The following is a 144,179-nucleotide window of genomic DNA, read 5'->3' as shown; positions in this document are numbered from 1 at the left end:
ATGTTGTGAATTTAACATAAAATTCTGGATTAAGTAAATTCTGAAATTGTCATCAGTTGTCCAAAGAAAATTGTGATATTTGAGCAAAATATAAATGAAAAGAATACTATCTAAAAAACTAATTGTTAAACAATTTATTTTATCTTTCATATGTTCAGTTATGTCTATTTATTTTGGAAATATCTTTCCTCCAAACTTTTACTTAGGGTATGTGTCTGAGTGTGTGTGTGTGTGACAAATCACACACACACACACACGCGCGCACACACACACATATTCTTACCTCTTCAAAACAGAAATTACTAGAGTTCCTCTTGATAAATTAAAACTCTTTGTTGCCCTCCATAATTTCAAACATCTGGTTTCCACAGATACGGTAGATGGACGATTCAGGCTAAATATAGAGAAGATGCTTCCACCAACGGAACGACACACTTTGACGTCAAAGAACACGGTAATCTTCAATCTAAGACTCATTTATAGAACGTTAGTTTTGTCCCAGTAATTCTTTTCAGTAATGTAACTGATGAAAACTGCTCCCAAGTGGGGATGAGGCCCCTGAGCCAGGATTGTGGGAAGTCCTGGTTGGGTATGCCGCTAGGGAGTCAGTGCTTGTTAGAGATTGTTAGAGGTTGTTAGAGGGACACGATGATGTGGAAGAGAATACCGTCATGGGGTTGTTTTAGAAGGATTTTATGCCTTCCACACCTCCTTCTCTCTCACATAAAAAGCTTACAATTTAAGTCTTATGCCAATAAATGATCTACAGCATGAACTGAAAATTCAAGGTACTCTAATGTTTTGGTGGTTGTTCAGGAGTCTGAGGTCAGCTTGCCTGTTATACCCGAGGAAGCCAACCGGTCCTTGTGGATTCGTGTTCTTCATAATACAAGTGGTACGGTCCCCAGAGGAGCCTGGCTTATGGAGGATCTTTCTAGGCTTATGATTTTAAGAAAAATAAACAATTAGCAACGAGTCAAATAGTTAAGTCAACCAATGATTAAGTTGATGAGAGTATTATGGGTGATATTGTAGGGACAAGACCTATTTTTAAATAATATAACAACAGTATGACACTGACCACTCTTCCCTCACTCCATTCTCCCGCTCATAGATGAAGCCCAAGCCGTGAGTCTCCAGCCAACAGATTACCTGGAATGGAAAATAAGAGAACAAGGTAGTCCACAAGTTGTATAGCACTGCAGTTACTGCATTCAAGACCAGAGCAGAAGACACGGGGTTTCCCTAATTGCAATGCAGTGGGCAGGGAAAAGATGCTTGTGGAGGTTCAGTTCACCCCTCTAATGATCCTTCATGCAATCTCAGGATTTCATTGGCCAGATCCTTACCACGAACAAAGCAGTTCTTTATTATTTCCTCCCCTAAAACTATCTAAAATGTTTATTTCCCCGAGCATCTGGTGAAGGAGTCCTTTGATGGTAGAGAAAATAACGCTTGAGATCCCTACGACTGTTGGTGGTAAGGACACGCGTATTGACATCGTTTCAGCTGCTACATACAAACATCCGGTGGTAAAGAAGTGTTGTTATGATGGAGCCAGACGTAGTGAGCATGAAACCTGTGAGCAGAGAGCAGACCGTGTGAAAATAGGCCCAAACTGTGTCCAAGCCTTCACTCAATGCTGCACCATGGCAACCCAGATCAGAGCTAATGACACCTTTAAAGAATTCATCCTTGGTCATGATGGTAGGTATTGTATTTTCTATGAGAACCTTCCGAAGTCTGGGTAACTGTGTAAATGATCTTCTCCAAGAAAAGCAGTTTTCATGTCCTACTTACGATTAGAGGTGAAAGGCAGATAACTTGCAATGCCCAGAAGGAAGCCCTGTCGTGTATTTGGGGAACTGGAAACAGGATAACACACTCATAGAACACTAGTCCAGAGCGCCAAGACTCAGTGGCACCGAAGGCCAGCTCACTATGCAGACTCGAAGGAGATTGAGAATCTCCAGTTGATAAAATGCAATGATTCAGGAACATTAGAGTCACCAAAAGTTGAAATCTTATTTCAGTCTTAGCATTAGTAAATTTGTCAGGATTAAAGCACATTTTGATGTTTCCAAAATTTTAAAGACTCCCATTCATTTATTTTCTTTAAGGAATCCAGTGGAGTCCAAAGGTGCAGTCCTTTAATCACAGCACTGAGGAGGTGGAGACAAGTGGATCTCCATGAGTTCCAGGCCAGCCTGGTCTACAGAGTCAACTTGAGGACAATCTCCAAATCAACAGAGAAATCCTGTCTTAAAAAAACAAAAATAAATAAATTAAATAAAGATAAAAGAAAAGAAAACAACCAGAAAGAAACCTTCTTATTTTACTTTTAGTATTTTTCTTTTTCAATTATTTCTTTATTTGGGAGATTATGATATGATCATATTTTCTGCTTTTCCTTTGCTTTCTCCAAACAGTTCATAAATTCCTCCTTTCTCTCTTTCAAATATATACCCCTTTCTTATTAATTTTATTATATTCACACGTGTATTTATGCATATATATGTATATACATATATTACTAAATATACCCTTCTCAGTCTATATATTTACATATAACTTTTAAGAATGACCAATTGTCATTGGGTGACCAGTGCTCTTCCCTGGGGAAGACTCTCCTGAGGCCAGCATTCCTTAGTTACCCATATTTCCTTCAGTAGGATGGAGGCCTCATGGTCTTTACCTCTCACTCTGGCATGTCTATTGTTGTTGTCCTTGTTCAGCTCACATTCAGGGGGACATGTCGGTGAGACTATGTAGGGATGTGGGATTCCCCTTTGTATGCTATAAATATGTTTTATTGCTATTGGTTAATAAAGAAGCTACTTTCGGTCAATGGCTAAATAGAATATAGAAAGGCTACAAAAGATAAATGGAGACAGTAGGAGGAGTTAAAGAGATACCATGTACCTGCCACAGGAGACAGATGCACTGGAACTTTGCCAGTAAACCACGAGCCTCATGGTAAAATACAAAATAATAGAAATGTGTTAATTTAAGATGAAAGAGCTAGCTAGAAATATACTTAAGCTATGGGCCAAACAACATTGTAATTAATACAGATTTTATGTGATTATTTTAGGTTTGGGCAGCCCAGAAACAAACACTCAGCCTCTGCCTACATTGTGGTACAGGATCTGGTGTTACTAGGAGTCAAAGTCTCACACAAAAACCTGATCCTCTGGCACACAACTGCCTATGACCAGACTGAGCCCTCTTCTAGCAGCTGAGAGCACCTACATTTGTAGGCACATAACCACACACTGACATATAACATACACATGATTAAAATATATTAAATATTTAAAGCAATAGAAAAGTGTCCACATAAGTATTTAGAATATGGAGAACATTACATATTTCCCATATAGCATTTTATTATTGACTTTTCAATAACTGATCACATAAAGTATGATCTCAGTGACATAGGTGAGGAAACTGAGAATTGAACCTAAAGAAGTCGCAGTATATCTAACTTATACCATTATGAATACAATGGTGTATCTAACTCCTACCATAGTGAACACAATGGTGTATCTACCCTATATCATTGTGAACACAATGGTGTATCTAACCTATGCCATTGTGAACACAATGGTGTATCCAATCTTTGCCATTATGAACACAATGGTGTATCTACCCTATATCATTGTGAACTCAATGGTGTCTCTAACATATACCATTATGAACACAATGGTATCTAACATTACCATTATGAAAACAATGGTGTTTCTAACCTATGCCATTGTGAACAAAATGGTGTATCTACCATATATCATTGTGAACACAATGGTGTATCCAATCTATACCATTATGAACACAATGGTGTATCTAACCTATACCATTATGAACGCAATGGAATATCTAAACTATACCGTTATGAACACAATGGTGTATCAAATCTCTACCATTATGAACACAATGGTGTATCTAACCTTACCATAATGAACACAATGGTGTATCTAACTTATATCACTCTGAACACAATGGTTTCTCTAACCTATACCACTGTGAACACGGTGGTGTATCTAACCTATACTACTCTGAACACAGAGGTGTATCTTACCATCTGACAGTGAATAACACCTAAGGATCAATCATTTCCTCAAAATATTTGAGACAAGCTTCAGATTCACAGTAACCACTTCCTATCACCCACTAGGCTTCAAGAGCTCTGAGGTGGTTCTGGGAAACCAGGCAATGGTCCAGGTTTCAGATGCTATAAGAATTTAGCATTAAATGAATATTATTATTACTGGCTTCTGTAGGTGAGGCTTGTGTTTATTTGGTGTTTCAATTTCTTTTTTATTTTTTTAAATTTTACTGAGCTCTACATTTTTCTGCTCCCCTCCCTGCCTCTCCCATCCCCTTTTCAGCCCTCCCCATAGATCCCCATGCTCTTAATTTACTCATTGGAGACAATGAAATCCAGAAGGTCATGGTCAAGTATCATGCAGACATTAAGAGACCAAGGATGCCAGCCCAGACTACTATACTTAGCAAAACTGTCAATCACCATCAAAGGGCAAAACAAGATATTCCATCACAAAACTAGACTTCACCAATACCTAGCCACAGAATACTAGAAGGAAAACTCCAACCCAAGGAAGGAAAACTAGAAGGAAAACTCCAACACCAACAAAAACACAGAAAACTGATGATCTCATAACAGCAAATCCCAAAGGAAAAAAATGTAGAAATTAACATCATCAACAAAGAAAACTAAATTAACAGGAGATATCAGTCTCTGGCCATTAATATCCCTTAATGTAAATGGACTCAACTCACCTATAAAAAGGCAAAGGCTAACAGATTGGATATGAAAACAGAATCCATCGTAAACAGAATCCATCCTTCTTCTGCCTACAAAAAACACATCTCAACCTCAAAGACAGATATTGTCTCAGAGTAAAGGGTTGGGGAAAAAATATATCAATCAAAGAAACAAGCGGATGTAGCTATCCTAATACCCGATAAAATAGACTTCAAGCTAAAATCAGCCAAAAGAGACAAAGAAGGTCATTTCATATTAGTCACAGGAAAAATCCATCAAGAGGAAATCTCAATACTGAACATCTATGTCCCGAATACAAGGGCACCTTCATATGTGAAAGAAACACTTCTAAAGCTTAAATCATACATTAAACCACACACTAATAGTGGAATGTTGCGGGAGTTCCTTCCGCTCCTTCAGCCAATAGCCACTAAGATACCAGCCCATTGGGGCATGGTGTCTCTCTGTTTAAAAAAGCAGCAACTACCCTCTGCTCGCTTCCTTGCTTCTGGCTCTGCTTCCGGTGACTAGGCTCCTTTCCTGATTGCGCAGAGGGCTGTTGTCTGGGATGGTAATCTGTAAGTTTTCCCCTTTAAATAAATAACTATTCTATTAATCATAATTCCGAACCAGTGTGGGATTGTTTATGACTTATGCCTTTATCTGGTGCCCAAACATTTCGTTTTGAACCCCCCCCTTCCTGCTGCCACTAGCTCGGCTTGGCACTAGCCCTTCCTCAGCCGTGGCCTGTGCCCTGTGTGTGGAGCCAGCAGTTCAATATAAATTATCACTCAGTGGCTTTTCTTGTTGCAATTCTTTATATTTTCTGACTACATGCCTCAGATTGGCTTCAAGCCCCCATGCACCCAATCATTTGCCTCCCCACATGGATTTAAACTCCATGCCTTCTGGGCTTTACAGGCCCAAACAGTCTCTGCCCACCTGGTTTGCTCTTTTCTGAGTCGTTTTTAAATCTTCCTTGCAAGTGCAGCCCTTAAGTGGCACAAATCAGAACACAAGCATTTGTCAAAAGCTGCAACCCCTTGGGGCAAGTCTGGCACATGGAGGCATATGCGGCTTCTGGGTTGCTCTTCTCTACCCCTGGATTCTGGGTTTCTGGTTCCATGTATGGAATTTATTTAATTACATTTAATTTGTTGAGCAACTCATATTTCCCAGTTTTTAACAAATACTAAGGTGGACACTGAAACAGGACCCCATTTCCATCAACTTTACAGTGGTTCTAGTCATGACTCATCAACAGCACCAATTACTGGATCATAGGTAATCTGGCAGTTTTCATTTCCAATGCAACTTTTACTGCTTTCTTTACTAATACAATGGATTATATCATGCGGGGTTTATATGACTATGGGGATACCTTAATTTACTGGTGACTAGGTTTCAGTTTTCTTTTCCATTCTTATCATTAAGGAAGAATATGGCACTGCTAAGAATAATACAGTCTTTACAAACTAATAATTAATGGCTAGATGAAAGGATTAAAATTATTGAAAATCAGAGGTTATCTGAACAAGTGGATACTACGATAGACAAAATTGACTCCACATCCAAGGGTACTAAGAAGTTACCTGAAAGGGTTCAGGCTGTTGAATCTGATGTTCAGACATTATCACAAAGTTCTGATAAGGGACAGACAGAATATACCTCCAAGATGGGAATCTACATGATATACAAGAAAAGTTTAAGGAGGACATGTCATCTTTGAAGGCAAAAATTAAAGCTTTGGACTCACAGGTGCAGAATGGGGACCAAAAAATTGATACCTTAGTGAAATCACTAGAAACACATGCAGATCAGGAGATTTGGGATTTAAGAGAGACAATGATAAAAAGATTTGAAATGATTGAAGAAATTATTGGAGCTGGTGAACAGAGTAATAAGGTACAAGGACAGGATACAATGCCACCACCAGCTATTAGAACTGGCTTACCCAGGGTTTTAACGACATACCCTGTAATTTTTTCTGACAAAGTGTCAACTTCTAAAGGCTCAAAGGGAGTCAAAGAAACTGCAGGGATGCCAATAGGAATGAATGATCTAAAAGAAATTAAGCAAGCTGTAGTTAATTATAGCTTGCACTCTTCATTTGTTAAGGAAATGATAAGGACTTGGGCTTCTAATGTCAGAGCTACCCCCCTCCATGATTTTTCTCAGGTAATGTCTGCAGTTTTAGATGATGGACCTTCCTTGATGCTTGGAACTTATTTCAGAGAGGAATCCAAACATATGGAACAGCAAGGAAGAGCAAAAGGTGTGGATGTTTCTCAAGATCAAATTCTTGGTGTAGGACTATATGCCAATCCACAGGTCCAAGCTCTTTATGACGAAGAAGTATTGTCCCTATGTCACAAAGCAGCCTTGAATGCTTGGAATAGAATACAAGATCCAAAAAGAAGGGTCGAATATACAATGGTTAGGCAGGGACAGAGAGCACCCTTTACTGACTTTTTGCAATGATTAATTAAGGCTCTAGATATAGGGGTGACAGACCGAGCTAGAAGAATACCTCTTTAATCTCTAGCTTTTGAAAATGCAAACATAGAATGCGAAAAGGTAATTGGGCCTTTAAGGTCTAGATTAGCACCTATGGATGAATGGATTCAGTATATGATGAATGTTAAGACATTTAGCTATAATGATGAATCTTCGGTAGGAGAAGTGATTTTCAAAGCAATGAGGGGACATCAAAATGACAGGTGTTTTAATTGTGGTAAATAAGGACATCTGAAAAGGGACTGCAGGCAAAGAATTTCTAGGAATAATATCTCCTCTGGGAATGACAAAAATAAGAGACCTCAGCCTTCAGGTATATGTAGGAGGTGCAGTAAAGGCAAAAATTGGTCCAACAAATGCAGGTCAACAACAAAAACAGACAAGGTAACCCGATACCATCAGGAAACCCCTTGAGGGGCCCTCGCAGGCCCCCAAGCCAAAAGTGGCCCAGTCATTCCCAGTAACAGTGGAGAACGTGTCTCACCAAGAAAATTAAAAACTCCAATATCTTCTGTAAAATGTAATACTGGTCTAAATGATTAATTACAAGTGGAGGATGAGTCAAAAAATCAAGTAGGACAGAGTAAATGTATATTTTGGCAGACTTCTACTAATAATCAAAGACCAAAGTTAAGAGTCTGTATAAATGGCACTTTTATTGAAGGCTTATTAAAAACAGGTGTGGATGTAAGTATCATTATTCCAGAATATTGGCATCCGAATTGGCCTCTTCAAGAGGTAAATGTTCAGTTCCTGGGAATTAGAACTCTATCGCGTGTAAAACAAAGCACAAGATGGGTTGAATGCATAGGGACTGAAGGGCAAATAGGAAGACTAAGTCCATATATAGTCAATATTATAATAAATTTATGGGGCTGTGACCTGCTACAGCAATGGAATACCCAGATTAACATTCCTGTAGTTCCAGGAACTCATAATTCTGGGAAGGATATGATGAAGTATTAGGGGAAAAGGTCACCAGCCATTCAGGCTGAACAAGAACATACAGCAAATAGCAAACCTTTAGAGGGATCGGCAGCCCTACCTTTAAAATCATAACTGAGAAGCCAATATGGATCAAACAGTGGCCTCTAGCTGAAGATAAGTCACAGGCATTGGAGCAGCTGGTACAAGAGCAACTAGATGCTCACCATATTGAAGAATCAACCAGCCCTTGGATTTCTCCTCTGTTTGTTGTAAAAATGAAATCTGTAAAAGGAGACTGGCAACAAATCTAAGAGCTGTCAACAAGGTAATTCAACCTATGGACCCACTACAATCTGGAATTCCTCTGCCTTCTCTATTACCAAAAGGATGGCCTCTTATACTTATTGATTTGAAAGATTGTTTTTTCACCATACCGTTACAAGAAAAGGATAGAGAAAAATTTGCCTTCACAGTGCCTACTTATAATAATTCTCAGCCTAATAGGAGATATCAATGGACTATCCTCCCACAGGGTATGCTCAATAGTCCTACATTGTGCCAATATTTTGTAAGTAAGCCATTGGAAATAATTCGTAAACAATTCCCCAAGTCCATAATTTACCATTACATGGATGACATCTTGTTATCTGATTCAAATAAAGATACTTTAGAAAGGATGTTTGAAGAAGTAAAGAAAGTCTTGCCTAGGTGGGGATTACAAATTGCCCCTGAAAAGATTCAAAGAGGAAATTCTATTAATTACCTAGGTTACAGAATAGGGTTAGAGAAAATTAAAACGCAAAAGGCACAAATTAGGCGAGACCGGTTAAAGACTCTTAATGATTTCCAAAGATTGTTAGGAGACATTTCCAGGCTACGACCAGCTGTTGGGATAACACCTGATCTAATAGTTCATTTAAACAAAACCTTAGATGGTGATAAAGATTTGAATAGTCCAAGAAAACTGACTCCTGAAGCAGAAAAGGAACTGACAATGATTGCGGAAAAATTACAGGAGGCACATGTGGATAGGGTGAACCCAAATCTTCGCTGCATCCTAGTCATATTGCCTTCCAGAATTTCTCCTACAGGGATTCTAATGCAGAGGGAAGATATTATTTTAGAGTGGATATTTATACCTAATAAACCAAGTAAAAAATTAAAAACTTATGTGGAAAAAGTCTCTGAATTAATTATAAAGGGTAAACTGAGACTTCGTCAACTAGCAGGTATAGACCCAGCAGAAATTATAGTGCCTTTTACTACTGAAGAAATAAAAAAGTTATGGGAAGACAATGAACCATGGCAAAGAGCTTGTGGTAATTTTTGGGGAGAAATTAATAGCAACTATCCTAAAAGTGGTAGACTTAACCTCATAAAGAGAACTTCTTGGATTCTTCCTAGAATTGTACGTGATGCTCCAATAACTGGAGCCCGTACATTCTATACTGATGCAAATAAATCAGGGAAAGCAGGTTATAAGTCAGATGAATTGAGTAAGGTGGAACAAAGCCCTTATAATTCTGTCCAGAAGGCAGAATTATATGCCATTCTTATGGTGCTAAGGGATTTTAAAGAACCTCTTAATATAGTTACAGATTCACAATATGCAGAAAGAGTTATCTTGCATATTGAAACTGCTGAATTTATAACAGATGACACAGAGTTGACTTCATTGTTTATCCAGGTACAAGACATAATCAGGAAAAGGCTTTGTCCGATGTACATAACACACATCCGGTCCCATACAGGTCTGCCTGGTCCTCTAGCACAAGGCAACGCTGAGATTGATCAATTATTGATTGGAAGCATGTTGCAGGCCTCAGAATTTCATAAGAAGCATCATGTCAATAGTAAAGGCCTAAAGAAAGAATTTTCCATTACATGGCAACAAGCTAAGGACATTATAAAGAGATGTCCTCCTTGTTCTTTCTATAATCAAACACCATTGCCTGCAGGGAGTAACCCAAGGGGTACTAAGAGAAATGAAATCTGGCAGATGGATGTGTTCCACTTTATGGAATTTGGTAAATTAAAATATGTACACCACACCATAGACACGTATTCAGGTTTTCAATGGGCTACTGCCCTGAGCTCAGAAAAGGCTGATTCAGTAATCACACATCTATTGGAAGTTATGGCCATCATGGGAATACCTGCACAAATAAAGACAGACAATGGTCCAGCATATGTATCTAAGAAAATGAAACGCTTTTTTGCTTATTATAATATAAAACACATTACAGGTATACCACATAATCCCACGGGTCAGGCAGTTATAGAAAGATCAAATCGTACTATAAAGGATATGCTGAACAAACAGAAAGGGACCGAAAATACCCCCAGAAATAGATTACATAATGCTTTATTGACCTTGAATTTTCTTAACGCTAATGAGAAAGGAACGACAGCAGCAGAAAGACATTGGATAATGGAAAAGTCTACTGAACTAAATCAACCAATTTATTTCAAAGATGTGCTGACCTCTCAATGGAAGCCAGGAGATGTGCTACGTTGGGGAAGGGGTTTTGCTCTTGTTTCCACAGGAGAAGAAAAATTGTGGATACCATCAAAATTAATAAAGGTTCGATTTGAAGAGGAGAAACCTCTTGGAAAGGAGAAATGACAACTCATCTACAATGATGATATTCCTACAGGTGGTAAGAAAAACATATAGAATGGGGGCAGGGTTCTGTTCTTATCTCCACAGGAAAACACTCATCTTTGAAAAATTCAAGGGATCCTGGATGTTTGGATACTGACAGATGGAAAAATACCTGCCCAATAGGAACTATCAAGAAAACTGAATAAGTTGTGTAAGTAAAATATACTAAACCATATTTCTAAATTTATAGAGCTGGTTTTGAAGTTGGACTCTGGCTCAGTCCCTCTCCAATTCCAAGCCTGTTGGTAAGAGAAAAACCCAGAGTTTCTGGAGTTTCTGTCTCATGTCAAGAGCCATGATAGGGGACAGAAAGAAATATGAGTTTAGAAAACATCTTTGCTTTTCTTCATATCTATCATACTTTTCATTGAATATATCTATCATTCCTTTCATTGAATATATGTGTGTGTGTGTGTGTGTGTATGTCTATATGATTAATGTTTAAGTTTTTCACAATGAACAATGAGTTTTTCCTGAAGTGACATTTAAAGTTTCCAGGAAGAAGATGGGGCCCCATAAAAACTCCACCTGGTTGATATGACGTCATGATACTGATAGCGCTACTACAAGACCTGTTTTGGGTACCAGCTGCACAAGACTATCCCAACTTGGTTAGCTGAAATGGTGCACATCTTATACAACATTCTGGCCAGACCTGCACAAAATACTCAGAGACTACTTGCAATTTTAAAAGACATTGATCTTGAAATTTAACCATCATTTTACTTTCACAGGATCCCCCAGAAAGAACGTCGCTCCTATGGCAGCTGGAAGTAACTCTATAGGACGACGTCCCCTCTGCCAGTAAAGTTTGCCCTTGGGTTTAGGGACATCATTTAGGGGTTGATTATAAATTGGTATATGATTGAGGGTTGGGGAAGGAATTTTATAAGCTCAGAGATCATTTGGAAAAAAAAAAGAGGGATAATAGATTGGTACTTGTTGGTACTTGTGAGTTATTGTTTTGAGACAAATGTATTGGTATCGATTCTTATATATTGATACAAAGTGAACTTATATTGACTATTGTATGCATGCATGTTTCTACCTCTGTTTAAAAACATTTTTTAAGTATTGACATATATTGTATTGATATATATTGTATATATTTACCATATTGCAGTGTACATTTCTACCTCTGATTAAGATATTTACATATTGCTTGTGTATTGATATATATTTACCATACTGCAATGTATATTTGTACATTGCTTATATTTGGAGGTCATTGTCCTCATTTGTTTCACAGTCGTTTATTGTCTTAGTCTTTAAGTTAGATAGGTATTAAGAATTATATAGATCAATAGTATTCTAAGTTTGTCATTTATAATTAGACTAATCAGGTTCTTTAGATACATAGAGATTATATTCAGTATAGATAGATAATCTTCAACCTCTTCAAAGAGCTGTAGAAAATGGCCTTTAATCTAACTCAGAGTTTTGTGGTAGTGAGACACAATTGCTCCTGGCAACACCGCTCTATTCCCGAGAGAATGTTGAGCACCAAAGACACTCCACCTGGAGCCTTTCTTCTTGGCTGAACTGGCCTTTGGGTAAAGAAATGCCCATACCTCAACCACTGACAGAAATACAGAGTATCTGTGAATGGAAAAAACAGGACTGTCATATCCTGCCAAGACAGGGTAAGATAGTTTTGACAAGTTTCTTGCCTTTGAAAATGGTGTGTCAGTTATGTTAGGCCTTAGCCAAAGTTGGTTGCTTCAATGCTGCAAACGTGACCTTGGGTGATTGCCCAGGTAGCTAGTTGTCTCTGTGATTTGTTGCATGTTTTAGAAGTTGTTTGATTGCACTTCCTAATTACTCAGGTAACATTATTTCCCTTCTCACATCTTCGATGGGGTTGAAGACTATATAACTGTAGTTACTTTCGACTCATGACTTAGCCAAGCTATTTATTATATAAGACCTAAGCTAGTTAGAATAGGATATTTGTACTTATTGTATATAATTTCATAGTAGATTTAGAACTCTCTTACTTAAATAAAAGGGGGAGGTGTTGCGGGAGGTCCTTCCGCTCCTCCAGCCAATAGCCGCCAAGATACCAGCCCATTGGGGCATGGTATCTTTCCCTTTAAAAAAGCGGCCACTTTCCTCCTCTCTCTCTTTACTTCCTGCTCCGGTTCCGGCGACTAGACTTCTTCCTAATTGCGTGCGCAGAGGGCTGTTGTCTGGGACGGTGATCTGTAAGTTTATTCCCTTTTAAATAAATACCACCCTATTAATCACAATTCCAAACTGGTGTGGGATTGTTTATGACTTACGCCTTCATCACCCAGCATAGGATGTAGGATAAAGAGAATTGACAGAGACATCTCTCTGGCTGGACAGTCATCCAAAGTTCTTCTGTAATGTTGGGGCATCCATCTTTAGCCTACAGGCCCATAGTATCGGATTGACTTTTCTATGAAGCAGGAAATTTGAAAGACTGTTCTGCTTACATTGACTGTTTGTCAGTCAAGTTCTCCTGAGCCCTCCTGAATGCATGGCAAACTCAATCATGAAGCAGAAACCCTGAAGAATTCCCTCACCTCCTTTAGACAAGTTCAGCAGTCATTTTTCTGTGGGTTCTGCATATCCAGTTTATATAATATACTGTCAAGCAATCTAGACAAGAACAGTTTCTTGTCCAAATTACTAGCCTTGTCTCATTGAAGGTGAATTCCATAATGAATTTCTTCAACGCGCATCAACCTCCCTGAAACAAATTATGTTTCATTGTTGAGAAAAGTCTAAGTGCTTAAAACATTTTAAATGCCATACTCTGTAGCTCTTTAAAGTGTTGAAGATTATCTAACTGAAATATATGTCTGTATATCTAGAAAGCCTAACTAATATGACAAGTTTGATTATTAAAAATGACTATTAATCTATATTTCTTAACTATACATTACATTTTTAAATGAGCTGCATAAACACAATACTTAAACAATAGAATAAATATAACATAACAAAATTGAACTTAAATTTTTATTAATAAACCAAAGTACATACCAATGTAAAGTATTTATTTCTATATCATATTCCCGTTTAAGTAAAAACAAGCTTTTGTAAACAATCATTTTGAGAATTATGGCATAGTTTTCTCCAAACTGCTTCCTGCTGTTTGTTTGGTAGTGTATTTATAGGGTTCATGCAGACCTTTCCAGGGGTATTTTTTCATCAAATCACATTAACCTAGAAGGAATCTACAGGTTCTCATCATCTATGTAAACAAAAGCAAACCACCTTTCCAAAAGTAATATATGTTTAGATTTACATTTTGAAGTCAAGATACCTTTACATTATATTAGTGGGTTTAATTTAGCAGCCCCCCGAATCAATTATCTCCCCTCTGTAGTCAGAAAGCTCAATAATATACATAATCCAGACTCTCTGTGTATTTCTCATTTTTAAGTGGTTTTTTATTGCTGTTACTTTTTAATATTTATTTTATTATCTTTACTCCTTTAATCTAGGCCTGTACTCTTTCTTCTCTCTCTTAAGCCCATGTATATATATATCCATCACTGTGACCCATTCAGAGATCATTTTCATATCTTATTGTGTATCTGTAATTATTTTCTCACCTAGAGTTTATTTTGTCTTGTTTTGTTTTGTTTTGAAACGCTAAGCAGGTGAGACTAAGATTAAGGCTGCAGCTTTGCCTGTTGACTCTGCCAGTCCAATGTGTTGGAGGTATTCACTGTCACTGTGAACCATGCTCAGCTCCCAAACTCCAGGGATACAGCAGGTCTATGTCATCATTAAGCAATCTGTAAAACGCTGCTCACAAACCCAGTTTAAGTGCTCTGTAGCAATACCTCCCAACAGAACCAGAGCCTCAAAATGTAAACAATCTAAAAGTATCTTATAGTAGCTATATCAGCATCATGACATCATATCAACCAGGTGGAGTCTTTGTTGTGGGGCCCCATCTTATTCCTGGAAGCTTCAAAGATTACTGCAGGAAAATCTATTGTTCATTATTGAAAAATTAAATATTATTCATATAGACATATATTCAATGATAGATACAAGATATATATAATATGCATGGAAAAAGTAAAATATATTCTTAAAATCTGTCTTCTTTCTGTCCCATACCACATGGCTCCTGACAAGAGATAGAAATTCTGAATTTTTCTTTTAACAACATTCTTGGATTTAGAGAAGGATAGCCATTGTCTGAAGGCGAAGGCGTAAGTCACAAACAAATTCCACACCAGTTTGGAATTATGATTAATAGAATGGTTATTTATTTAAAGGGGGAAAAAACTTACAGATCACCATCCCAGACAACAGCCCTCTGCGCATTCAGGAAGGGAATCTAGTCACTGAAAGTGGAGCAGGAAGTAAGAGAGAGCGAGGAGGGAAGTGGCTGCTTTTTTAAAGGGAGAGAGACCATGCCCCAATGGGCTGGTATCTCAGCGACTATTGGCTGGAGGAGCAGAAGGACCTCCTGCAACAATTGTCCAACTCCAAAGCCAGTTAGTATCTTTAAGTAGAAATATATACACGTCCAGACAATCAATTTTTACCATGTAGATTATACAGAATCAACAGTCTTATTTCTCTTTGCTTAGTATTCTTTCTGAATAGCTATCTTTTCATCTTTTGGCATCTAGATTACAAGGTCTCTCAACTCTTTGAAGATGAGTGTTTTTCTGCAAAGACAAAAGCAGAACCATGCCCCAACCCTTATTGGGTTTTCTTACCATCTGTATGATTGTCTCCTCTGTGGATGAGCTGTCATTTCTTTTTCTCAAGAAGATTCTCTTTTTTTAAACCAAATCTTTATTAATTTTGATGGTATCCATAGCTTTCCTTCTCCTGTGGAAACAAGAGTGAAATTCCTTCTCCAACGTAGCACATCTACTGGTTTCCATTGTGAGGTCAACACATCCTTGAAATACACCAGCTGATTTAATTCTGAAGTTTTTTCTACTGTCCAGTGTCTCTCTGCTGATGTTGCTCCTTTCTCATTAGCGTTAAGAAAATTCAAGGTTAATAAAGCATTATGTAATCTATTTCTGGGGGTATTTTCCATCCTGTTATGTTTGTTTAGCATAACCTTTATAGTTCTATTTGGTTTTTCTATAACTGCCTGACCTGTAGAAGTGTTTGGTATACCTGTAATATGCTTTATATTACAATACACAAAGGACTGTTTCATTTTCATAGAAACATAAGCTGGACCATTGTCTCTCTTTATTTGTGCAGGTATGACCATCATGGCCATAACATCTAATAAATGCATGTTTATTGAATCAGCCTTTTCTGAGCTCAAGGCAGTTGCCCATTGAAAACCTCAGTAAGTGTAAATGGTATGGTATACATGTTTTAATTTTCCAAATTCTGTAAAATGGAATACATCCATCGGCCAGATCTCATTCCTTTGAGTACCCTTTGAATTAGTCTCTGCAGGTAATGGTGTTTGGTTATAGAAAGAGCAAGTAGTACTTCTCTTTATAATTTCCTTAGCTTGTTGCCATGTAATAGAAAATTCTTTCTTTAAACCTTTGCAGTTGACATGATGTTTCTTATAAAATTCTGAGGCCTTCAGCACACTTCCAATAAATCAGTCAATTTTTGCATTATCTTGAGCTATAGGACCTGGCAGGCCTGAATGGTGATGAGATTTTTGTTATATATATGGACAAAGCCTATTCCTGATTATGTCTTACACCTGAATTAATAAAGACAATTCTGTATTGTCTGGTACAAATTTAGAAGTTTCAACATGCAGGACAACTCTTTCTGCATATTATGAATCAGTAACTCTATTGAGAAGTTCTTTAAAACCCCTTAGTACCACGATATAACATATAATTATACCTTTTGGACAGAATTATAAGGGATTTGTTCTACTGTCTTAATTCTTCTGATTTGTAACCTGACTTTCCTGATTATTTGCACCAGTATAAAATGTACAGGCTCCAGCTATAGGTGCATCATGTACAGTTCAGGAAAGAATCCAAGTTGTTCTCTTTATAATGTTAAATCTATTGCTTTTGGGATAATTGCTATTAATTCTCCAAAAAAAATAGCACAAGCTCATTGCCATGGTTCATTGTCTTCCCATAACTTTTGAATTTCATCAGTAGAAAAAAGCACTATAATCTCTGCTGGGAATATTTCTGCTAGTTAACAAAGTCTCAATTTTTCTTTTATAATTAATTCAGGGACTTTTTCCATATAAGTTTTTAATTTTTTACTTGGTTTATGTGGTAAAATGATCCATTTTAACATAATATCTTCTCTCTGCATTAAAATTTCTGTAGGGAAAATTTTAGAAAGTAATATGACTAGAATACAATTAAGATTTGGATTCACTATATCTACATGTGCTTCTTGTAAATTCTCTTCAACAACTGTCATTTTTTTCCACTTCACTTGTTAATTCCCTGGGAATATTTAAGTCTTTGTCACTATCTAGGGTTTTGTTTAAGTGAACTGTTAGATAAGGTTTTATCCCAACAGACAGTCGTAGACTGGAAATGTCTCCTAACAATCCTTGAAAGTCATTAGGTGTCCACATCGGTCTCTCCTAATTTGTGCCTTTTGTGTTCTAATTTTCTATAAACCTATTTTGCAACCTAGGTAATTGACAGAGTTTCCTCTTTGTATTTTTTTTTTCAGGAGAAATTTGTAATCCCCATTTAGGCAAAACTTTCTTTACTTCTTCTAACATTCTTCCTAAAGTATCTGCATTTGAGTCTGATAACAAAACGTCATCCATGTAATGATAAATTATACAATTAGGAAATTGCTTGCATATTATTTCCTAATTGTATGCTGTGATTACCATTAATGAAAATGAAACTGCTTTGGACCTATAGCACGGCAGAACTTAGACAGGTGGGTAAAACTAAACTAAATGCTGGGAAAAAAGAAGGGAAGAGCAGAGAGAAGCCATGTAGCCCACAGGGGATGGACACTGGGAACTTTACCCTGTAAGCCACATGGCGATACACAGATTTATGAAGATAGGTTAAATTATTATGTAAGAATTAGATAATAAGAAGCTAGAGCTAATGGTCCAAGCAGTATTTTCATTAATATAGTTTCTATGTGATTATTTCAGTTCTAGGCATCCAAGATGAAGAAGCAGCATGCTACTACATAAATAGGCACTGTAAAACCAAATATTTCTCTGTCATTTTCTTGTACAGGAATAGTGAAGAAACAATCTTTTAAATCAATAATTATAAGAGGCCATCATTATCTTAATAGAGAAGGCAGAGGAATTCCAGATTGTAGAGGGCCTATAGGCTGAATAACCTTACTAGCAGCTCTTAGATCTGTCACCATTCTCCATATTCCAGATTTCTTTTTAACAACAAATATAGGAGAATTCCAGGGCATTTAAAGGAAGAGAGAAAAAGAAAGAAAATGGAGAATTAAAGTCGCAAATTGTTAACAGTAGGAAGAGAACTGAAGATTTGCAGGTCATGCAGGTAGCTGCTCTGGCTGTGGGCTTGCTGCCCATGCCATTTGGCTCAACACAGACCCTCACAAGTCTGTGGCTCCTCCCTGTCTTAACCTCAGACAAAATGGCAGCAATCATGCAGTTGCCCTTAGCAAATATGGTGGCTGCCTACGTGCTGTAACTCTTTCTGTTTTTGTCCACCAGCTGAAGTTAGAAATGTCTATGGTTTTGCCAGCCTGTTTCCCACTGGGGAGGCAGAAGGATCAAGGACTGCTCAGAACATTATCCATTCATCCACGAGATAACAGGGACCAAAGGCATGAAACACAAAGAACACAAAGTCCAAAGGCACAAGGTAGAGAAAGGGAGTCACCTGAGAGGCTCTAGGCCTTGAGGTGAATGGTATCCCGGAAAGGATCCACAGGTCTGAGAAGCGTGCTAGGGCCCTAGGTCTGAATAACGACGGCACCGCTCAGTGTGTGCAGTGCTAGGCAAAGCCCAAAGGCCTTGATCATGAGGAGTGGCAGAGGTGATTGTCAGCAATAGCTGACTGGGAGGGGGGGATCTTACCATCGTAGCAGGGGTTGCGTGGAGAATGGCAGCAGACAGGAGGATGGAAAGTGGGTGGTTGTTAGGTTTCCATCACCCAGAGCTTTGGCAAAATGTCCAGCTACCCCAAACGCTGGCACTTCCGGGTTCGGGACCACATGTGTGCCATTAATCAGTCAGGCAATTTACATAGCCACCCGGGGCCCTCGAGTCCTACATGACATCCGTGCAGCATGGTCACATTATCTATGCAGGCCTTAGCTACCGCTACATAAACCCGTGTGCGCATGCGCTAAGCAGTCTTTAAAAGCTGAACACGTATGCTCCATGCTCTTTTCGCCCTTCTTCTGAAGAGGTAACTACTGCCTCCCTCTCTCCACCTATCTCTATCCCCGTGGGCAGGAAGGAACACGGAGAGAGCCTGGTGGCTCAATGAATGGGGTGATAAGACATTTAGAAGAGAGACAGATCCCACCCCAGACAGTCACAGCCTGGTCAGGCAGAGGTCAACATGGCCAGATTACACACTAGGAATGAACGGCAGACAGACAAACAGTGAAGGGACAAAGAGTAGAGACTGCACTTCCAACTACTGATCACTGGTAAGATGTAGGCTGACAATAGTCATCTATGTAACTTGATATCTGAGCGGGGAGGCACAGTTTCCATGAGGGAGGAAAGAAAGTCAAAGTCTGAGCTTCAGTGCCCTAGAGGTTCAGTGTGGACCACGGGTCAGGTTGGCCATGGGTCGTCACTTACATGGTCCAGTGGCCATGAGAAAGGGTGAGCACAAACCAAATCCCTATGTTATCACTTGGGATCGGTGACCCAGGGAGCAAAGGGCTTTAAGCACTATAGGCTGGTGTTGGACCAGTCCTGGGTCTTTTCACATGGGGAACCACTGTTGAGAAGAATCCACGCTCATGGGTGCATGGCCAGAGGTGGGAGGAGGGACCTACCGTTGGTGTCGGGGTGTAGAATTTCAGCAAATATTGAGATGGAAACGTGACCGTATAGAAGGGTTACAGGTTACAGGAACCCCAGAATTCCTCAGCTACAAGGGAGAGCCTGCCAAGTTCACACCAATGAAAGATTTATAATGAGAGTGACCCTAGCAGTTCCCACTGCAGGTAGGGGACCAAGCAGGCAGGAAAGAGAATACACCATGCAGACAGAGAGTGAAATGTTATTAAAAGAGAGTATAGAAGGAAGAAGGGAGGAGAGGAAGAGAGAGAGAAGAGGAGACAAAGGAGGGGAAGGGAGACAGAGAACTGCCTCTTCAGAAGAACAGTGGCCAGCCAGAGAGAAAAGTAAGAGAACAGACCAGCTTGCCTCAGTGGGAAGGGGGGTTGGCCTTGGATGGAGGTTGTCTCTTAAAGGGACAGCATACTGGCAGGGAAGGTCAGCATAATCATAACAGAGACCCTTATCCAAACACCTTTTCTTGGAAAATTCCTTCTGAGAAGCAGACATCATACTACAATTTCCTACTCTTACTATATGGGCCTGTTCCCCTCGTAATGTTCCCACAGGGAAGATCCTGATGTCTGATTTCTCTACACTTATTAATGAACTCTTGCCTTACATGGCCTTCAGGATCTAGATACAAATTGTAGGCATTTCATCCTTGGGATCAGGTGTGTCAGTAATTCTCTAACATCCCTGTTCTTGATGTAATTAGGAGAGCACAATGAAATCCCTGGTTCCATGATAATGGGCATGTTTTCCCCAGAGAATTATTTTCTTTAAAGAGGCCAACATTGCACACATTTTTATCCTTTTATCAAAGCCCACACAGAATATCCCCAAGGGAAAGGCATTTAACAGGACCTGACAGCATCATTAAAAACGAAAGGAACAAGGTGCTGGAGGCGTGCGGTCTGCAGTGTGGAAACACTGGGACTTGGTCAAACCGCGGTGGTCACCATGCAGTCCACGCCAGTTGCTAATGTGTTTCTGTGCATTTGGTTTTTCCCTAATGAAAACGGAAGAACAGTGGAGGTCAGAGTTCAACGTGGGTGATTTATAGGATGCATGATACAGCTCTTACAAAGAAACTGACTGCATCTATGCTGAGTAGGTATGATGCCCAGTTTTCCAGGAATGGGTGTTTGTTTTAAAAGTTAGCAATGTTCTAGAAGACATTCTTGAAAAGAAAACCCACATAATGCAAAAAAAAAAAAAATGTCTCCTCATGTTTTTGGTGAAATAAATCAATTCTTATTGTATTAAAAGAGACCATCATTGTTTTAATTTAAAAGCACCACAAAGAGAAATACGGCACTGCAATGAGGCTGACTTAGGAGGTTTACTGGAAGAGGAGAGGGAAGGGGCAGTGTGATGGTTCTGTGAACAAGAGACCTTGGCAGGTGAGAGACAGACACAGCATGCAGACAGAGTTTACATGGGGAGTTTTATTGGAGGAAGGTAAGGGATTGAGGGAGGACAGGAAGAAAAGGGAGAGAGAAAGGGAGTGCAGACTGACTTCATGGGAAGAGAGAAAAAGAAAGAAAGGCAAGGCAGAAAGATATATACAGAGAAACAAGAAGAGGAAGAAGAGAGAGAAGTAAGCCAAGTTTCACCTTTAAGGGCTAGGGTACTGCCTGTCCTGAACTCAGATTGCAACAGGGGGGACAGACTCACAGGTGACACATCTGTCAGGTCGGTAAGGGTTTCATAACAGTCAGAGAAGGACTCATTTTCCTGCAGTTCCAGCCCTGTGGAAACTGAGCAAGAGAATAAAAAATTCCAGAATGTCCCAGAACATAACACGATTCTCTAGTCTCTAAAATAACTCAGTTCTGAGGAGCCGCTTCTGCTGCTGTGGAGGACACCCTTGTCTCACCAAACAACAGACAAATAAAACAGTTCCCCAACTCCCAGAAAGACCACTCTGAGGAAAAGATGTTTTATTTTTCTTAGTCTTATGAAATATTACTATTTAATCTATTTTAATTTTGTTATTTGAGATTATCATACAATTACATGCTGTATTCTGTTACTCCAAGTTCAGTATTGCCCCCTAGACATTACCAGTTCCTCCCCAAATTCACAACTTTTGGTTTTGCTTTGTGACACATTGACTTTCACCAGGACCACTTGGAACATGGTTTTGGCAATAGCCGTTTGGGGGACACTTTCGATCAAAAGTATAGCAGATAAGTTTGTCTAAGTCTGAGCAATGAAAAGCTGACTTCATCTGGTATTTGCTCAAGTTGGTGAAGGGAAGAAACAAGAATAGAATGAACGGGAACACTTGAAAGAAATTGTTTGTGGCTTACATCAAAGGCTAATAAACCCCAGGGCTTCCACACAGCTTTGTCTATGGGATTTGGAAGTGCATATGGGGTAGTTAGCCGGACTGCCCGACTCTTGCTCAACTGGAGTGACTCTGCTCTGGGTACCCTGTGAACGTTTCTATCAAACTTGTTTTTGGGGAACATACTTTAAAATAAATGTATTTTAGTACAGTTCAAACATACATATGCAGGACACCAAGGCAACCGGATAATAAGAGGTAATTTGCTTTAAGGTCCCCAACTGGAAATAGCTTGAATTCCCAGGTCCCCTTGCACACAGTTGCTGGAGGAGGCACTTAGGTAACTGTGCCTGTGCCGGGGTTGTAGGCACAGATAGTGGGAATGCACACATTCCTTCTATTTCTGAAGACATGTCTTTGTGGGTATATGCTATAAATAAGTTAATACTAACACTATTGATCATAGGACTGGATTTGAAACCAAAATCATCTTGCAGGACAAACCCCTGTGGCAGCCCGCCACTGTTAAATAAAACTAGCATCTTTGTCACATCTCCATTTAGAAAGATTCTGCTTCAGGGGAGACAGCCCTGTGTCTCTGGTTGTCCTCAGACTGCATGGACTCCAGGGGGCAGGAACGGATCACTCCAGCTCTCCTGTGCTAACCAGGCAGCAGGCACTGGAGGCCAACAGTGTGGTGAGCTGAACTTCTAACAGCAACACACAGAATACTGGGACACTGCTCATTTAGAGCCCACTGATAGTTCCTCCCTACAAGTTATTTCACCTTGAAAATCATACATTAAGACCCGTTGTTTGCTCATAAAAGGAAGTCTGTGCTTCGTGTTAACAGCTGATTTATAAACTGTTTCTCTTTAGTAAATAAGTATGAAATAACAGAGTAAAGAGTGTTCACTTGAAAGACACACCCTCCAGGAGCCCCTTCACATAACAGCCACTTAATAACAAGAAAGAAAGTGAACACAGGGAGCCGAGCAAGACGCAGAACCTGAAAGACTTGAGGACCAGGATGTCATGCAGGTTTCTGGCTGCTATGACAACACCATGGCAAAGGCAACATGGCTGGGTGGAGGGTGGGTCAGATTACAGTCCCACGTCACTGTCCATCACTGTGGGAAGTCAGGGCAGGAGCCCCAGCAGGGCAGCAACCTGCAGGAAGGCGCTGAGGCAGAGGCCATGGAGGGGTGCTGCTCACTGTCTTGTTCTTCATGGCTTGCTCAGTCTGTTTTGCTATACAGCTCACAGAACCACCAGCCCAAGTATGGCACTGCACACAATGGACTGGGCCCTCTCACATCCATTTTCTATCAAGAAAATGTCCCACAGTTTTGTCCACTGGCCATTCTAATGAGGGCACTTCCAAAATGAAATTCCCTTTCCCAGATGGCCGTAGTTTGTGTCAAATTGACATAAAATTAGACAGCGCTCTAAGCAAAGACATCTGGTCCACAGAATACAGATGACAATTGCAGGAGGTTCAGTGAACCTCAGGTTGCTAGCAGAGTTGAGCACCTGCTCAGAGCTAGAGGAGAAACTCTGACTAAGAAAGAAAGAGGGGGGGAGGGAGGGAGGAAGGAAGAAAGGAAAGAAGGGAGGGAGGGAGGGAGGGAGGGAGGGAGGGAGGGAGGGAGGGAGGAAGGAAGGCAATATTTGTGCAAAACAAGGGTGAGCCACCCACTCTCCTATTCCACTCACAACAATCAAACACTTGTGCACAGGTCACATATTAAACCCTGAAGAAAGCCTGTCTTTGAACGACATTTAGAAGACAACTGGATTAAACAGAATGAGTCAATCAGCTGAGCTCCTGACTTGCTGAGCCTGTCATCCTGTAAACACTTCCCACAGCAGTGGTCTGAGAACAGCGCTTCCTAGTGTTTGCTCTCCTACCACAGACAGCACCCATTGCTGGCACTTGAAGTAAAGCTGGTAGGCGTCCACTGGGCGGTCCTTACACTCTTGGGTTTTGTTTCCCGAAAGTGATCACAGAAGCACTGTTTGCTTTAACCTGACTCATCTTTTGCAACCCAGCTTAATCATTTTACAGGTTTTCTTTGGAAAGAAATGAGATAGCTAGTTGGATGGCAGTGCAGATGTTTTCTATTGTGATGCTCTGTATAAAAGGAACACTACTGTTAGTGAAATAGTGCATAAAATTTTCATCCCACTCCTTTTCCTTTGACAAATTCAGGATTGAACTATTGCTAAATAGAACCTTACTAATACGGTAAGGATGCCATTGTGAGTGTGACCAAAATTCTGACTTACAGGACTGTGTTTAGACATCTCTTTATTATCATGATCAACACTGTTATCATTATTATTATTGTAGACAGGGTCTCATGTCGCCCAGGATGGTCTCAAACACACTAGTGGCTGAATATAACCTACAATTTCCAATCCTCCTGCCTCTACCTCCCGAGTGCTGTGACTACAGTGTACACTACCACACCTGACAGTCATGTGAGGCTGGGACCCAACCCAGGCCTTGGGCATGCTCAGCAGGCCTCTACCAACTGAAATACACATCCATCTCCTGGACATTTCTTTTGTTACCTTGAAATACAACACACATCATACACTTATGTACAACTGATTGACAAAAGAAAACGTAAATGAATTTTCTAATGAACATAATATATAAAATAAATTTAATGATATTTCTAAAAGTTAACTTTTGCTTAAATTTACTTAATTGGAGATGAGTCATGAAAATCAACTTGTGAGATGTAGGTGGACTTGCTCCAATCCCAGCACCCCAGAGGCACAGGACAGTCATCTCCGTGGGTTCAATGCCAGCCAGGTCTACAGTGTGTTCCAGGACTGCCAATGCTGTGTAGAGACATCCTGTCTCCAAAACCTAAAACCGATTTAAAAAAGAGGAAGTCAGCTGTCACAGGAAATACTATTAACTCTGCTCATACTGACCTCCTGTAGTAAACTGTAGAAACCCTCACTGGAGCATGGAGGTATAAAGTGGGGCCTTCTATAACTGCATGAAAACTCTGGGAAGGGACACGTGGATTCACAGACTCACATCCCCATAAGCACTGAGTGTCTACTGGCTAGGGAATCACAGGAGCATCTCTGCAGGGTTTCCATGCCGACACAACCCTTTTCCATCTACTGCACTGCTTCTTCTCTAGACTGGGATGGACCATGGATCTAGTCCTTATATATATACATACATCTATATGTCTGTCTCTCCGTCCATACATCCATATATCCATCCGTCCATCCATCCATCCATCTATCTATCTGTCTGTCTGTCTGTCTGTCATCTATCTTTTATTTATTAGGTTTTCCAAGAGAGGGTTTCTCTGTGAACCCTTGCCTGTCCTGGAACTTGTTCTGTAGACCAGGCTGGCCTTGAACTCACTGAAATCTGCCTGCCTCTACCTCCTGAGTGTTGGACTTAAAGGCTGGCCAAACTCATTCTAAAACCATCCATTTAAAATGAAATCCAGGTGAGTCTTCCATCAATCTCAGAGACAAATGAAACCTGCCAAAATCAAGTTTGAAGGTAGAAGGGTGTCAGCACAAAGGACCTGGCCAAGAGAAGAAAGTCAGAGGAAAACGGCTCCTGGCTCCCAGCGCTGAGCCTTCCTGCACAGTGGCAAGCACCCAGGTTAGGACCCTTTTACTTGTATTCAAAAATCAAGTCCCTGGGTCTAAGTTGATGTCAAACACCGCTGTCTTTATTACTGGAAATGACAGGATGGTAAAACATGTTTTGTGTTCATTAAAACACCCTCATGTGTCCATTCCTGATTTTAACTTTCTCACTCAGAGATCTTTTTCTCTGACATTAATAATTAACCAGAAAACTAATTTACCCAAACTCTTCAAACCAGTTTACTTAAAAGTAGCTTCAAGAAGGTCCAGCTCATGGGTTTATGCCACTTCCAGCCATGGGCCTTTGGGGAGCACTTTGCTTTTTAATTTTCCTGGGCAAAACTTGGGGACAGGAACAAACGTAAGTAAAATGAGCCATCTTCACTTTCCTGGGCGTCTTACCTGTGGTGAATGGAAAGGAGACTTGGGTTGTATCGATTCGATAATAACTGTCTGATCCTGACATAATGAGTGGGTAGTCTCAGCTGACCATGAGAGCCATGGGCATGTCTGGATTTGGTGAGCAGCTAACAACACAACTGATTCCATGGGATGGCTACCTGTGACAATGATAGAGATTATTATTCATTTCCTAGTCAGCAGAAGTGCAGAGTAAAACCAAGACAATCAATTATATTGGCAGATTTTACCTACTTGTAATCCCTTCCTTGTGAACGGTGCTATTCTGGGCAAATATCTTAGGATTGGAAGTTGACCAAATGCTCCCTCACTGAACTTATTCTTTTCTGTTGTTTGTTTTAAGATGAGGTTTCACCATGTTGTCTAGGCTGGACATGCCCACGTGAACCTCTGCCTTCTGCCCCCTGCTAGCTGGTACTCTAGGCCTTTGTTAATAAGCAGAGACTGCTCAGTCCACATATGACAGGAAATCCAGACAGAAGTCACTGGACAAAGGTCACACTGCTAGAAGAGAGGACTTTTACTGTGCTCTCCTGGTTAGCACATCAATTCCCTCCTGTCTTTGTCACAAATGCATCTGTGGAAATACAAGTGTAAATGAAACGTGGGCTAATACCATAAGCTTGCACACGCGTCTACTCTGAGATTTCACTGCAAGGCCACACTCACCCCACTACCTTAGCTACCTTTATTATTTTGATTTAACAGACAAGCAATTTCAGCTCAGGAACATCCAGATTAAATCCCGGGACCTGGACTCTCATGATTCTTGTCCAGGGGTATTCAGAGTTCTCCTGCTCTACCCCATTGGCCCATGCTATGAAAGTCTTTCCTCTCTCCCAGACCATGAGGAAGTGTGCCATGGACAGCACAGTAGTTGATCACTTTGATTGATTCAGGACATTTTTTGATCCTCATCCTAGTTAGGTTTCTGCCATTGTGACAAAATACTGGACAAGGCCACTTAAATGAGGAATTAATTGTACTCAGATGTCAGAGGTTTTAGCCCACCACCGCAGGAAGGGTGTGACAGCCAGGACAGCTCCTATGGGGCAGCTCAGGAGTAGAGAGAGAATGCTTGCTCTCAAGCTCAGCTCTCCTTAAACCCCAAACCCCATTGCACGTCTTGGTCTAAGGGACGTTGTCCTTATCCACATTCGTGTGAATGGCATCCCTTAGTTAATTCTCCCTGAAACCAGCATAGGCACAGCTGGCCAGATGTATTTACTAAGCTCTGAGGCATTTTAAGTCTAAGAAAGAGGACAATCAAGTCATTCGTCTAGACACCAACTTTGTAATGAGTTCTGAGGGCAGGAGAAGATGTTTCTAGAGCTTGAATTCTATCTGAAGAATCAGATAATGAATGCGTGAGCCCATGAAAATTAGTGAACCAATGAAGTAGTGAATGAGCCAATGAAGGAATGAATGAGGCAGTGAAGTATCAAATGAGCCAATGAAGGAATGAATGAGCCAATGAGGAACAAATGAGCCAATGAAGGAATGAATGAGCTAATGAAGGAGCGAATGAGCCAATTACAGACAAATAAATAAGAAGGCAGTTTCCGGAAAGTGAAGAAAGCAGCGGGACAGCACAGAGACCTAAGACCCGTGTTTATGACTAAGGACTGATTCTCGGACATTGGTGATGTGCATATAGAGCCTGGAGGAAAAGAGGGGATGCTGTGCACATGTCTGCAGAGAAAACAGAAACAACCCTAGTGATACCTTCCTGTGCAAGCTCAGCGGCCTGAGCTTCTGAGAGTGTAGAGAAAATACACAAGATGAAATTTCCTCACATGTGCAGACTGCATTGCTGATGTCCCAATACAGACCAAAGTTCATCTGAAGGGAAGCTCCACAGCCATCATTTATAAATATGTGTACAGACAGGGGTACACATGCTCATTACACCACAGTTGTGGGGAGGTCAAAGGGCACCTTCTAAGAGTCAGTTCTCTCCCTCTACTATGTGGGTTTCAGGGATCAAACTCAGGCCATTGTTCTTGGTGCCTTTATATCTCTATTACTGCCTTTCTAAATGGACACCAACCTCTTAGCTGTTGCTATGGTCAATTACAACCTGTTTCATGCTGGAAAAGTTAAGTTTTCGATCGTAATAAATTTTGACTTTCAAAATATCATTTTTGTTTGAGTTTTTTAAAAACACGGGGTTTCTCTGTGTAGCCCTGGCTGTTCTAGAACTAACTCTGTAGACCAGGCTGGCCTCAAACTCAGAGAAACACCTTCTTCTACCTCCTGAGTTTGGGATTAAAGGTATATACCATCACCATCAGGCTTAAAATATGGTTTTAAAGTTAATCTTGAGTGAAAGAAAAAATACCAGAAGTGTAAGAAAACCTAAAAAGCTAACAAATCATTTCTTTTACTGTTTCAACAGCTACGTCATTTCAGCACCCAAAGTCTTCCAGGTTGGAGCATCTGAAAATGTTGTAATTCAAGCCCATGGCTACACTGAAGCATTTGATGCGACAATCTCTATAAGAAGTTATCCCGATAAAAAAGTGACCTACTCTTCAGGCTATGTTAATTTATCTCCAGAAAATAAATTCCAAAACTCAGCAATGTTAACAGTATGTATTTATTCTTCATTTTTTTACATGTTTTTGGGAAAATTTATGCAAAGGTTGAGCCTTGGTAAAACTATATTCGTTACTGTTGTTCCATAGCTGTGTGCTTGTGAGATGGTAACATGGGGAGTGATGAGTGAAACACCAAACTCTGTGCAGAAAATTACATTAGATTTTGAGCCAAGTGTGCCATGCCCACCTCCTTAAAAATAAAATCTTCTCTGCAAAAACGTTTGGAGATGAACAGGAAATATTTTGAGGAAAATTAGAAAAGGGGAGCTGCTAACTGAATGTACACATGGGCTGTTGAGTGTTTGCTAAACCTCACTCTTCTCCAGTTGTACACAGAGTTCCCATGCTGGGGGACTGCTGACTGCTGTGGCCGGCAACTCTCACTGGACAGACTGGTCAAATAATTGTCATTCATGGACACATTTTGGTTCAGATTGGTTAGAAGCTTTTTTATTTTGAGCATGTTCATTGTGGGTAATGATGGGTTCCTGAAGTCAATTTTTTAATTTTTTTCCTCTTTTTTATTGATTTTTATTGATCTCTACATTTTTCTCTGTTCCCCTCCCTGCTTCTTCCCTCCCCTTCAGTCCTCTCCCAATGGACCCATGCTTCTAATTTACTTAGGAGATCTTGTCTTTTTCTACTTACCATATAGATTAGATCTATGTAAGTATCTATTAGTGTCCTCATTGTTGTATAATTCTCTGGGATTGTGGTTTGCTGGCTGGTTTTCTTTTATTTATGTTTAAAAACCACCTATGAGTGAGTATATGTGATGATTGTCTTTCTGTATCTGAGTTACCTCACTCAAAATAATGTTCTCTAGGTCCATCCATTTTTCTGCAAAATTCAAGATGTCATTATTTTTTCTGTTGTGTAGTATTCCATTGTGCAAATGTACCACATTTTCCTTATCCATTTTCATTTGAGGGGCATTTAGGTTGTTTCCAGGTTCTGGCTATGACAAACAGTGCTGCTATGAACATAGTTGAGCACATGTCCTTGTGGCACGATTGAGCATCCTTTGGATGTATACCCAAAAGTGGTATTACTGGGTCTTGAGGAAAATTGCTTCCTATTTTTCTGAGAAATCACCACACTGACATTAAAGGGGTTGTACCAGCTTGCATTCCCACCAGCAATGCAGAAGTGTTCCCTTTTCCCCACAACCTCTCCAGCATAAGTTGTCATCAGTGTATTTTATCTTGGCCATTCTTACAGGTGTAAGATGGAATCTCAGAGTTGTTTTGATTTGCATTTCTCTGATGACTAAGGATGTTGAACACTTCCTTAAGTGTCTTTCAGCCATTTTAGATTCATCTGTTGAAGGTTCTCTGTTAGGCTGTGAACTCCATTTTTTTATTGGATTATGCGATCTTCTGACGGCCAATTTCTTGAGTTCTTTGTATATTTTGGAGATCAGACCTTTGTCTTATGTGGGGTTAGCAAAGATCTTTTCCCATTCTGTAGGCTGTCATTTTGTCTTGTTGATCATATCCTTTGCTTTTCAGAAGCTTTTCAGTTTCAGTAGGTTCCATTTATTAATTGTTTCTCTCAGTGTCTATGCTGCTGGGTTTATATTTAGGAAGTGATCTCCTGTGCCAATGTGTTCAAGTGTACTTCCCACTTTCTCTTCTATAAGGTTCAGTGTGGCTGGCTTTATGTTGAGGTCTTTGGTCCATTTGGACTTGAGTTTTGTGCATGGTTATAGATATGGGTCTATTTTCATTCTTCTACATGTTGATATCCAGCTATGCCAGCACCATTTGTTAAATATGCTTTCTTTTTTCCATTTGATATTTATTGCTTCTTTGTCAAAAATCAGGTGTTCGAAGGTGTAATGGGTTTGCTGCGAGTCCCCAGCAGCTTGCTGCGAGGGCCCGTGTTGAGGTAGGCAGTGGGTCCTGGGATGGTTCAAGTCCCCAGCAGTGGGCAGTGGAAGCAGGGACTGCACACAAGAGCACGTGACCGGAAGGTGGCTAGTCCCCAGCAAGTCATGTGGGCGGCTGGCTGGTCCCTGGCGAGCCGTGTCGGCAGTGGCTGGTAGGAGGCAGACAGATAGGCACACCACACAGAGTAAAGTTGAACATTCATTAGGTGGGTTATAAAGGGGAAGGAAAAAGTTGAGAAGAGGACAGTGCGGGGGGAGAAGTGGGGAAAGACAGAAGTTGCCTCTTCCCTATGGAGGGAGGGGAAGAGAGAGAGGCTAAGGCTGCAAGCAGGAAGGGAGTGGACGTAGATTGTCTCTTAAAGAGACAGAACATTACATTCCTGTCTCTTTTTTTATAATAAAAAGTGGGAGATTAGGCACCACAGGTTAAAGGAATTGGATTGGTGGATTCTCAAGGCTACTTCCCGCTTATTTTTAGGCATCGTCTTTGGGGGGAAACTGAGAAGGCTGGGTGCTGGTCATATCCTGGCATAGCTGTCGAATGCATTGCCCAGAATGTACAGTGCTAGTGCAGGCAGACTGACCCGAGGTCAGTTCAAACACAATTTTAGCTAAGGGGAGTGACCATAGCAGAATAAAGGAAACTCACCAATTGAAGTATGGAACACGTGGTTGTTGTGGAGAAAATACCTGGTTCTGGGTAACCCGAGACCACCGAAAACCCGAGATGCAGACGGCGAGACAAGTTCGCTCCGAGCACCCTGGACAGCGGTGGGTGCTGGACCGGGCAGCCTGGCAGCAGCGGATCAATCGACAGCTCGAGGCTTTGGAGAACGACAATTTCCAGGATGACCCCCACGCAGGCCTCCCCCAGCTGGGCAAGAGGCTGCCTCAGTTTGACGACGATGCAGACACAGGGAAGAAAAAGAAAAAAACTCGAGGTGACCATTTCAAACCATCCAAGTCATGACACCAATGTAATGAATTATTTTGTTTTGTTTTGTTTGGTTTGGTTTTTCGAGACAGGGTTTCTCTGTGGTTTTGGAGCCTGTCCTGGAACTAGCTCTTGTAGACCAGGCTGGTCTCGAACTCACAGAGATCCGCCTGCCTCTGCCTCCCGAGTGCTGGGATTAAAGGCGTGCGCCACCACCGCCCGGCTTAAAAATTGCTGTGGAATCCCCGGCAGGAAGAGGGCAACGGGTCCTGAGAGCAGCCAGTCCCAGGCAGGGCCAGAGTGCAAGACCACGCAGCAGGTCTCCAAAAGTGGTTGGTCCCCTGGGCATCCCTGGCGACTGGCCATGTGGGCAGCAGGCGGTCAAAAGACAGGCACACCATGTAAAGTTGGACATTTATTAGGTGGGTTATGGAGGGGAAGGGAAAGGGGGAAAAGAGGAAAGAGAGGGGAAGAGAGAGAGGAAGAGAGAGGGGGAGGGAAGAGAAGAAGTGGGGAGAGGCAGAAGCTGCTTCTTCCTGAGAGAAGGACGAGAGAGAGATGGGAAGAGAGAGGCTAACACTGCACTGCAAGCAGGAAGGGAGTGGGTGTGGGTTGTCTCTTAAAGAGACAGAACACAGAAGGTGTGTGGGTTAATATCTGGGTCTTCTATTCAGTTCCACTCATCCTCCTGTCTGTTTTTGCCAATACCAGGCTGTTTTCAGCACTGTAGCTCTGTAGTAGAGTTTGAAGTCAGGGATTGTGATGCCTCCAGAAGTTCATTAATTGTACAGGATTGTTTCTATCCTGGGTTTTTTGTTTTTCCATATGAAGTTGATTACCATTGTTTTGAGGTTTGTAAAAACATTTGCTAGGATTTTGATGGGCATTGCATTGAATCCATAGATTGCTTTAGGTAAGATTGCCATTTTTACTATGCTATTCTGCCTACCCAAGAGCATGGGAGCTCTTTCCACTTTCTGGTGTCTTCTTCAATTTCTTTCTTCAAAGAATTAAAGTTCTTGTCGTACAAGTCTTCCACTTGTTTGATTAGAGTTACTCCAAGATATTTTGTGCTGTTTGTGGCTATTGTGAAGGGTGTTGATCTCTGATTTCTTTCCCAGCCCTTTTATTATCTGTGTACAGGAGGGCTACTGATTTTTTTTTTGAGTTAATCTTGTATCCTGCTACATGACTGAAAGTGTTTATGAGTTGTAGAAGTTTCTTGGGAGAATTTTTGGGATCCCTTATGTAAACCATCAGATCATCAGTAAACAGTGAGAATTTGAATTCTTCTTTTTCAATTTGTATCCCCTTGATCTCCTTTTAGTGTCTTATTGCTTTAACTAGGACCTCAAGAACTATATTGAATAGATATGGAAAGAGTGGACAACCTTGTCTTGTTCCTGATTTCAGTGAGATCACTGGGAGTTTCTCTACATTTAGTTTGATGTTGGCTGTTGACTTGCTGTATATTGCTTTTATTAGGTTTAGATATGTTCTGTGTATCCCTGCTCTCTCCAAGACCTTTATCATGAAGGGATGTTGTATTTTGTCAAAAGCTTTTTTGGCATCTAATGAGATGATCATGTGGTTTTTATTTTTCAGTTTATAATGGTGGATTACATTGACAGATTTTCATATGTTGAATCATCCCTGCATTTCTGGGATGAAGCCGACTTGATCATGGTGGATGATGGCTCTGATGTGTTTGTTCTTGGATTCGATTTGCCAGTATTTTATTTAGTATTTTTGCATCATTGTTCATGAGTGAAATTGGTCTGTAATTCTCTTTCTTAGAAATAAGTAGTGATGAGGCAAACAGGTCTGCTTTTTGTCCTGCCTGGCTCCCACAGGGCTAGCTTTACACCCAAAATAACAACACACAAATTGTATTCATTTAAACACTGCTTGGCCCATTAGTTCTAGCCTCTTATTGACTAATTCTTACATCTTGATTAACCCATTTCTAATAATGTGTGTAGCACCACAAGGTGGTGGCTTACTGGGAAGATTCTAGCCTACGTCCATCTTGGGTCGGAGCTTCATCACGTCTGCCTCACTGCCTTCTGCCTAGCATCCTGTTCTGTCTACTCTGCCTACCTAATTTTCTGTCCTATCAAAGGGCCAAGACAGTTTCTTTATTAACCAATGAAAGTAACACATAACAGAAGACTCTCCCACATCAGTAATACCTTTCTGTGGTATGGGTATCAGGGTAATTGTAGCCTCATAAAAAGAGTTTGGCAATGATTCTTCTGTTTCTATTGTGTGGAATAATTTGAGGAGTATTGGTATTAGTTATTTGAAAGCCTTGTAGAATTCTGAGATGAAACCATCTGGCCCTGGACGTTTTTTTGGTTGGGAGATTTTTGATGACTGTTTCTATTTCTTCAGCAGTTATAGGTCTGTTTAATTTGCTTTTCTGGTCTTGATTTAATTTTGGTAAGTGATATTTATCCAGAAAGTTGTCCATTTCCTTTAAGTTTTCCAATTTTGTGAAGTACAGGTTTTCAAAATATTACCTGATGATTCTCTGTATTTCTTCCATGTCTGTTGTTATGTCCTCCTTGTTATCCTGATTTTGTTAATTTGGATATTCTGTCTCTGCCTTTTGGTTAGTTTGGATAAAGGTTTGTCTATTTTGCTGCTTTTCTCTAAGAACCAACTCTTTGTCTCATTGATTCTTTGTATTGTTTTTTGTTGTTGTTTCTGTTTTGTGGATTTCAGCTCTCAATTTGATTATTTCCTGCCATCTAGTTCTCTTAGGTGAGTTTGCTCCTTTTTTTTAAGTTTTCAAATGTTCTATTAATTCACTAATGTGGAATTTTTTGAGCTTCTTTATGTAGGCATTTAGTGCTATGAACTTTCTTCTTAACACTTCTTTCATTTTGCCCCATAAATTTGGGTAGGTTGTGTGGTCATTTTCATTGAATTTTAGGAAGTCTTTAATTTCTTCCTTTATTTCTTCCTTGACCCATTGATGATTCAGGTGAACACTGTTTAATTTCCACATGTTTTTGGGCTTTCTGGAATTAGTATTGCTGATGACTTCTAGATTTAAACCATGGTGATCTGATAAGGTACATTTTTTGTATTTGTTGAGGTTTGGTTTATTACTGAGAATGTGGTCAGTTTTTGAGAATTCCATGAGGTGCTGAGAAGAAAGTATATTCTTTTCTATTTGGATGAAATATTCTATAGATGTCTGTTAAGTCCATTTGAGTCATAACATCTTTTAGTTCTCTTATTTCTCTGTTCATTTTTTGTCTGACTGCCCTGTCCATTGGTGAGAGGGGAGTGTTAAAGTCTCCCACTATTAGTGTGTGGAGTTTAACATATGATTTAAACTTTAGAAGTGTTTCTTTTACACATGAGAGTTCCCTTGTATTTGGGGCATAGATGTTCAGTATTGAGATTTCCTCTTGATGGATTTTTCTGTGACTAATACGAAATGACCTTCTTTGTCTCTTTTGACTGATTTTAGCTCAAAGTCTATTTTTTTAGGTATTAGGATAGCTACATCTGCTTGTCCATTTGATTGGTATATTTTTTCCCAACCCTTTACTCTGAGACAATGTCTGCCTTTGAGGTTAAGATGTGTTTCTTGTATGCAGAAAAAGGATGGATTCTGTTTATTTTTTTTATTCAATCTGTTAGCTTGTGCCTTTTTATAGGTGAGTTGAGTCCATTTACATTAAGGGATATTAATGACCAGTGATTGCTATCTCTTGTTAATTTAGTTTTCATTGTTGGTGTTTTTCCCTTCTTCAGGATTTGCTGTAATGAGATCATCAATTGTCTGTGTTTTTGTTGGTGTATCCAACTTCCTTTGGTTGAAGTCTTCCTTCTAGTATTTTTTGTAGGGCTGGGTTTGTGGCTAGATATTGGTGAAATCTAGTTTTGTCATGGAATATCTTATTTTGTCCTTCCATGGTGATTGAAAATTTTGCTGGGTATATCAGTCTGAGCTGGCATCCATGGTCTCTTAACATCTGCATAACGTTTGACCTGACCTTCTGGCTTTCATTGTCTCCAGTGAGAAGTCAGGTGTAATTCTGATAATTTATATGTTGCTTGACCTTTTTCCTTTGCAGCTCTCAATATTCTTTCTTTACTCTGTACATTTAGTATTTTGATTATTATGTGGTGATAGGACTTTTTTTGGATCCAGTTTATTTGGTGTTCTGTTAGCTTCTTGCATCTTCATAGGCATATCTTTCTTTAGGTTGGGAAAGTTTTCTTCTATGATTTTGTTAAGTATATTTTCTGTGCTTTTGAGTTGAACTTCTCCTTCTATACCTATTATTCTTAGATTTGGCCTTTTCATAGTGTCCCATATTTCCTAGATATTTTGGGTTAAGCTTTTGCTAAATTTAATGTTTTCTTTAACTGATGAGCCTATTTCCTTTATTGTATCTTCAGCGCTTAAGATTCTTGTTTCCATCTCTTGTATTCTGCTGTTTATGCTTACATTTGTAGTTCCTGATCATTTTCTCATCATTTCTGTTTCTATAATTCCCTCAGCTTGTCTTTATTGTTTCTATTTCAGTTTTCAAGTCCTGAATAGTTTCTTTCATATTTCTTTTTCTTGATTTTCTTTAAGTGATTTCCAGATGTCTTCCTTTTTTTGTTGTTTGTCTTTCTTTAAGGGAATTTCTCATTTCATCTTTAAGAATTTCAAACATTCTCTTGAAGTTATTTTTTAGGTAATCTTCTGGTTAATCTATATTTGGTTGTTCAGGTCTTGATGTTATAGGGTCTTTAGGTTTTACTGGTGTGTGGTGTTGTGTGTGTTCTTACCTTTTCTACTCATATTTTCCTCTAATAGATGTAGTTGGGGCTGTCTGAGATTCTGCTGAATAATCTTCTAAGTGCCAAAGAATCCAAAGCTCAGATGGTTGTTCCTCGTGGTACAATCAGTGTCATGGTTCTAGTTACCCTGTTGGTTACTCCATGTTCCTGAAGATAGTTCAGCACTCCTGTGCTTTTCACTGCTCTTTTGAAGTTTGCTGTCTCAGGCCTACTTTGGCCTAGGTTACTGGCTTCAACCTGTTTCTGTATATCCTAGTCTGAATCCCCTCCTGTAGAAGTCCCTGGCTTGGAGTTGGTCCTCCAAAGGTTTCTGGCTCTAGTCTACTGCCTCAGAACTCCCAGGCTCGGGTGAGCCAAGAACCGCAGAGGACCTAGTTCAGGCTTATTCCCTCAGAAGTCCCATACTCACACCCAAACCCACAGAGGTTCTAGATTCCTGCCTATTCCTTTTGATGTCCCAGACCACTGTCCAGACCCACAGAGGTCCTGGCTCAGGCCTACTCTCTCTGAGTTTCCTGACTCATGTCTGGCCCCTCAGAGATCTCTGGTTCCTGCCTACTCCATGAGAGGTCCCAGATTCATACCCAGACTGGCAGAGGTCCTGGCTCAGGTCTAGTTCCTGGGAGATCCAAGACTCATGCCCACACCCACAGGGCTCCTGGCTTAGGTATACTCCCTTGAAAATCCCAGATTCATGTCCAGACCCTCAGCGGTCCCTGGCTCTAGTTCACTCATTCAGTTGTTACGCCCCTGTACCTGTTCCGGTGGAGACTGCTGACTCTGGATGAGGTCACTAGCTCAATCCTTATCCACCAGTGTCCCGAGACTAAATTGACTCCTGGGACTGGATTGGCTTCTGGCTTCTGCTCCCATGGAGCTTACTTCCTTAGGCCCACTCTGTCATAGGTTGACAAATTCTTATGTGTGTCATGTTCTATGACTGTATTTATTCCCCTCAGCCCCACCTCATTCACTCTCCCATTTCCCCTGTTCCTGCTAGCTTGCTTCCTGTTCAAGTCTCCTTTGAATTTCTTTATGTCGTGGGTGTGTGGTGTGTGTAGTTACACAGTCCTTGTGTCATGTGTGTACAATGATGGAAAACACTGAATACTTGGCTTCTGAGTCTGTCTTCTTTCACTTTCTGTGGAGACCTCCCATTGTATCCATTTCCTGGCAGTTTTGTCCTTTGTGACTGAATAAAACTCCCCTGTGTGTAATGCATTTACTGTATCCAATTAGCTGTTGATGGACAAGCAGACTGTCTCTGTAGCTTGGGAGTCATGAACAGTGCAATGATGAAGATGATGAACAGTGCAAGCGTCTCTTACCGCGTTGGCTTTTATCCCTCCTGGTAGATATCCAAGTGCAGCTGGGCCAGAGGTAGCTCTATTTTTGGAACTCCCACGCTGGTTTTCCTGGTGCCTGCACCAGTTTTCACTCCATCTAGCAATGCATAAGGTTTCCCTGCCCCTATATCTTCCACAGCATTTCTTGGTTTTGTTACCATTCTCAATGATAGCTGTTCTTCCTGCAGTGAGATAGAATCCCAATGTCATTGGTGCTTTCCAGATGGTAAGGATGTCAACAGATTTTCACATGTCCACTAGTCCTCTGTGCTTTGCTGCTTATTAACTGTGTGATCATTCCATTAGCCAATTTATTGCCTAGCTTGTTTGGAGTTTTGTTTGTTTTAGTACCTAGTTTCAAAAGTTCTTTATTTCTCAAGCAAAAGACTTTTATATAGCAAAAAAAAAATCTCCTGTTATTTATACCATGTTTTCACTTGTTTCTTTTAGGAAAAAATTAAACAATTCTTTCAGTTGTGTTTGTTAGTTCTGGGTATTATTGTTCCCTGAACTGTTGCTGTCCAGAGAGTCCTCGCCTGTGTTTGTATCTCAAAGTGTCTTCCTGTCTGTCATCTAACAGCTTCAAGATTTTCAAGTCTTGCCTTGAAAAGCAAACTAGAACAGCAGCGGTTTTTTCTATTTATGGAATAGTTTGGACAGCACAGGATCAGCAGCGACTACATTTGGGCTTGGGCATTTTTTGTAATTTTATTACTGTTTGGATTCCACTGGCTTGTTATAGATTGGTTCAAGTCACAAACATTCTTGGTTTAATTTTGTTAGGTCATATGTGTCAAGAAATTTATTTTTCTTTTCAAATTTATTGGAATACAGGTTTTCAAAACTTACTCTAACAAGTCTGAGTTTTGTTAATATCTGTGGTAATATCTGCCTTTTCATCTCTAGTTTTCCTTTATCTATCTATCTATCATCATCATCTATTGTCTATTATCATCATCTATCATCTATCTATCTATTATCATCATCTATCTATAATCTATCATCATCATCTATCTATCATCTATCATCTATCATCATCATATCTATCTATTATTCATCATCATCTATCATCTATCTATCATATACCATCATCATCATCTATCATCATCATCTATCATCTATCATCTAACATCATCATCTATCTATAATCTATCATCATCATCTCTCTATCATCTATCTATTGTCATCATCTATCATCTATCTATATATCATCATCTATCTATCATCTATCTATCATCATCATCTATCATCTTCTATATCTATCTATCATCATCATTTATCTATCATCTATGTCTCTATCTACCTATCATCAATGTATCTATCTACCTATCACTCTATCTATCTTCATCATCATCATCATCATCTATATACCTCAGCTAGCTTGGCTAAGAACTTATGAATCTTGTGCCATCTTTAAGCATAATGTTAATTTTATCACATAACTGTGTCTTTGGTGTGAGTGGGAACGTGACATGAGTGCAGGTGCCCATGAAGATCAGAAGGTCAGATTCCCATGGCTGGAGTTATGGATGGTTGTGAGCAACTTGACATGGGGAAAGGGAAACCATGGCCCCTCTTGCAAAAGTAGTACCTGCTCTTTACCATTTTTTTCACCCTTTCAGGGACACAGCTTATAGTTTCACCGATTTTTCATATTGTTTTTTTTTCTATTTGTTTATATGAGGTTCGGCTTGTTGATTTTCTTTAAGACAGTGAAATGCATCATTATTTGTGATTGGTTGTTTTTTTTAAGTAAGTATTTTTAGATATAAAATTCACCCTCATAACTGTTGTCATTGCATTTTGTTATGTTTTCATTTTATTTGATGACTTCCTCATTATCCAGTGATGTGTTGCTCAAACTCCATAACTTTGTGTATTTTCTATACTTTTTCCAGCTAGTGATTTCTAGTTTTAGTTCGTTGTCATCAGTTAGAATATAAGAAATCATCTAAGCCTTTCCATTTAACTAGACACTTTATGTCCTAAATGGTGGTGTGTTTTAGAGAAAGTTCTGTGTGTCACTAAGGAAAATGTGTTTTCTTCAGTGTTTGAGTAGAATAGTCTATGGATGTTTTGTTATAATACCCGATTACACCTGATTGGTTGTTTTTTTGTTTTTTTTTTATTCTTTTTTACTTAAAATTTCCAACTGCTCCCCGTTTCCCATTTCCCTCCCCCTCCTCCCACATATTTCCCCCTCCCCCCGCTCCCCTCCCCCTATCCCCACTCCACTTCTCCTCCCCCTAGTCCACTCCCCCTCCCTCTCGATACTGAAGAGCAGTCCAAACTCCCTGCTCTACATGAAGACCAAGGTCCTCCCACTTCTATCTAGGTCCAGGAAGGTGAGCATCCAAACAGGCTACGCTCCCACAAAGCCAGTTCATGTATTAGGATCGAAACCTAGTGCCATTGTCCTTGGCTTCTCATCAGCCTTCATTGTCTGCCTTGTTCAGAGAGTCCAGTTTCAACCCATGCTTATTCAGTCCCAGTCCAGCTGGCCTTGGAGAGCTCCCAATAGATCAGTTCCACTGTCACAGTGGGTGGGTGCACCCCTCGTGGTCCTGATTTCCTTGCTCATGTTCTCCCTCCTTCTGCTCCTCATTTGGACCTTAAGAGCTCAGACGGTTGATCCAAATTGGGTCTCTGTCTCTCTCTCGATCCATCGCCAGATGAAAGTTCCTGTGCCATTCTCCTTGGCCTCTCGTCAGCTCTCATTGTCCACCACATTAAGAGAGTCCGGTTTTATCCCATGTTTTTTTCAGTAGCAGTCCAGCTGGCCTTGGTGAGCTCCCAATACATCGGCCCCCCTGTCTCAGTGGTTGGGTGCACCCCTCATGGTCCTGACTTCCTTGTTCATGTTCTCTCTCCTTCTGCTCCTCATTATAACCTTGGGAGCTCAGTCCGGTGCTCCAGTGTGGGTCTCTGTCTCTATCTCCATCCATCGCTAGATGAAGGTTCTATGGCGATATGCAAGATATTCATCAGTATGATTATAGGATAGGTTCATTTCAGGTTCCCTATCCTCAGGTGCCCCAATGAACTAACTGGGGACATTGCCCTGGGCTTCTAGTAGCCATTCCAGGTTCAAGTCTCTTGCCAACCCTTAGGTGGCTCCCTTAACTAAGGTATGAGTTTCCCTGCTCCCCCATCCAACCTTCCTTTACCCCCAATCACCCCGATTCACCCAGTTCCCCTCATCCTCTCCTTCACACTTTTCTCTCCCCATCTCCCCTCATCCCCATCCCACCCTACCCCCCAAGATTCCCATCTTTTGCCCATCAATCTTGTCTATTTCCCATAGCTGGGAGGGTATCTATATGTTTTTCCTTGGGTTTACCCTCTTGTTTAGCTTCTTTAAGATCACAAATTATAGACTCAGTGGCCCCTATCCATGGCTAGAAACCAATTATGAGTGAGTACATCCCATGATCTTCTTTTTGGGTCTGGGTTACCTCACTCAGGATCGTATTTTCTATTTCCATCCATTTGCATGCAAAATTCGAGAAGTCATTGTTTTTTACCGCAGAGTAGTACACTAATGTATATATATTCCACACTTTCTTCATCCATTCTTCTATTGAAGGGCATCTAGGTTGCTTCCAGGTTCTGGCTATTACAAATAATGCTGCTATGAACATAGTTGGACAAATGCTTTTGTCATATGCTAGGGCATCTCTTGGGTATATTCCCAAGAGTGCTATTGCTGGGTCCAGGGGTAGGTTGATCCCAATTTTTCTGAGAAACCGCCACACTGATTTCCAAAGTGGTTGCACAAGTTTGCAGTCCCACCAGCAATGGATGAGGGTACCCCTTTCTCCACAACCTCTCCAGCAAAGGCTATCCTTGGTGTTTTTGATTTTAGCCATTCTGACAGGTGTAAGATGATATCTCAAAGTTGTTTTGATTTGCATTTCTCTGATCGCTAAGGAGGTTGAGCATGACCTTAAGTATCTTTTGGCCATTTTAACTTCTTCTGATGAGAATTCTCTGTTCAGTTCAGTGCCCCATTTTTAATTGGGTTAATTATCCTTTTAAAGTCTAGTTTCTTGAGTTCTTTATATATTTTGGAGATCAGACCTTTGTCTGTAGCGGGGTTGGTGAAGATCTTCTCCCAGTCAGTAGGCTGCCTTTTTGTCTTAATGACAGTGTCCTTTGCTTTACAGAAGCTTCTCAGTTTCAGGAGGTCCCATTTATTCAATGTTGCCCTTAATGTCTGTGCTGCTGGGGTTATACATAGGAAGTGATCTCCTGTGCCCATATGTTGTAGGGTACTTCCCATTTTCTCTTCTATCAGGTTCAGTGTGTTCAGATTGATATTGAGGTCTTTGATCCATTTGGACTTGAGTTTTGTGCATGGTGATAGATATGGGTCTATTTTCATTCTTCTACAGGTTGACATCCAATTGTGCCAGCACCATTTGTTGAAGATGCTTTCTTTCTTCCATTGTATACTTTTAGCTCCTTTATCGAAAATCAGTTGTTCATAGGTTTGTGGGTTAAAATCCGGGTCTTCTATACGATTCCATTGGTCGACTGCTCTGTTTTTATGCCAGTACCACGCTGTTTTCATTACTGTAGCTCTGTAATAGAGTTTGAAGTCAGGGATGGTAATGCCTCCAGAAGTTCCTTTATTATATAAGATTGTTTTGGCTATCCTGGGTTTTTGTTTCTCCATATAAAGTTGATTATTGTCCTTTCAAGATCTGTGAAGAATTTTGATGGGATTTTAATGGGGATTGCATTGAATCTATAAATTGCCCTTGGTAGAATTGCCATTTTTACTATGTTGATCCTCCCAATCCAAGAGCAAGGGAGATCCTTCCATTTTCTGGTATCCTCTTCAATTTCTTTCTTCAATGCCTTAAAGTTCTTGTCAAATAGATCTTTCACTTCCTTGGTTAGAGTTACCCCAAGATATTTTATGCTTTTTGTGGCTATCGTGAAAGGTGATGATTCTCTTATTTCCCTCTCTGCTTCCATATCCTTTGTGTATAAGAGGGCGACTGATTTTTTGGAGTTCATCTTGTATCCTGCCACATTACTAAAGGCGTTTATCAGCTGTAGGAGTTCTTTGGTGGAGTTTTTGGGGTCGCTCATGTACACTATCATATCATCTGCAAATAATGCAAGTTTAACTTCTTCCTTTCCAATTTGAATCCCCTTTATCCCCTTATGTTGTCTTATTGCTATTGCTAAAACTTCGAGAACTATATTGAAGAGGTATGGAGAGAGTGGACAGCCTTGGCATGTTCCTGATTTTAGTGGGATGGCTTTAAGTTTCTCTCCATTTAATTTGATATTAGCTGTCGGCTTGCTGTATATAGCTTTAATTAAATTTAGGTATGACCCTTGTATCCCTAATCTCTCCAAGACTTTTATCATAAAGGGATGTTGAATTTTGTCAAATGCTTTTTCAGCATCTAATGAAACGGTCATATGGTTTTTACTTTCAGTTTATTTATATGATGGATTACATTGATAGATTTGCGTATGTTAAACCAGCCCTGCATCTCTGGTATGAAGCCTACTTGATCATAATGGATAATTTTTCTAATGTGTTCTTGGATACGGTTTGCCAGAATTTTGTTGAGGATTTTTGCGTCGATGTTCATGAGTGCGATTGGCCTGTAATTTTCTTTCTTGGTTGGGTCTTTGTGTGGTTTTGATATCAGAGTTACTGTAGCTTCATAAAAGGAATTTGGCAATGACTCTTCTGTTTCTATATTGTGAAATACCTTAAGGAGTATAGGTATTAGGTCTTCTTGGAAGTTCTGGTAGAATTCCGCATTGAAACCATCTGGTCCTGGACTTTTTTTGGAAGGGAGGTTTTTGATAACTGCTTCTAATTCTTCACGACTAACAGGTCTATTTAGGTTGTTCACCTGGTCCTGGTTTAACTTTGGTATATGGTATTTATCTAAAAAAGTGTCCATTTCTTTTACATTTTCCAGTTTTGTGGCATACAGGCTTTTGTAGTAAGATCTAATGATTCTCTGAATTTCCTCTGTGTCTGTAGTTATGTCTCCCTTTTCATTTCTGATCTTATTAATTTGCAAATTCTCTCTCTGCCGTTTGATTAGTTTGGATAGGGGTTTATCAATCTTGTTGATTTTCTCCAGGAACCAGCTTTTTGATTTATTGATTCTTTCAATCGTTTTCTGTGTCTCTATTTTGATGATTTCAGCCCTCAGTTTGATTATTTCCAGTCTTCTACCCCTTCTAGGTGAGTCTGCTTCTTTTTTTTCTAGAGCTTTCAGGTGGGCTGTTAAGTCTCCAATGTGTGCTTTCTCTGTTTTCTTTAAGTGGGCAGTTAGTGCTATGAACTTTCCTCTCAGGACTGCTTTCATAGTGTCCCATAGGTTTGAGTATGTTGTTTCTTTATTTTCATTGTCTTCAAGGAAGACTTTAATTTCTTTCTTTATTTCTTCCTTAATCCAGGTATGGTTCAGTAGTTGACTATTCAGTTTCCATGAGTTTGTAGGCTTTCTGGGGGTAGCATTGTTGCTGAATTCTAGCTTTAAACCATGGTGATCTGATAAGATACAGGTGGTTATTAATATTTTTTTGTAACTGTGAATGTTTGCTTTGTTACCGAGTATGTGGTCGATTTTTGAGAAGGTTCCATGAGCTGCAGAGAAGAAGGTATATTCTTTCCTGTTTGGGTGGAATATTCTATAGATGTCTGTTAAGTCCATTTGATTCATTACCTCCATTAATTCTCTTATTTCTCTGTTAGGTTTCTGTCTGATTGACCTGTCCATTGGTGAGAGAGGAGTATTGAAGTCTCCTACTATTAATGTGTGCGGTTTGATGGCTGCCTTGAGTTTTAACAATGTTTCTTTTACGTACGTGGGTGCTTTTATATTAGGGGCATAGATATTCAGGATTGAGATTTCATCCTGATGAATTGTTCCTGTTATGAGTAGAAAATGTCCCTCTCCATCTCTTCTGATTGATTTAAGTTTGAAGTCAACTTTGTTAGAAATTAGTATGGCCACACCTGCTTGTTTCCTAGGTCCATTTACTTGATAAGCCTTATCCCAGCCCTTTACTCTGAGTAGGTGCCTGTCTTTGTGGTTGAGGTGTGTTTCTTGTAAACAGCAGAATGTTGGATCCTGTTTTCGTATCCAATCTCTTAGTCTGTGCCTTTTTATAGGAGAGTTGAGTCCATTGACATTAAGTGATATTAATGACCAGTGGTTGTTAACTCCGGTCATTTTTTTTTAGTAGTAGATTTTGTGTGTTTCCCTTCTTTGAGATGTGCTGGTAAAGGGTTTCTAGATGTCTGAGTTACTGTGGTCATTGTTGGACTCCTTGATTAGTGATTTTCCTTCTATTACTTTCTGTAAGGCTGGATTTGTGGCTACGTATTGTTTAAATTTGTTTTTATCCTGGAAAATTTTGTTTTCTCCATTTATAGTGAACGAAAGCTTGGCTGGGTATAGTAGTCTGGGCTTGCATCCATGGTCTCTTAGTTTCTGCAGTACATCTATCCAGCACCTTCTGGCTTTCATGGTTTCCATAGAGAAGTCAGGTGTAAGTCTGATAGGTTTACCTTTATAAGTAACTTGGCCTTTTTCCTTTGCTGCTCTTAGTATTCTTTCTTTATTCTGTATGCTTTGTGTTTTGATTATTATATGGCGAGAGGATGTTTTTTTTTTTGATCCAGCCTATTCGGTGTTCTGTATGCTTCTTGAACCTTCATAGGTATATCTTTCTTTAGGTTGGGAAAGTTTTCTTCTATAATTTTATTAAATATATTTTCTGGACCGTTGAGCTGCGCTTCTTCTCCGTCTTCTATTCCTATTATTCTTAGGTTTGGTCTTTTTATTGTGTCCCATATTTCCTGAATGTTTTGTGATGAGAATTTGTTGGCCTTGCTGTTTTCTTTGATCAGCGTGTTTATTTTCTCTATGGTATCTTCAGAATCTGAGATTCTTTCTTCTATCTCTTGTATTCTGTTGGTTATGCTTGTTTCTGTAGTCTCTATTCGTTTACCTAGATTTTCCCTGTCCAGCTGGCCTTCTGTTTGTGTTTTCTTCTTTGCCTCCATTTCAGTTTTTAAGTCTTGAACTGTTTCCATTATCTGTTTGATTGTTTTTCCTTGGTTTCCTAGGGTATCATTCACTGATTTACTCAATTCTTCAAACTTTCTGTTATACTTCTCATCCATTTCTATAAGGGCATTTTTTACATGCTGTTTAAGGGCGTCAATCACTTTCATAAAGTCAATTTTATCTACTTCTTCATGATTAAGGTGTTCATGTCCTCCTGTTGGGAGGTCGCTGGGTTCTGGTGGTTTCATATAGTTTTTCAGATTGTTGGGTGAATTCTTGCATTGGCGCCTGCCCATCTCTTTCTCCGAATGCTCCCCTATGGATCTTCTTTTACCGGATTAGGTCTCCTTGCCTACTGATGTACTTTCCCAGTGATGGCACCCTGCAGTGATAGCTCTCCTGGTGCTCCAGTGATGTCTCTCCTGGTACCAATATCAGATCTCCGTGCCCAAAGACGGCTCTCCTGGTACCCAGATTAGCTCTCCCACTGATGGCTCTCCTGGTGCCAAGATCAGATCTCCGTGCAGGTTGGGTAGTTCGTAAACAAAGGCCTTACCTTGCTTGGTGCAGGCAGGCCAGTGAACCAAAGGAAGTCTCGCCTGCCTACTTGCCCTGAGGATTTGCCCCCAGCGCCAGACAGACTGAGCTGGATGGTGTTATGTGCCCAAAGAGGAAAGGGGGCAGAAGGAAGAAGGGTTCTGGATGCAAGCTGGGTGGGACAAGAAGAGAGAGGCAGTATGCAGGGTGTAGAGCCCCTGCAGGGAACCCAGGGAGTATATGGTGGGGGATGAGGAACTTCAGAGTTCCCTGTCCAGGGCTGCTTCCGCCGCCGCCAGTCAGGTCACAAACTCACCCCGCTGCTGTCTCTCCTGGTGCCTAGATCAGATCTCCGTGCAGGTTGGGTAGTTTGTAAACAAAGGCCTTACCTTGCTTGATGCAGGCAGGCTGGAGAGACAAAGGAAGTCTCGCCTGCCTACTTGCCCTGAGGATTTGCCCCCAGCACCAGACAGACTGAGCTGGATGGTGTTATGTGCCCAAAGAGGAAAGGGGGCAGAAGGAAGAAGCGTTTTTTGTTTTTTTGTTGTTATTGTTTGGTTTTTGGTCTGGAGAGAGTATAATGCTGAAGATGACCACTACTAGTCTGTTGATGTCAGCCTGCATCTTTTGGCCAATGTGTTTGTCATGTATACCCATATATCTGAGATTGTAATGTTTCCTAACCAATTATTGCCTTAATTAATATGAAGTGACCTTTTTATCTTTTTTGATTAGTTTTAAATTTAATCTTTTCAGGTGTCATGGTAGCTGTGCTTTCTTGTTGGCTATTCCATTTGCTTGGAATTCCTTTTTCAACCCTTCCACACTAAGGCTGTGTGTCTTTGCCAGTAAGGTGTGTTTCTTGCAGTCAACAAACAGATAAATTCCATGTTTAAGATCAATCTGCTACACTGTGTCTTTTGATTGGAGAATTGAGACTATTGACATCCAGAGTTATTATTAAAAGGTGTATTAAGTCCTATTGTGTTGTAGTATTTGGTGCTTTCTATTCCTTAATTTTTACTATTCTAGTGCAGCTTATTCTTTGCTGTGGCTTCATGAATGTGTTCATGTTTCCCTTCCTTGTGGCATCTGTGATGCTGATGAGTTGTCATCATGATGAGATGTGCTTTTGTCAGTGTTATTGTTAGAAAGTTTTTTCTGTCTTCAATGCAAGACTCTTTTGCTGGATACATTGATCTGGTTTGGCAATTGTCTTTCACAACTAAAAATATTTCATTCCATGATCTCTTGGCACCTGGAGATTTTGTTGAAAAATTTGCTGTTACTCTAATGTGTATTTTTAAATAAATGATTCTGTGTTTCTCACTTGTAGCTTTCAATATTGTTTCATTATTCTGTGTACTTAGTGTTTCAAGTATAGTATGATATGGAGAGGTTCTTTTCTGACTTGGTGTATTTGGAATATTAAATGTCTCCTGTGTCCAGAAACCCATTCTGTTCCCTAGATTTGGAGCTGCTACACACTGGCTGTATTGAACATGTTTTCCCCAGATTTCAAGCTTCTCCATTCTGACTGTATTGAATGTGTTTTCCTGACCTTTAGCTTGAACTCTTCTTCTATGCCTTGAGTTACAAAGCTATTTTACTCATTGTGTCCCATAAATGGTGCATGTTCTGTTTCTATTATTATTGTATTATAGTTATTCTCTGACTGCTCTAATTTATCTGTATGTTAAGCCATGTCTTCCACATGATACACTCTATTCTCTATTGGGAAGGCTTTCCCCTGAGTTTTTAAATTTATCTATTAAGGTTTTAACTTTTAAAAATTCAATTTGACTTTTTTACTATTTTTATTGAATTCTTTTCCATGTTTTCTATTGGCATCCTCTTGTCATTCAGCTTTTTATATATATTCTCTTTTAATTCATTCAGAAATTTATTTATGTACTGTTTGAGTTCATTGAACACTCTTATAAACTTAATTTTAAATTCTTGGAATTTTATTTAATTCACATTTGCTAGAACTCATTACTGTGGCTTGGTAATTTTGGGAGGAGTCATGCTTTGAGTTTTTTCATGTCTCTTTTGTTACTTCAATTGGATTTGAGCATCTGGGATTAGGTCATTTTTTAGGTATATTTTAATCATCTGTATTTTTTTCAGTTAAAACATTTCCCCCACTCAAGTGGAACTAAGTTGCAGTAGGGTTAGGCTGTCATTTCTCCAACTCTAGACTGGAGTTAGAGCTCAATGGTTAAACTCTCAGTTCACATTCTGACCAGGAAAAATTTCTATTCCTACTCTAAGAGTAGAATTCTAACTGTAGAAGCTTCTGTCCACATTCAGTCACTTGTCTCAGTGCAAGTATAAACTGCCCCGGATTCTCAGAGTGGGCTATAACAGGGAGGAGCTTGGCCTCTAGAGTGACCCAGCCACTGCTGCCATCAACAGCCAAGAAGAGATGACAGCTATGGCATATGGTATGGTATTTAGACCAGGACTCCTCTCTGGCCAGACTGCAGATCTGATCTTTCTGCCATTATACTTATTGAGTCTCTGGGTTTGGTTTGGTTTTTCTTTTAGACTGTGTTCTCCCCCACATCCATGGGGGGGTGGGGGGTGCAGGTGACTGTGTACATACTTGTGGACAAGTTCAGCTGTGGTTCCTTAGATGTGGTACTTGGTTGCCATCTGCCTTGTTTTCTATGGCAGGGTCTCTCTCTGGCCTGGAATTCCCCAGGTAGCTGAGTCTGGCCATGTAGCAGGCCCCAGGGATCTGTCTCTGCCTGCCATGTTCTAGGATCACAAGGCTGTCCACAACACCCAGTTTTAGTACCATGGGTTTTGAGGTCTTCAGCTCAGGACCTCGTGTTTGCAAGGCAAGTGCTTTACCAGCTGAGCTATATCTTTCCAGCCCCTTTGCAGAGCTCTTAAAGCAAACAAAAGTTTTCCATTGCTGACAGCTGAATTTTCATCATGGCATTAGACGGTGAAGGGCTTGGGCAAAATGAATTTTCTCTTCTAGCTCTTGTGCCATTTTGTTCCTTGATTCCCTTGCTGGTTGACTGGTTTGTTTTTGAGACAAGTCCAAGGGATCTTGAACCTGTGGTCTCTGTGCTTCAGTCTGCAGAGTGCTGGGCTATGCACTTTCTAAATGAAGCAACAGGCAGCCTTCTTTGTTTTTGTGGGTTTTGTTGTTGTTGTTGTTGTTGTTGTTGTTGTTCTAATGAGATCACAGTGGCTTTCTAGTATGCTCTATAACCTTAGGATTATACCCTTTCCATCATTATTCTTACAGATACAGCCCAGTCAGCTGCCTGGAGAACAAAGCCCAGTCTCACATGTGTACCTGGAAGTCGTGTCCAAACATTTTTCAAAATCAAAAAAAATGCCACTAACCTATGACAATGGATTCCTCTTCATCCATACAGACAAACCTGTTTACACTCCAGACCAGTCAGGTAGAGTACAAAGCCCTTCTTTGTGGGGAAACTGGAATTGAGTGAAGACTGGTTTCCACTCTGAAAACACACACACACACAAAATCAAAGCCAGCCCTCACCTCAGTTCCTAATGACTTTTATATTTTCAAATAGCATTTGATTTTTAATTTAAGACTGAAAAATCAAAAATTACAATTGCTGCATTATCAATTATTTCTAAGTAGATAAAAAGCTCCCTAAATATTGCAAAATGTTATTAGAACTTACTCATTAAACAAATAGATTGTATTTCAAATAAAATTTTGACAAAGGAGAAATATTTATTATAGATTCTTGCTGTCATTGACCATGAAACACATAAGAGATGATCTGTAAGACGCGTTGTGGAAGGAGGAAGCGCTGAGGTGACTAATAATCCTACAGGGGAGGGCCAGAGCAAGGGGGCAGAGCAAGGGGGCAGGATCAGCAGCTTCACTGGAAAGCTCTGTGAAGTGCTAACTGTGGTGGTTGTGGGCAGTGCCAAGGGCGACTGTAGCACAGAGGACCTGCTGTGATTGACTCAGGCAGGAAAAGTCTGGAGAAGGAGAGGACAAGCACTTGACTGAAGGAAGATGGCTGGGGTGCGGAGCTGAAGAGATGGTTCAGCACTGGCGCTGTATGTCAGCAACTCTGATCCCAAGAGATCCACCGCCCTCTTCTGGCTTCTGCAGGCACAGCACGCACACAGCACACAAACATACACACCCACACACCTAAAATTCTTTTTAAGGCTGAAAAAAAAAAGATGTTTTTCTTAAAGAAAAGCCGGCCAGGCGGTGGTGGCACACGCCTTTAATCCCAGCACTCGGGAGGCAGAGGCAGGCGGATCTCTGTGAGTTCGAGACCAGCCTGGTCTACAAGAGCTAGTTCCAGGACAGGCTCCAAAACCACAGAGAAAACTTGTCTCGAAAAACCAAAAAAAAAAAAAAAAAAAGCCGTAATCTCTACCCATAAAGATTGGGTCCTCTTCAGCTTCATCATACCTAAAAACAAGTATGACCTCACCTAGCCCTCCTATCACAGAGGATGCTTCATGGAATGAGCACCATTCACGCCACCTACCACTTCAGGTCATCAGACTTGTATAGCAAGGATGGGGTCTGCATCCCAGAGCCCAGGACCTTCCTGGAGGTTAGGGCTTCCCTTGGGAATGGCCTCATTTTTTCCTATCAGGACTTCACTGGCAAAAAAGATATGGTGTTTTCACTTAACCTAGTCATAAAATAATGAAAGAACTTCTTATAAATGTTTCTCCTTTGTTGACAGATAGCAAAATAGAAAAGTTTAAATGCAGCCTCTGGAGCCATAGCTACGGGGGTCAAATCCAAGCATGGGCTGTTACTGACTCTGTGATCCCGTGGGAATTACAGCCTCACAGCCCCATTCCTCATCTGATAAAAAAAAGATACAATTTACCTCATGGAGTTGTAGCGATGATTGATATAAGTGGGTCCCTTCCACGATGGGGAGAGGGTGACATCCCTGGGCAAATGGCTGTGATTTTATAGAAGCAGGGCCAGGAGGAGCAAACCAGTAAGCAGCAGGCCTCTGTGGCCTCCAGGTCCCTGCCTTGAGTTCCGCCCTGACTTCCCTCTGTGATGGAGTGCAACCCGAGAGCTGGAAGCTAAAATAAACCCTTTCCTCCCCCTGTTGCTCTTGGTCATGGTGTTTACCCTGCTCAACTTTGTAACTGAAGATGACATGCTGTCTGAATCAGACTTCCAATTTCCATTAACTCTGATAAAAACACCAGATACTCTCATCAGACCATAACAACCACTTGATAAGTAGGAGAGATACAATTATTTTATGTATGGATGTGTCCCAAAGGTGTGTGTGCACGTGTGTGTGAGTGTGTGTGTATGTGTGCACGTGTGTGTGTGCACGTGTGTGTGTGTGAACTGTATGTTAAATCCAATACAATTTGCTCCTTAAATAAATCCTAGGGTATTCTTTTTCTTTCAATTATATATTTTCATGTATGGATTGTGCATATAGCCTTTTAAAAGAGAATCATCTCATTAAGGATGACTTGAAAAATTTAAAAACTACAAGTTGTAATCCCAGCTATGTGAGAGGCTGAGGCAGGAGGATATCAGTTCAGGTCAAACGAGGCTTCAGGGTGAGCTCAAGTCCAGGCTGATGCGTTTAACAGAACCCTGACTGAAAATTAAAACTGAAAAAATAAATAAATAAAAGACCGAAGCCTGCTTGTTTGCCAGAGTTTCTGATGGTGTCCCTTGTTTTTGCAGTAAAAGTTAGAGTCTACTCACTGAATGACGACTTGAAACCAGCCAAAAGGGAGACAGTCTTAACTTTCATAGTAAGTATTTTATTTCTGTAAATAACCCCTTAACCTTTTTACTGAGGAATCTCCTCCACAATTCCATCCTCACACTACACTAAATCATTTTGATGTCACAAAATGGTTATTAATCATCAGTGTGAATGTAGCATTATAGATTTACACCTTCTATGACAGATATGGAGAAAGCCCAGACAAGCTAAATTACCACGGGAAGGATACTGATCTGCACTGTTGAAATCCGTCCTCCATACCACTTGCTTTTTAAAAGCATGCCCATCAAAAAACGATCAACAGGGATAGAGAGTTGGCTCATTTATTAAGAGTTCTTGTTCTTGCAGAGGACCCAGGATCAATTCCCAGCATCCACATGAAGGTTCACACATTTTCTGGCACCATACATACATCTGATACACAGATGGACATATAGACAAAACATTTATACACACGAAATAATAAAATAACTAAAAAGAATCACTTGACTGTCTGTGATACATAAAAGTTTGATTCGCATGATGTAGTTATTTTTAAGGAACTTAGATTTTAGTGACTGGTGTATAATATGCTCAGCATTTGCCGCCGCTAAGCTGGCGGGTCATGCACAGCAGATGACGTGAAACCAACTTCCACAGTTTCACCTGTCCATAAGTTTATAGTAAACTCTCAGAGGCATTTTTGTGGAGAAATAATTGCTGCGATTGGCCAACTGCTCACTTGTTAACAGTGGTTGTCCAACAAATGACCTATGGGCACATTTTCTCATTCTCCAACAAATTTAGAATGAACATATAAAGGAATGTGTATTAGAGAACAAAACTGTACTAGAATATATGCCAAAATGTGCATTAATGTCTCAAGGATTCTGGAGGAAATACAGTATGAGTAAGCCTGAGTGGTGATACATTCCTTCTCTGGAATGGAGAAGGTCAAGAGTTAGGTCCTAATAAAAGGAGCTGTCATGGGTTCTTCTGAAATAACGAAGGCTATCTATATAGGAGCTAACTAACTTGAGCTAATCTATTGGAAGCAGAAAAAAATTGTCTTAGTTTGGGTTCCTATTGCTGTGATGAAACACCATGACCAGAAACAACTTGGGGAGGAAAGAGTTTATTTGGCTTCCATTTCTACATCATGGTCCATTGCTGAAGGCAGTCAGGACAGGAACTCAAGCAGGGCAGGAACCTGAAGGCTAATGCAGAGGCCATGGAGGGGTACTGTTTATTGGCTTGCTCCTCATGGTTTGCTCAGCCTGCTTTCTTATAGAATCCAGGACCACCAGCCCAGGGATGGCCCCCCACAATGGGCTGGGCCTTCCTGTATCAATCACTAATTAAGAAAATGGCTTGCCTACAGCCAGATCTTACAGAAGTGTTTTCTCAGTTTCGGCTCCCTCTTCTCTGATGACTCTAGCTTGTATCAAGTTGGTATAAAACTAGCCAGCAGCCAGCCCAATGAGAATAGTGTAGATACAAACAAGCACAGTAAATAACTGGCTGACTGAAAGACTTTAATTCCACTGGAAAAGAAGGGGTGAAGGACATGGGCTCTTTATCCTACTTTGCTGTAAGAGAACTTGAGTGGAACTGAATCCTGGCACCAAATGCAAAATAACCAGATGCCAATCATCCATGAAGGAGCTTCCTGGGGTAGGGGCTGAGTCCCAGAGCCTTGGAAAGACGGATGCTTCTTCCTAAGCACCTAGCAAAGGATTTGAGAAAGGGCCATCATTAATAATGATGGGATGAAGAATGGCCAGGAAGACACTTAGCTGTGACTCTGTGGGATCATTCTTGTTCAGCCAAGAAGACACTTAGCTCTGAATCACTCTTGTTCATAACAGGCTTTTGTAAGTTTTCCAATTTGTAATTAAGAAAAACACTCGAAATATCCAGTCATAAATTACGGTCATGGTAGAGTACACAATGTTGAGTTTTCAAGTTAAGACTTACCAGGAAGTCAAAGAATAGATCAAAGTAAGTCCAAAGTTGCTGACCCAAACACAATACCACGTATGGGGAAGATTTATGAGGACCTGCAGTGTGTGTAACCATTTTAAGGATTGTATCAGGGTTAAATTGTGTGTGTGAGTGTGTGTGTGTGTGTGAGAGAGAGACAGAGACAGAGAGAGAGAGAGACAGAGACAGAGAGAGAGAGAGACAGAGACAGAGAGAGAGCTGTTTTGTTAATCCCACAGATCAGAGGAGAAAGGTTGTCAACCCAAATCATCATTACCATATTAATTAAAGCAAGCAATCAATTAAAACGAGATTTTTTTATTTGTGTACACAGGCTGCCTCCTTCTAACGCAGGGTTTGAGAGGCCAACATTGGATGTGAGGAAGACAAGGCCTTTATATAACTCAAGGGTAGGGGGTTTCCAAATGGGATATTTGGTGGCAAAATAGGTGGGATTACAGGAGCAGAACAAGTTAGTCCTGGAGACCTCCTGAAACAAACATGGTCACAAGGTGGACATAGCACAGTAGTAATATATGGTCGTATAACCTTTTGCAAAAAAGGTAGGGTTGCAAGATGGTTATAAACAACTTTTTGAAACAAAAGATATGATTGCCATTCCTTGGTCAGGCAGTTCAGAACCATTTGTAGTTAAGGTTACAGAAGTGGCAGAACTCAATCCTTGAGACAAACAGGAATGAACCTCGTTTGTCTTTACTACAAGATGGTTTTTAAGCCTAAGATGGAGGCAGCCTGGTTCTTCAGTTTAACAAAAGAAAAGTTGGGCTTTTTTTTAATACCAGCTGAGGAATTATTTTGCTTTTGTCCTGTGTATTATTAAAGCCCCTCTTTATTTGGCAGAATGTCACTGTGTAGCCCAGGTTGTCCTTGAATTCACAGTCCTCCTTCCTCTCCTCCCGAGGACTGGGCCTTGCGTTTCTCTCCGTGTCTACTGGAGACAGTGCAGAGAGCTGAGGAGGATCTGAGTCAAGGAAAGTGCCTTCAAATGAACCATGCTTGCCCTTCATAACCTCTGATTTAATATTTACTGAAGACACAGGTGCCTGTGGGAAATGGCTTTTGTAGAGCAAAGATTCTATCGCAGTCAGAAACTTTAAATGTGGGTTCTGTGCTTTGAAAGCTACTAAGGTTTCCCTGGGTCTTCCTAACATTCATGTGGTAAGGTTTAATTCTCAGCTTGGCAATGCGGGAGAGGGGTGGCAGTGGGCATATGTGGGCAGGAATGAGTGAGCTCCAGGTGTTCCCACGGCACTGAATCCCTGGGGCCGTGGCGAGAGCTGAAGGCCATCTCTAGCCACCCAATGCCATTGCCATCCTCTTAGACTCACCAGCTCCCGAAGCCACAAGCCTAAGTAAATCTCCATGTCTTGTAAATTATCCATCTCGGATATTCTTATATAGTGAACTAAAGTGTGAATGTCTGATTCTATTCAAAGGATCCTGAAGGATCAGAAGTTGACATGGTAGAAGAAAATGATTATACCGGAATTATCTCCTTTCCTGACTTCAAGATTCCACCTAATCCTAAGTAAGTAAAAAAAATATTTGTTATTAAGACAATTTTCTCTTACAAGCGCATCTGGGATGGTCGGGGAAGGAGATACACAATCAAATAGAGCCACCTAGTGTTGGCAGGGCACCACAGACCGAAGTGTGGGCAATCTTCAGTCCAGTGAGGCTGCTTCCTGCTAATGAAAAAAAAATATGTATTCTCATTGCTGGGATCCAGCATAGCCCCCCACCGCCCCAGGCACTCAGGAGAGTGAGGCAGGAGGAGCCCATCGTTGGCATGGAAACAGAGATGCCTGCCTGAAACACATACTCACAAACACACACACACTTTCAGTGTGATATTTAGTTACCATGTCACGGTATATTTGAATCACATTGGAAGTGAGCAATGCTCACACAGATGGAGACTTCATTCCTGCTTCCCACGGAGAGCAGCGCAGCCTGTGTAGACAAGGGCATCCACAAACTGCTGCTCCTGAGCGCCATTTTCCCCGTGTGCTCTAAAAAGGGAATTAGGGAAGATGCATTCTCCTGAAGTTTTGATATGAAACTGGGGAGTTTCAATAAACTGGATAATTTTAATCTGTGTGGTTTGTTAGAAATATGCGCTCTGCAGTACAGAGCTGAGCTTCTTGACACTACTGCCGTTTCTCAAGCTTCAGCTGTGCCGTTTGTCCCATGCTGGTGTGCATCACTAGGAGACTCAACTCATACTTTCCCGCCTCAGTGCACGCTTCAGCCTGCCTTCGCACACGCCTCTTCTGCTTTAGTGTGTGATTGACCCTGTCTTTGCACACGCCTCCCCTGCTTTAGTGTGTGATTGACCCTGTCTTTGCGCACGCCTCTCCTGCTATAGTGTGTGCTTCCCCCTATATTCGCACACACCTCCCCTGCTGTAGTGTGTGCTTCCCCCTGTATTTGCACACGCCTCCCCTGCTTTAGTGTGTGATTGACCCTGTCTTTGCACATGCCTCCCCTGCTGTAGTGTGTGCTTCTCCCTGTCTTTGCACACACCTCCCCTGCTTTAGTGTGTGATTGACCCTGTCTCCCAAACTGAGCTTCACCTCATCATCAGGGCAAAAGTTAGCCTTTGCCAAGACGCTGTCCCTGGGTGTGCTCCAATACAGCTCCCTCTCCTCCATTCTCTTTGTGACGCTTGTTTAGATGTCTTTATTTATTTATTTTCTTGTTTCTTTTGGGTTTTATGTTTGCTTGTTTTTGAAGCAGGATCTTACTCTACCTCAGCTTGGCCTGGAATTCACTCTTCACCCCAGATTGCTCACATCCCTGTTGATCCTCCTGCCTCAGTCTCCTGCCAGGGCTGGGTTTACAGACAGGACCTCCCTACCTGCCACAACCTCTGTAGTTTCCAGCTGACTGGAAACTCCCTGCAGGCAGGCAGCCCTTGCCTGAATGACTTGCTGTGCCCCTGCAGGCATTAGAAGAGGTGCTTGATAGACAGTCTTTGAATTAACGCTGATGATCATTGTAACATACACCACGTGGACACTGGCAGCATATTTTCATTTCACATGTGAGGCTGGGTGACTTGGTTTCATCACCTGCTAGCCTACAGAAACACAAGGATTCTGACACATGGACTATTAACTCTAAAGACTGTGACTTGTGTTATTTATTCTTTTTATCCTTTACTGCTTAATCTAGTGCTCAGTAAATATTTTAGAATGGAGGTTATTAACTAAGTAAATGATTTTCCTTTTTAGATAAGCCATACCTAATTTTCGATGATAAATTTATTTATGAGAGCTATAAACTTTATCATTCATATACTTTTTACCTATGTATTACATGTTTCTAGAGACATCACTATGGATTTTGTAATATATCATGTTAGCATCATTAAACTCAAGGATTAAGTAAATTCTGAAGTTATCATCAGCCCTTTGAATCAAACATAATGATTGTATGAAGATAAAATGCATGGAAAAATAATACAATATATGAAAATTATCTAAAATTAATGTATCTAATTAATACTTTATATTATCAAAAGAAAAATACTCAACTATTTCTGTTTATTGCTTTAGATTCTTCCACAAAATATTTACTCAGGCTACACATGTCTATGTATTTAACATCTTGAAATAGGAATTAATTAAATGACCTATGGAAAAATTAGAACTATATAATGACAACTATGTTTTTAAATATTTTGTTTCCATAGGTATGGTGTATGGACAATTAAAGCTAAATATAAGAAGGATTTTTCAACAACTGGAACTGCAAACTTTGAAATTAAAGAATATGGTAAATTCTCCAGTATTATTTTATTATCATAAGGAAGAGGTGTTTTACAGTGCCTTGGAGTGCTGGAAGGGGTGAGGGCAGAGAGACAGTAGTGATGGAGGGGTGAGGGCAGAGAGACAGTAGTGATGGAGGGGTGAGGGCAGAGAGACAGTAATGATGGCTTCTAGCACTTAGTTCCAGTTTGTGCTATCAGTTTTGAAGAAGCCATCCTATCCTCCTGGACCGTGTCCTTCATGACAGAGTTGGAGAAATGTAGTTCCTTGAGGTGCTTGGTTTGTTAGAGTCCTTTCTAGATTTACAGGATAAACAATTTAGAGATAAAGTGAGCGGAGTCCAGTAAGATTCATTTAGAAATTGAACATATTCATATTTTGAGATCGGCCATATTACTGGGGCTATAAATAGCTTAATTTCCCATTTCTTATAGTAGTTTACTCCAGTAGCTTTGTACTGTGTTATAGGACTGAACATCTCTGCTTGAAGCCATTCTTTATTTCCTCAGGTGTATCATATTAAGGGAGATGCGCAGTTAATAGAGGGGACAGGTGACAGATTAAGCTCCCTGTCACTTCTTCTGAGGGACCTCTCTCCCTCCCGTATGTCTGCTGTGCTCTGTTCATATCCAGGTTTTGCTGGTATCTTGCTTCCTGCAGTTGCCTGCATCCATTCTTCTCACGGGGCTTACTGGCAAACCACAGCAGCCTCCTCCGGCATTGTGGGTTCTCAACTGTCTCACTTGGTATTAGTCAAGTAATCTCAAAATGAAATCATAGTGTTCACACTGGCGAGAGCCTAGTGACAAGCTCTTCATTACCCTTAAAATGAACTCTAAGTCTTTAGGTTGAGCTGGCCCCTAACTGCCTCTTCTTTGCCTAATTTTCCACAGCCTTGGGAATGTTACCAATGGTGTTTCCCATTTCCCTTCCTTGCCCAGTCAATTCCACTCATGCCTCAGTCTAACATTCATTTACTTGGAGAAACTTTCTTTGAATTTGTTTCTGATACAGGACTCAGAACCCCTTCCCCTTTGTACACGTCAGTACAATTAATACTTATCCTGTTGCAGTTTGATTACTGTTGTGGTAATAAAATACTGTCCTGGTTAGGGTTACCATTGCTGTGGTCAAACAGCATAGCCAAAGCAACTTGAGGAGAAAAGGGTTTATTTAGCTTCCATTTCCACATCCATAGTCCATCACTGAAGTAAGGCAGAACAGAGCAGGAACCTGGAGGCAGGAGCTGATGATGCCGAGGCCACGGAGGGTGCTGCTTACTGACTCGCTCCCCATGGCTTGCTCAGCCTGTTGGTTTGCCTTGTCCAACTTTGATGTTATGGTTTTTATCTTGTATATTTTATTTTGTTGTTTTGTTATTATCTCTTAGGAGTCTGTTCTTTTCTAATGAGAGACAGAAAGGAAGTGGATCTTGAGGGCCAGGAAAGAGGAGAGGAACTAGGAGAAGTATAGGAAGGGGGCACTGTAATCAGAAAGGAATCTATTTGTAATAAAAAGGAAGCATTTTAACCAGCAAAGTACTATGGCCAGAAGAAACTTAGAGGAGGGAGGGTTTATTTGGCTGATCTTCCCAGTCACAGTTCCTCACTGAGTGCAATCAGGAACCTAAAGCGAAACTGCAGAAGAACACTGCTTACTGGATTGCTCACAGGCCCATGTCTAGATAGCTTCCTTTTAGGGCCCATGACCACCTGTCCATGGAATAGTGCTGCCCACAATGGGCTGGTACATCAGTTAGCAATCAAGACAACCCTCCACAGACATGCTAGCACCTGAGTTTACAACAGCACATAAATACTGGATGGATTGTATCTATTGATGAAAGAGAAATACTAAATAAACCCTCATGCCTGGTGGTGGTGGAGCACGCCTTTAATCCCAGCACTTGGGAGGCAGAGGCAGGCAGATCTTTATGAGTTCAGGGTCACCCTAGTCTACAACAGCTAGTTACAGGACAGGCTCCAAAGCTACAAAAAAAAAAAAACAAAAAAAAACTTGTCTTGAAAAACAAAACAAACCCTGCATTTTCCTTTCCCATTTTCAATTTGATAAACACTCATTAAAGAAACACTATGTTTAAGACTTACAAGAAAGATAAGAGGAAAAGATAGACAGACAGACAGATGACAGATAGATAGATAGATAGATAGATAGATAGATAGATAGATAGATAGATAGATAGAGACAGATACACAGAAACAAAGATAATTCTTGTTCTGTTTTAAAAAACTGATATTTTACCAGAGGAAATAATCTATTGTCCATAATATACACTATAATCAAAACATAAACCAAGTGATTTTGGTATATCAAGCCTAGATCCACTTTGATTTGGAGAGAGAGACAGATTATCAGAGATATCATTGTTGTTGTTGATGATGATGATGATGGAGATGATGATGGGGATGGGGATGATGATGGTGATGGGGAGGATGATGATGGTGATGATGATGATGATGATGATGATGATGATGATGATAATGATGGAGATAATGATGATGGAGATGATGATGGGGATGTGGATGATGATGGTGATGGGGATAATGATGATGGGATGATGCAGATGATGATGGGGATGATGGGTGTGATGGGGAGGATAATGATGGGGATGATGATGGGGATGATGAGGAGGAGGAGGATGGAGATAATTATGGGGATGATGGAGATGATGATGAAGATTATGGGGATGTGGAGGATGATGATGATGGAGATGTTGACTGGGATGATGGAGATGATGATGGGGATGATGATGATGGGGATAATGATAATGTGGATTATGATGGGGATGATGATGATGGGTATGATGGAGGGATGATGAGCATGAAGTTGATGATGATGACGGTGATGATGATGATGATGATGATGATGATGATGATAATGATGGAGATAATGATGATGGAGATGATGATGGGGATGATGATGGTGATGATGATGAATGTAGGCGAATAATGCTCATTCATTTCCCAGCCACTCAGACCCAAAATAATCACACAGAAGCTATATTAACTAAAACACCACTTGGCCTATTAGCTTAGGCTTCTTATTAACTATTACATCTTAAATTAACCCATTTCTATTATTTTATATATTGCCATGAAGCTTGTAGTTTACTGGTAAGGTTCCAGTATCTGTCTCCTTCAGCAGCTACATGGTGTCTCTCTGACTCCATCTTCTTTTCTCCTCTGTATCTGCTTGGAATTTCTGCCTTGCTCTATTCTGCACTGCCACATTCCCAAAGCAGTTTCTTTATTAACCAATGGTAATAAAATATACTCACAGCATATAGAGGGGAATCTCACATCACCTCCCCTTTTTCTAAATAAAAAAGGTTTTAACTTTAATATAGCAAGATTGTACACAACAAAACAGTTATCAAGCAAGAATTATAGTTACAATATTTAGTCTATTTGACAAATTAAGAAAAATACTCTGTCATTTACCCTGTTTTGTGAGTCTAAAGTTTTATACCTAATCCATCTTTTATAATTATAACTATCTTTCCTCAACTCCATCAAAGACTCCAGAAGGATATAAAATACCTATGTAAACAATACGTGCATTGTGAGCAACTTCCAAACTCTAGAATTGAGAAAGACATCTCTCTGCCTAGATAGTTCTTGTGTAATGTTAGTGCATTCATCTTCAGCTTATAGGCCATAGTTTCTGGCAAATGTTTTTATGAAGCAGGAAAATTGAAAATCTCTTATGCCTTGTATTGGCAAAGTTCATCTGTTGCTTTCTTCTGTGTCCTGCAAAAATTCTATCAATTCTCTCATGAAGCAGGAATTCCAAATGACTATCTCACCCTCTTTTGACAAGTTCATCAATAATTTTTCTATGGGTCCTTCATATTTAGTTCATACAGCATAGCATCAAGCAGTCCAGGCAAGAGCAGTTTTTGCACAAATGGCTAACCAACTCCATAAGGAGTCTTTTCAATTCCCATCATCCTCTTGAAGTAGGATGGTGCTGCCAGGAGCAGATGTGTCTCATTGTCATGGAAAGTCTAAGTTCTTAAAACATTTAAATGTCATATTCTGTAAGTCTTTGGAAGGTTTGAAGAATACTATCCATCTGAGATATATCTCTATATATCTAGAAAACCTCATTAACATGACTGCAAGCTTGACTATTGTAGATTACTATCTATTAACATGTATTTCTTAATTATATATTACATTTTTTAAAGAACTGCACAAACACAATAATTTAAACATGAGAAGAAATATACATATAACAAAATTGTTATAAAATTTGTATTAATAGACCAAGATCCATACCAATGCAAATCTCTATAGCCTATCTGCCTTTAAATGTAAACAAACATTTATAAACAATATTTGGGAACTTGGGTACAGTTCTCTTCAAACTGCTTCCTCATTTTTGTTGGGCAAAGTATTTTAAAGGGTTCACAGAGACCTTTCAGGGGGTCTTGGTCCATCAAACCACATTAGTCTGGAAGGAACCCACAGATTCTCATCCTCTGTGGAAATAAAAGCAGAACCTCTTTTCCAAAGCAATATATCCTTAGACACAAATTTTGAAGTCAAGATACCTTTAAAGTGTATATGTTGGTTTATCTTAGCAGCCCCCAGAATCAAATATCTCTCTGTGTTTAGCTAATTCACAGTCAAAAAATTCAAAGAAAACACAATAATATATACATAATCCAGACTCTCTGTGTATATTCTATCTTTACATGGCTTATTTTTCTTACTCCATTACTTTTTTACAAGTTTAATATTTATTTTATTATCTTTACTCCTTTCATTTATTCTTTACTCTTTTATATTATAATTGTTTATCCTCTTTTTCTTTTCTCTCCCAAGCCTAAGTATAATTATACAACACTGTAACCCACTTAGAGGTCTTTTTTTATCTAAATCTGTCTTTATTGTGTGCATATCTGCAATTATTTTCTGAACAGAAATGTCTTTTTTTAATGTAAACAGGCATGGCTAGGACCAACTCTGCAGCCCTGCCTGTTGACTCTGCCCAGTCCAACATGGCAGAGTCATGCTCACTGCTTCTGACAGCCATATACACCACCCCAGCTCAGGTTCACAGTGAGTCTGTGTCACCATTAAGCAATTTGTAACACACAGCTCACAGACACCATTTAAGTGCTCAGCCTCCTTAAAGAGTCAGAGCTATTTGTTCAACTAGCAGAAACCAGGAAACCCTCCCCTAAAGAAGCCGCACAGTCTTTGCTGTCAATGCTGAGTCAGGAAGACCTCTCTTAAAGGAGCCGCTGAGCCCCTGCTTTCCTCCAGCAAACGGACTCATCCAGAAAAAAAAAATGCAGCTACCAAGAAGCTGTGTTAAACTCTGTTTTGTATCTAGAATTTCTATCTAAACTCTCTCAGGTTTTATGTGGATGTAGTTGCCCACATGGGTGCCATTCTTTGTGTGAGATCTGCTCATTTGTTTCCTGGCCACCCAGACCCAAAATAATCACACAGAAACTGTATTAATTAAAACATCACTTGGCCTATTAGCTCGGGCATCTTATTAACTAACTCTTACATCTTAAATTAACCCATTTCTATTATTTTATATATCGCCATGAGGCTCATGGTTTACTGGTTGGTTCCAGCGTCTCCTTTGGCAACTACATGGTGTCTCTCTGACTCTGCCTTCTTTTTTCTTCTATCTCTATTTGGAATTCTCACCTTGCTCTATTCTGTGCTGCCACAGACCCAAAACAGCTTATTTATTAAACAATGATAATAAAACATACTCACAACATACAGAAGGGGGTCCCACATCAGATGGAGATGCTTTATTAATGCTACCAGTTATCTGCCTAGAAAGTACAGATGTCTGATGTGCTTCGGGGCCCATTCTGGCTAAATGATAACACCATCTCTTCATTTCTATTTCCAGTCTTGCCACGTTTCTCTGTTTCAATAGAGCCAGAAAGTAACTTCATTAGTTATAAGAACTTTCAGAACTTTGAAATCACTGTGACAGCCAGGTAAGAACTTTTTCGGTTAAGTTACATTAGTTCTGGTTCTAGCTCTCAGAATTTTCCTTAGGTGACCTGTGACTTACGGTGTTCCATGACTTTGGGGATGAACTGAGACTTCATGCTGACTGCTCTGTTTGCCTATCCTGATGTCAGCTTTGAAGGCAGAAAAAAAAATGTACCCAAGATTAAATGTCCTCAGTGTATGTATTCATAAACACATATCTTAGTCAGCCTTTCTATGCTGTGAACAGACACCATAACCACAGCAACTCTTATAAGGACAGCATTTAATTGGGGCTGGCTTACAGTTCAGAGGTTCAGTCCATTATCATCATGGTGGAAGTATGGCAGTGTGCGGGAGTCCATGGTGCTGGAGGAGTAGTTGAGAGTACTACAATTTGTAGACAACAGGAAATTAACTGAGATACTAGGTGGTATCCTGAGCATAGGAGACCTCAAAGTCCACCCTCACAGTGACACACTTCCTCCAACAAAGCCACACCTCCTAATAGTGCCACTCCCTGTGAGCTTATGGGGGCCAATTACATTCAGACCACCACACAGCACGATTTAGGGTATGGAGACTGACACAAAAGGTTCCACTTATTATCTTATCTCTAATATAATACTTCATTTAATTCTTTGAAAATTAAATGCATGCATACAATGTCATTTAATTATATTACCCACCCCACTTTTCTCTGGCCAAACTGGAAATATGCATCCCATTTCTGCTTCCTGGACTGCCCAAATGATAGGATCCACAGCCACATGCTCCTATCTCCATGAGCTCCACCCTCTTTCCTTGCCACAGTGGATACTCCCTTTTTAAGTCATGCAGCCTTGAGCTACCCTTTTTTTAAGAAAGGTTCTCACTATGTAGCCCCTAATGGCCCAGAGGTCAATATGTCAACAAGGCTGACCTTGAACTCAGAGTGCTGGGATTAAAAGTCATATTTTTCTTGCTGTGACCATCTAGGGGTGGAATACAACAGTGGGTAGACATATATTATGTGCCTTATATAATTTAATATTGTTAAATTTTTTTCCGAAAATATATATATCTATTATAACGATGTTAAGAAAACAACTTTCTGTTCTTGTTTGACAGATATTTTTATAATAAAGTAGTCTCCGATGCTGAAGTGTATGTCTTTTTTGGGTTGAAAGAAGACATAAAAGAGGATCAGAAGGAAATGATGCAGAAGGCAATGCAAGTCACAAGGGTAAGATGTTTGCTGAGACTTCAAAGACAATGTGAGGAGGGATAGTCACCTGCAAGCCCTCTAGTTCAATCCCACATCTGTACAGATGTGGACAGTGAGGTTAAAATTCTCAGTCAGCGTCTATTGCCCTTCAGATAAATCTCCCCTTTCAAACCCTATGGCAAGCTGACTACAGATATGAACCATACTGGCAACCCCTGGGCTGGATTGAGGGATTGAGGGATTGAGGGACCCGTTTCAACAAGCAAGGTGGAAGAACAGTCCAGTATGATACTTGGGCCTTTACATATACATGCACCCGTCCTTGCCTGTTTGTTCACAAACATGCAAAAATATGTATACACACATGCTCATACAACAAACAGAACATACATGCATGCATGCAAACCAGAAGCAAAGAAAATAAACACACAGCCCCTTTTTTGGCATCATTCTCCCCAGACAGCTAACATCATGCCGTCTCTTTCCCTCCTTGACTCAGCAGTCTCATTGTCTCCAAGTCTTCCCCTCCCCTCCATGCCTTCCTTTCTCTTCTGAGCCTAATTCCTTCTCGTTCTTTGTTTTTCAAACACAGTCCCCTTTTCTTTGGTCATAGCCCCTGGCCACCCAAACACAGTTAGTCGGCCATTCAATGTATTCCTGTTAATCCCAACAGAGAGAATAAGACCACTACCACAGTTTGAGTCAAATTTGAACCAAGCTTGATTTTCATTGGAGTGCACCCAAGACTGGGCCAGCGGCTGCCTCCTAAGCTGGTTAAAGACAACAGCACCGAATCCATCTCTTGGGCCTCTTTTAAGGGGTAAAATCAAGAGTAGTTTTACAAAAGAGAGACAACGGGGCAATAAGGAAATAAAAAAATAACTAAAAAATCATGTGGTCACCCACGGTGTGATTAGGGAGGGGTCAGGGAGGGTCAGGAAGAGTCAAGGGGGGGTAAGGGTATTATAAAAAACAAATCAAGGTCATGGGTTGGGGAAGGTCAGGTTCCAGGAAACAGAGAGAAACTCAACTCTCACAGTAAATAGAAACTTATTTTTTAAAATACAGCATAATGTCTCCTGCATTCAAAATGGAGTCAGGCAGGCTCCTCATTCCCTGGCCTCAGGTCTCATTAAAGCATGTTTTATACTTTCTTCAGTGTGGGGAGCATCAACTAGGGTGGGGAGCATCTAAGACAATGGATGTTTAACAATGCCCAGAATTATTTATGATTGTTTAAAAATAAATCTGCTTTCTGGTATTGAGCGGCTGAAGGCAGGAATGCCTCTTTGGTACAGAGCACCCGTGCGATGTATAGTGTAGACTGCTGACATCCTCCGAGCAGAGCGCCCATACCGTGTGCAGTGTAGACGCTGCCACTAGCATCCTCAGGGCAGAGGGCCCACACCGTGTGCAGTGTGCAGTGTAGACGCTGCTGATGACATCCTCGGGGCAGAGCGCCCACACAGTGTGCAGTGTAGACGCTACTGCTAACATCCTCAGGACAGAGCTCCCACACCGTGTGCTGTGTAGACGCTGCCACTAGCATCCTCAGGGCAGAGCGCCCACACAGTGTGCAGTGTGTGCAGTGTAGAGGCTGCTGCTGACATCCTCAGGGCAGAGCGCCCACACAGTGTGCAGTGTAGACGCTGCTGCTGACATCCTCGGGACAGAGCGCCCACACCGTGTGTGGATGCTGGTGAAATCTGTCCAGAGTTGTGTGCATACTGTTACAGGGACCGAGATTCCAGCCCTTGCTCCCTTTTCTCTCATTTCATGCTCTCTACAGTACCCCACAGACGGCATGAGGTCTCGTCTTTTTTCTATACATTTGCATACCCATTTATTTTGATTTTTATATAATCAGGCATTTAGCTTATGTTTCTGAAAAGACGGCCTTATTTATTCAAAATGTAAATTAAGAGTCATTTTAAAATTCAAGATTCTATCTTAAGCACTGAGATTTAAAGGAAATAAAGACAAGGGGTGTGGCTCAATAATGAAGTGCCTGTTTGACATGCGTGAGGTCCTAGGAGGCCCTAGGTCAATCAAGCTAAATCATACAAAAACGCCCGCTCCGGGTCAAAACATTTTTTAGTAAGAAATAAGTCAAAAACAAATCAGGAAAAATAGTATCATTTAATAATTCAATAATAAAAGTCATAATTAAACAATAAGATATAAACAAACCTAATGTTTCTTTACTTATTGTATACTGTATTATCAATTGGTACTCAAAAGACCATGTGATGACCCAAGCCCTTCCACATCTGTAACTCTGCACAAGCGAGAGGAAACAGCATCCTGGCTGTCTCTGTGGGCCCAATCACTTTAATTATACCCATAATATGCGTGTGGCTTCTGGAATTCGCCTTCAAGAGGCTAGCAAAAGCAGACCGAAGTTTTCCTTCTATAGTCTCTGTTTTGACTCTTCCTTTTGCTCCTTTTAAAAAGTTGACCAATGGAGTCGCTCGCCTCACGTTTGATTCTGAAACAGCAGTTAAAGAACTGTCATATGAAAGTCTAGAAGAGTTACATGACAAGTACCTTTATATCGCTGTGACAGTCACAGAAGCTTCAGGTAAGTGGTGTGTGTCTCTTCAACATCCTCTTGGTATAGATTTAGACATCATATCAATAGTGTAAGTGACTTCTACAGCCCCTTCACATTTTTTCTTTCATAATTAAATTTTTCCTTTCCTTTCCTTTTTATGACATTAAAAATGAATGAGTGCAGAACTGGGTGATGGTGGCTCACACCTTTAATCAGGAGGCAGAGGTAGGCAGAGCTCTGTGAGTTCGAAGCCAGCCTGGCCTACAGAGCGAGTTCCAGGACAGGCTCCAAGGCAACAAGAAGCCCTGTCTCAACTCTCCCTCTCCAAAAAAGTAGATGAGTGTTGTGTTATTCTGCAGCCCCCCTCCCTATCATCAGAACCACGACAGCAAACTGACAATTGCCAGTATCTCTACAGCTGTTTCACTTGCACTTCTGGCACCCAGTGTGTAAACTGTTTGCTAAGGCATGACATAAGTGCCAGTCACTGCACCATCATCATCCGTGTCACACACCCAGTGACACCTGAGCGCCAGCTTCTCCACTCCTTCCTCTCCTCATCCAACTTCTTCTTCACAGGGCCTTCCTACCATGTCATTACCGTGTTTAATTAACTTGCTGTCTGTAGCTCTCAAATCCCCTCCCATGGTTGTCGTTCTGAGACAGGCTCTCACTATGTAGCACAGGCTAGCTTCAAACCTACAGCAACCCTACTGTCTCAGCCTCCTGAATGCTGGGATTACTAACATGTGTCTTACACTAATAGCTAGTTATTACTACTCCAAGCTGAGTCAAACTGTCTTCTAGTATGTGTTTATAACTAACATGGTTTTATATTTCAGGTTTATATCAAACCCCCAACTGAACTTGAATAGGCAATTTAACCACAATAAATCTAGCTTTTTCTTTACAATAATAATCTTCAGTAATTCCTAAGGCACCCTTCACCCACTGAGATTTCCTTCTCTGGTTGCATAATCGAGAACTTAAATATTATGTTATTGAATACCATGCGTTGCTAGATTCAGGGGCTGCTAGAGATGGTGGTTACCTTACACTCTATAACCTGGCTTTTGTTTCCAACATGGTAGTAATGTACCTTTCTCACCTTTGTTTTGTTCCTCAATTGGCTTCAAATAGACTTAGTGTAAGCAATTGTTATAAGATATTCAAACGCTGTTTATTAATGTACAGGATCCCACATGTGAGCTAAGCATCCATGCCACACGCAAGCCGCATACAGATTAGTATTGGATGGGCACAAAGGCAGTTAGTAAGGGACCCGGGCAAGAATCCTGCACAGGCTCTGAGCCTGTAAAGAGGTGGGCTTCTGGATGACTGTGTAGTAACCAACAACACTGTCCTAAAGATGACCAGTATTGAAGAAACCTAGGGTTTGGAGGCAGGGCTGGCAGATGGGGTAAGGCAGGGTTCCCTCCTTAAAGAGGCCAGAGAAAAGGGGGGGGGGGCAGTGACACTTGCTTGAGGACAGCTCCGTCTGGTCTGGCTGCCGGGGGAAATAGGAAGGAGGTTGAGGAAACTAGAGGTTTTTACCTTATCCTTACTATTGTTTAATTTTAAGCTGCAGGGCAATCCAATGATGCTCTTCAAGTAAGACTTCGGGGCTTTTCCCGGTATCAAAGTGTCTGATTCTTCTCTAGTTCTCTCCACCTGTTAAGGCTCAGCCTCTGGGTTCCCTGCTCTCTCCCTGATCCTTTGAACACATTCAACTGAACCTGGAGCCACTGTTGAAAGGTGACATCGTCCTTCACATCCCTCCGTCTCTTTGCAGCCTCACTCGCACAGGGACATCTGACAGGGAGCTGTCTACATAGGCTTCAGAAGCTCCGGCTTCTTGTCTGCACGCGGGAAGCCCGCTCCGGTTACAACCGGCTAGGGATTGAAGGCAGGAGTGGGTGGAGGGGACAAGTAAGTCTGTGGCACATAGACCCATCAGGCATCCTACAGACCACCATCACTTTAATGGGAACATTAACACAATGCCTGCTGCCCCCTTGTAGGTGGATTTTCAGAAGAAGCTGACATTCCTGGCATCAAATACGTCATCTCTCCATACACACTGAATTTGGTTGCTACTCCACTTTTCTTGAAGCCCGGGATTCCATTTTCCATTAAGGTAGGTGGGCTGGAGGAGGTGGAGAGGAAAGAAAGCCATTTTAGAGTTGTTCTGATTTGAGGCATAACGGAATCATTCTGGCAAACAGGTACAGGTTAAGGACTCACTTGATCAGCTGGTAGGCGGGATCCCAGTCATTCTCACGGCACAAACAGTCGATGAGAATCAGGACACATCTGACCTGGAGCCCAAGAGAAGCGTCACTCACGCCACTGATGGAGTCGCTCCCTTTGTGATCAATCTCCCATCTGAAGTGACGGCGCTGAACTTTAACGTGAGCTGAATGTTCTTGCTGTGTTTCTGACTGTGTGTTTCGCCTGATGTACAGACCAAACGTGGCTGATTTCATCCACGAGTCCAGAGAAGAATTCCACAGATTTACACCTGAAATGAAACGCGTACCTGAAACGGTTTGCTAATGTAGTGAATGGCCGTGGGGACAGTTGAAGGGACAGAATTCAAAACCTCGAATGATGTCAGACTTTTCTGTTGTTTGGAAATTAACTATTTCCTGTTATGCCAAGAAGATTACATCACAATTCAGAAGTGTCAGAGTGGGCACAACAGTGGAGATCAGTGGTAGGAATATACCTTTCCAACGCACGCATATTTTATCTTTTCAGGGTCGCTCAGGAGTCAGATGTAAAAGTCTCCCCTTTTTCCCTGATATATTAACTACTCAATTTGGAGCTCACTTCCTCATCTTCACCCCCAGAAAATGTGTTCAAGTTCCCAAGTGAAACCCTGAGCGAGCTAATAGCTCAGGTCCCTGGCTGAAGCTAACGGTCGTTATGGAGCATCTTAGGATAACTCCAGTGCATAAGCTAGGAACCCTCCCCCACCTGAAAGCAGGCCACCATCCCCTGAATGGCACGCCCACATCACTACTTCCCACTGAAATTGGTGAGACAGCCACTAGGGTGTGTACTCCAGCCCTGGCGAGTTACCGCTGCCTCTGTCATTTCTCCTACCGGGTTATCTCCAGTTCACCATAGTATTTCAGGAAGCGTGCCCATTTTCCTGCCTTGGAAGGTCCTCCTCTTGGCTTGGTCAGACTTCCCCACAGAGCCCACCCTCCCCTCTGTACTTTCCATAGACTTTCTAAAGTTACTTGACACAACAACTCTACAAACACTGGAATAATCTAGATGTTTCTTCTCTTTAGTAGCCAGCATAGGGGAAATTTAGGAATATGAAAAATCAAAAGATACGTTTTACAGAAGCAGTTACACACAGCCCATGAGGACTTTTGAAATTTTCCTTTCTAGGTCAAAACTGATGTCCCAGAACTTCCAGAAGAAAATCAAGCCAGCAGAGAGTATCAAGCAATCACATACTCATCTCTCAGCCAAAGTTACATTTATATTGCTTGGACTGAAAACTACAAGCCCATGTTTGTGGGAGAATTCCTGAATATTATTGTTACCCCCAAGAGTCCATATATTGACAAAATAACTCACTATAATTACTTGGTAAGTACAATGAAGAGCGATCTCTGCCCCATCCCCAGCCCAGAACACGGTCCTTTTGGCAGAGAAGGGGGGTAGTGACTTCCACATCTGTGTTTCCGAGCACATGGCCTACAGCTCTCTAAACACTGAGGAAGAGCATGAGTCTTATTTCAGAGGGGGACAGAGAGGCCACAAGACAAAACATCCATAAAGCTGAGAGAGGGGAGATGGTGATGATTTGAACTCGGGAGCCCTGATTTCCTGTCCAGTGATTCCATCCAAGACAGTCGTTCTCATTACGTCACCTCCTGTTTCACAGCCAAGGATTACTTACCTACACTTACGTCAAGCTTGTCTGTTTCCTTGTCACAGCAGGGGGCTTCCTGCAAGAATTGAGTTACATTATCCAGTTTCTTGTCCAAGAGTTGTACCGGTTAACCTGTACAGCCTCAGAAAGAGGGTTCAAAAAATGCCTAAACAGTTTTGCCAAGGAGCTGGATGAATTATTCCAGTGCCCCAGGGCAAACAGGTGGTGACGTCTCCAATGTTCTTTAGGAGACATTGAAAAACAAGGACCATAGAAACCATGTTAACTGATTAAAGAATTAGGGGAACTGTTGACGGGTTGCATATGATGAATCCAATCCTACTAACTAAGGACAAGACAACAGGACCTTTGAAGACATCTTGATTTCATGTCATTTTTTTTAACTCTAAGCCCCCATTTAGAATCTAATCCAGGACTTTAAAACCTAATCCCTAGATGAGACACTGCTCTGCTTACTCAACTGTTGTTGTTTTTTTAAGTCAAAAAGACAACGGAGGTTTTAGTAAACTTAAGATTTCAAACAGGTCCAGCTTTAAGCAGAGCTCTCTGGCTTCCTGTTATGTAGTTCTGAACTTAGAATCAGTATGACATTTATAGTGGCTTATTTAAAAGCTCAGTGGGAAAGAGAAAGGCGCCATGTGACAGAGCTCAGGTGGGAGGGGCTATTAGGAGAAAGGGAACACAAAAAGAGGAAAGCAAGGGGGTGGGGACCGATCTCTGGGGCCAGGAGAAGTGGAAGAGAAGAGATGGTTAAAGGGAGAGAAAGGGAAAAACAGGCAGACAAGCAAAAAAGCGGAGAGAAAAAGAGAAAGAGACTGGAGGTGGGCAGGCCCACCTTTTAAAAGCAAATGTGCACAGAAGGTGCTCTTAGTGGTCACAGTTGAGCATGTATCCTGTCAGAACCCCAAGAACAGGCCAATTCAGATGCCTGAGTGCTAACACTGGTTAGCTCCTGAGCCTCAGAGTCCTTCTTTCTTTGTGTGTGCTTACTCATGCCTACATGTAAGTGAGTTCACATTTACATGAGAGCATCTGTGCAGATGCTTGTGTCTGTGTGCACACATGTGGAAACCTAAGCTGACAGCAAGCCCCCTCCTCTATCTCTCTCTCTATTGAGGCAGGTTCTCTGCCTGAACCCAGAACTTACTGACCAGCTAATCTTACTACCCAGCTCTCCCCTAGGGATCCTGTTTCAGATCCCTGAGTGCTAGGATTACTGGCAGCTGCTGTACCTGCATTTATGTGGATGCTGGATTTGAACTCTGGTCCTCAGTCTTGTGTGCTAAGCACTTTACCTACCTCAGCCTCAGTTTTTTCAGTGGAGATAAATATTCCTGTCTCACTGCTGTATTGTGAGAACTAAAGTTTAGTAAATGTGAAACCCAGCACACAGTAGGAACATATGGGTAATCTCCCCGTCTCAGGGTAATTTTTGTTCCAGCTCCAAACTGCATGTTGTTGTTGTTGTTGTTGTTGTTGTTTGATTGATTGTTGCTGTTTAATTTCAGATTTTATCCAAGGGCAAAATTGTACAGTATGGCACAAAAGAGAAAATTCTCTATTCGTCTTATCAAAACATAAACATTCCAGTGACACAGGACATGGTCCCCTCAGCCCGACTCCTGGTCTATTACATTGTCACAGGAGAGCAGACAGCAGAATTAGTGGCTGACTCAGTCTGGATAAACGTTGAAGAGAAGTGTGGCAACCAGCTGCAGGTGAGACACACGTGCACATGGCAGCATCGGAGTGCGACCCTCTTGTGGGCGAAGGAGGAGGGCTAAAGCCATTGCCTTTGATTGGTTCACAGTGCCTCTTGGGGTGAAGGAGGAGGGCTAAAGCCCTTGGCTTTGATTGGTTCGCAGTGTGACTTTTTTGTGGGCGAAGGAGGTGGGTTAAAGCCATTGCCTTTGATTGGTTTATCAGATACAAATGATCTTCTTTTTCAAATCATTTAGGTTCATCTGTCTCCAGATGCAGACGTCTATTCTCCAGGCCAAACTGTGTCCCTTGAAATGGTGACTGACGCAGACTCGTGGGTGGCACTCGCAGCAGTCGACAGTGCTGTGTACCGAGTCCAGGAAAAGGTCAAAAGGCCCATGCAAAGAGTTAAGTCCACTTGCGTGGCAACCGTGGGGTGGGCTAATGTGGTGCAGCGCTTCACAAGGTGTGGCCTGCTGGGGCAGGTTGCAAGGGAGGAACTAGGGGGCCCTGTCTGCTGTTCAATACTCGACATGGAGTTCCTAATAAAGGAAACCCGTCTTCATATTTGTCCCTAATGCACAGGTTGGCTGCCCTTCTCAGGTCTGCCAAATAAAGGTGCAAGCACCGTAAGCAGGCGAGCCTATGGGAGCCACTGGACTCATCACTTGGTAGTTTGAGGATTTGGGTCAGGGGAAGTAGTGACAGAAGCAGCACAGGAGAGAACCCTGAGGAAGAAACCAGGGAGTCCCTGAGTTCCTTGGCTTGTTTGTTTGAATTCTCACTGAAGTCTGTACTCCAGGCAAATGTGGAAATGACCAGGTCCCACGTGTTCTCATCTACTCCACCACAGCCAGCTCTTATTCCTAGCCTTGGGTTTCTTTGTGGAGGCAGAACGAACCAAGAAGCTATGAAGTTAAAAACATTTAGAGAAGAAAGGATATTTCTTGAGTCAAAAGTAAAGCCATAATAAACCACCTATAGTGGTTTCCCTCTTAGAATCTAGAGTTTTTCCCGAAACAAAAATCAGTATTGTCTGTTAGTTCATCCCTTCATCCTTTCCCACATTGATTTATATGTGTGTGTATGCATGTGTGTGTGCATCCTTTCTCACATTGATTTGTATGTGTGTATACGTGTGTGCATATGTGTGTGTGCATTCTGTCTCACACTGATTTATATGTGTGTGTGCATGTGTGTGCGCATGTATGTGCATCCTTTCCCACATTGATTTATATGTATATGCATGTGTGTCACATGTATGTGCATCCTTTCCCACATTGATTTATATATGTGCACATGTGTGTGCATCCTTTCCCACATTGATTTATATGTGTGTGCACATGTATGTGCATCTTTTCCCACATTGATTTATATGTGTGTGTGCATGTGTGTGCACATGTGTGTGCATCCTTTTCCACATTGATATATGTGTGTGCGCATGTATGTGCATCCTTTCCCACACTGATTTATATGTGTGTGCATGTGTTTCCACATGTGTGCATGTGTGTGCATACATGCATATATGAGTGCATGTGCATGTGTGTATTACATATATATTCATGTATTCTATATAGTATATGCTCTGAGACAATTCCTAAGATTCTCCTCATCAATACTATTTGCTTAAGGCTTCATTCTTGGTTGATTTTAAATAGGAAGGTTTTTATAAATACAACTAAAGGAATGAAGTTGGGAAAGGTGATCTTTGATCATTAGATGTGTCCCCGTGTCTCACAAATTTGTTGACATTGCATGATGACTAATTCCTCTACTCCTGTGGTAGATAAAATCAGTGTTTTGCCTTTCTGGACAGGTGTTTCAAGCTTTCGATAAGCGTGACCTGGGCTGTGGGGCAGGTGGCGGCCGTAACAATGCAGATGTGTTCCATCTGGCTGGACTCACATTCTTCACCAACGCAAACGCAGATGACTCCAAGCAACACGGTAAAACATTCAGCACTTATGTGGCTGGGAGGTTCCTCCAGCCCTCATTTTACCCCACTTCCAGAGACTGCCCCAAGTCTATAGAGTCCCCCTAAGGTATCCAGTGTGGGTACAGATCAGGGAAGGAGCAGAGAAGCAAATCCTTAGAGCGCAGCAGCAAGCCAGAGAGCTCCAAGGTCAGTGAGACCCTGTCTCAAGAAATAGGGCAGAAACTGGAGAGATGGCTCAGTGGTTAAGAGCACTGACTGCTTTTTCAAAGGACCCAGGTTCAGGTCCCAGCACCCACATGGCAGCTCACACTATCCAGAACCCCAGTTCCAGGGAATCTGATGTCCTTTACTGGTCTCCTGGGGCACCAGGCATGCACACATTATATACATACAGGCAAAGTATCCACAGATATCAAATACATGCATGCATACATACATACATACATACATACATAAAGGTGGAGAGTAACAGAAAAAAACAACTGGCATTGACCTTTGACCTCCACATGCAGCTTCACACACACCAGCATGCACATGTACACACGTTGCACACACACACACACACAACTTAACGTGTTTTGTTCATTTTCAAGATAAAATACAACCTCTTTAGTGGAGTCCTCAGTGCCCCCCATTATCTTCCTGGCCTATCCAACCCCTTCTCACCCTGCTCTTCCTTGGAGGCTACATTCTCCTCATAAGGTTGTTTCAGCTTGAATAAGAATCCCCTCCAGGTGTCAGGGTGCACATCTGCAAATCCAAGCCACTGGGGAGGTGGAGGCGGGAGGACTGGGTTGGAGACCAGCCCTGTCTCAAAAGCAGTGAACAAACTCCTCTGTGGGCTCTCTTATCTGCGCAGAATTAGCCATGGCCTCCTCCATTACTGCAGAGGATTTTATAGAAACTAGGTCTGTTTGCAGTTCGGGTGTGAAGATCCTTAGGTTATATTCCCCAGTTTACCTTTGGGTTCTAAAACTCTATGGTTCCTCCGTGTTGCAACCATTAAACCCCACCATTGCACACCTTAGTCCTATGTCTTGTCTCTCCTCCAGTGCCACAACTCTTTAATAGCAGATACCACATGGCAGTGACCTTGTTTGTGTGGTTTTAAAAGGTTCACAGTTCTACTTGACACCATGACAGTCATCCTCATATTTAAAGCAATACAGCTCTAGAAACAAATAAAAAATAGGGGCCAGCGAGATGGCACAGTGGGTACTAGTATTTGCGAATCCTAATGACCGGAGTTTGATCTTTGGAACCCCACTGTGGAAGGAGAGAACCAGCCATTGCAAGCCGTTCTCTGACCTCCACTTGCACAATTGCATGTGAGTGCACACATGCATACACACAAGCAAATAAATAAATGTTTAACAAAATTAAAAGAGGAAAATTTAACTCAACAAAAATTTGTCTCCTGCTAAATGCAACCAATGGATCCGAAAAGCAGCCATATTCAAAACCAAGATTATAAGACAAACCAGAGTACATGATGCTAGATCCTTGATGAACCGTGTTATATTCAAAGGTGGAACACACAGAAACACAGAGTCTAATCTAGTTTTTTTTTCTTTTTATTTAATTTATTTATAAGGTTTATTGAGACAGGGTTTCTCTGTGTAACAGTTCTGGCTATCCTGGAACTCACTCTGTAGACCAGGCTGGCCTCAAACTCACAGAGATCCACCTGCCTCTGCCTCCTGAGTGCTGACATTAAAAGTGTGCACCACCACAGCCTGGTTTATTTATTCTCATACAGTACATCCTGAATACAGCATGCCCTCCCTCCACTCCTCCCAGTTCTCCCTCGCACCTCTCCTCTCCACTAGACTTCCATTTTACTTCAGAGAAGAGCAAGCCTCCCAGAGATATCGCCTGAACACAGCGTAGAAAGAAGTAATAAGGCTAGCCACAAACCCTCATATCAAGGTTGGGCAAGGCACTCAGTAGGAGGAAAGGGGTCCCAAGAGCAGACAGAAGAGTTACAGACATGCCTGTGCCCACTGTTAGGAGCCCCACAAGAACACCAAACTACATAATCCGAGCATGCGTGCAGAGGGTCTAGTGAAGCGCCATGTGATGGATGACCCTAATCTGAATCAGGCTGTCAGTACAGACTTGTTAAATCAATCACTCGGGGTGTTTCAAATACTCTTATGAAAATTATTTTTATTTTAGATTTTCTGTCCTTTCCCCAATTTTCTATATCTCTGTCTTTTTCTAAACAGATGAATCATGTGAAGAAATCCTCAGGCCAAAAAGAGACGTGCAGACCCTCCTGCAGAAGAAAATAGAAGAACAAGGTGGGCTGCAAGGTTCTTCTGCTTGAAAAACATGACGAGAACATTGCCGCTGTTGGAAATGAAACCCTGTAGACCCTCCCCCAGTTCCGAAGGATGAGTAAAAAAGAGATGTGTGGCGGTCTAGATCACCGCCTTCCCAAAGGTTAACCCAACAAAGCTGGCGTTTCACTGGTTGTACCCTTAACTTGGAGACGCCTGTCTTTACTGCTGTGTCGTGACGTCTGGAGACACACTGAGTGTAGAGCTCGCCCACACGCACAGGCCCTGGCCTCTGTGCCTGGTACTTGGAATACAAAGGAGGCATTTCTATCTCTAGAAACTAAAGAGATCAATTTTTAGCTGTCAGTGCTTCCTTCCTACAAACTTCATCTAGTAATTAAAATTATGTTCATTGATTTTATTCTGGCAAAATCCGTGGTCAACAAGAAACCTATTTCTTTTATGTATTTAACAGCTAATAGCGCTGAGAGTAGTGTCTTTCAGCCTGTGAGTGTGACCCCTCCACAGCTGTCACCTCAGACTATTGAAAAACACAGATATTTGCATTACAACTCAGAACAATAGCAAAATTACAGTTATGAAATAGCAATTAAAATAATTTTATGATGGGGTCACTGCAATGTGAGGAACTATCTTAAAGGATTGTAGCATTAGGAAAGTTGAGAACTTAGATTATTCTTTAGAAAATATAGATAATGAAAATTATTCAAGCCAGACATGGTAATGCACTCCTTTAGTCCCAGCATGCAGGAGGCAGAAGCAGGTGGATCTCTGTGGGTTTTAGACCAACCTGTGTACAAAGTGAGTTCCAAGACAGCCAGGGCTCCACAGAGAAACCCTGTCTCATAAAACAAAGGAAAACAAAACTGAAAATTATTTAAAAGATTTTTATGATAATTAACCATCTTTTGGTAATAAAATTTAATTTTACTTACCAGTTTTAATAGGTTATTTACCTGTAAACATATAAAGAACATGGACTAGGAAGGATCACCTAGACAAGTCCATCAGTTTTGATGTTCTTTCTGACAGTTCTTACAAGACAAGAGAACACCCTTGGTGAAGGGCTGCGGACCAGGTCAGGAAGTTGTTAGAAAAACAAGGATAATAACAATAACCATCTTTAAATATGTCAAAGTCTCTTGGGTATTTAATTTGCTCTACTCAAAAGGGTGTTTGAAGTCTTTCAAAAGTTAGTATTTAGCTTAGTTGCTGGAGGCCCTTCAACCATTCAGCACAAGTTGGGACAGACCACCTGTTGAGGTCGCTTCTGCCCTGCTTTTGGAGACTTCCCAAAAAGAGGCTGGTCAGTTGGCCAGCTCCAACTGCTGTAGTGAGGAGGATATTTGACGGCAGGAACCAAATATCCCTTGAGAGTTCTAAACCTGAGATGTTAGGATTGCGTGTGATAAGGGTTTCTGTGTTGTCGCCATTTCAGCTGCTAAATACAAGCATCGAGTGCCAAAGAGATGTTGTCTTGATGGAGCCCGGCATAACATCCATGAAACCTGTGCACAACGAGTTGCCAGGGTCACCATTGGCCCAAACTGTGTCAGGGCTTTCAATGAGTGTTGTATCATCGCAACCAAGATCCGACAAGAAGCTTCCCTTAAACATATACAGTTGGGGAGGATGCGTAAGTACGAGATTTTCTGCCAGAATCCTATCTGATATGAGGGATTTTATGTAAATTAATGCTGCTAAGAAAGGCAGCCTAGATGTTTCGGAAAAACTGAAAGAAGAAACGATCACTCATACATATCCAAACTCTTCTGCTATTCTTGGGGATTTGGAATGGTATAAGTCCCAGTCAAGCCTGGATCCTGATCTGGTGTAAACCTAACGCCCACTCGTTCCCGAAGCTTGACTAAGCCTCAAGCAGGAGCCTTGAATTGGGTAAACCCAAAAGACCCTTGAATCCTAAAATTTTATATTTCTGTTATGACCATTGAAAATGAAGTGTGTGCTGGGCGGTGGTGGCACACTTCTTTAATCCCAGCACTCGGGAGGCAGAGACAGGTGGATCTCTGTGAGTTCGAGGTCAGCCTGGTCTACAGAGCAAGTTCCAGGACAGGCTCCAAAAATCTACAGAGAAATCCTATCTTGAAAAAAACAAAAATAAAAAAGGCTGTGTTTACACTGACCAAATGCAGTCAAAGACCTCTAACCAGAGCAAAACATTGCTCGCTTGTGATAAAACTGCAAGTCCTATTTCGGTTTCAGCCAATAATGTTCTTTAGAATTTATAAAACTTTCTGTTTTCCAAACTTTTAGACCTTCATGTATGCATCATCTTTAGGGAAAAAAAAAAGAAACAAAAGCAAAAGGCTTCTCCCCTTTCTACTCTGTTTTGCTTATCTTACGTATAAGTAAGATGCACAGCTAACCTCAATCAGTCTCAACTGGTACATCCTACAGACATAAAAGACATTGCAATTAAAAAAAATTCATGCCATTTAGGGATCATTTTACCATAACCATATTATTTGGTTAGTGAAGCACCATTTTGATGAACAATCTAGTACACATTTTTTTCACTGCCCATTGTTTCAGCTGGCATCCTCCAACTGGCATTAGCTGCGTGGTACCCACTTTGCACACCCCCTCCCTGCTGAGTCTACACCCTATGGTAGAGAGCTGGGCCCCCCAGAATCCCATCTGTCCTGCCACACATCTCCAAGGCCACCAGGCTGCATGGGCTCCTCTGCCTGCCGTGGCGAGTGAATGACCTCTTCAGGGATCCCAGGCCCATGCTGCCCATGCTAATGTCTGAAAACTGTTGTTTCTGATACTGTATCTGGTTTTCTGTTTCTAGACTTGGGGGTAAGTCCCCAGCCCCCTATTAATGCATCTTGGGTGGAAGCAGATGCCCCATCTATTAAAGGAAATGAAAATTACCAATTAAGTCAGAGATGGCAGAAAACATCCATGTTTTCTAATATAAATCTAATTTCCAAGATCACAAAATTGCAGATAACTTTATGGGCTCTCTGATGTTGTGTACAATCTCAGAAAGACAGGTCCTCAGATGTTTCTTCACTGTTTCTCCAGTGTCTTTAGTAGACGCATTCTAAGGTTTTAAAGTTCCGTTTTAAATCATTAAGCACCATGCCTTACTGACCTTTTAGAAAGCAGTTAAGTCACAAATGAATGGTTTTATTTAAATATTCACCTGTAAGCAGAATTTATATTGGCTTCTATAACTGAATATATTTTCCCCTAGACATAAAGACCCTGTTACCAGCAATGAAAGCAGACATTCGAAGCTACTTTCCCGAGAGCTGGCTATGGGAAGTTCATCATGTTCCCAAAAGGTGTGTTTATGTTCTGCTGGCAGAAGATGTGGAAAATTCAAATATTATTGCCCAAAATCTTGACACTACTGTTTCCCTGTTATTAAGATAATGTCACTATCAGGTTAAATTTTGTTTTGTTTCTTTGTTTAGTGTTTAGTATACTTTTGTCTAAGAATTGAGTCCAGGGCAACATCAGTTATTAATAAAAAAGGGTACTACTCTATTTGGTTTATCTTTAATGTGCATTTACTGCACACAGTTAGCTATGTGCTATATGCCATATTAATATGCATTTACTGCACACAGCTAGCTATGTGTTATATGCCATATTAATATGCATTTACTGCACGCAGTTAGTTATGTGCTATATGCCATATTAATATGCATTTACTGCACACAGCTAGCTATGTGCTATATGCCATATTAATATGCATTTACTGCATGTAGTTAGCTATGTGCTATATGATATATTAATATGCATTTACTGCACACAGTTAGCTATGTTCTATATGACATATTAATATGCATTTACTGCACACAGCTAGCTATGTGCTATATGATATATTAATATGCATTTACTGCATGCAGCTAGCTATGTGCTATATGCCATATTGGGCAACTATTTTCAACATAAAAGCAGCTGTATACAAAACAGATGAAAGAAAAATGGAGTAATGCTTTGTTGAACTCTATTAGAGCTTCCGTTTTAATGGAAAGCCTCTCTGTAGCAGGTATTGGAGGCAATGTTGAAAACACTGGGTCCCATCTCATCATTTCTAGGCAGCTGCCACTGGCTTTGCACTGGTGCCCAGCCTAGGTCCTCTGTGTGCATCTCCTCGTCCTTCTCCTTGTAAATCCGTCTTCCACACTTCTTCCGTCTTCCCGTCTTCCCCTTGTAAATCCCTTCTTCCCAGCACTGCTACTTACTCAGCACTTCTAATAACACTTATTTATAGATAGATAGATAGATAGATAGATAGATAGATAGATAGATAGATAGATAGATAGATAGATAGATGGATAGATGATAGATAGAATTATCCCTGCACCAGAACACAACTAGATCAATTCCTAGTCCCAGTGACCCCTGTTGCAGGAACCACGTGGTGTTTAAGAAACCTGTCTCCTTACCTCTTTAAAGTCAATACCTCAAAGCAAAATGTGAGTCCAGATCTCTGTGTTACATCCAGGACACGTAAATATGAATGTGTTAACTGGACTCTTTCAACGCCATCTTAGTACAGTGGGTACACTGACATGCAACTCATGTCTAATGTCTGCATAACTGTCTTCCACTAGACGCCAGCAGGACCATAGCTTACAAACACTGTGCACTTGGTATCGCTCCTAATGAAGAATCAGTAGGCCAGAGCTACCGTAAACACACAGGCTTAGATTCGCCTGTAGATTTAAGTCACACTGGTTTCTTAGAAGCTGTGTCACAGTTCCTTTCTTTGCCCCAGGTTTCAGCATGTGACAGGTGTGGGTGCTCTGACAGGGCCTTGTTTCAAAGGTGTCCTCCCTCCAGTCTTCTCGCCACAGGTGCAGTGTCTCCAAACCTGAGATGGGGGGCAGATGCTGAATACATCTGGATCAGTTTTGCCTTAAAAGCTGATGTAATACTGTCAACTCCAGTGTTTCGCTGTAGCTGAATAGTATACATTTTCTTTTCCAGTTTCTGTGATAAAATGCCTGGGAAACGCAACTTAAGGGACCACGGGTTATTATAGATTATAGCTCACTGTTCTGAGATTCAGTCCGTCTCTGTGGAGAAGAACTGGCACAAGCCTGAGGCATTGATGAGGAGGAAGCAGGAACAGCAAATGCTTCTGCTCAGCTGGCTTCTCCTCTTAGGGAAATCGCGGACCCAGGCCTAGAGAATGGCACTGCCCTTTTTTGTTGGTTTTTTGTTTGTTTTGGGTTTTTTGAGACAGAGTTCTCTATGTAGCCCTGGCTGTCCTGGAACTCACTATGTAAACCAGGCTAGCCGTGAACTTACAAAGATCTGCCTGCCTTCGACTCCTGAGTTCTGGGATTAAAGGTGTGTGCCACCACTGCCTGACGCCACTGCCCGTTTTTAGGGTGGATCTTTACTCCTCAGTTAACCTCTGTCAAGAAAGTGACTCACAGGTACACCCAGAGGCTAGCATAAGGAAGACAGTCCTCCACAGGTACACCCAGAGGCTAGCCTAAGGAAGACAGTCCTCCACAGGTACAACCAGAGGCTGGCCTAAAGAAGACAGTCCTCCACAGGTACACCCAGAGGCTAACCTAAGGAAGACAGTCCTCTACAGATACACCCAGAGGCTTGGCTTCTGAGTGAGTCTGAAGCTTATCAAGTTGGTGATATTCACCATGACAAATCCCAATGTTTGATGGATGTTCCAGGAACCAGCTGCAGGTTGTGCTGCCTGACTCACTCACTACCTGGGAGGTCCAAGGCATCGGCATTTCAGACAGCGGTAAGACACCGAGTCTCAGGAGGCATTGCTAACCACAAGATGTAATTCTTTGTTACTGTAAATTTCGTTTGCCCGGGATAGTATAAGAGGCAAACTTTTAATTTTCTTTCTTTTCAAAAGACTTTGATGTAGCTATACCTGTCAAACTACTGAATTTCCTCTGCTCTTCTACGAGCTGCTGGTTACAGCGCTGTGATCAAATCCCTCCTTTCCTTCACTTTTGACAGCAATGGGAGCTTGGGGCAAATTAGAAATAAAGCTCTGTCCTCTATTGGGCTGATGTCCCTTGGAACTGACTTAACACAGACGCGTCACAAATAACTTCTGGGTTACTCTCATCTGTTTCATACTCTGGTCCCCACAAACTCTTAGTCTCCACAATCAAAGTTTTATAGTCATTCAATGGACCCATCAATAAATATGCAAAAAGATTTGGTACTCTAACTAATAAGCATTCTCATATTTTAAATAGAGTTAAATATTTGGCAAACAAATGAAATATTATTTTGACACATTTTAGTACCAATGAAGTATGATAAGAATTCCCTAATATGATCATACCTTGCTTTCCCTTTGGGCTAAAGGTATATGTGTCGCTGATACACTCAAGGCAAAAGTGCTCAAAGATGTCTTTCTGGAGATGAACATACCATATTCTGTTGTACGAGGGGAGCAGATCCAGTTGAAAGGAACCGTTTACAATTACAGGACTTCGGGGACAATGGTGAGTCGTGATTCGTTGTTAGAATAACAGAGAAAGAAAATGCTCTCTAGCTGTCTGAGGGTGTCATTAAAATAAACACACACACACATGCATGCACAGGCACACACACTCACACACACACACACTCAATTCCAATAAGCACAGGCATTGAGTGTTGTCCTAGAAAATGTCCTACACTTTGGCATGTGGAGTGGGGCAGAAAGAAGGAAGGGCCAGAACACGGCCATGTGAGCTCATCTGCCGCGCTGATTTTCACAGAGAGGGAGTTCACACGCGGTTCATCTGAGTTCCTCAGTCCCGTGACGCTAGCAGCTCTCTCCTGCGCTGCCTCTTCGCTACCCCTGCTCATCTTCTCTTTGTGTATCTTGTCATCCTCTCTGAAATCTTGATTTCAACACCTCCCCTCCAGCCATAGCCTCCTTGCCACTTTGCTAAGCATTGCCAATATTTCCATAGCAAGTCTGAACCCCTTAGAAACCTCCAGCCATTGATTGACTCAAAACTTTTTCTCTTATCCTCCAGACTGCTATGTCTTTACTCTCCCCCTTGTACAAGCTACTCAGGAATCATCATATAACCACACTGCCTAAAATTACACCAACCCCCACAGGATCCGAACAGTGAAAACCTCCAGCCATTTGTGTTTTCTCTGGAGGGCATCTCTACCACTAACTATACAATAGGCTGGCAGGTTTCATCAAACTCACAAGACTTAGATGGAAACCCAACACTGTTCACAAATCAAACTATCTTTTTAAATCTCTAGTTTTATTCTTAGGACTGAGTGTGTCAGTGGTCCCTCTAACAATTTTAAAGAAGCTGTGCATTCCATTGGCACACTCAAATTGTGTAGGGATAAGCCCCACCCATTAGGGGGCGTGTTCGCCTCGGGCTAATGTTTACTGATAAATCTGCCGGGCTGTGATCCCAGCAGCCCTTTTTTCTGCTTTCCTGTTCTCCACGGGAACCTGTGGTCCTGTAAGTCTATTTCCCCATTAAAGCTGTATATATTTTTATAATCTGTCTGCATTCATTTACACCGTTACAAAATTGGCATATAAAACCTTTCATTATCAACTTTTAAAAGATACCATCTATAACTTTTTAAATAATTTTAAATGTTTAAAAATCACATCAGTATTTGAAATAAGACTATTATGTGGTGGCGCAAATGAATGTAGACAGATTATATAGATATATACAGCTTTAATAAGGAAATAGACTTACAGGACCACAGGTTCCCGCGGAGTGCTGCTGGGCTCACGCCCGGCAGATTTATCCCTAAACATTAGCCCGAGGCGAACACGCCCCCAATGGGTGGGGCTATGTCCCTACACTATTACATCATTCGAATGTGCATAGTGGACTCTAAATAGCAAAGTAATGTATTTTTAAATATTCAAATAAGTTATTACATCATTTCTTTTTCTCTTTTAATTCAATTTTATTCTACTCACTTATACTTGATGCTTATGTTTGGATTTTTTTTCTATTGACCATCTTGTTATATTTTGATGCAAACATTTATAAACAACAAAAATATTTTAGAACTCATTTTAAGACTCTAAGTAGAAACTAATTTTGTATTCAGCGATCATTACAAATATTAATAGTATATAATTGATTTTTTAAAGCATGCTACAAATTTTTACAAATAAAATAGTATGTTACAAATTTTTAAGGTCCCTAAAAGGGATGGGGTGGAGAAACGTCTCCGCCACTAGGAGTGTGGGGTTCTCTTCCAGAAGACCTGATTCCGGTTCCCAGAACCCACATGGGGAGGCGCCCCCAGCAGCGCCTCCAGCTCTCTGGACTGCAGGCTTCTGCGTTCAACTGTGGACACACACAGATACACAGTCAAAAATAAAAGAAATCTACAAACTAGAATTTTATGAAGGAAAGCAAATGCTTTCTGTCAGTCTAATGACTATGAGCCCTAGAAATAACAGTGGGCTCAGCAGAAATTCCATTCTAAATAAATTACAATCATTTTTATACATCAAAAATTGAGAAGATAAATATATTGTCAATTTTATTATTCTCGTATCAACATACTTTTATTTAAAACGCTGGAGACTGTAACCGGATTGTTTCCTATGATCGCTGTCTGTCCTAGCTGCCCAATCCTACACGGCCACAGCACAGGCAGCCAGAGACATTGTGATAAACGGAGACACAACTGAGCTGTGGAGGTTATGGCAGCACCAGCTGTATCGAATCTTTAACTCATCAATTTGTCGGTTACATCAAAACGAGTGCATCGTGGTTCAGGGCTAACGCCGTCCCTTTTCCTCTCATAGTGTGACTGTCGTCCTGTGCGCTGAGGGCTAGTAATTCTGGATCACACCTGCGACCTTGTTAACTGAAGTTGTGTGGAGATTCCAGGTTCTGATCTGGTCCTCTGAAGAATGCTTAGGTTTACTTACATATCTTAGCAGACATTGGACAGCTGTCACCCCAGACTCTGGAGTCCCTGTTCAGTCCTTTTAGCCTTAGCTGGGATACTTAGCACCGTGCTGTGTGTAGGTCAAGGGTCAGCATACTGTTGACCGTCTTTTCCGCCGCAGTGACGTCCTCACTCTGCCCTCTGGTTCCCCGAGCCAGCAAGATGGAATGTTTCTACTGGGGACTTACTCAACTCAAAGCGCTAATGGAACCCACCCTCAGTCAAAAAGACAGCAAGTCCCATCCTGGTGCCATTCCCATCTCCCAAGGGTCCCTTGTCCTTCAGGCTGTCATTTGTTTAGATGTCTAGAGTTCATGGCTGGTCTTAGCCTCGTGGCAATCACTGAAATGAGAACTACTGCTGCATGTAGCTTTTTACCCATATTGACCATCAGGTTCAAAAGTTCTTTCCTAATTTCAACTTACCACAAGGATTTATTGTAGTTATTATTAGTTGGATTAGGTCTTTTGGTTTGGTTGTTTTGTTGTTGTTTGAGACAAGGTCTCAGTATGTAGTTCAGGCTAGCCTGGAACTGCCTACATAGCCTAGACTTTCAGGCTAGCTGGAACTGTCTGCATGGCTCAGACTGGACTCAAAGTTAGGGTCCTCCTGGGCCAGCCTCTCTAGTGCTGGCATCAGAGTCTCATGATGCCATGCCTGGATTTTTATGAACTTGTGTTACATGCTTCTCTGCCCGACACCTGCTATGCTGGGGAATCCCTGACCCTTCATCTCCTCTGGCTCCTCCCCGATCCAGCATGGTTGGCACTGTCCCAAAAATACACCCAAGAGGCAAAAGGAACTTTACATTTGGGGGGAGTCCCACAAAATCAGCTATTGATTCCCTCTCATTTTTGCATTTTGCATGTCCCAAACAACAACAAAACAACCAAACTAAACCAAACAGTGCTTTCCCTCGGGCTCACCTGCTTGGTTCTGGAAGTTATGGATTGTATTCCTCGGGCATAGTTCCTGATTCTATCAGTTCACTAAACTGAAGATGAATTTATATTCATCTCTGAGCCAGAAATCAACGGACACTGTCAGCAGGAAGTGAGAGGACTCACACAATCCGTTTCCATTCACCGTTCATAAAAGGAGAGCCTGGGTGTAAACCTGTCTTTCCAGAGTGTGTTTTTATTGTAAATAAAAGACAAGTAGGTACAAGTGGGAAGTCAATAGGATTAGGGATGGAGTTGGCTGTCTACTAGGTGAGTCTTTGCATGAGCTGGCTGTCATCCGTCACACTGTCATTTGAGTCAAAAGCTGAGGTAAAGATAAGACTCTGAACAGCTAAACCCAAGGCTCCCACTGCCCAAGGAAACACAGAATGTGGGAGCAGGCAAAGAATGCAGCAGCCATGGCCTAATTGAGTGGACGGCACCCTGAGAAAGATGCAGCCGTTCTAGCACTGAGTCTTCAGCCACCTGGGACATTGCTATGACCCATGGCAGCATGTGTACCTGTCAGAAACCTGAAAGGAGTCTTCTTCTGCCTTGGAACCAGACACTGCCAACAAACCAGGGGAGAGTGTGTGGCCAGACCAACATAATTTAGGGCACATGTAGAGATAACATACATTTTGCTTTTTTGTCAAGTATGGTTTAATGAGGAGGTGTTCTGGTACAGTTCTTCTCCTGCTGTGTTTCAGTTCTGTGTTAGAATGTTCGCTGCAGAGGGAATCTGCACGTCAGGGGGCTCAACTGGTAGCCATCAGGCCTCCAAGCCCTCCAGATGTGCGCGCCAGAGTATCGAGGGCTCCTCCACTCACTTGGTGACCTTCAGCCTGCTTCCTCTGGAAATAGGACTCCTCTCCATCAACTTCTCACTGGAGACTTCTTTTGGAAGAGAAATCTTAGTGAAAACACTACGGGTAGTGGTAAGGAAAACAGGGTTCTTTTAAATTTTCCTTTTTTTCTGGGGGACATGCTCTCAACAATCTGTGTCGATAATTACATTTGAGGCCGGAAGCAAGGGAGAGAAAGGATGACATAAACAGAACACAGAAACAGCTGAGAATCTGACGGAAGCCCTCCTACATTTTTGGCGCTAATCTTATAATTTTTACATTAATCTGAAATTACGCTTAAAATTATCAAATAGAAGAACAACACCTGAGTACTGTAGAAAATAAGAATACCAAAAATCCACCAAGAAAAAGAAAAGTCGCCAATAAATCCCTAAGTCCAGACATTCCCAAGTTTTACTATTTGTATATCGTTTCTGCCACCTTGAAATCCACGTGCAAGGTGTCAGGCTGGATACCAAATGTAAATCAGTAATAGGCAGCACACACGTATTTAAAGACCCTGCAGCATGGAGATTTTCCGCTTCATAAATGAATAAGCAGGCAGAAAGAGTGGAAACAACGCCTCAGCATTGGTGATCCCGCCACCAGCTGAGCATCTTCCTACCATTGAGATCCTACAATTGTGATTTGCTAATTTAAGATGGAACATTGTTCTCATCGAGTGTCTCACTAGTTACCAACCTTGCAGGCCTTCCGGCGCCTTCCTTCTTTGATTTCTGTTTTGATCTATGCCGTTAACTTCAGCAAACATGTATTCAGTTGTGAATGTCTGTAATCCCACCCACTGAGGAGGCTAAGGCAAGTTTGAAGCCACCATGGGCAACTTGATGAGTCCTTGCTGAAAAGAAAAGCCGGGCTGACTTCTTTGTGTCCTGTCTGTCATGAGCACCACTGTTTCACACTTGGAGCTGGAGCAGGCTTCTTGATTTTTTAATCCTGGCTCCAAGCTTCCTAGCAGCATTTCCGGGTTTAAATTACTGATCTGCATTGACTTTCTTGTATGTTACTAGGAGCCATGATAGCACCTTCCCCACAGAGGTTCATAGAGACTGAATGAGTTGATATATAAAGCATTTAGACAAATCACCCGACCTATACGAGCACCCATTTAAATGTTCACTCTGACCAGCATTCACATAGCCAGAATCTTTTCCTCACAAGGAAGCATTTATATCGACTTTGACTTTTCGGGAAAGAAGTTTCTTAATGTTTTTTGTTTGTTTGTTTTAATTGGCAAAGTGGTCCGGAGCAACTTGACTCCAGGAATTCTGGTCTTATAAATGTAAGCATGCTCTTAACAGAATGTTTTCCGCTTCCCCTTTAGCCAGAAGGGGTCAGAAGAGAAAGCTATGCTGGCGTGACGCTCGACCCCAGGGGGATTTATGGTAGGAAAATATTTTGATTTTTATGTGTTTTATTTCAGAAGTAGACATTGAAGTGCAATTTCTTTCCTTTTTATTGTTTTTGCAGAGCTATACATTTTTCTCTGCTTCCCCTTCCCCTCCTACCCCCTCCTGTGTTCCCCACCATGCTCCCAATTTACTCAGGAGATCTTGTCTTTTTGTACTTCCTATGTAGATCCATGAATGCCTCTCTTAGGGTCCTCCTTGTTGTCTAAGTTGTCTGGGGTTGTGAACTGTAGGCTGGTTTTTCTTTGCTTTATGTCTAAAAGTCACGTAAGAGTGAGAACATATGATATTTGTCTTTCTTGGTCTGAGTTACCTCATTCAATATGTTTTTTTTTCTGAATTCATCCATATGTCTGCAAATTTCAAGATGTCATTATTTTATGCCTCTGAGTAGTAATCCGTTGTGTAAATATACCACATATTCTTTATCCATTCTTCAGTTGAGGGGCATCTAGGTTGTTTCCGGGTTCTCACTATTATGAACAATGCTGCTATGAACATAGTTGAGCACATGTCGTTGGGGTATGACTGAGCTTCCTTTGGGTATATACCCAACAGCAGTATTGCTGGGGTTTGAGGTAGATTGTTTCCTAATTTTCTAACAAACTGACATACTTATTTCCAAAGTGGCTGTACCAGCTTGCACTCCCACCAGCAATGGAGGAGTGTTCCTCCTACCCCACATCCTCTCCAGCATAAGTTGTCACCAGTACTTTTGATCTTGGCCGTTCTTACAGGTGTAAGATGGAATCTCAGGGTTGTTTTGATTTGCATTTCCCTGAAAGCTGAGGGTATTGAACATGCCCTTAAGTGTCTTTCAGCCATTTTAGATTCCTCTGTTGAGAGTTCTCTGTTTAGGTCTGTACCCCATTTTTTATTGGATTATTTGTTCTTTTGATGACCAGTTTCTTGATTTCTTTATATGTTTTGGAGATCAATCCTCTGTCCAATATGGGGTTGATGAAGATCTTTTCTCAATTTGTAGTTTGCTGCTTTATCTTGTTGACCATGTCCTTTGTTTTACAGAAGCTTCTCAGTTTCCGGAGGGTTCATTTATTGTTTCTCTCAGTGTCTGTGCTACTGGGGTTATATTTAGGAAGTGGTCTCCTATGCTAATGCATTCAAGTGTATTTCCCACTTTCTCTTCTACATGTTGATATCCAGTTATGTGAGCACCATTTGTTGAATATGCTTTCTTTTTTCTATTTTAGCTTTTTGCTTCTTTGTCAAAAATCATGTGTTTGTAGGTGTGTGGATTGATATCCAGGTCTTCTATTCGCGTTCATTGGTCCTCCTGTTTGTTTTTATGACAATACCAGGTCGTTTTCAGTACTGTAGCTCTAAAAAAAAAAAGTACAGGATTGTTTCAGCTATCCTGGGTTTTTTGTTTTTCCATGTGAAGTTGAGTACTGTTCTTTCGAGGTCTATGAAGAATTTTGTTGGGATTTTGATGGGCATTGCATTGAATCTGTAGACTGCTTTTGGTAAGACTGCCATTTTTACTATGTTAGTTCTAGTCACCCAAGAGCATGGGAGATTAAAGTGTAATTTTAATGTAACTTAAAACATCACTTTTCAGAGTGTCCAGTGTGCAGAATCAGCCACGTCCGCTTGTTATAGCCCTGCCCTCTCTGGGCATGATCTGTGTGCTTGGAGCCAAGCAGATCTCTTAACTCTACTCACTGAGCACTCAGGACAAACACATTGCAACAGTGTGTCAAGTTTCTTCTTTTGGGGCCACCAAACAGCTCCCAAATCATGATGTGAGACTTATTGTTAGTTATAAATACTTAGCTTTACCTTAGGCTCATTTCTTGCTACCTCTTATAATTTAACCTGTTTCTCTTCTAGGTTTTGCCCCAGGGCTTTTTACCTTTCCTTCTCTTTATCTACTTTCACTGCTTCTGGCATCTGGCTGACAGCTGCCTGGCTTCTGTCCCTCTCTTTCTCCCTCATACCTTCCTCCTCATTCTCCTCTTCTCTCCACTCCTATTTATTCTGTCTGCCCACTAGCCCCTCTATCTCTCTCCTGCCTAGCCATTCAGCTTTCTATTAGACCAATCTGGTGCCTTAGGCAGGCAAGGTGAAATAAATGCAGCACAAACAAATGTAACACATCTTTATATCATTAACAAAGGCAGCAGAAACAGATGTAGCAACCTTCACACAGTTAAAGTATATTCCGCAACATAAACAAATGTGACACATTTCAGCCTAGTTAGAGTAATAAACCTAGTTACGGTAATAAATCCCCCTCATTGAATGCTCTACTCATCGTCACAATAACACGAATTTACCTCGGAAGCCTCTGTCCAGACAGCACCTGACAGCTAGCCATGTTGTAATTAGCTCATAAGCACTCTTTGGAACACCACAGTGAGACAGTCACTTCGAAAATCCCTTCTTCACTGCTCTGCGTCTCTTCTTTTCCTTCAGCTGAGAATCTTCTCAAAGTAAGAGCTTCTCAAACATTTTTGAACTGACTCCGGGGCTAAGTCCAGGCATGCTTCTGAAAGAACAGGTTCTCCTAACAACTGTTTCCAGCTAGACACTCTACTACAGCCCTTCTTAAATTGTTACAGTGTCAATGTATTTAGCTTCTCTGTCTGCATGGTTCTTTAGCCTCAAAAAAAACCCTTTGAAAGCATCATTACCCCTCAGTAACTAAGGAGTAAGTGCAGCAGAGAAAGGCTGTGCCGATCCTGTTACCTCCATGCTCTGACACCCTTACCTCAAGCTTCCTAAACGCCTTCACTGACTAATTTTAACACATCATCTTCATGTTTCATCAAGGCTTAAATGACAGAGAAGTTTCTTGAGGAACATTCTTATATCTTTGCCAAATCCATGCAGCTCATTGATGAGATCTCAGGATTTATTCATAGCATCTTCCTCTTGCCAGGGACTCCACAGAGTGCTAGTGCTGGTTCTGGCTAGAGCTGGGTTCTCACTACAGTAACTTTGGTGAGCCTTGCAGTAAGCCTTCCTTGGCCTGGATCATGGCACCACCTGTACTATCCCTGTGCCAAATTGAAACAATAAAAATAGGCCATGTCTACAGTACTCCTGTGTATGCAATGTAGCCCTGCATTCAGTTAGCTTAGTTGAAGCTTGACTCTCTGTCAGCACAGTAATAAACAGAATCACGTTTTGGAGATGGTAGCATGTTTTAATAATATTTTTATTTATTCTTTGAAATTGTCACACATGTCCACAATATATCTTGATCATAGCTAATCTCTGCTACCCAACTTAACCCAAAGCATCTCCCTCCCAATTTCATGTCCTTCTTTTTAAATTTTTATTACTTAATGACTTTTAATTATTTTAGCCCATTGGATCCAATTAGTGCTGCCCATATATTAATGGGTATGAGGTCATCAGGGTCATCAGGGTATAAGTAACATACCAGTGTCTAGCTCCCTAAAGAAAGCTGATGCAGCTGAGTGGTGCACACCTTTAATCCCAGCACTCAGGAAGCAGAGGCAGGCAGAGCTCTGAGTTCAAGGTCAGCCTGGTCTACAGAGTGAGTTGCAGAACAGTCAAAGCTACACACACACACACACACACACACACACACAAATCCTGTCTTGAGAAACCAAAAAAAGAAAAGAAAAAGAAAGGAGAGAGAGAGAGACAGAGACAGAGCAGACACTTCCTCCCTTAGTAGCCATAAATTGCCAATAGCTCCTCAGGAATGAGTAGACCTGTTATGTGACAAAACCCTCCATGGGTGACTCTCTCTCTCTCTCTCTCTCTCTCTCTCTCTCTCTCTCTCTCACACACACACACACACACACACACACACACACACACACACAATTTACTCATCCACCATAGGGAATCCACAACAGACCAAAATATGGATACCACCAAACTCCAACTTGGTGAACCAATGAGTTTATTTGGGTTACTTACAGGAATATGGGCAATGGGTTGCTGACAGGAGCAGAAATGACTCACAGACAGCTGCCATCACCCATGTCCACCCCTAACAAGAGCCTTTGGGGTCCAGGCCCAGGACTCTCTTCGGGGTTCAGAATGGACACAACAGCAAGAGAAAAGAACTTTTGCTGAGGGTGACTGAACTCTCACACACACTTTTCTGAAACGATAAAACAAAATTTACAAGAGTTACCTCTCATTAGTCAAAAGCACATTCCTAGGATAGGGAGCTGAGTCATTTCCATGGCAACACAAGATTCCAAGGTTACAGATGTAAAACTGTGACCAGACTTGGAGGGTGAGGTGGGCACAGTGCCCAGTGAACCACTTTGAGACATAGGTTTACTGTCAGCAGACTTGGCAAGCGAAAAATTGGCATGCTTTTCTTAGGGTGCTTTGTGTAGCAACTTTGGTTTGACAATGAGCATAACTGTAAGGTTTTAAACTTATGATCCATTTACACAAAGCCTTTAGTCTAGTTTGAACTTACTCGGAGGTAAAAGTGAGCTAATTGTGTGCAGTTAATCTGAGCAAAAGAACAACGCAGGCTTTTAAGTGTCTACACTTGCTGTAGGATAGATGGATCTAGTTATGAAGTATGTCCTAGTTATTTTCTATATATCAAAATTATATAGATAAATGAAAAGTCATCTTCCTGACCATCCACAGACATATGTGCCCACAAGATTGAGATGTGATCCTGAGATTACATATACACATCACATGAGATTACGCACTGCAATGCAGGTATTGCGGAGACAACAAGATACTTTAGCAAAACTGAAACAACAGTTTCCAGAGTCGATTGTCTGTCCTCCAGGCCTTGCCTGGACAGGATTAATCTTCATCAGAGTCGCTCCTCTGGTGGACTGATCTCTGAATTGCCATATGTTGTATATTTGCATGGCCTCTGACGCCCCATCACGAGTGACAGTTCACCACAGCTGGGAGTACACTGCACAGCCTACAGGCAGCTCAGCAAGTTGAGGCACTTTCCAGGTGCCTCAGTAGGTCTAATCCTCTTCCAGGCAGCTCACCTGGTTTCTGCTTCTTCCACGTTCTTCTCCAACCATCTGGTATTGTTGCAGATTCTTTGCAGCTTAGCTCTGCTCACTCTGGCAGGTAGGGGCCTAGTAAGTCATTTTCAGGGACTTCCTGAAGCTATTATGAGTGTACTTTCCTGCTTAAAGAAAGTCTGTGCAGGATGGAATGTTTTGATAAAGGAGGAAATAGATAAACAGCCAGCCTCAGGGTCCCCTCCTTCAGCCATGCTAGACATTTAAACTGCTTTGATCTTGAGCAGATTGCCACAGCTACTGTGAGTTCACATGTTCAACAACCATGTCACAGCCAGAAGAAAGCCTGTCACAGCTCTCTCTCTCCATGTTACAGCTCTCTCTCTCCATGTCACAACTCTCTCTCTCTCTCTCTCTTTCTCTCTCTCTCTCTCCTCTCTCCATGTCACAGCTCTCTCTGTCTCCATGTCACAGCTCTCTCTTCATGTCACAGCTCTCTCTCCCCATCTTCTGGCTCTTACATTCTCTATTCCCCCTCTTCCCTGAGATAGAAGATGGGGTGAGTATAGATGTCCCATCGCTGGCCTGCACCTACAGTCAATTTCTCCTAGCACTTGAACAGTCATGAGTCTCTGTGTTAATCATAAAATGTACAATTTTTATAATAAACAGAGAGAGGCTATAATTTAAAATTCTCTGACACTGGCACTCTGAAACCGTGGAGTTGTGTGCATAGAGAAAACTATTTCAGTCCAGCTCGGTGGGGAAGTAGGAAGAACGTTTGGTCATACTTCCCAGAGGAGATAGTATGCAGACAACCCAAAATTATGTTCCAGTTATTTGGACATGCTATCTCTTCCTAGAGGGCAATGTTGAAATAACATATTTAATTCGTGCCTTCTGAAGACCAGGAATCTTGCATCAAATTCTGTGTTTTGTTTAAGGAGATACTACAAGCCTAGGGTTTGATTAAAATCCTTCACCATTTTTTCTCTTTTTAAAACTTTAATGTTGCTATTATAAATGTGTTTTACTTTGAAATTTTCTTTGTTAGTAGATATATAATCTAATAATAGTTCTTTCCCTTAAGAACTCTGGACAAATATGTTTTATTAATAATTATTTATTATTATTATTACAGGCATTGCTAACAGACGAAAGGAATTCCCATACAGGATGCCATTAGATTTGGTCCCCAAAACCAGTGTTAAAAGGATTTTGAGTGTAAAAGGTAAATTTTATTGGCCAGAGATGAGGCTCAGTTGGTAGGGTGGCTGCCTGGTGTGCATGAAGTCCCGGTGTGGTGGTGCTCACCTATAATCCCTGCCCTGGGGAGGGGGAGAGGGGGAGGAGGAGGGTGGTCGGAAACTGAAGTCCGGCATAGTAAGGCGTGGGCCAGTCTGAGCAACTCAGGACCAAATCTCCCCCCACCCCCACCCCTTTCTCTTGGATTTTGAGACTATTTCTCTGTGTAGCCCTGGTTGTCTTGGAAATAACTCTGTAGACCAGACTGGCCTTAAACTCACAGAGATCCACCTGCCTCCACTTCCCAAGTCCTGGGATTAAAGATGTGCGCCACTTCTGTCTGATTCTAAATCTGTTGTGGGAGCTGCGGGCTGTGTTCCTGCTGCCCCAGCTCCTGGTCACCTGGCTAGCTTATGCCCCAAAATAACAACACACAAACTGTATTCTTTTAAACACTGCTTGGCCCATTATATATAGCCTCTTCTCGGCTAACTCTCGCACCTGGACTAGCCCATTTCTAATAATGTGTGTAGCACCCCAAGGTGCGCTTACCAGGAAGATTCTAACCTATGTCCATCCTGGGTCAGAGCTTCATCGCATCTGCCCTGGGGAGCAGCTGCATGGCATCTGTCTCTGAGAGGAGCTGCCCTGCATCTGAGCTTACTTCCTCTTCCTCCCAGCATTCTGTTCTGATTACTCCACCCACCTAAAGGCTGACCAATCAAATGGGCCAAGGCAGTTTCTTTATTAGCCAATGACCTTCCTCCATCATAAATCTCATTTTTTATTTTTTATAACTAGGTGCTTCAAACCAAAATCAAATATATTCGTGATTATTCTTTATTTTTCTTCATCTACACATATAAATTGACTTTTGATAGAACCTTGTCTTCCACTGTCCTCGACTTCAAACACTTGATTACTTTCCAACTCTTCACCCACTTTAGTTGGCAGCTCTTCTCCTCTGATTGGGAGGGGGTGGTTCTATCCCAGTGACTTCCCTAGTTAGTTCAACACCTAACTTCCCACAGTCTCAGCAGCCAGTCCTGCCCCAATTGAAGACTTTGTGAACTACAAATAGCCCAGGGTACCAGCTCTCCTTCCATGTATCAGTCCTGAGGTTGTTTGGCCCATTTGTAAAACTATAACGAGATATCAAAGTCTGCGTAATTTGTAAAGGACAGGCTCTTCGTCCTCACATTCTGAAGCTTGTCCAAGATCAAGGTAATGAAATGCTGCTCCCTGTGTTTCCAGCCATTGTCCTGTCATGGCATCCTCACACAGCTAAGGGTAGAAGGGCAAAATGTCAAAGGTGAGGTGAAGGACTCTCCCACGCACTCCAGAAAAGCCCCACCTTCCAACACCATCACCTCTGTGCATTAGGATTCAGCAGATGGAGGGACAGGGATTCTCTGCCCTCCAGGCTGTTCACACTGAGGAATTTGCTGGATTTCCCCTGGGCGTCTCTCTCTACAGTGCGGTCACTCATCACTGACACCACAGAACATCCTGGCTACATTTCCTCTCAGATCAAACGCTGGAATCCCAGAACTCCAGCACTAGAAAGGGCCTTTCTGACCATGTGCAGTCCTGATGTTAGATACATAAGAAACTGATCTGCCCAAGTTTGCACAGCATTGCTCTGGATCCAGAAGTCCGCGCCTTTCCTCTTCAGGTTCTTTGCCCTCCTTCACTTGAGGATCAGGCAGGATGGTTTGCGATGTCTGCGCCTGACCGTGCACCATGTGCTCGCTGTATCACTCTGCCTACCACCAAAAGCCCATGTTCCCAATCAAATCCAGCCTTCTCCCGCCATTTCCAGGATAAACTGGGAAGAAGGGAGACCATGGTCATTGCCTCTTCAGAGCACACTGTTGGAAGCTGATAAAGAGTGCTTGTGTCTACTTGGGTCTCTTTGTTTTTCAGGACTGCTTATAGGGGAGTTCCTGTCCACAGTTCTGAGTAAGGAAGGCATCGACATCCTGACCCACCTGCCTAGGAGGAGCGCGGAGGCAGAGATCATGAGTGTTGTCCCCGTGTTCTATGTCTTCCATTACCTGGAAGCGGGAAGCCACTGGAACATGTTCTATCCTGATTCCTTAGCTAGGAAACAGAGCCTGCAGAAAAAAATGAGAGAAGGTAAAAAAAAAATTGTTTTATATGTCATCTTACAGATTTAAAGCAAATATTTTATTTCCTGAAATATTTAAATTACTATGAATCATACATATATATATATAAGATTAATTGTGAAAGAATTTTAGCAACAACAACAAAAATTTCACGTGATAAACTCTTTCTGAAGCATTCTGGCTTAATTCACCAAATGCCTGGCTGGGAAGCAGGACCCCTGCCTTCCAGAATCCTCCGAGAATTGCTCCCTCCCTCTTTGAATGGGAACAGAATGTTCGCTTTGATCCCCAATTCAAGTATGAGACTTCCTATGAGAAACTGGGCAATACTGGCCACAGAACCCACAATCGCCGTTCACACCCAGGAGGACTCAGCCCTGGACTGACCCAGCACTCCCGTAAGTGACGCACTGTGCTCTTTTTTCTGGTCCTCCTTAGGGCTGGTGAGCATCTCGTCCTACAGAAACAGTGACTATTCTTACAGCATGTGGAAGGGGGAAAGTGCCAGTACCTGGTGAGTAACAGACTTCTCTCATATTCCCATACAGTAGCTGGTTCATTCATTAAGACTAATGGCCAGGGGGTTATGGAGATGGCCCCGTGGGTAAGGGCACTTGCTGCCAAGCCAGGCTACCTGAATTCTATCACCAAGACCCACGTGTTATAAGGCGAGAACTGACTTCAACGGTTTCTCCTTTTGTCATGCGTGCACACACTCATAAATAAGAATGACTTCCATAGTGACGTCCCTTCCCTTTGCTCTGACAGATACCCCCTCCACACACCTCACTTTCCCTTACAGCCCAGATCTGACCTAGTTAACTGGTGTGATTGCTCCTTCAAATAGAGCCTGGATTTTGTTCCCCAACTTCAGCATTCTGATGTAAGCCAGCCCTCTCTCTTTTCATCTTTCTGACTTGAGACTTTGCTCCCCTGAGTTTACACTCGGCGTGGAAGCTGGAGTGGCCTCACCAGTCCAAGCCATTTAGATGCTTCTCAGCTCATCCAGAGTGAGAACCACTGTTTACTCAATTCTCCCTCGCTCATCCATCTTGTTTCATGCTCCATGCAAGCCCTTTCTCAAACACACAAGACCAGACACGACTTCCCCCTCGGGGTCTCTGCACTGACCCCTCCCTGTCTGCAATGCTCCTTCCTGGGCAAGACCAGATGTCTTATTTCCCTCGGGGACTTTCTGGAAGTTTCCTCCTTAATGAAGACTCCATTGTCTCCTTCTATATAAACCACTGCATCCAGGACTGAGTCCTGCCCCATAGGCTCCTTTCCTCCTTCCCCTTTTTTATGAACTTTCTCGCTTACTTCCCTTATCTGTATCTGTATGTGGGCGGCTCCACGTGTTCCGAGGACCTTGTATCTTCAATAAGAATTTATTCACTGAGAGGTAGCTTCTGTGATGGTGATCTCTAAGGAAAGACAGTCTATATGAAGCAAACATTTACACAGCAGTGTTCTCAAGCATGTCCTCCTACTTTGACTAGATACCTAATCTTATTTAATTTTTTCCCTTTGGAAGATACTTAATTTTAACATATAAAAAAAATCAGATAACTGGTCATGGTGGTGCAGACTTATAGTCCCAGCACCTGGGAGGAAGAGGTTGAAGGAGCAGAAGTTCAAAGCAGGGCTGCACTATAAGGTGATGCCCCCAAAGAGTGCAGATAAAGCAAGACTTCAGTGTGCCAAGAACCTCAAGCGTCTATTGCATGAGACGCCCTTCCTGAGTTCTGCAATAATTCAGTGCTTTTTGACAGATTCTTTCAATGTAGCCTGGCTGGTCTGAAATCTATTATTCAGACCTGGCCTGGATTGCATCCATTCTCCGGCTCTGTCCCCATAGTGCTGGGGCTAGGGGCATGTGCCACCATGCCCAGCAAGTTACACTTACTGAGTTTTAGATGTTCCCCAGAATTTCAGCCTTGGCCTCTTATTTCTTGTGATCTCTCTTGCATAATTTTATCTTTGCCTATGACCTCCACACTTCTGTGTAGACGGATCCCTGAGCAATGTCTTTAATCAACGTCCAGAGACCTAACATCTCTCCTGGCCACAGCGCTGCATTTCCAGGTGTCTGGACGTGAAGAACTCTAACTACAACACATTCCAAAGCCATTGCTCTTTTTCAAACATTCTTTCCTGTCCCCTCACTGAACCCCCATCCTCCACGAGTTCAGAATCATCAGCTGGTTTTTCAGCCCCTCCCTTTGGCTTTTAGTTCTTTGCCCAGCCTCAGTTCACAGGGCATTCATAGCAAGATCACCAAAAGATATTAAATAAAAAAGCCCCAAGGACAGGAAGATATGTATCCTGATGACTGAATGTGACAGGATTGGTAGGTAGACTGGGAGCGTCTAGACTTCCGGTTACTATTTGGATGTGTGTGTTAGCTTGCAAGCTAGCTAACAATGCAGCCTTCACAGACAACTGTTTGCATTTGTTGCCTGGAAGCCGGAAGCAGCAGATGCCTGTCGGAAGATGGAGGGGACACAGAGGAGATTTTCTTTTCTTAGCTGCTCTTCTGTGCTTTGGGACTTTTGAAAACTTTTGGCTCTTGAAATTTTTTTATTTAAAATACATTTTAAAAATACAAGTTAAAACAAAACTTTAAGATGAGGAGTCAGGAGAGTCAAAAGCTTAAGGACATCAGAGGGCTCCAAGAGTGGGCTCTCTATGAGGTCACGACTCCTGTAATCACGGTTAGTCTGGGGTACATGCTGGTGGGCTGGTCTTTCTGGCTAAATAGGTGGCATCCTAAATCTTCCTGGTCAGATGGCAGATGCTGAGTCCATGGAGGAGCTTAACAGAAGGAAGACAAACACTGGGGAGACAAAGAGCTCAGACCCGGGAGTCTCGGCCGCATGCTTTTCCACTTCATTGTCTCACTTCTAGCGATCAGCGTTGACGCAAAGCTGTTTGCCTCCCTCCGTGGCTTTAACTCAACTAGTCATCTGTTTTGTTCTGGTTTTTCTCACCAGCATCAACGTTTTGAGAGCGAGCTAGCAGGTCATAATCACTCGTGTGCTGCTCATAGTCTTGCAGATTTTCGAATGTCCTCTCTTGTCGCCATGTAAAATGATGGCTTACTCTAGAACTCCGTGGCTTAGCCTCTAATTTATTTTAAAGAGGAAAAGCACGCAAAGACACACTAAGTAACTAGGAAGGCAGGGGAGACTGTGTTCTAAAGTCTGTGTGATTGTGTTGCAAAGGTTAACAGCGTTCGCTTTGAGAGTCCTTGGGCAAGTGGCCAAGTACGTGAAACAGGACCAAAACTCAATCTGTAATTCTCTGCTGTGGCTGGTTGAGAAGTGTCAGCTGGAAAATGGATCTTTCCAGGAAAATTCCCAATACATGCCCATAAAGTTACAGGTAAGGAAATCAAATGTGTAAGTTAGCATTGGTTTTATTTACAGACTCCCATTTTATTCCCATCCTATGATGGGGACTAAAGAAGAGAAGAGAAAATATATAATTGTCCTAGTTTCATTGTGATAAAATATCCCAAACAAAAGCAGATTCTGGGAGGTGTTCAGCTCAGGGTTGTCATGGCAGCAGGCACTGAAGAGGGTGAATGCCCGCATGCTGGTACTCAGCTCACTGTAGCCCAGGGGATGATGCCGCCCACAGGGGCTTGTCCTCTCACCTCGACTTAGCATAATCAAGATAATTACACACAAAGATGCCCACAGGCCAACCTGATCTAGACCACCTTCATCTGCTCCTTTCCTGATGACTGTAGAAGGTGTCAGGTTGACAATAAACGTACAAGTCAGACAGAAGGATTTTCAAGAGTGTAATACTTGGTAGTGAAAGGCAAACCCAGTTTCGTTGGCAGCAGGGGACCAAGTCTAGATTGGAGGAACTGAAAAAACCAAATTCCTGTGTGACTCCCGGGAGACAGAGGAGGGCCAGAAACGTGTCTGGATCTTTCTTCAGAGTTAATTTATTTCTCCTTCTCACCCAAACTGCTTGTCTTTATGATATAAAACCTGTTTTGAAATGTGTGCACACGTGTGTGTGTGTGTGTGTGTGTGTGTGTGTGTGTGTGAGAGAGAGAGAGAGAGAGAGAGAGAGAGAGAGAGAGAGAGAGAGAGTATTCTAAATCTTGCTGTTATGAGCATTGCTGCAGTGAACGCAGAAGTGCAAATGTGTCTTTGAGGTCCAAATTCCTTCCTCCTGGATATAGACCCTGGAGTAGAACTGGTATCTCCGTACTTCCATTTTTAATTTTTGGGAGACTCTGCACTGTGTCTCACAGCAACTGTGCTAATTTCCTAGCAATGGTGCACATTTGCCTCTTGTCCTTCTGTCGTATCTGTGGCAACCGTGTGAGATAGTGTCTCCCTGTGGTTCACGTCTGAATTGCTCTGATGGTGAACAACACTGAACGCTTTTATTATATCTATTATGCCTGGAAATTTAAATTCCAGAGTTGAGAAGAGGGAAGAAATGGGAAGAGAAGAGAGAAGGGAGAAAGGAGGAGAGAGATTAAAGTCCATTCAAAGAGAATAAGATTGTGCGTGGGGAGGTAGATCAGCTCCACTGGAGACCCTGTGAGCCTGGCACTGGGCTACCCCTGCCTTAAGAGATGCCTCCTAGTGGGCATGGTCCTTTAAGAGGCTCTTGAAGAGGATGAACTTGAACGTGGTAACGAATCATGAAGTAAAGCTGGCAGGTGAGGATGGGGAGACGCTCCAAGGGAGGCACGAGCAAAACCTCAGGGTTGTCGGGAAACCGCGAGCATCCGGCTGGAGTGCATGGTGTGGACACATGGAGGTGGCTCCAAGAGAGACTCGGACCAGATCATCTCACTTTGAAAATGTCGTTTGTGCTGTCTGTTCTAGGGCACTTTGCCTGCAGAAGCCCAGGAGAACGCTTTGTATCTCACAGCCTTTTCTGTGATAGGAATTAGAAAGGCTATGGACATTTGCCCCCTGATGGTAAGAAGCACTTCTCTTGGCCACACTTGGGAGGGTGCACTGGGTGATGGGAGAGAGCTGCAAGGTGGGCGCTCACTATCAGAGTCCGCTTCATTTCAGATGTTTCTTTCACTGCTTTACACGTACGTTAAAGTAACCTTGGGGGCCGGAGAGATGGCTCAGAGGTTAAGAGCACTGCCTGCTCTTCCAGAGGTTCTGAGTTCAATTCCCAGCAACCACATGGTGGCTCACAGTCATCTGTAATGAGATCTGGTGCCCTATTCTGGCCTGCAGGCATACACACAGACAGAAAACAAAATATATAAGTAAATCTTTAAAAAAAAAATTCTAACTGACGTCTATTTTGAGAACATAACTGCTAAGCTACACAAAACAAGACTAACCACTCTAACTGTAAATATCCTGGGGCTGGAGAGATGGCTCAATAGTTAGGAGTACACACTGCTCTTGTGAGGAGCCAGGTTCAGTTCCCAACACCACATGGCAGCTTATAGTCATCTTAACTCCAATTCCAAGGGGCCTAACACAAAAATAAAATTTAAAAATATATATAAAAAAGAAAAAAGAAAGTAACCTTAAGACCAGAATCAAAGGGTTTCATAACAGTGACAGAGTCTGGCACCTAGTCCAACCTGTAGATTCACAGAGAAGTAACAGAATTGACTTTAAAGGCAGAGTGACTCCCACTGCTCAGCGTCACCATTGCTAAATCGTAGGGCCAGAATAGTACCTGGGACTGTGGCGGGAGAATGAGTCAATATGTCTTGCTCCCCTTGCTTTTTAAATTTAAAAATTTATTTTTATGCATATATGTGTGTGCCTACTTATCTGTATGTCCACCTTAGAGGCCAGAAGAGGGCCTGGAACTGGAGTTACAGGTGACTGTGAGCCACCTGATGTGCATGCTGGGAACCAAACTCGGCTCTCCCGCGAGAGCAGCCAGTGTTCTCAGCCTGCTTAGCCATCTCTCCAGTCCCTAGCTTTCCACTCTTATCTCCTCTATTATGTGTGCATTGCTGTTGCCGTCAGCATTGTAGAGACTCCCCAGAATCCAATCACACTTTTACTTCTTTGGGTCCTATTATTTTGTTTGCTTGGAAGCTGAGGAAGTAAAGAGAAGACACACCTATTTAAAATAACACAGAGGTTTCACGGTGTGGAAGGCGGGGGATAGCTCAGTCAGTTAAGTGCTTACCACTGAAGGATCTGAGTTCAGATCCCCCGCATGAAGATAACAAGCTAGCTGTGACATGACCACACCTTCAATCCCAGCCCTGGGAAGGCAGAGACAGGAGGATCCCTGAGAGTTGCTGGGTAGCCAGTATTGCCTACTAGGAAGCCTCAGGTTCCGTGGAAGTTTATGTAACAGAAACCACGGAGGTAAAAGAATCTTCCAAAGGTTCACACAGACAACAAAAGGCTGAAGTCAGAGCTCTGCTCTGAGGTGAAACACCAAAGTCAACTGATTGGTCCTGTAAATCAGGTTACAGAACTGAGCTGGGACTTCAGCTTCAAAAGAGAATTTGTAGAACAGGAGCCACAAAAGCTTTCTTCTGTTTGGGTCGTTCATAAGCATTGGTGTGCACATTTAAGAGAAAATAATCAACAGGAATAGGTCCCAGCGGTCTGGGTGCTGATTGACAGTCTTGCCCACAGGAGGCTCAGGTCAGAAGTGAGATGAGCCAGGCAGAATGCTAGCAGTCCCTCCCCTGGCTTGTCATTCATCGCGGCTCTCTGGCAACCTCGGCACATGGCAGGGACTCTTCCTAGGCACTGTGAAGGACAGAGAGCTCTGGCTGCTCCGGTCCTTTTGCTGCTGTGGTTCTATTCTGTTTTGCTGTGACCCTTTGGAACACGTGACTATCTCAGCTATGCTGACACAGAATGAAAATCCTGTCTACACTGTCGCTTCTCCTCAGGGGTTGGTCCAGTGATGGAGTCAGAAACTCAAGAGACAAACTTCTCAAGGCAAACAGGAACTCAGTGGCAGAAAGCACAGCCGAATTTGTACAACCACGTGGTTTCTTCTGAGATAGACTCCACCCCTTCTCTGTAAAGGATTTGTTTTGTTGATTGTATATACAGGTCTTCAGGGTCTTCGTACCCCCAAGACACACACGCACATGCATGCACACACGCATGCATGCGCACACACACACAGAAATTTCCCCTCAATCTCAGTACAGCATCCATCAGTTTACCGGCTGATGTTGAAGAAAGAAAGTTAATTGTCTTCTGCTCTTCTTCCCAGAAAATCGACACAGCACTGACTAAAGCTGACTCCTTCCTGCTTGCAAAGGCTCTTACATCCAAGAGCACCTTCACACTGGCCATCGTGGCCTATGCTCTTTCCCTAGGAGACAAAACCCACCCGCAATTTCGTTCAATCGTCTCAGCCCTGAAAAGGGAAGCTTCGGTTAAAGGTAGGGCTCATCCCACACTGCTGCTCAGTGTGTAGGTGCTGACTGAACACCGAGAGTCTGCATCCTGGGTATCAGGCTTTCTGCCCCCACCCACCCAATAGTAGGTTTCTCCATCAACACAGTAAGCCAGGTCAAGCCAAACTGAAAAACCTGTTTATTTGAACAAAGCACCTCCAGGGTAAGTTTTCCAGTCCCAGAGATGGAAGATGGAGGAGCCGGGCCCACAAACAAAAGCAGGGAGATTTTCTAGGTTGTTGATGAGGGGTAATGATGTTTGTACCCAAGTATGGTCAAAGTTGAGCTCTTAGGGACTTGGGCAGCTGGCAACTTCAGGGAAGGAAGCTACAGTAGCCACCAAGAATGTAGAACTGGGCTTTTGGTGCCTTTCCTTGGTTGAGAGACTCTCTGAGCATGTGGGGTTTGGAGGAATATAGAGACAGAGGCAGAGGGGAGAGGGAGAGAAAAAGAGGGGAACGGGGCTTGGTCCAGTCAGTCAGTCCTGAGTCCCAGCTTTTGTGTCTGCTGCTCCACTATCAGCCTGTGTGTGCTCTCCGGCATCTGTCAGTCAGCCTGTCTGTGCTCTCCGGCATCTGTCAGCCGTCTGTGCTCCGTCTGTGCTCTCCGGCATCTGTCAGTCAGTCGTCTGTGCTCTCCAGCATCTGTCAGCTGTCTGTGCTCTGTCTGTGCTCTTCGGCGTCTGTCAGTCAGCCATCTATGCTCTCTGGCATCTGTCAGTCAGCCATCTGTGCTCTCCAACGTCTGTGCTCTCCGGCGTCTGTCAGTCAGCCGTCTGCGCCTGTGCTCTCCGGCATCTGTCGGCCGTCTGTGCTCTCCGGCGTCTGTCAGCCACCTGTGCTCTCCGTCGTCTGTCGGCCGCCTGTGCTCTCCAGCAAGTGTGCCTTCCTACAATGGAGACAAGGGCACTGTATCGTGGGATCTCATTTTCTCTTAGCTACATTGATGAAGCCTGAATTAAAAAAAAATAAAGAAATAAAAAAGAAAGGACATGACTGCTCTTTGGGTATGGTGGAAAAGAAACTTTACTGAAGACATCAGGGAGAGCATAGCCTGAAGCAGGGACATCTAGGAGAGTCCAGAGTGGACAGGACCAGACTGAGCTGGGCCATGTGGAGTGGGGAGGGAAAGGAAGAAAGGGGAACCAAGTGTAGTAGGCAGGAGGCCAAAGGTACAAAATGGAAGGGTAACCAAAAGGTCTTGATTCTGTAAGGAAGAGTCTCTGGGGGAAGGGCAGCCCGAGGCTCTTCCTTATAGCTCAGGGTAGAGGGTGGGGTATGCCAGTCCTACACTGAAGGATACTGGGAGAATCTAGTGACCTGGTCTGCTTTGACATGTGAAATAGGCACTCAGCCATTTGTCCCAGGTTTGAAACTTACCAAAGTTCTGACAAAGAAGACAACTTCTAGAGGTAAGAAGACCATCACACACCGGCTAGGATTACATCAAGTTCCGTCTTTTGATCCTACTAATGAACGTAATGTTGCCCTCAGGTGATCCACCCATATACCGTTTCTGGAAAGATACTCCCCAAAGTGCAGATAGCCCGGGACCTAACAGTGGCACAGCAGGTATGGTGGAAACCACAGCCTACGCTTTGCTTACCTGCCTGAACCTGAAGGAGACATACTATGTCAACCCAATCATCAAGTGGCTGTCGGAAGAGCAGAGGTATGGAGGCGGCTTTTATTCCACCCAGGTAATGTGTGTCAGCTTCATCTGTGCTTGCTTCCCATGTCACAGTTTCCACACTCATTCTGGCCTCCATGACCATAGGTACAGAGTCATCCTGGAGGTGATCTGTTCTGGTAATTTCATTATTCAAAAGCGGACATGAGCCTAAAAGGGGGTTTATTCAAGGAGCCAAATCAGCACCCATGTTTCCTGACTTTATGCCCATGGTGCTTCTTTCACTGTCTTTAAAGACCATGGAAGGCTGGTATGTTACCAGCAATTACATCACATCCTGTTTGATAAGTAGTGGTTACCATGGAAGCAAAGGTACCAATGATTCCTCTCCTGCATGATGGTTAGCTGCCTTTCAACCATGCCTGATGTTGTTACCATTGTTATACAGTTGGATAACACATATTCATGTATTGCATAGCAATGTTTTGGTCAATAACAAACCATAAATATAACCGTGATTCATAAAATTGTAGTAGAACTGAAAACTTCCTATTGCTTACTACTAGATTTGTGGCTATCATAATGATGTATATAACACATTTCATACCTGTGCAGATGTGAGCAAACCTGTTGCACTGCCAGTCATAAAAAATTAATAATTAGTAATTATACTTTATAATATAAAGACATCTATGATTTTATAGTTTATAATTAATAGAAATGTATAGCTCACATTTCTCAAGAATGGAAAGATCAAGACTGAGGGGCTATAATTTGGCAAGGACATCTTTGTTGTGTCCTCCCATGAGGGACAAAAAGAAAGAGAAAGTTGGGAGAGAAGAAAGGAGAAACGAGGAGAAGGAGGGGAGAGAAGAGGGCCAATTCATTCTTTTATAAGGATAATGACATTAATCTACTTGTGAGGATGGCACTCATGACCTTCATACCTCCCATGAGCTCCTACCCCACCCCACATTGCCACATTGGACGTTAACTTTCCAATCCGTGAACTGAAGGACAGCAAGGAAGACGTGGATCCCTGTATGCTCCATGAATCTTATATTATAGTGGGGAAGAAACAATCAAGTAACTATAAATAAAAATATTATGAAGTGAAAGCTATCAAGGGCAGGAGATGAACATTAAAACTCTCACGAAGGGGTAGTTTGCCACCTCACTGTGGGGGTGTTTAAACTGAGACTAAAGGGTGAGAGAGACAATCCTAAAACATCAGAGGCGGTTTTCAGAGTGACCCGCCTGGGGATGTGCCACGCACCAGCTCAGGGGAGCCACTCAGACCGTGGGAGAAGCAGGGTCCTGGTAACAGGAAGGCACAAGTTCGGCGAATGACAGACAGACACAGCACACAAGAGAGTGGTTGGAATCTGCCGCAATTTTACTGAATTCATGTTTTCATTATATAGTATTCAAACAAAGAACAAATCAGAAGGTCATGTGTCACTGGTTGGCACAGTATGAAAGCTTCTTTTAGTCACATCAGCAATATTTAAGAAAAGTATATTATCAGGAACAGGTGTTAGACATAAAGCATCCTTAGAAGAGGAAATCTTGTCCTTGGGACTGTAAACCTCAGACAAGTGGTTTCATCTTATGAATAGAAAGTTTCTGTCTCATTATCGCTATCATGGCCCTTCCTCTTCCCAACCCTTTATTTCATCTAGTGACCAAATATGCCTAATAAGTTCTCTGCACCTGTTGAAATATACTTTTTAGTACCTTCTTATGCAGCAGACATCATGGGAGTTGGGATCTAGCAAGCCTATCCATAAAGTTCAAAGTATAATATAACAGTCTTTGTCCATCAACATTAACCCATCTATTCCCTTGCTCATCTTACACCTTGTGTGTTGAGGAGAGCTGCGGGCTGTGTTCCTGCTGCCCCAGCTCCTGGTCGCCTGGCTAGCTCATGCCCCAAAATAACAACACACAAACTGTATTCTTTTAAACACTGCTTGGCCCATTATATCTAGCCTCTTTTCGGCTAACTCTCATACCTGGACTAGCCCATTTCTAATAATGTGTGTAGCACCCCAAGGTGCACTTACCGGGAAGATTCTAGCCTACATCCATCCTGGGTCAGAGCTTCATCGCATCTGCCCCAGAGAGGAGAGCTATCGAGTCTGAGCTCACTTCCTCTTCCTCCTAGCATTCTGTTCTGTTTACTCCACCCACCTATGTTCTAACCTATGAGGACCAAGCAGGTTCTTTATTTTTTAACCAATGACCTTCCTCCATCACTTGTGTATGACAAAGGTTCTGCTGTAGTCTTATACATTCCGATACTGTGCTTTCCTATCCCAGAGCTGTTTCTGAAGAGAATGATCCTTGTCTTGTACATATATAGAATATCATTATTAAAAGAGATTGTGCAAAGCCCATATCCCGCACAGCCAGCTAATCGAGAAACCCGTCTATGCCTCAGCAGTGCCTAATACCGGCCGTCTGCCATTGACCTCCAGGAAGCCTAGTCCCGTGGGACACGTGGCTCCCATCCGGCATAATGACATATGTCATGTCACACAGACAACACTGGAGTTGGTGTGGCAGGGATGTATGCACAGAATATGTAGAGAGCCCAGACCTGAGACCATGCTTCCTTCCAGTCCCCGATGAAAATAATGTCTTTCCTAGGGAGAGAGTGATTGGCCTTACCCCTCCACAATGGGCCCCTCGGCTGCCCCACCCAGTCAGCTGCGATTCCATCTCCAGACAGTGCTGCCTGTCTGGAGCGGGAGCGGGTCAGTTTGTAAACTGAGCGTGTAGAAATGAACTAAATGCACTTTCGTGCCTTGCTGACTGTTGACAGGATACCATTAACGCCATCGAGGGCCTGACAGAATATTCACTCCTAGCTAAACAACTTCATTTGAATATGGATATCAACGTCTCCTACAAGCACAAAGGGGATTTCTACCATTATAAGGTGACGGAGAAGAATTTCCTTGGGCGGCCAGTGGAGGTAAATGGAATATTTTGCAGTCAGATGGGGGGATTTAAGTCGTCTCTCACATCCTTGCTGTACGTGTGCTTTTATTCGCTATGCAAATGTGCACTGAGTGAAGTTCAGCTCCCTGCTCCAGTTTTATGCCCAGAGAATGGCTCCACCCACAGCAGGCAGGTCTTCCTGTATAAATTAACATAATTAAGACACTGCCCTACAGACATGCTCACGGGGCCAACCCAATGCAGAAAGTCCCTCCTTGAGACAGTCTGCCTGGGTGTTGCTAATTGTGTCGAGCTGACAATGAAAAGGAACCGTCACAGCCTACTTCAGGTGGGCAGCATGACTTCTCTCCTGAGATGTGATGTGAGGGGCCTTTGCCAGCTTAAAATAACAGACCTTGCCATGAGTGCTGCTTCCACGTGAAGCCTGGGCTGCCGCTAGCCAGCTTGGAATTCCCTGCCACAGCTTCTCCTGGAATGTGCCCTGTGAAGCAATATGTGAGGCTGATGACTAAGCATGGACACTCTAGTTTAAATGCAACTGTATCAGGTCTTTATGGATGCTGCTAAGCGTGGTACTCTGAGAGAAAAATGAACAGATGAGGTAGAGCATTTCCCAGACTCATTCACCAGAGAAACTTCTCATTCGGCATGTCAAAGCACTCATTCCATAAGTAACTGCACCACATCCTGTGGGGACAATAGGGGAAATGACCTATTTCCCTCGGTTTACTAAGATTCGAAGGAAAGATTGACGAACTCGAAGGTGCACCAAGCCCCCTTTGCACCGGTATGCTAGGCAAAGAGAACTGGATGCTGCAAATGTGGACGGAAGGGAAGCTAGCTGAGTCTTCAGTCTTGCTCAAAACCATCTCTTTAATAATGTCCCCAAACTATGGAGTCTGTGAAAGAGAGGGGCTGCTTAGCTGAATCGGCTAAGCAGAGTAGGAAGGAGAACAGCAAAGAAGGATGTGTAACAGGATTAAGTGGAGTGGCCAGAGACTTAGGAGAGCATTCTAGGGGCCGGGAGTGAGATACCTGGATTTAAATTAGCACAGGCCAGCGAGAAATGGGAAGATGAACAATCAAGAGTGGAGGAGAGGGGAAAGGGGGAAGTGGTAGAGGATCAAAGACATTTTGTGGCTGTTTCAGAGCCTTGCATCTTGATGTTTATGAAAGCAGTCCACAGCTCGGCAGTGGTGGTGCACACCTTTAATCCCAGAGGCAGGAGGATCTCTGAGTTCAAGGCCAACCTGGTCTACAGATTGAGTTCCAGGACAGCCAGGGCTACACAGAAAAACACTGTCTTGAAAAACAACAAAAATAGCCGGGCGGTGGTGGTGCACGCCTTTAATCCCAGCACTCGGGAGGCAGAGGCAGGCAGATCTCTGTAAGTTCGAGGCCAGCCTGGTCTACAAGAGCTAGTTCCAGGACAGGAACCAAAAGCTATAGAGAAACCCTGTCTCGAAAAATTAAAAAAAAAAAAAAGAAAAGAAAAACAACAAAAATTAAAGAAAGAAAGAAAGGAAGGAAGGAAGGAAGGAAGGAAGGAAGGAAGGAAGAAAGAAAAAACAACAATTCCCATTGGCACATGAGATGCTAAGTCCTGAACTAGGCTTTGTTCACTTGGAAAAATGAAATAAATATCTAGTTTGTACAATGAATATGTATGTATGTATGTATGTATGTATGTATGTATGTGTATATATACATGTAATTAATGAATATCTAGTCTACATAGAATATATTTTTATAGATGACCCCAGATGTGTTGCTTTGGTTGGCTTGCTAAGGAGGACATCCTGTTTACACATGGAAGGAGGGGTGTCTGCTGCTTTTGAATCTCCAATGTCATCCATTTAATTTCATAAGAACCAAGAGAGAGGCTGTCAGGTCTCCCCCTCTTTTCTTTGCTCTGTCTGTCCTCTATCAAATGATGAGTAAAATCTTGCTTTCTCTCTCCACCCCCAGGTACCTCTCAATGATGACCTCGTCGTCACCACAGGATATAGCAATGGCTTGGCAACAGTACATGTGAGTATCTGACCAGTGCCAAGGACCGCTGCTGTTGGCAGAGGTTTCTGTCCTGCGTGGTCCTGCAACTGTTCAGTTCCAAAGAAACACACAGAGGTCTATTTTAGTCATAAACTGTTTGGCCTATTAGCTCAGGCTTCTTATTAACTCTTACATCCTACATTAACCAATAATTCTTGTCTCTGTTAGCAACATGGCTTGGTACCTTTTATCAGTGAAACGTTCTCATCTTGCTTCCTCTGCATCTGGGTGATGACTGCAGACTGAGTCTTTTCTCTTCCCAGAATTTTCCTCTTCTCATTGCCCTGCCTATACTTCCTGTCTGGCTACTGGCCAATCAGCATTTTATTAAAGCAATACAAGTGACAGGGTACAAGAGCATTGTTCCACAGCATCTGTTACAAAAAAAAAAAAAACTTTAATGCAAAGTCATAGGAATATGACTAGGCTCACCATGATAAAGTGGAGTTTGTTTATCTAGTACTGTCTTGCTGTCTTGACTGTCCTCACAGTTGATTTTGGATAATAACTAGTGGTCCTTGTATGCGTACCCTCTGTATTTGTGAAAATTTTTGTACATATTACATATAGTCATGCAACTGCATTGTGATATTTTTGCCAACCATTGGCTACATATATTATAGTCTCATAAGACTGCAACAGTGAGTGATATCATAGCTATCTTAGTTTGTATAAATATACTCTATGATGTTTACACAATGAAAAAGTTGCCCAATGAATTGTTTCTTAGAAAATATCCCCATTGTTACATAGTACACAGATTTATAAATTTTACAGTGGCATTTGAGCTCTTGAGGCTCAAATATGATTTGTGTGGTTCATAGCATCTCTCATTACACAGCATCTTGTGTATGGACCACACAGTCTGAATTTCCTGAGCAGAAATTTGCATTCTGTTGGTGTTTTGATAATTTTTCACCTTTAACACATTTACAAGGACTGTTTACACGATGGCACAGGGGAAAACGGGCTCTTTATATTTCCCACAATCCTAGTTGCTGTCAGTGTATCTATTTTTGGCAAACACTCATCCAGACACATTTACAGGCAGTTGCTTGCCTTGACAGCGTGTGGAGTTGGGAGAACTCTTCTCAGGCTAGCTAAGATTATGGTAAGATGTTAAACTGTATGGGCTAAGGAGCAGGTGCCTGGGGAGTCCATCTCCAGATCTGACTATATGGGATCCAGGTGAACACTGTGCTTGGCCAAAAGTCATCATTTTGTGTTTTCTGATTCTTTGTGTTTGCACAGTAGAGTTATGGACCCGTCCACGTGCACCATTTCCTCTCCTCTCAGCTAGAGCACGGTGTAATGCCTTCTCATTCTTCCATTTAATGAGGAATCTTCTTGTTTCCAACACAGGTAAAAACTGTGGTTCACAAAACTAGTGTCTCTGAGGAATTCTGCAGCTTTTACTTGAAAATTGATACTCAAGACATTGACGGTAAGATGCCCTGGTGTGCTCTGTATTTTAGCTACATTTGAAAATGTCAGGTAGAGAGCAGCCCCAATTAGGAAACGTGCACCTGTGAAAAAAAAGATTCTTAATCTAGCTATTCAGTAGGTAGGATAGATGCAACTTGAATAACTGTTACAAACTAGTATCAAGTGATATAGCAGCTAACCTGAATGTATTCAGTGTTGGTGCCTTAGTATTGGTTACTTCTAAAGAATCTAACAAGTTGTAAGGCTTAAAATGCAATATTCCTTTGGATTTCTACTGCCTTATGTGTGCGGATTCTATTCCAAGAAACCTCTTTCTGCAGGCTTCTTAAAACCACACTCATTTTCCCTCCCTCATCTTTGCTCTCTCTCTAGTACCTATGGTCTTAAAAAAAAGTGCCCCCCTTCTTTAAACATGCAACCTTCTTGTGCCGCTGCTAGATTGTTGACATTTCCATGTCCAAAGTCAAGTCCACCTGGATGTTCCTGTCCTCCTCTGACCCTTGCCCCAGGGCCACAATAGGCCTGTTCCTTCAGGAAATTCTATACCCACAGATGCGGCCCTCTGTCTTTCCAGAGCCCCAGGCACACTACTGAGGCCCTCTTACCTCCTTCAGCGGTGAGATGTTTGAGAGCAGAGGGCATCTCCAGTGACAGCGGCATCCACTGTTGTCAGTAGCTTTACAATCTCCAGATTTTAAAATCTTCCAGATCACAAATCATTTTTAGTTGTTCTTTGAGACTTTCTCATAACAACTCCGCCCAAACACGCTCCAAAACAAGAAAAGGCAGCGTACTTCCTACTTTGTGACTTGTTTGTGTGTTTGTCTGTGTGCCAGCCTCCAGCTACTCCAGCCACAGTGACTCCGGACACAAGCACGTGGTAGCGTGTGCCAGGTGAGCCCATTGCACAACATGGAGTGGAGGTTTCCGAGGTCTGGCTTTCACTGCGGTACTTCAATGCCTCCTAACATTTCCGAGGATGCTCAGGTGTTCGTTCATTGGTTTGTTTCTAGTATTCTATTTTGTTTGTTTTGTTTTGTTCATTTGTTGTAGAGATCCTCCCAAGTGCTGGGATTAAAGATGGGTGTCATTTGTTCATTTTTTAAATGCAGGGTACAGCAAGAATTCTTAAGTAGCTTATTCTGGGGGCCAGCTCTGGGTTTGCTCAGGTATTGCCACCCTCCTGGGTTTCTGTCTTTCTCTGACTCCGATAATACAACGACCTTTGTTGTTCTTCCAAAATGGCAGAAGTCTAGTATCAGGAAGCTTCTCGGACATGGCTCCCATTCTGAGGCGATAGGGGTGTGGGGGTGACTGGGAATCACATTTACCCGCAAAACCTCTGGCCCTTAAAGCCAGCTGCTCTCCGCCCAGGCTGCCCTCTCAGGTCAGAAACTTCAGAAACACCAAGGCTCAGGCCTCATCTAATGCAGCCCACGTTGAGACTCTTGCTATCAAACCATCTGCTGGCAAAACCCTCAGACGGCCGCGATATTAGTTTCTTGTTGCTGTTGGCAGAATTATGGCTCGCTCTGTTTGAGCCCTGTCACCATCAATCACCTCCTTCTCTGATTTGCCTTCTTCTTGCTTTTATAAACTGTCTTGTGAGTCCAGTGAGTGCCTCCAAATATCCCGGACACCCACCCCGAATCAAATCACATTGCCACATCACAGGTTCAGATTAGGACATGAGAATCTTTGGGGACCAAAGAGTTTGCTCACCACAGCCTCCTTCCTAGTGTGTGTGTAAAGTGTGTACTGCTCACCACAGCCTCCTTTCTAGTGTGTGTGTGTAAAGTGTGTACTGTTCACCACGGCCTCCTTCCTAGTGTGTGTACAATGTTCACCACAGTCTCCTTCCCTGTTGTGTGGGTAAAGTGTGCACGGGTTTTGAACACACACACACTTCTGGTTTTAGCGAGCACAGAATGAACCATTGGTAGCAAAGCCAGACCTAAGACAAAATCCTTCATCTTTCCATGGCCTCCCAATATTGTCAATGTTAGGTAAAGCCCAAGCCATATTTTGTTGGTTATACATACTGTAATCACATGTGATACTAAAGTGCCCAATGTGGACCAAAAAAGTTGGTACAAATGTGATCTAGATCCTAACTGAATGGCCTTTCATGGAGACAGGAAGCCCTTGCTTTAGAAATAAAGGAACAGGAAGCCCTTGCTTTAGAAATAAAGGAAGTAAACAGTCACGTTCTCCGTCAGCAGCAGAGGCAAAGCCTCAGCGCCCTGACTTCGGGTGCCGCCCCCAGCTTCTGACTACCTCTTCCAATCTATATACTCCACTCCAATAATCCCAAGAAGCAGCTGCCTTCTGCTGCCTCCGCTCCAGCAATTCTTCACCTGTCTATGATCGTGAGCCTCTCACCTCTCTGAATTTCTCACCACCAAGCTCCATCCCTGCAGGACGCTTTTCTTCCCTCCTTAATCACTTCCTTCTGCACTCCCTCCCTCCCTCCCTCCCTCTTTCCCTTCTTCCAGCTTCTTTACTTCTGCCCTTGGTGAGTTTTGCCCTCTGCTTCTTCTAAAACCTTTCTCATGCCAGTGTCTTCCTGCTGAGGTCACCTTCTCCCAGCAGCTTTCTTCAAGCTAGCCCACTGCTCCTCTTGAGTCCCCGTAGCTGGGGATGGGCCAATCCCACAGCTATCTTTGAAACCTGTGACATTTGTCTGAGCAAACACCTAGGAGAGCTAGAATCAGTGCCCAGGACTGACAAAGTGACATCTGGAGCTGGCTGCAAAGAGCTCTGGGACAAGGGTGACACACTTGCGGGTAGCCCTCCCCCCAAACATTCCGATGATCATCAGCGGAGCCCAAAGCTTCATCCTCTGGCCCTGCCTATAAAGCACATGGCACTCACTGTCTTGCCTCTGAGTTTCTGCCAGTTCCGATTGTTCCCAACCCTGCTCTACAGAAAAACACGCTTTCAAAGTCGTTCCTTGGACTTCCTTGGGAGAATACCTGATCCCAGTTGTCAAAGTATAGAAAAGAGAGAGAAACTATGGTGCTAGATAGCATATCTTTTGGATGTTGTTTCTGTTTTGCTTTGGTGTTCTGCTTGCTTGTTTGTTTGTTTACAAATTAGTGACAGGGGGTTCTAAAAAGGCAGATGGAAGTTGCTTTTGGAACTGAGACACTGACATTAGCTTGGGTGGATTTCAAATGAATGAGACAGTCCTTATTCATTTAAGAAATTCTTTGCCTTCAAATATTCTCTCCTGATTAAAAAATTGCCAGTGCACTGTCTGTACGTTCAGAAGCCTCTTTTGTGTATTTAGTTTTTTGTTGGTTTTTTTTTTTCAACCTCTTGGTAGACTCATAAGAAAAGGGGAGGGGGCAGGGAAGGATTTCATTTCTACAACAAAATGCCTTTGGGGAAGATTGCTGGTTTTGGCAGCAGGCAAAGGGCTTCTTGAAGTAAGGATTTCTGCTGCACTATTGAAACAGTCCCCATGGCAACCAGTCATCAAGCTCTGCCGATCTTTTCATAGACACTCTCCACCCAGGAGGCCCTTTGCATCCTGTAGATGTTGTATTTGCATCTGTGAGCCAGAAATCTCTGCTTCTTCCCATCCAATTAAGGACATGCTCAGATGTCAAGGCACTGGTCAAAGGCATCCCATGTTCCCTTCTAAATTGTTCCTCTGGTGGGAATGGAATTACATTTTTTATGAATCAGGGATAATTTTTTAGTGCCTTTAATTGTTAAGATAAATGAGATTTTCTTTTACTCTTAAGAGCTGGTTTGAGTGTGCTTCACGGGTGACTGAGGAAAAGATGTGTGTGGCTACCTCTTCAGCCCATGTCACTGTTTCCCTAAGACCCATTGGGTGAAATCATTTGTGAGGTACCCGCTCACCTCCTCTCTTCCAATCTCCCGCTCCACTCCAGCGGGCAGCTGCTTTTGAGCATCCTGAGGTGTGACTGGAGCCCAGGGGTCATCTTGTGCCACTAGCTCCTTCCCCACCTCCTCCTCACCTGCCCTTCTCAGTCCTCTGACTGCTGCTGGAAACACTGAGCCTCTGCTTCTCAGAGTCCGTGAGTCAGAAAGATAGTTTGAAACACTTGGCTGTACTTCTCACCAGTGGCTTTCACAAATAAGAAAATAATCTGTGGCCATTGTACAGTAAAACTGGGACAAGACCCAGATTTCCTGATCCCCTTTCAGAGAGAGAGGGAGCAAGGAATGGGGAGGGAGGGAGAGAGGGAGGAAGAGAGGGAGAGAATTTCTATTTTACCCACTTTGCTTTTTCTTAACTTCAAACTATCAAAATTCCTAGATAAGAATCTTTGAAACACCAAGTTTTTCGTGGAGTACCCATGCTTGAAAACTTAGAAAACAGGCAAGAGTAAAGGAAAGAAGGAATATAGCCAAGCACAGTCTCACCACACAGATAAAAGAACGGTAGGGTTTAAGTTAGGATTAGGGTTAGCGGTTAAGGTTAGGGCTAGAATTAGGGTTTGGGTTAAAATTAGGGTTTGCATTAGTGTTAGTGTTTGGGTTAGGTTAGGGTTTGCATTAGGGTTTGGGTTTGGGTTTGGGTTAGGAGTTTTATTAGGGTTATGAGTTAGGGTCACTGTTTGGAATAGGATTAGGTTTGTGTTAGGGGTTTTGTTATGGTTACTGTTTGACTTAAGATTGGTTTGGGTTTTTTTAGTGTTCTCTTTATGACAAACAACTAATATTTTACTTGGAAGTAGTCTGTTAGAAAAAGAACCAGAATACCAATTAAGAAACTGATTCATAGACTTCTCCGCTCAAGCAGCTGTGTGACCTCGGCAAGACGCCACACTTCAGTTTTAATGTTATCTGCTCTCGTGGACTGGATGGTTTCTCTGCTCCAGTGCTGGTGTTGCTGGCCAAGGAAATCACTGGAATAGATAGCCCAAAGACCCTCTGCAGCTCTAACACTCACGGGTTCTGACCCACATACCACAATACATAGAACCAAATCTAAAATTTAAAGGCTGGTGGCAGGCACAGTGGTGCACACAGTTAATCTCAGCACTTGGGAAGGAAGAGTTTGAGACGAGCTTCAACTACATAGCTTCATAGTCTCAGGGAGCCAAGGCTATATTGTGAGGCCCTGTCTCAAAAAACACATGCATCTGTACATACATACATACATACATACATACATACATACATAAAGGCTGTTAAGGAATGAGGCCCTTTCTTTAAAAATCTTATAATTTATTTAACTCTTTCCTCAATCTCTGATTTGTTTAGCTACAAGGCCAGCAAGGGGGAGTCAGCATCCGGGTCCTCCCATGCAGTGATGGATATCTCTCTGCCAACTGGAATTGGAGCAAACCAAGAAGATTTACGTGCTGCAAGTGTTTCTTTTGAGATGCTATGAATGTTGGGGTTTCTTTCCTGTTATTTTATGGGAATAAATATAAATATATTTATATATTTATTTTATATATAAATATTTATATTCTTTTACTTTAATACATCACTCTTGTACAATTACCCAAAATATTCTTCCCAAAACAAAAATCTATGATTTTTATGGAAATGAAAAGGAGCGTCACTTAACCAACGCGTGTGAGCATGCGCAGCAATGGGAGCATGCAGCAGTGGGAGCATGCAGCAGTGGGAGCATGCAGCAGTGGGAGCATGCAGCAGTGGGAGCATGCGCAGCAGTGGGAGCATGCGCAGCAGTGGGAGCACGGGCAGCAGTGGGAGCACGCCAGTAGTGGGAACATGCGCAGCAGTGGGAGCACACCAGCAGTGGGAGCACGCACAGCAGTGGGAACACGAGCAGCAATGTGCACAGGGAGTCCAGAAGGAGGCACCGTCCTTCAACTCAGAGTGGCCGAGCATACTCTAGCTTAATCAGGAAGGAAATGTAATTAAACACAAAGATGAGAACATAAATTCAAGTGCTCTCTCTCTCTCCCTTTCCTCCCCTCCTCTCTCCTCTTTCTTCCTTAGCTTGTGGAAGGAGTGGATCAACTCCTGACTGATTACCAGATCAAAGATGGCCATGTTATTCTGCAGCTGAATTCAGTAAGCTCCGCCTCCCGCATTCCCGCCTCCCATCACACCCCTACAGGCTGGGCCATTGTGAATACCTCTTCCCCCACAACTCCCTTACAACCTTGAATTTGTCCAACAGATTCCCTCCAGAGATTTCCTTTGTGTCCGATTCCGGATATTTGAACTTTTCCAAGTTGGGTTTCTGAACCCTGCTACCTTCACGGTGTATGAATATCACAGACCAGGTAAGAAGCGCTGCTCGGTCCTACAGTTTCCTCTGACTCGGTTTCCAAGGGAGGCCTTCTTAGAGCCTGCTCCGGAAAGTCCACCTGAGCATTCATTTTTAATACTTCATTCAAACGACTCCGTGATCAAGCCGATCAGTTCATGCCTCGGTCCTTAGCTTCTTCCTTTTTAAAATAATTGGACTATATTACCCTCAACGGTAAAATATTCTACCTCAAGTTCCTTTGTGGCAGTCACTGCCCGTGTCCCTTGAATCGTTGCTCTCTCAAGGAGCCCAGATACTGTTCCAACTTCTTCACCCTCTCAGAACAACCGCCACCCTTTCTGTATTCTCCTCACAGCTGGCCCACAGATCTACAGTTGCCACCTAGCACTGAAATTATTTTTCTACCATTCCCACCAGCCCACACATGTTCACCCTCATGCCCTGGTATGTAGCAGAGCATCCGGCACATGTGAACTCAGCTCAGCTCCTTGTGAGAAGGTGATGTCATTACATGCCTTTTCATCCACTTGGACAGTTATGTTCATTAGAAAACCCTTACATGGAACAAACACTGACCTTGGCTTTCTCTTCTGAGATCACATAGAGCATATCTAGTCCCTCTTCTCATATATATGCATATATGTATGTGTGTGTATGTATATATCACATGTCTCATATGTGAGTGAGTGTGCGCTCCTCTAGCCTAAGTAGTTGTAATTCCTTCAAAAGATCCTGAAGTAATATAATTTACTTTTCTCATTCTTGGGAGCACTTTCATTCTAAGAAATGAGTATTGAACAGTAAAATTCCAAGCATGGAGCCAAAATAACCAAGTGGAGATAGGAGGGTTCTGTGGGGACAGGGACCCTTCCAGGACAGCCAGTTGGCACAGACAGTCTCTGAAGCCCCTAGCGCAGCCGCTTCTTGTGACCGTGTCTCTGTTTCCACAGACAAGCAGTGCACCATGTTCTATAGCACCTCTGACAGCAGACTCCAGAGAGTTTGTGAAGGAGCAGCATGCCGGTGTATGGAAGGTGATGTATCTTACGCTGCCTGTCCCTGTCTGAAGGGACACTTGGAATGCTGTTTAGCCAAGCCATAGTTTCTTAGAAGTAGATATATAATCTTAGCTGACTGAAAAGTAATGATTCCCTAGGCCTCTTCCTTACAGCTCCCAAACACCCTGGTGGGACCTGGTGGGACCCTGGTGGGACCCTAGTTGGACCCTGGTGGGACCCTGGTGGGACCTAGTGGAACCTGATGGGACATGGTAGGACCCTGGTGAGATCCTGGTGGGACCTGGTAGGACCCTAGTGAGACCCTGGTAGGACCCTGGTGAGATCCTGGTGGGACCTGGTAGGACCCTAGTGGGACCCTGGGAGAACCCTGGTAAGATCCTGGTGGGGCCTGGTAGGACCCTAGTGGGACCCTGGTAGAACCCTGGTAAGATCCTGGTGGGACCTGGTAGGATCCTGGTAGAACCCTGGTAAGTTCCTGGTAGGACCTGGTAGGACCCTAGTGGGACCCTATACAAGAGCAGAAACTCCATGCAGACAGCTACTGAGCGTCCTGGGTGGACATAATGTAGTTTCTTTTTTACTTTCGCCTATTTTTTTTTTCTAGTCAAAAGACCATAATGAAAGAGAACAAAAATGGAGGGGTAGGCCACTAGGACTTCCTTTCTGTCTTTTAATTCTAGTTCATGGGATTTTCTGTCACTTCTCCAAGTGACAGAATTCTGTCTCTTTGAAATCAAAGGTCCTATTGGCAACTCATCAAAACTCATCAGAAATCAGCATGGTTTCTCTGTGAGTCTAGGTTGGTTTTGATTGCTTTGCCCATCTAGTAGGGTTTGTTTATTTGTGTTTGTTTTGTTGTTTTGGGTTACTTTTTGTTTTTATACTTCTAGGTCCTTATTGTATCACCTTATAGCTATAATCAAATCATCATTTTGCATTTCATTAGATTCCTAAAATGGAAAGTTACTCCCTGCTTGCTTCCTTCACGGGAAGGGTGTGCTTTTCTGATGAGCAGGCTATGGAATAAACAAACACATAATAATAAGTCTGCATTTAAGACCTTGGTTGGCTGGTTTAACTTTTGCCTTATATAATGTTTCACTTCATGAAAGAGAAGAAAATAGACAGGTCTTAGGAATCTGGCATTTGTAAGAAAGGATCCCAGCTTGTCTCAGGGCTCATGGGAGACTCATACAGAGAGCGCCCCCTTCCGTCCACTAACCTGTCACCCACTCTCCACACAACCTAGCTGACTGTGGACAACTGCAGGCGGAGCTGGACCTGTCCATCTCTGCAGACAAAAGGAAAGACACAGCCTGTAAACCAGAAATTGCATATGGTAAGTGCAGACATTCAACAATAGTTAAACATGAAATTTCATCATACGTGTTCAGTTAGAAATATGGAACACTGCATGTTAGTGACATTCTGTGGATAGAACATTTCTTTGAGTCTCTTGAAGGTAAATGTCATCAACTTTCAGCATTAAGGTACAAAGTTATATGGTATTAAGCAAAGAAGTACGATTTTCCATTAAAGATAATCAGAGAGACAAGTGTCCAGCAAAACACTGGCCCTACCAGGTCCTTCTCAAAGATGTACTACACTTATTCCAAGAAAACATTTGAAAACAAACCACAGAAGTTGGGGCCTAAGGAATGGCTCAAAGGTTAGGCATATGTAATGCTCTTGCATAGGCACCCATGCTGGACAGCTGCCAACCCCCCATAACTCCCTCTCCAGAGATCCAAGATGTCTGGCCTCCATGAGCAACTGTGTTTGTGTGTACTAACGTATCACCACCCCCCATACACACCAAATTTAAAAATAACAAGTAAGGGAGGAACGAAGGTGTAGTCAGAGACTGCACGTTCATTTCCAGGCTGCCCAAACCCGAACAATCACACAGAAACTATATTACAATACTGTTTGGCCAATAGCTTAGGCATATTCCTAGCTAGCTCTTACATCTTAAATTAACCCATTTCTATTAATCTGTATACCACCATGAGGCTATGGTCTACCAGTAAGGTTCTGGCATCTTTCTCCTTCGGCAGCTACATGGCATCTGCCTGACTCTGCCTTCTTTCTCCCAGCATTCAGTTTAGTTTTCCTGCCTATCTCTATTCTGCCCTGCCCATAGGCCAAAGTAGCTTCTTTATTAACCAATGGTAATAAAACATTTACAGCATACAGAGGAAAATCCCCAAATCACAAAGGCAAGCAGGAAGGAAGGAAGGCAGTTTATAGAGTCTTAGGATCTCAGCAATGGGTTCTTCCAGTAGAGACAGTAGAGTAGGGGAGAAAAAACAAAGGCTATTTCTTTACATTTTCCTTTAAGGCAGAGAAGGGGCAACTAAATAATTTTTGATATGTATGGTGTTGCTATCTGTGCTTGGGGCTCTCCTCATTTCTCATTATCCAGAGCTCAGATCTAAGTTCACATGGATGGCTAGAGGCTGTAGCAAGTCCCTGAGAGAATTAAATCCTCCTGGTGATTTGAATGAGAATGACCTCCATAGCTTCCATACATTTGAAAACTTGGTCCTTAGTTGGTAGACCTGTTCAGGAAGAAGGTATGTCACTGGGGACAGGCTTCAGAGTTTCCAAAGTCCATGCTATTCCCAGGTTCTCTCTCTCTGGAGGGTCAAGATACAAGCCGTTCTGTCTCCATGCCTTTGCTCTGTCATCATGGGTTCTAACACTGAAGTCATAGGCCACAAATAAACTCTTCCTTCTGAGTAGCTTTGATCCATGTATCTTATCACTGCAGTAGAAAACTAAATAACTAAAAAATTGACTTGGGGGTTAGAGTACTGGCTGCTCTTCCAGAGGACCCAGGTTCAATTCCCAGCACCCACATGGTTGTCTGTAACTATCTACAACTCCAGTATGGAGAAAAAAAGGGAGGGAGGGAGGGAGGGAGGGAGGGAGGGAGGGAGGGAGGGAGGGAGGGAGGAGGGAAAAAACTAAATAAGTCACTCCTTTATCTTTGGAGTCAGATGCTGCCCATTGTGGTGTGGGGGCATCTGCCTGCCTTCCATTTCCTGTGTCTATTTCGGATGTTTCTGGTTTGTGTTTGGGGTGTTTTTTGGGGGGGTAATATTATACATATTATACACTATTATTTTCAAATTCTTTCAGGAGAACGTTCTTTCCAGTTTAAACATACACACACCTGGTTTGGCTTTTTTGTATGTTTTGTTTGTGGTTTTTTTGCTGGACAACTTAGTTCCTTTTCCATTGCTGCAATAGAATACCATGGCAAAAGCATCTAGGGAGAAAGGCTTCATTGTGGCTTGTTATCCCCACCGTGGTTAGAAGACATGACCGCAGGCAGGGAAGGCACATTGCATCTTTACTCAGGAAACTGAAAGGGAACAGGAAGTGAGCCTTGTCTATAAAGCTGTAGGGCCCACCCCCAGTGACCTACTTCCTCCAGGAGGGCTTCATTTCTTAAAGGTTCCACAATCTTTCCAACCAACTGGGAAACAAGCATTCAAACACATGATCTTTTTCTTTTATTAAAAGACTTATTTATTAAGTATACAGTGTTCTGGACTGCACTCCAGAAGAGGGCACCAGATCTCATTACAGATGGTTGTGAGCCACCATGTGGTTCCTGGGAATTGAACTCAGGACCTCTGAAAGAACAGCCAGTGCTCTTAACCTCTGAGCCATCTCTCCCTCCCCAAACACATGATGTTACAGAGGACATCTCACACTCAGACCAAACATGAGTTCCATAAGAACCCTTTAAAGCAGCAGTTCTCAGCCTGTGGGTCACCACCCCCTTGGGGTTGAATATCAGATATTTACATTATGATTCATAATAGTAGCAAAATTAAATAATTTTATTAATTTTTAAAATAATTTTATGGTTGGAATCACCACAACTTGAGAACTATATCAGACAGTCTCAGCCTTAGGAAGGCTGAGAACCACTGATCTACAGCACCAAACCGCCGTCACTATTTCCAGTGAAGAAACTGAGGCTCAAGGAGGTTAAAGTTTGCCCGAGGCCACGAGGGACATAATGACAGGAATGGAGTGACCCTGGTCCTCCTGCTGCTGCCGTCATGATCTGCAGAATCAATTCCTGTTATCAATTCATTTCCTTTCTTTGAATTCTTCGCTTCTTTTTTCTAATCTAATAATTGGCTAAGGGGTTTGGGAAGATCCATGAAATAACAGCTTCACCCCAGGGTGCCCTGATACCTGGCACCCACGTTCCTCCTCCGGTGACAAGCCCCGGCTTCTCCTGGGGCGGGGGGCGGGGGGGGCACACTGGTGGTGTTCGGTCGGAGTTGCGTCATTTTGTCCTATTTTGCTTTTACCAGCTTATAAAGTTAAGATCACATCCACCACTGAAGAAAACGTGTTTGTCAAATACACGGCGACTCTTCTGGATATTTACAAAACAGGTGAGATCTCCTCTCCTCACCTCAGCATTTAGTGCATCGTACCAGTCAGACACTGCGTCGGACGTGGGGGCCAGGCGCTGCGTCGGACGTGGGGGCAGGCGCTGCATCAGACGTGGGGGCAGGCGCTGGGTCGGACGTGGGGGCAATGACTTCAAAACAGTCACAGGGTTTCACCTTCATGAAGTTTCTATTTCTCGTTGAATTCTCTTATCAAAGATTTCAGCAAATGCTATGTCAACATAACCATCTTTAGCTTTTGTGTTCCATTTAAGGTTTGGTTTTTTTTTGTTTTTTTTTTTTGCTTTTTCGAGACAGAGTTTCTCTGTGGTTTTGGAGCCTGTCCTGGAACTAGCTCTTGTAGACCAGGCTGGTCTCGAACTCACAGAGATCCGCCTGCCTCTGCCTCCCGAGTGCTGGGATTAAAGGCGTGCGCCACCACCGCCTGGCTCCATTTAAGTTTCTTAAAACACACATTTTATCACATCCATTTGCGCATGCGTGTGTATCTGTGGCTTACATGGGGAGGTCAGAGGACAACTTGCAGGAATTGGCTCTCTCCTTCCACCGTGTAACACCTGGTCCTTGAACTTAGGTCATCAGGCTTGGAGCCAAGTACCATTCCCTGCTGGGCCATCTTGCTGACCCTTATAACACATCTAAAATGAAATAATTATTTGATTAAGTAGCTTAAGCTTATTGCCTTGTTGATATGTCCAAACAGCCAATTTCTCATTTGAGTAAATATAAACTCTGCAATAAGTAGGACCTTAAGTCTACAATGTAATATGTTTTTATTGATGTGTAGCTTTGTAAATTCTGTCACGATGTCAGAAGATCCTTGGCTCAAATTGTTTGATACCAGTGCTTGCTTGCTATCCACAGACACCCAGATGGCTCTGATTTCACTTGGTGTCAGGTGGTCCCAAAGTCAAAACCCTCGTTACTGCCATTTCCTCTTTATCCTATGGGTTCTGAAGATTAATTCTAGTAAACTTGAAAAGCTAAGCAAGTTTTTTGTACTTTATCTCCTCATCTTGGATGCTCATTTTAATGCTTATTAGAAATTTTGAATTCACAGAACTATCAGAAGCCCACATGTGTCCTACTTACACAGAATCAAGGTACATTGATAAATTGTTATTTCTATCCATTCAAGGACGCTAGGAGCAGGTGAGAACCCAGGGACAGAAGGAAAGCTGTGTGCTCACGGAAGTCAACTGTTCTCTGCTCTTTGGAACACTCAAACTGTTTCATTAACAGAAGGCTGTGAATTCTCCAGGGTTGACATGCTGCTTTCTCTACTGTGGCTGGCCTGAGGGTGCAGGAATGTGGCTCAGGCATTGCTACAACAAGAAACTGTTTCCCCAGACAGTCTAAAAAAACCTAGTCTGAAGTACTGTGTGTATGCGGGTATCTAGGGACCTAGAAAAAGTTATGTCTGCTGCAGTTATATACACCCGACTGGCAGGTTCAAGAGCCAGGCTTTAACTGCTAGGGAGACTGTGTCACAGTTTAAGAACTGAATAACGGTCCTTAATATCATAGCAGTGACTCAGGTGCGATCCCTGCCTCAAGATTCCAGTGTGTCTGAAGTCTGAGGCCACATGTGAAGCAGAACCCTGGAGTAGAAATTCAGATGTCCACGCTGGGAGGTGACCCGGGGGTAAAAGTGCCAGCTCCTCAAACATGACCACCTGTGTGCAGACCCCAGCATTCGCGTAAATCGCCAGATGCAGGGGTGCACATCTATACGCCCTGCTCCGTGTGGAGTCTTGGTGGGTGGTGGGGGGAAGGGGGGTGAGCAAATGGATCAAAGGAAGCAAAGGGCTTCCTGGCCTTCAAGTTTAGTCAAAATGGTGACCCCTAGGTCAAGAGAAGTTGGCAGATGATAGAGGAAACCATCCAAAGTCAACTTCTTGCCCTTATAATTGTGTACATATATATCGGGGGGGGGCAGAAGGGAGGAAAGGGAAGGGCTCAGGGGAGGGGAGATTAGATGGATTAAGGTGTAAAGATTAAAAGAGGTGAAGGAGGGGCTGGGGATAGCTTGGTGGTAGAATGCTTCCCTAGCAAGTTCAAGACCCTGAGTCAGTCTCTGTTACTATGACAGCAAAGGTCCAAGCAGGGCTTGGCTGATACTGTGAGAATGAAGTGGGCTTAAACATACGTGAAACTCAGCAGGCTAAACGTGGGGAAGATTGCCTTCTGGGCAGAAGCAGCACACCCTGGCTACTTCTGAGTCCTTTAGGGATCCAAAGGTTGTCTTTTGCCAGCCTTCCACGTCACATGCCCTTCTAGAAAGCTGACCATTGCCAGCTACCAAATACGCCCTAATTACGAGCATAGCACATGGAGATAAATACTGCACAACTGTTGAACAGTAATCCTGGATCTATGAGAAATAGTAACACCTAACGACTCTTACTTTGCCCTCCGAACTTTTCCTATGTCAGCCCATCTACCCTTTCTAGTAGTTATGCAGTAATATCGTCATATTCACATGAGGGGGCTGAGCCCTTACTAGAGGGCTCATAAATCGGTAAGCAGAGCCACACAGCGGGAAGTGGCACTTGTGAAGTCTAACGCAGACAGCCTGACTGCGGTCTCAGACACAGGGGTAGTTTGTCTTTCATGGCCCCAAGGAACTGGGCAGCTCAAGAGAGTTCATGACGGTAGCGTTAAAATGTGACTATGCTAACCTTCCGTCGTGTCTCTCAGGGGAAGCCGCTGCTGAGAAGGACTCTGAAATCACCTTCATTAGAAAGATGAGCTGCGGCAACGCCGCTCTGGTGAAGGGGAAGCAGTACCTTGTCATGGGCAAAGAGGCTCTGCAGATCAAGCACAACTTCAGTTTCAAGTGAGTCACCAGCATCCGCAGCCCCGCCTCTTCTCCAACCCGGGCATCACTCTTTCTCCACAACCCTCGCACTCCAGCGATGCCTTAAGTTCAACCCACGAAGCATTCTGAGTATGAATAAAGTATCTGGGATTCCACAGCACCTGCAGCCTTGGCTGAGAGCTAAGCCATCCAAGTGACACAGCCTGATGAGGAACTGAGAACACAGGTCCACATCCCCGACCACCCACCAGCTCCCTCAGTGTGCAGAGTCCCTAGCGTAGAGAGAATGTTAAGACACGCCTTATCACCTGCACAGAGTGGGGTTGAGGGCAGAGATGACAGCGTTGTCTGTGAAGCGCTTGCTGTGCGAGCGTGAGGAACCCAGATCAATGACCAGAACCCACACTAAAATGTGTGTGTGTGTGTGTGTGTGTGTGTGTGTGTGTGTGTGTGTGTGTGTAAAAAAGCAAAACAGGCATTCGGGGCTGGAGAGGCAGCTCAGTGCGTGAAAGCCCTGGCTGTTCTTCCAGAAGCACCAGGTTCAATACTCTGCACCCATGTGGTGCTTCCAACCATCTATAACTCTAATTGCAGAAAAACTAAATGCTTTAAAAACAAAAACAAAACTAGGCATGGTGGTACACACTTGTGGTCTCAGTGCTGAAGAGACAGAGACAGATGGATCCCTGGGGCTTGCAGGGCAGGCCGCCACACCCCTTTGGCAAGTTCTAGGCCAGTAAGAGGTTTTGTCTTTAAAAAGACAAATGTAGACAGTGTCTGAGGAACAGCGCCCAAGGCTGACCTCTGGCTTCTACAAGTACCTGCACACAAGTATAAACACACACTCCCACACTACACATTCACACACACACACCATGTACACTCACACACAAACACTCATACACATACCACATACACACATTTATACACGCACCACAAACTTATACATACTCATATACCACACACACTTATACACACTACACAGTACACATCACACATTTATATATACTCACACACATATCACACATTTATACACTCATACACACACCACATACATGCTTACACACACCACACCCACATTCACACACACACTACACACACCGTACACATACACACTCACACACCATACACACACACACACACACACTCACTCACACTCACTTGCCCACATCTGATCTCTTCCCAAGGAAATCAGTACAGCGTTCCTCTGCCTGTGGCCACCATCACCAGCACTGTATCCATTTTGCCTTGACAGGTACATCTACCCTCTAGACTCCTCCACCTGGATTGAATACTGGCCCACAGACACGACGTGTCCATCATGTCCAGAGTTTGTAGCTAATCTGGAAGAGTTTGCTGAAGACATCTTTTTGAGCGGCTGTGAAAGCGCCTGAGGAAATTTTGCTGTGCTGCTTTCCCCACGAACCGCAGTGGTGACGTTTTCTTCCCCTAGAAGCCACTCTTCCTTGGAAACTTATCCTAAAATTCACTGCACTTTCTTTTTAGTAAGGCACAAGTTGAAGTTATGACTTTGTGAAATAACAGAGCCTTGTGGGGCCATGAAGACAGGCCCCCCAGGGATATCGGGCATCGGCACCAATAAAGCGAACCACACTGAACACGGCGGTTGGGAGTGATTATTGGGACCAAAAAATGAGACCCTGAAATGCAGCACCGTGCAGAAATAGCTTTTACTTAACAGGAAAACACCAAGGGTGGAAACTGACCGTGAAAACTTGACCTTGCACTCGGGTGCATTAAAAACTGTTATTTCATGCTGGCTCAGCTTCAGGCACACACAGAGAGGGGGACATGGCAAGAGAGAACCTTGCCCCCTGAAGGCCACACTCAGAGCTCCTGGGAAGGCAGGAGAGTTGCTCACTGCTGGCTCCCCTCTGTAGCTCTCTGTGCCCCTGACAGGAAAGCCTCTGTTCTCTCTCTCTCTCTCTCTCTCTCTCTCTCTCTCTCTCTCTCTCACACACACACACACACACACACACACACACACACACACACCTTCCTCCTTCTCTCAGCACAGATCCATTTCCCCAGGAACTCACTCTTGCCAGTAATTGCTCTACCAGAAGGCAGACCCCAGTGTAAAAACCCAGTGAAGGAAAACCAAGACTCTGATGACTGTCATCCTGGCCCAGACTACTTGCATCCTAAGTTTGTGCTTTATACTCTGTGTGGAGCATGTTAGGTCTTGCGAGAGCATTCTAGATATCTGTATCTGTGTCTCAGGAAGCGCTCCGAGTATGCCGATGATCAGTATTCCCATTTTACAGCTGCCAAAATGGAGGCTCCAAAACATGAAGTAATTCCCCAGCCTAGAGTGAGGTAGAAGGAGAAATAAAAACCCAATAGTGTCCCAGGTCCACACCCCTGCACAGCCCACGGCTTGCACTGGTTGATTTTCTAAAATGTAAGGAAAATATAACCAGAGTTTCTCAAGCATAGGCTATCTAGCCCCACTGAGTTAACATAAGAAATGTGTAAATAGGTCAGTTGATGTCATGGTAAAAAAGGACAAAAGGAATCTGCCTTCTACCAAGTCAATAAAACCATCTGAAGCCTCACGGCTTGTCTCATCAATGGCAGGGACTTTTCTACTTCTAGGAACTAAGGACTTTTTAGTGTCAAAGCCAGAAAGATGCCAAGCTGCTCAGCATGTGACTAAGAGGCCAAGTGAGAGTGGAAGGCATCCAGCGAAGCATGTCTGCAGACGGCTCCCGCCTCTTCCTGCTGAACAAAAGGGGTGGTAGGGGTCTGCTTCCAAGGCACAGTGTCTGAGCTGTGGGTCTTCAGTCCCGAGGATGGTGACAAATACGCCAGACCAGTGACCAGCTTAAGCCATAAATGCAGCTGAATTGTTGATAGCCCTTCTTCCCTTTGTCTCCTGAGCACACCTCCTCCTGCCTGTGTCTCCTGAGCACACCTCCTCCTGCCTGTGTCTCCTGAGCACACCTCCTCCTGTCTGTGTCTCTCTCCCGAGCACACCTCCTCCTGCCTGGGTCTCTGTAGCACACTTCCTCCTGCCTGGGTTTCTGGGGCACACATCCTCCTGCCTGGGTCTCCCAAGCACACCTTCTGAATCACATTTTATGACACTCCAAACTAGGCCAAATCCAAGGCACCTGTACATCTGCCAGGATTTAATCATATAGAATTGTGCAGCATGTTATCATTCTGAGTCCATTATGAGCTGTTCGTGGGCACAATCTGCAACCACTCCATTCCCCTTTATTTCCAGGGCCTGGCACAATGCCCAGAACTTGGCAAGGATCCAGGAAGCTCTTGCTTGTGGGTCTCTTATTCACAATGAAGAACATAAAAATCCAAGTTCTAGGTTAGGTTTTGCCTCATTGGTAGATTAGGCTCCCTTAATCTCCCTGATAGTCTGGAAAACAAGAGACCTGGATATTCTAGTCACCTCTGTGGAAAGCACTAAGCTCATCTGAGAATCTTATGATGAAAAACAGGAGCCAAAGCCAAATGTGTGTTTGCAATGCAGTGAGGTGTATGTCTGTCTGTAAATGTGAAGAGAGATGAAGGTGTCCAGCGCTTCCTAGAGATGGAGGTAGGAACTTGTAACATGAGGGCCTGCTTGTTGGGGTTTCTGTCCTGCCCAGTTCCCACAGCCAGTAAGTCCCAAAGAAAATCACACAGAGGTCTCCATAAGTTATAAACTGATTGGCCCATTAGCTCAGGCTTCTTACTAACTCTTATAAACTTATATAGCCCATTATTCTTATCTTTGTTAACCACATGGCTCGGTACCTTTTTGAGTGGGGTAGGTTACCTCCTGCTTCTTCCATGCCTGGACATGACTGCAGAGGAATGGGCTTCCTCCTTCCCAGAATTCTCCTGTTCTCATTGACCCACCTCTACTTCCTGTCTGGTTGTCCCGCCTATACTTCCTGCATGGCTACTGGCCAATTGGTATTTATTTAAAACATAATTGACAGAATACAGAATTGTCCCGCAGGGACCTGGAGAGGTGAGGAGGCAGGAGGTTCTGAAAAGCAGAGGGGAGACAGATAAGCAAGTCACCCCAGAGGCTGACCAGAACATCCACAGTTTCCAGGTTAGAGCTCTGCAAGAGAAGGTCCTGGGAAAACAGAAGCAATATAGCCAAGTCCTGGTTTAAAATCTTTGCCATAGGGCTGGAGAGATGGCTCAGTGGTTAAGAGCATTGCCTGCTCTTCCAAAGGTCCTGAGTTCAATTCCCAGTAACCACATGGTGGCTCACAACCATCTGTAAAGAGGTCTGGTGCCCTCTTCTGGCCTGCAGTCATGCACACAGACAGAATATTGTGTATATAATAAATAAATAAATATTTTTAAAAAATCTTTGCCATAGGTATGTCTAGAAGTAACTCTTAGGAAAAATATTAAGTAGAGGTTAGATTTTCTCAAGGAAAAGCCAATTTGACAGATAATCAGCTGAGATGTAAGAAGTTCATCTTAGGCTGGGAGGCTAGAGAAGTCAGGAAAGTCCAATTCCCAGAATCTGTAAAACTGGGAGTGGTGGCATACACTGGTGACCCCAGTGCTGGGCAGGTGGAGACAGGTTGGTTTACAGGAACTCTCTGAACAACCACCCTCGCCCATCTGCTGAGTCTCTGACCTTGTCTTCAAAAGGAGAAGGAATGGAAGGGTGGATTCAATCAATAAGTATATTGCTTGCTCATCTTTGCCATGACTGGATTCAAGCCTCTGTGGACACGTCAGGCATCCCAGGTCACATGGCCTCTGTGACAGCTGCTCAACTCTCTAGCAATACAAATGCAACTAGGAATAAAGAACAGTGGGAATGGGTGTGAGTGCAGCAACCTGGATTTGACCCTCGGTCAGCAGCATAGCCTTCCTTGGCCAGCAGGAGGCAGGGTGTGCAAGGCAGAAGCTGACAGGTGAGCTAATGTGCTAAGAAAGTTCCTCTCAGAAACCAGCAGAAGATCACCTGAGACTCCAGATGGGCAGGACCAACTGAGGCTCACAAGGAGGGCGACGGTTTAGAAAGACCACAGGTGTGCAATGCACCATCTCTCCACGGGAGGAGCCCACTGGAAGATTCCAGTCGTGAATTTAAAGAGGGAACAGGCCAGCCTGAGTTCTGGGACTTTCCCGGTCACATCCACGCTCTCTTCTGCATCTAAAGCTATACACCATGCGGTCAGCTCAACCACAAACTCTTGGTTTTTTTTGTTGTTTTTTTTGTTTTTTTTTTGTTTTTTTTTTTGTTGTTGTTGTTGTTTTTTCGAGACAGGGTTTCTCTGTGGTTTTGGAGCCTGTCCTGGAACTAGCTCTGTAGACCAGGCTGGCCTCGAACTCACAGAGATCCGCCTGCCTCTGCCTCCCGAGTGCTGGGATTAAAGGCGTGCGCCACCATCGCCCGGCAACCACAAACTCTTGTAATTGAACAGAATTTGTTGACTTCGCCTTGGAAAAACACATAATGGGGCAGGGGGCGGGGCATGAGACCTCTTGGTAAGGGGTGTTAGAAAAGACTCTGGGATTTGTGCTGTGGTAGATTATTTGGGGAGACTTCAAGGAAGCAGAGCTCTGCTCTGGGCTGGACATAGGGGCAACCCTATAAGGGGCATCTTGACTCTCTTCCAGTTGGGAGGGAGGGAAGAAAGGAAGGGAGGAACGAAGGAAGGAAGGGAGGGAGGGAGGGAGGAAGGAAGGAAAGAAGGAAGGGAAAGAGAGAAAGCCATTGGTGAGAAAAGGGAACTCAGTCGTTTTTTGTGATCTGTTCCTACTTTTCTCCTCTACTCAAACATGATCATAGAGGAGCTTTTTTTCTTGTCCTCATGCATTTTGTCTGGCCTTGACATTCTGTGGTGTGATACAAATACACAAAGAACACTCCTAGCTTGACCTCAAGCACCGCCCCAACTCCCCAGACACCAAGGCCAACATTGATGTCAAGGGCCCTCCTCTCTCTCACGCACGCGTGCATACTGTTTCAGAGACGCTCCTAAAAGTCCGTGCAGGGAACTCTGTTGTAAAATATTATTTTAACGTGTGTTACACTTGTTTATGCTGTGGAATATTTGTTTAAAGATGTGAAGATGTATTGTTTTGTTTATGCTGAATTTGTTTAACTCTGCAGCTGTGATTCTTTGCCTGTTTAAAACACACGGACAATAGTGAGGCAGGAGTAGGCATAGGCAGGGCTGGCAGGCAGAGAGTATAAACAGAAGGAGAAACAAGAAGAAAGGAGCAAGATAGAACAAGGAGAGGAGGATTTCGGGGGACAGTCACCCAGCTACACAACCACCCAGCTACACAGCCAGCCATGGAGTAAGAGTGAAAGTAAAATACAGAAGGAAGAAAAGGGAAAGCCCAGAGGCAAAAGGTAGACGGACTAATTTAAGAAAAGCTGGCTACCACAAGCCAAGTGAAGGCCGTTCCTAAGATAGAATAAGCCTCCGCCTGAGTGATTATTTAGGAGTTGGGTGGCAAGGCCAAAAGAGTAAAAAAGCAAAGAGTAAGGAGTAAAAATAAAAGCCACCAACTAGAGATGACTCAGCAGGAAAAACCTGTCTCAAAAGCTGACTATTTAGCAGCCAAATCTGAAGGTTCCTAAGGACACAAAACAACTCTGGGTTAACTTTCTGTGAACTTTTCCTACTCTCAAAACTCGTTTTTAAATGCAGATAGCATGACGGGAACACATCAACAGTCACGTGATCTTTAAGTTTAATAGAAAGATGAATCACTTCTTTACGGGGCTAGAGAGACAGTTCGGTTGGTAAGATTCTTGCCTTGCAAGTGTGAGAACTGAGTTCAAGCTTCTAAATCTACATTTTTTTTTTTAACCAGCTAGCTGGCATATGCTTCTAAGCCCATGCTACTCGACAGGTTGGTCTTGGAGAGCTCTCTGAGCAGTCATCAGCCTAGACAGCTTAGTGAGTTTGGGGACAGCCAGAGACTCTGTCTCAGAAGTTTAAAAAGGTGGACACCACCAAAGGAAAGACATTTGAAGTTGTCTTCTGGCCTCCACATACAGGTGCTAACATGTACATGTGTGCATACGCACACACAAATACACACATGCACACACACGCCTGGAGCTTATGGTGCTGAGAAGTGGAGGGCCAGAACACACTCCCAAGGCCTCTGACTGGGCCCACTGCTCTTTGACCATGCAGGCAAACAAAGTACAGAGAAATCAGTCTGGGATCCCTGTGCAAAAGCATATTTGTACAACCAGAACTGTTCAAAGGTAACATAGAACTCCCTAGATTGGACCAAGCTCCCAGCACTGGAGATGACCAAGCGAGTCAGGAATATTGCATGGGCAAGGAAGGGTCAGGCCTTGGTGTTGTCCGGTGTCCTTGCACCCGTGAGAGATATTTAATAATGAGGAACATTTCACCTCCTTAGTGCTCCGTTCTCACAACTGAAAAGCAGAAGTGCTAACAATTCCCGGTTGAAGGATTTCTCTAACAGACAACACTTACAAAATGGGCAGCACAATAAAAGTGTCTTGTGGTGGTTTGTGACTTGTCAACTTGACAGTGTCTGTCAGCCTAGACTGCAGGACTCTGAACAGACCTTAAGGGGTTTCTTTATTGGTTCAATGAGGAGGGAAGGGTCACCCTAAAGGTAGGTGGTACCACCCCCAGGACAGGGTGCTGCACAGAATAAGAAAGAAAAGGCAAGCTAAGCACCTATCTCTGTGTGTCCCAACCACAGGTGGACCAGCGGCCTCATGCTCCTGCCACCCAGTCCCCTCCACTGCGATGGGCTGCACCCTCAAACTCTGAGTCATGACAGCCTCCCTTCCTTAATGTGGCTTTCGCCGGGTGTTTTCCACAGCAGTAAAAAGTAACCAGTGTGCTCATGGTTCACTAGTAACATGTTTCCTGGCATGCCACGGGTGCAAACTAAAAAAGCAAAAAAACTTCCGGTAATAAACTGTTAACATTCACCGTTTCCCCAGAGTCCTGTGATCAGCCCCTCCCCACTGCAGCGGTAGCATACGGAACCCAGGACTCCACAACAGAATCAGAGTCACAGTCCCCCTCTCCTCTGCTCTGCAGGTGCCCTCCCATCAGCTCCGTGACAGAAGGGAGGAGGGGCTACTCTGCGGAAATGGTATGAAGAAGTGAGATACCGAACCATGAGTCAGAAGAGGCGTCCCCAAGAGCCCAGTACAAAGGAACCCCGATTCTACTGCTGTGTAACTTCTGCTTATCTGTGTGGTCCTGGGAAAGTTCTAGAACCGCACCCATAAAGTGAAAGTGGCCTTCTTGGGGGCCCCGCCAGCTGCCAGCTGCAAAGATTAGAAACCGCTTGTGCGACAGCCAGGTAGCAGTGACCATGACTGGCTGCCCAGCTTCACCTCCTCTCTGTGCCTCCCTTCTCTTTTGCAAAAGAGGTGGTAGGTCTCTCCAGGCCACTCACAGGTCTGCGTGGGGATGAGCAGATCAAAGAGATGGAAAAGGCTGGGGAGACAATTCAGCAATTAGGAGCACAGGCTGCTCTTGCAGAGGACCTTAGCTCAATTCCAGCACCTACGTGGTGGCTCAGAACCGTCTGTAACTCCAGCCCAGGGAAGCTGACACCCTCTTCTAACTTCAGTTGGTGCACATACATGCTGACAAACACTCATACATAATAAATAAACAAATAATAAAGGATGGAGGAGGGTCATCTGTATGTGTTACTTTCATTGGTTAATAAAGAAACTGTCTTGGCCCTTTGATAGGACAGAAAATTAGGTAGGCGGAGTAGACAGAACAGGATGCTGGGAAGAAGGGAAGTGAGGCAGACAATATATGGACGCAGGTTAAGATCCTTCCTGGTAAGCCACCACCTCGTGGTTCTACACAGATTATTCGAAATGGGTTAATCAAGATGTGAGAGTTAGCCAGTAAGAGGCTAGAGCTAATGGGCCAAGCAGTGTTTAAAAGAATACAATTTGTGTGTTGTTATTTCGGGGCATAAGCTATCCAGGCGTGCGGGAGCCAGGCGGGAACGCAGCCCGCCATTCCTATTTCTACAAATAAAGCTTTAAAAAGAGAGTAAAAAGCATTTCAGCTGTAGAACAAAAACAAGCAGTTGGGCAATCTTAGTTTCTTTACATGTTGCTGCTGTAAAATACCCGACCAAAGAAGGGAAGGGGAGGGAAATGGGAGGTGGGGAGGAGGCGGAAATTTTTAATAATAAAATAATAAAATTAAATTTAAAAAAATTAAAAATAAAAAAAAAATACCCGACCAAAGCAGCTTAGGGAGAAGGGTACACTGTGGCTCACAGTTCCAAAGAAGCCAGTCTGCCACAGTGGGGCAACATGGCAGCAGGAGAGTGATGTGGGCTGGTCATACCACGCGGGTAGTCAGGAAGCAGAAAGAGTACAGGAAGTGGGACTGAGCGACAAAACCTCAAGGCCCGCCCCCAGTGACATGCTTCTTACTGTAAGTCACCACTCCTCAAAGATCCCACCACCTTCCCAAACAACACTACCTGCGAACCACAAGTGTACAGCCAGAGGAGCCTGTAGGGGACACTTCACATTGAAACCACCCACAGCATCTTCGTGCTGAGATATTATAGAAACGGGACTATGCTTTTAAAGTTTATAGGCCCAGAGATACAGCGTCTTCGCTAGGGTTTCTATTGCTGTGAAGACAGCATAACCACTGCAACTTTTATAAAGGAAACCATTTAACTGGGGCCATGTGTTAGGCAGGGTTCTCTAGAGCCATGGAACTTGCAGAATGAAAATGTATATCTATAGGAATTAACTGGAATGACTACAGGCTAGCTGTGAATGGAAAGTCCAAGAATCTAGTAGCTGCTCAGTCCCACAAAGGTGGGTGTCTCAGCTGGGCTTCTGCATGTGTTGGAATCCTGAAGAAGTAGGCACCAGTGCCAGTGAAGAACGGATGTGCTGGCACGGCAAGGGCAGGCAGACAAAAAAATAAAACCGTTCATTCCCACTGTCCTTCTATAGGCTCCCAGCAGAAAGTGTCTCCCACATTAAAGGCCTGCTCTCCCACCTTGAGATCTGGATCACAGACTGGCTTACAGTTCAGAGGTTCCGCCCATTATCATCATGGTGGGGAACATGGCAGTGTGCAGGCAGGCGTGGTGCTGAAAAAGGAGCTGAGAGTTCTGCATCTGGATTGGCAGGCAGCAGGAAGAGAAGACAGTGGACCTGGCTTGAGCATTTGACACCACAATGTCTACTCCAGTGACCCTCCAACAGGCCACACCTAATGGTACCACTCCCTGTGGGCCCATGGGGCCATTTCCATCCAATCCACCACAGATGGCTCCATGCATAGAGTACTTGTCACACAAGCATGGGGACCTGGGTTCAGATCTCCAAGTTGCTTGAAAGTCAGACAGGTGGCCACCTGTACTCCTAGCACTAGGGAGGCAGAGACAGGCGATTCCCAGGGCAAGCTGTCTAGCTAGAATGGCTAGGACTTGAACTTTGAGTTCAATTGAGAGACTCTACCTCACAAAATAAAACAAAACCATTGAGGAAGACACCAACATCAGCTTCATCAAGCCTCCACAATCAGATACACACATGTGCATATGTATCCATAGTATACGTGCATGTATGTTACACACAGATACATACAAATATCATGACTGGAGAAATGCCACTGTTTTAAAAATAATCTTCCACATCTCTGGTTTCTCCTTTTAGTTGATGCAGCTCTGTGCCCTTGGCCTGTGCCCCTAAATCACACCCCCTATCTGGCAGTAGGCACGTCATACAGAAGCTTGCTAAGGGTACAGAGTCTCGGTTCTCACCAGACAGTCACTGGAAGCCACATTTTCACAAGTTTCCAGGAAAACTATAGGGGCATTGAAGTTTAAGGAGCATTGCTGGTTCTCCTTCTGTGGGGCCTGACAGGGCTGCAGCTTCTACCTCTCTGTAATACCATACACCAAGGGCGCAGCAGGGACCATGGCAAACCCCAGGCTATTGTGTAGTTAGTTTTAACTGTCAACTTGACACAACCTAGAATCTCCTGGGAAAACAACCCAACTGAGGAATTATCTAGATGACTTGGCCTGTGTGCATGTCTGTGGGGAGCTGTCCTGATTGTTAATTGAAAGAGGATGATCCAGCCCCTTGTGGGTGGCACCATTCCCTAGGCAGAGCCCCAGCACTGTGTAAGAGTGATGGAAACAAGGAGGCAGCATGGACACTTCCGTGTGTCCTTCCTCTTTGCGGTGCATGTGACACTTTAACTCTCTCCCTTGACTTCCTTACAGTTATGGGCTGCAACTGGAACTGTCTTCTAATAAGTCCCTTCCTCCCCTAAGCTATGTGTTCTCAGGGTATTGTATCAAAGCAACAGAAATGAAAGCACATCAGCTTTCAAGGGCAATAGACATCGAGATCACAGTGGATGCGATGGAGCAGCTCTTGGCAGCCACGGTCCAGGAGAATGGTGTCCTGTGCACATTGTGTGTGCACTCACACAGTGACTACAGAGATGCTCACTGATTCATGCACTGGCTAGAATAAACCAGCGAAGAGGAGGAGGGCCTCCTGTTCAAGGTCCTGAGCAAATCATGCTAGGAAGGGTTATGAGGAAGGTGAGGGACCATGTTCTACAAAAATGGGTAGGAAGATCCAAGGAACAATGAGGCGGGTGCAGGTCACCACCAACAGCTGGTGTGGCAGACCTGTTTGTACCGAAGGGTGTGGAGTTTTAAGGGAATGTCTCACCCACCCAACATAGATGCCTAGATCCAGACAGACCACGTCATAATTAAGGCTACCTCCCAGCCATCTATCATCCACCCCAAAGGTCTTAAGCCCCCTCACCTTGTAGAGAACATTGAATAAAATGTTCACTCATACTAATTGTTGTCTAATTAGCTTGCTTACCCAGCGTGTGCAGAGCATGCGCACACTGGCCACTTGGTGAGAAGGAAGATGTCACTACCTTGGCAGGAAGTTGAAGGGACCCATGTGACCCAGGACTGCGTATCTAGAGAGCATCACAGAAGGCTGTGGTCCAGCGCTCTCCTGCACATCTTCCCGGAGAACTCCACAGGGATTCTCTTCTCTGACATTGCTGTTTTCAGGTGGCGAGAGAGGCCTGGGGAAGGAAGATGGTGGGACGCTTGGGTTATCCATCATGCTAACAGATTCCAGGGGTCTTGACTAGCAGAGGCTGGATTGTCGGCCACGTGTCCTCATTTGTTCTCTATTGCTGTGATAAACACCATAACCAAAAGCAACCTGCAGGGGAAGAAAGGGTTTATTTGGCTTACGCTCTCCCATCACTGTCGGGGGAGGAACTCCAGCAAAAGCAGAGGCAGAAACCATGGAAGGGTGCTGCTTACTGGCCTGCTCCCCCTGGCTTGCTCAGCCTGCTTTCTTACACAGTGCAGGACCACCTGCCTAGGGATGTCACTACCCACAGTGGACTGGGCCCTCCCTACTGACCGCCCACAGGCCAATCTCATACAGGCAACTGAGGCTCCCTCTTCAGGAGTGATTCTAGTTTGTGTCCAGTTGACATGCCATAAGCTGATAGTACACCGCTGGCCGTCCTCCCCAGGATTCGGCCACCCCATTGTGGAGTGAAACCTCTTGCCTTCATTTTTACCTGGTACCCAAGTACAGCGTTTGTCCTTCCTTTTAAGCAGTTTGTCCTGCCCTGTAGTTTATCATCCCCGTAAGCCTCTTCAGGATGGGGTCTTGCCCAGTTCCTCTCTCTGTCCTGAGCACAGGATCTGTAGCAGGGCAGATATGAATTTTGGTCTGTGTCACTTAGCAGAACATCAGGTTGTGGAACCCCTCAACATGAAGACAGAGGGGCCCCCAGAAAAAGGGGGCCGGAAGTCGGGTACCCAGCTGAGTTTCGTTCTGATGGCTAAGTTGCTTAGACTGAGGCAAGCAGGTGCTCTTAGCTGCCTGATCAACAGGACAGAAGCACACACCCCCAGTTAGAAGAATCGTGTCACGGTGTGAAACAAACATCATCAAGCAAATAAAACTCACTGCACATACTCGTGAATCCTCATCTCCCCTCACTGCCTGTAAGAGCATATTCAGACAGAAGAGAGTCCTGTTTCTACCTTTTATTGAAGTCTTGAATATCTTCTAACTATTTCGATCAGCCTTTGGAACTAGGAAGTTTTATGGTCATAGACGCCAGCAAATCATATTCAGTATGTATCAGGCCCATACAGAAGGAAGATTCCAAGCTTGATTTGAAACACAATCTCTGTGCCTGTCCTGCCTGGGCCCGCTGCTGGTGGGTCCTGTAGCTCGAGGTTAAATCACAGCGGATGCTTTTGGCCTAGAGACCTCCCTTCTCCCCTTCCTGCTGTGACTTCCTTGCTGTTAATTATGGTGATAAATTTTAAAGCCAATTTACGATCTCAGCCTCTTCTGCCTGAGCTCCAATAGCAGAGTGTATTCAGATTCTTCTGCTGCCCTGCCTGCGACTAGAGAGATATGGAGGAGAGGTGGAGACCAGCGCAGAGCTCTTACTTGACCAGAACTTTGTAAGATGGCTCCCGAGACGCAGTTGTGTGGGCTTGTCCATGGGGTTTTTAGACTTCTCCCTATAACAATCTCTAAAACTTCTTGTCTTCACTTGAGCACTGCCCTAAATTGCATTGCTCACTCTGGGACCCTCGGATCCACTCTCCAGTGTATCAGGTAAACCTAAGAAAACTTCTCCTGTGTGTCTGGCCATCGTCTTCTACCCTAGAGCAGAGGGGGCTCAGGCTGATGAGAGCAGAGCCTTTTCCCTCTATTCTTGTCTAAGTGGGTGTTCGCCTCCCAGCCTTTCCCTCCTGTGAGACAGTGTCCACCCAACCGCTCTACTCCTTAAACCACCATTGCCACGTTTAGCTTTGAGTAAACTCCAGAGAACTTCCTTTCTTGACTTGAGAAGCATATTTGGTCTCTAGATTTATTTAGCACAACTCCCAATTAACCTAAGTTTTCTGGTGACAGCCAATCATCTCAGGGCTCTTGGGACAGGATGCAAAAGCTGTACAAAGCACATGCACACGCACACGCGTGCACACACACACACACAGGTGCATACCTATACGGTGGAATCGGAGGTGACCCCATTAGCTCCTCAGCCTGTTCCACCTACTACAGGTCCTGTGAGCAGTGTGCAAGGCAGGGTAATTCTTGCCAGGGTCTGGAGAGAAGACTCCGTAGACGTGACCTCTAAGTGGATTTTAAAGAATGACCAGGACTGGGCTGGGGAGAAGGCTCAGTTGGTAAAAATGTTTGCCATGTAAGCATGAAGAACTGAGTGAAATCTCTGGTACCCCTATTACAAAGCGGGGTGTGGTGGAATGTGTTTGTAATCCCAGATCTAGGAAGGAGAATTCATCCCTGGAGCTCACTGCCCAGCTAGCCTAGCCTAATATCCAAGCCCCAAACTAGCCTCAAAGCCCAAGGTGGATGGATACTACAGAGAAACACCTGAGTTGACCTCTGACCTGTACACACATGCAGGAAAACAGCCGTCAACTAAAAACAATGGCCAGGATTTAGCTGTGCTGAACTGAAGTCTCCAGATGGGACTCATCAAAGGTGCCGGGGACAGACAGTCTTTTGTGTTTGTGTAAATGAGACAAGTGAGGACAAAGCCAGGTGGGACCCAAAGCAAATAGAGGAGAGTCTTAGGTTTCTTCCTACCGGAGGTGAGAAGTTTTCAGACTTCTGAGCAGGGCAGAGGGCAGGAGACCAGGGAGAGCAGCAACTATCTCTCCCTAAAACACGGTCTGCATTTTCTTGCACTGTTAACCAGGACCCATTAAAATTAAAAACAACCCCCAAACCTCTCGCGACCTGCTTTGTTTTCAGGACAGCTGCAAAGTGGAATTGAGTATCTATAAAGACATCTAGGCCTAATACCTCTGCTCCTTAAGGGGCCTTGGTACCCCTGCTGGTTCTAGGACCTGACCCAGCTGAAGCCCTGGCTCCAAGAGCTGATGTGGGGGACCCCACCATGACTGGAAACACCACCTCCCTGCAAAGTCACACTCAAGGGACTTCCATTTCTGAGATGGAGCACTGTGCTGTACCTCATCTCAGACCCAGAGCCAGATGGGGAAACCCAAGAGACAAGAAGACAGGGGCTGGCTTCAGACCCCAGGCTCCTCCCTTCCCTCTCCCACCTTGAGGCCTTTCGATCTTAATCTCTAAAGTGGAAACAAAGCTGCCTACCTTAAGAAGCCACTTGAGAAGAAAGTGAAAATGGCAGCCTTTGCAGGTATAATTAGCAGTGGGCGGGTACCCAGAAGCACCCCAACCCCTCTCTGTCTCTCTGTGACTCAGCCTGCTCACCATCACACATGAAGGGCACTGAAGAACAAGGCTGAATTAGGTGATGTCCCCAAACTCCTGGCATCGGCCCCACTCAGGGCCCCTAGGAGGATTCTGACTTTTAGTCAGAACTCTTGAGAATTATTTCTTCTTTTATTTTTATTTTCTTTTTTTATATTTTACTTTTAAACACACACAAGCCCACCTACTAGTAGCACACATCGGCACACACTTAGATGAGCACACATATGCCAGCATCACCCCCTCTCAGCAACTCTCTGACTTGGTTTCTCCCATTTGATTACACACTCCATTCTGAGAGAGATGCACTCCTTCCCCTCTGCAAGAGCCCACTAGGTGGGGAGCATGGTGCCCGGCAGAGGGCGCTCCAAGTGTAACCTCCAGGCCAAGGTCCTGGAGAAAAAGCAACAAGCCAAGCAAATTCCTAGTGGAAAGAAATAGAAAGATTCCAGGTTTATGAAAACCAGACTTTGAAAAATAAAACTGCTGATTTGTCTCCTGGGTTAGAGAAAAAGAACACCGCAGCCACCAAGATTTCCAGGAAACTCTTGGTGAAGACTGGCAAGGCTGGCAGAGGGCTGGCAGGATGAACTTGGGGTAACCCAGCCTAGGCTCTACTGCCCTAGGAAGTGAGAGATGAGGGTGTGCACACACTCTTGGGCATAATGAGCCGTGTCTGTTTATGTGTGCCATGTCTAGACATGTGTTTGTGTGAACTGTGGCTACAATCCCAAACATTATTTATTGAATGATTTCTATGTTCTGCTGGAAACAATAATCAAATAAAACACAATCTCTAAAATCGTGGGGGTTTAGCAAACTATCAGGCATCTCAGTGTGGGTGTCTGGGAAGCATTTTGAGTGGTACTAACAGACCCTGGCTTTGTAGTCAGATA

At 43.0% G+C, this 144,179-nt stretch overlaps 2 protein-coding genes across 2 annotated transcripts in view; both read left to right on the top strand.

Annotated features, from left to right (window-relative positions):
* The window catches only part of LOC130864367 (complement C5-like), a 17,939-nt gene extending 13,982 nt beyond the window's left edge, over positions 1–3,957 (top strand). Inside the window, exons 6-10 of the mRNA XM_057754625.1 lie at positions 372–454; positions 726–804; positions 1,134–1,177; positions 1,510–1,707; positions 3,533–3,957. Of these exons, the coding sequence (XP_057610608.1) occupies positions 372–454; positions 726–804; positions 1,134–1,177; positions 1,510–1,707; positions 3,533–3,957 (829 nt within the window). The remainder of the gene's footprint in view (positions 1–371; positions 455–725; positions 805–1,133; positions 1,178–1,509; positions 1,708–3,532) is intronic.
* Positions 3,958–26,049: 22,092 nt separating this feature from the next.
* On the top strand, positions 26,050–129,621 carry LOC130864485 (complement C5). Its single transcript, XM_057754944.1, has 41 exons — positions 26,050–26,129; positions 28,587–28,779; positions 49,634–49,796; positions 52,070–52,140; positions 55,535–55,626; positions 57,796–57,878; positions 63,779–63,869; positions 64,975–65,089; positions 67,526–67,652; positions 69,647–69,762; positions 69,851–70,036; positions 71,031–71,234; positions 73,050–73,259; positions 73,500–73,649; positions 75,059–75,188; positions 77,407–77,481; positions 78,920–79,117; positions 80,705–80,795; positions 83,166–83,239; positions 83,824–83,963; positions 88,061–88,288; positions 89,544–89,604; positions 95,731–95,820; positions 97,761–97,973; positions 98,405–98,480; positions 101,191–101,350; positions 102,826–102,921; positions 105,173–105,344; positions 106,853–107,058; positions 109,816–109,968; positions 111,924–111,986; positions 113,370–113,451; positions 114,290–114,347; positions 118,698–118,800; positions 119,409–119,483; positions 119,593–119,698; positions 120,636–120,719; positions 121,954–122,043; positions 125,045–125,128; positions 127,847–127,985; positions 129,223–129,621. Exons 1-41 carry the CDS (start codon positions 26,050–26,052, stop codon positions 129,359–129,361), a joined length of 5,067 nt encoding a protein of 1,688 aa, XP_057610927.1. The 3' UTR covers positions 129,362–129,621.
* Positions 129,622–144,179: the final 14,558 nt, after the last annotated feature.

Source organism: Chionomys nivalis, chromosome 22 (assembly GCF_950005125.1).
Source record: "Chionomys nivalis chromosome 22, mChiNiv1.1, whole genome shotgun sequence".
Lineage (NCBI taxonomy): Eukaryota > Metazoa > Chordata > Mammalia > Rodentia > Cricetidae > Chionomys > Chionomys nivalis.
Note: the sequence above shows the minus strand (reverse complement) of the source record. Positions and strands in the feature narration are given on the sequence as shown.

Excerpts from the sequence above, each read along its gene's own strand:
- LOC130864485 (XM_057754944.1), top strand. The coding sequence starts at position 26,050 with ATGCCACTTCCAGCCATGGGCCTTTGGGGAGCACTTTGCTTTTTAATT. Across the intron at positions 52,141-55,534 it reads AGACAGTCTTAACTTTCATA|GATCCTGAAGGATCAGAAGT; the intron begins GTAAGTATTTTA and ends TTCTATTCAAAG. Across the intron at positions 73,650-75,058 it reads TCAAAAGGCCCATGCAAAGA|GTGTTTCAAGCTTTCGATAA; the intron begins GTTAAGTCCACT and ends CTTTCTGGACAG.